General features: G+C 40.0%; 3 protein-coding genes across 12 annotated transcripts; 2 read left to right on the top strand and 1 right to left on the bottom strand.

The window, feature by feature from the left end:
• Nucleotides 1-9,459: 9,459 nt before the first annotated feature.
• On the top strand, nt 9,460-44,292 carry LOC131252909 (E3 ubiquitin-protein ligase PRT6-like). The gene is made up of 6 exons (XM_058253689.1): nt 9,460-9,701; nt 29,182-30,291; nt 31,680-32,950; nt 33,084-33,224; nt 42,689-42,932; nt 43,361-44,292. The coding sequence occupies exons 1-6, from the start codon at nt 9,642-9,644 to the stop codon at nt 44,087-44,089; spliced, it is 3,555 nt and encodes a 1,184-aa protein (XP_058109672.1). The 5' UTR covers nt 9,460-9,641; the 3' UTR covers nt 44,090-44,292.
• Nucleotides 44,293-77,290: 32,998 nt separating this feature from the next.
• LOC131252907 (E3 ubiquitin-protein ligase PRT6-like) lies at nt 77,291-135,968 on the top strand. Of its 10 annotated transcripts, none has more exons than XM_058253681.1 (20): nt 77,292-77,599; nt 79,762-80,871; nt 83,212-84,485; nt 84,619-84,759; nt 89,072-89,315; nt 89,732-90,493; nt 99,587-99,787; nt 99,946-100,057; nt 100,523-101,036; nt 106,532-106,583; nt 106,690-107,296; nt 107,896-108,104; nt 108,370-108,908; nt 109,369-109,473; nt 109,616-109,682; nt 109,892-109,969; nt 125,761-125,829; nt 126,403-126,512; nt 126,627-126,847; nt 135,681-135,968. In XM_058253681.1, the coding sequence occupies exons 1-18, from the start codon at nt 77,513-77,515 to the stop codon at nt 126,475-126,477; spliced, it is 6,246 nt and encodes a 2,081-aa protein (XP_058109664.1). In that variant the 5' UTR covers nt 77,292-77,512; the 3' UTR covers nt 126,478-126,512; nt 126,627-126,847; nt 135,681-135,968. The 10 variants fall into 10 exon arrangements, with proteins under 10 accessions (XP_058109671.1, XP_058109664.1, XP_058109670.1 ...); XM_058253687.1 differs by having other exon boundaries at nt 126,399-126,512; XM_058253684.1 differs by having other exon boundaries at nt 77,293-77,599; nt 126,403-126,601; nt 126,746-126,847; nt 135,698-135,968.
• Nucleotides 135,969-138,690: 2,722 nt separating this feature from the next.
• Nucleotides 138,691-141,860, bottom strand: LOC131252906 (pentatricopeptide repeat-containing protein At4g11690). Its single transcript, XM_058253677.1, has one exon. It carries the CDS (start codon nt 141,771-141,773, stop codon nt 140,067-140,069), a length of 1,707 nt encoding a protein of 568 aa, XP_058109660.1. The 5' UTR covers nt 141,774-141,860; the 3' UTR covers nt 138,691-140,066.
• Between the last annotated feature and the right edge of the window lie 2,319 nt (nt 141,861-144,179).

The following is a 144,179-nucleotide window of genomic DNA, read 5'->3' as shown; positions in this document are numbered from 1 at the left end:
TCATTCGTTTAGCTTTAGGAGTTGTGTCCAACATAAAGAGTGTTGGGAAAATTTATGAGAATAACGTGGTTAAGTACATAAGACACTGTAAAAAGAAAATTTACTATTTATAGTAAGTTACAAATTTTATGGAGTTTTAGTTATAGTTTAATTCTTAAATTTCTTCTTAATCTTGATATTCTTATTTAAAGGGTTGTGGACTCGTTTATGTCATTTGTCAATCAATCAATAAGCCTTTTTTCCATATATCTTAAAATTATTTCTATTTATTTTCCTTGTGGATTCAAGGAGTCTCTACAAGGCGTTTAGAGAAGCTCCATGGATTTAGAGTAGTTATCCTTGAGGAAGACGATGATCAACCTCATCACGTTCATCCCTGCGTCACACATACATAGATAAGAGAAAAGCTTAATCCAACTCTTCTGTGGCCCGTAGAATTTTTTTATTGGTAGGCATAAATTATGATTGTTTATCATGGTGTTGCCTCTCTGAGATTTGGATCTTTTTTTTCAACGGACCATGTCACATAATGAACCAATGAAACATACATCAAGGCGGATCTTATGGTCTAGTCTATCATAGTGGACCATTGCTCTTATATTTTAATATATTTTTTTTAATTTTAATTATTGCCCATTAAGGTAGATCATTTTTATTTTATTAAACCATCATATGTGTGGTCCCAAAAGTTATATAATGATAAAGCTCTATTAAAGCTTTCAAGAGTGGCATTGGGTGATAAAGTTGCTTCCAACAATTTGAATCATACACGATCCAGCTCTATAAATGAGTTGTTATCAACATCAGCTTTTGGAGTTATGGTTAATCTATTGTCTTCAATGCCCTTGAAAGAATCCATAATCTCTTTGTGGGATGTTTCTTTAGTATGTTGCATTATTTTCTCGTAATCATTCTTGTCATAAATCCGATGAAGAACCCAATAATCTAGCTACAACAAAAAAGATTTCTCAATGAGCCTAATTAAAATTTTTCCATAATTTCCTACCAATTTTTATATTAAGTAATTACCCTATATTATAGGTATTTTGAATATGTGGACTCACTTTTATAGCCAATTTGATGATTAGTTTAGCTTAAGAATTGACTTCGGCATTTATCTAGATTGAATTAACAAAAATGTATATTCAGTGTCAAGTTTTTTTTTAAAAAATACAATCATAACATTTTTAAAATGATCCCCATAAACTTAACGTGAATATACAACTTCTTACTTACAAGTAACTCAACTTCTTACCTATAAGTAACTCATATGTTATCCAAACATAAAAACCAACTTATAAGTACTTACAACTTACATCCAAACATAATTGCTTATAAGTACTTACAACTTACGTCCAAACATGATTGCTTGGTAAGTCACATACAACTTAAATAACACACAGGCATCCAAACGGGCCTATTATTTATTTTTTATTATTTTTAATGAAGATGTATAGATTGAAGAATGCCTAAATATATTATTAAACTTTCTATAAAAATAAAAAGAATAATAAAAAAATTTAAAATAAAAAAAAAAAAAAAAACCACAACATAAAGGGGGAGAATGAAAGAACATACGAATTCAGTTTGATTATAGAGTTTGAGGGGAAGAATGAAAGCAAAAACATGCATACCTCGAGACATCTTATTTGCATGTTGGAGTGGATATTGGTGGAGTAGAGTAATCATTTTCATGGTTGTTGTTGGAGACCACGACGAGGAAGGGCTTCCTGAAGTGGTAGTAGTAGTTTAGTCAATGGGGAGTTATTGATACTCCGGTGGAGTTTAAGGCTTGACGCTCGAACCCTTAAAAATCCTAGATTTCTTACATTAAGTCAGTTTTACTTAAAATAAATTGAGAAGAGGTTTGGCTAGTGACCCTAACACCAGCAAGTTAGCTGGTGTCAAAGCTCTGTGGGCCCCACTATAATGTATGTGTTTTATCCTAACTGACATTGAAGCTCTGGGGCCACCATGATGTATGTGTTTTATCCACACCCTTCGTTGACTTTGCCAATTTATTATTTTACAGTGTGAGGCAGATTCAAATTACAGATGGACCACACCACAAGAAAACAGTGTTAATCGAATGTCCATTATTTAAAACTTCCTAATGTATATGGTAATGTTTATTTTCCATTCAACTTGTTGTTAAGGTCACATGGACTTGAAGGAATGAAAAAATGCAAATAAAAGCTTCATCAAAGCTTCCATGGCCGTAAAAAGTTTTAAACATAAAGTGTTTAATCCCTATTGTCTCCTATGGTATGGTCCACCTAAGAGTTAGATCTACCTCAATTTTGGGCTCATGCCCTAAAATGAGCAGGAGACTTGAACAGACAACCTGGATAAAAACATACATTATGATAGGGCCTATAGACCTTTGACACGGGGTAGTTGATTGGTGGTTGGTGTTAGGGTCACTAGCCAAACTCCGTCCACTAAATTGAGACTATTTGTGTAGTTTTCCACCGGCATGGTGTATGTATTATATTTACAATCCATCCATTCTGCCAAAGCATTTTAAGGATGTTCGATCAATGGCCATGAGGCTCTCTTGATTCATACCGTTCGTGGCAAAGACCCGAGTAATCCCCACAGTGGTTGGGTAATCAGGCTATTAATCATATTTTATTGTATGGCATATGTAAAGAAGATCTCTCTCTCTCTCTCTCTCTCTCTCTCTCTCTCTCTCTCTCTCTCTCTATATATATATATATATATATATATATATATATATATATATATATACACCCATACATTGCATGGACACTTGAACCCATGAGTCGTATTAAAGCACAGGCTGCCACTGGGTCACGGCTTGGAACCCAAGGTTAGATCCAAAGCCAAAGTGGACCATACGGTAAAAAAAAGAGAAAAGAATAAGAAGTCGAGATTGAAAGCCTATCATTGAAAACTTCTTAGGGCCACATGAGTTATGGATTAAGATGATGTGTTTTCTCTTCATCCAAGTCAGGGTGACCATATGAACAAGTTGGATGATAAATAACATTATGGTGGCCCTTAAAAATGTTTCAATGGCGAGCTTCATTGTCTCTGTTGCTTTTGTGGTGTGGTCCACTTGAACTTTGGATGTCTCATTGTTTAGCTCCTGCCTAAAACAATATGGCAAAATGAATGGATGATGTGGACATAACACGTATATGATGAGGCCTACAAAAACGTATAAGCCATTGTTGATGTATGAGTGCTTGTTTGGTAGCATGGATTTGAACCCCCTTCGAATTGATTGGATCTTAGTTTGTACAAATCAAATAGCTTTAAATTTAGAGCTTAGAGATGAGAGTTCATAAAGAGCTCCTCTGCAGGATTTATTCATCTCAAATCCAAATTCCTCCGAATCTTGGCTTTTGACTAAAAGAATGTGATTTACAGCTCAAATCAAAAAGAAGAAGAAGAAGAAGAAGAAGAAGAAGCAGCGAATCTCCACAAGTTCCTCCAGTTTGAGCTGTAAGTCACATTCTTTTAGTCAAATTGGCTAAGCAATCTGTGACACACGGACAATTGTTGGTTAAGAGGGGCCCATTTGGCTTTCATTTTTAACCGTCCATTACATGATCATTACTTTGATAGTTATATGCCCCATGCAGAAACCGATTAAAAGCTTGTTGACCTCAAGCCCCTTACGTCCGGTAACTTCTTCATGTGCATTAGTGCCATGTGGTTAACATTAGAGCTGTGTACGAACCGAGTTAGATCAGTTAGCTCATTCGATTCGACTCGAAAAAGGTCGATTCGACTCGGTTCAGAGCTGATTTTTTCAGCTCGAAAAAATTTCAAACCGAGTTTGAGCTTGCCCGAGCTTGACTTAACTCGGATCAAACCCCAACTCAAATCGAACTCGAATCAAACCAATTTGGTGACTCTGTCACTTTGATATTGATGTTGCTCACCAAGTGTTCGATAAAATGACTCAACGAAGTCTCAGCTGGTGGCAAGGAAGGTATGTATATAAAACAAATACCATTTTTTAAATTGATTTTGATGTTGTCCATAAGGTGTTTGATGAAATACCTGTAAACCGCTACTACTGTTTTACATACAGTAAGAAATTGAAAGTACACTCAATGTGTTTGTGAAAATGCTGCATAGGCTCAATCTTGGCTCGAACTCTGCTTGAAGTGGCCCGAGTTGCTAACTGGATTGAGCCGAGCTAGCCCGTCAGGCTCAAGGATCAAGCTGAGCTGAGTTAGAGATGGGGTCAACTAGTGGGCAAGCCGATTCGAGCTTAGCAACTCAGTTCAACTCGTGTACAGTTCTATTTAACATACATTATTAAGGGGTATAGCATGTATACTTGTATGGAGCAAGGAAGAGATATAAGGAAGGAAATGAGTGGCTACACCCTATACATGGAGAAAGGAGAGAAAATGAATGTTTTCAACAATAGGCAACGTATCTCGCTTTTTCATTGTTGTGTCCGCCCATTGAAGTTTTAGAATTGTCCATTTTTTTAGGCCGAATTATAAATTGATGGTAGGCCCCATATAACCTTGCATGACTCTCTATAATCACAGTTGCAGTAAGCTACATGCAAGGAAGAGGAGAATCCCGCTCGCATAAAAGAATTATTGTTTTTGTCATTTAAAGGTTTATTAAAGATGAAATTTAAATTATTTGATGAACATTAGCCACATTTAAAATATACCCAACATCATCTAAAACTCATCGATATGATATTTCAATGCTCAAAGTTCTCCACCTTAAGAAAATTAATTCGTTATGGTAAAAATGTCTAAAAGCAAGTCATATTATATACAATATAGATTATTAGTGCTCAGGCCGAGCTCAACCAAACTGAAAGGTGAGCTTGACCTAAGCCCAATTCAATCTAAAATGACCCGACTAGCTTGGGAGTGTGCCAAAGCTCACCTATCAAGCCGAGCCAATTAAACATGTTTAATGGTTTTGACATTGGTGTTCACATATTTTATGGCTCTAAGAGCGAGAAAAGGGACCAACAAGCATTTTAATCAATCACATAAACTATTATATCAAGTAGAAAGGACACAATACTACGATGTCTAGTTGGAATGTCTATAGTTTTTGTGTCTTGTGTGTCTGTATGGATGTTTTGAGGGGGTTAAAGAAAACTTGCGCTCTAAGTCACTAAACCTAATTACTTTAAAAAACTCCAGATAAAAGTGAATTTTTCCCGGAAGCCACCTCTATTTTGGTCCATGCACAGAAAACTGTTACTTTTAAACTATTTATCTAAAACAGCCTATTATTTCAATATACGGACTTTCTACTGCTTAGACAACTTTTGACTCAAAGAAAGGTTCTCTTAAGCAGGAAAATGATAATTTGCCCTCTTCACAAGTGAAGAATTGTACTTTTATCGTATTCTCTGTCTAGACCCATTTCAACGTGTTTGCACATGATTTTAATTGTTGCACACGTGGCTTAATTGGACTAGATCCAAACCATCCATCCCTTTGCTCGGATCATGGAAGGATGTGATGCAAGTATAACATGGCCCATGGTCCATGGTCGGAAGATAGTTTGGTATTTAGTGTGCCATGTGTACCATGGTCTAGGAATACCTCATGTTAAGACCCAATTGCTATTAGACCAACTTTCATCAACTTGAACTATTGATGTGTTGGGTGGCCCACCATGGATGCCCCATAAAATCTTTGAGTGGAAAGATCAACCCATTAAATTTATTATTAATTTTTTTTTTTTCTACTTTCAATTTCATTTGGATTGTTGTTACATTTCTTTTCTTGGTAATTATTCCATGGCCCTAAAATGAGATGCTGAAAATGATGGATTGTTCGAATTTATGACAAGCACAATGAAAGTGGGCCCACCAAAATTAATGGTTGCATGATAACCTCACCGGTTAGGTACTTGTGTCAGATGTGGGTGTGAGATAGTCTTGCTAATTGTGTTCTTTGGAAAAAAAAAATCCAAGCTGTCTACCATTTTTCTTATATGATTTTAGGCCTTGGGCTAAAAAAATGATCAAGATCCAAAGCTCAAATGGGCCACACATCAAATAACAATGTATATCGAACCAGGCCTTTCAAGCCATCATGGTGCCATATAAATTTTAGATCAAGGGTAAATTTTGATGAACGGGAATGACCTTCTGAACGATTGGAAATGCTATTTCTACGGTTTGAATGGCATAAAATCATTAAAAATAAACAGTGATAGTTTCAGTGGTAGTAAGTCATGACCCACTTTTTTCCTACTGTAGGACTCACGTGTGCACTGGATTTACCTGAATTTTTGGCCCATTTCCTAAAATGAGATAGCCTAAATGATGAACAATTCGGATTTGCGATAAGTATCAAGAAAGTGGGGTCTACTAAGATTAAAGTTGCATGAAGAAGTCATGGCTCTACGTGGTGGATGGTGTTCCTGACAGTGACCCCTATGTTCTTTGAGAAAAAATCCGAGCCATTTACCATTTCCTTAAATGATTTTAGGGCTTGGCCAGAAAAATAATCTAAATCCAAGGCTGTGGGTCATAGAGTAGGTAAGAGTTCACGATGAACCCGGGCCTTTCAAATTATGGGGGGCCACAAAAAATTTAGATTAGGTGTGAATACCAGTGATTACATTTAGCCCGCTGAGATTGACATTTTGAATGGTCGAAAATGTTATTTCAATGGTTTGGATGGCCTAATAATATTAAAACTGGCCATAGATAGTTTTAACGGTAATAAGCCATGTATCCACATTTTCCTATCCTGGGACCCACATTTACATTGAGTCTACTTGGGTTTTGGGCCCACTTGGGATTGTGGATGGTTCGGATTTATGACAAGCATTACAAAGGTGAGCCCCATCAAAATTAATGGTTACATGAAAGCATCATTGGCAAAGACTAGTGTCCAATTTGAGTGTGAGATGGTTTTGCATAACTAGGGGTGTACACGAACCAAGCTAGCTTGGTTAGCTCACTCGTCTCGACTTGAAAAAGCTCCGTTCGATTCGGTTCGAAGCTGAGTTCAAGCTAAGTCAAGCTGATTTTTTGAGCTCGAAAATGAGTTCGAGCCGAGTTCGAGTAAGCCCCAACTCGATTCGACTCGGATCGAATCCAGTTCGAATCCAACTCAAATTTAACTTGGATCGAACCAGTTTGGTGACTTAGTTACTTTGCCATTGATGTTACTCACCAACTGTTTGATAAAATGACTCAACCAAATGTGGCTAGTGGCAAGGAAGGTTGGGCCTGTGGCAAGCAAGGTATGTACATTAAACAAATTCCTTTTTTTTTCCTCTCTCTCTCTCTCTCTCTCTCTCTCTCTCTCTTTTGGTTTTTATGATACTTAGAAGGTGTTTGATAAAACACCTGTAAAATCATTGCCTCTGTTTTACAAACAGTGAAATTGTGAAGTTGTAGCTTAGGTGTTCGTGGAAATGCCTTAGTGACGAACTCAGCTCGATCTTGGCTCGAACTCAGATCGAGCTGGACCAAGCTGTTGACCGAACCAAGCCGAGCTGGCCAGTCAGACTCGAGGATTGAGCCGAGCTAAGTTTGAGTTGAGGTCAGCTAATGTTCGAGCCGAGTCGAGCTGAGGCCAACTCAACTCTGTTCGACTTGATGTACACCCGTATGCATAATAGTCTTTTTCGCAAAATAAAAAATAAAAAAATAAATTCTAAGTTGTCCACCATTTTTCTCATATAATTTAAGGCTTGGTCTAAAAAATAATATAGATCAAAAGCTCAAGTTAATTACAATGCAAGTGACAAGATGATAACTTATATTGAACCTAAGCCTTCCAAAATACCGTGGTGTCATAGAAATTTTAGACCAGGGGTAAAACTCTAGCCATTGGAAATGACCTTATGAAGGGTTAGGAATGCCATTGCGACAGTTTGGATGGCTTAAAAACATAAAATTGAGCTATTGATAGTTTCAATAATAGTAAGTGATGACCCACCTTTTCTTATCATGGGACTCACATGTGCATTGGATCACCTCGATTTTGGTCCCATGCCCTAAAATGAGATGCCAAAAATGGCAATTGGGTATCCTAAAAGTCGCTTCCACCTCATTTTGTGGATTCCGTTGATACGAAAAAAAAAAAAAGTACAAAGGAGATTCGAGCTAACGGTGTAAATAAAAAGCTGTTTTGAGGAAATAGTTTTGGGGTGCGTTTGGTAAACTGAATAAAAAAGTCTAGAATTAATTTAGGTACCGGATCCATTCCGTATTGAATTTTATATACTAATAGTGTTAGATTGCCCATTTGGTTAATTGTTCCTTAACACTAAAATTTAATATTGAATCCAAAAATTTTTGTTTGGCAAAAATGTTGAAATTTGATAATTTCACCAAATTACTAACGTCACAGTATGTTTTGGAGAAAAAAGAAAAGCTCCAAATAGAATGGGTAGATTTCTCACAAACATCACAGTAGTCCTACTTAACTTCCTGTGGTAGAAAGTTATTGCTAAAGGCTTTTGTAGCAATCTCTGTTAGATTAAGGGTTATTGGTAACACGTTAGTGGGTATCGCCATAGTCATTGGGCTCGCCTTGTTGTGTGTGTTGTGCATTCATGCTATTTATTAGTTTTTACCGCTCATTTTATGTATGATTCTTAAAATGAAGCAGATCAAAATCTCAAAGTGGACTAAACAACGGGGATTGACTGCCCACCACGAAAAAACATTTTGTGGGCTACAAAAGTTTTGAATCAAGCTACCCTCCCACTCATTTTAAGCATGATTACTAAAATGAAGCTGATCAAAATCTCAAAGTTGACAAAACAACTGGGATTCAATGCCCCCTCCCGCTCATTTCACGCATGATTCGTAAAATGAAGAAGTTCAAAATCTCAAAGTGGACTAAACAACAGGGATTGAATGCCCACCCCCAAATGGTGTGATGTGTGTGATGTCACTTCAGTGATCAATGTGTTACATCTCCGTTGTCTATCCATTTGGTGAGATCTTTTTAGGTCATAAGCTCACAAATGAGGCGGATTTACAGCTCAACTGAGCCACACATACACCTTCCTAGGGTCTACCTGTAATGTTGATTTGACATCTAACCTGCTTAAGAGGTTATCAGACTTAGATAAAAGGAAAAAACAAACATAAGAAAGATAGACTTTCAGTCTCCGTTGCTTTATGTGGTTCACTTAAGCTCCTTGTTTCATTTTTGGCCTCACGTCATAAAATGTTCTCGTAAAATGGATGAACGGTGTAGATAAGACACATTACGGTGAAGTCCACGAAACTTAATTGTATCTACACAGTGGTGTGTGGCACACCACGTTTCCGTGATGGATTGCTGGATGATGGCTAGTGCGGTAGTGACGTGGCAAAGTTATGTATGCCCCACTATGATGTATGTGTTAGATCCACACCGTCCATCCATTTTTTTCATGTTATATCAGATTGTCAATGGGACCCCACCAAAAAAGAAGAAGTGAAGATTGACTTTAGGTTTACTTTGATCATAAACGCAAGAACAAGGGGCGCAAAACCCAGAGAGAGTGAGTGAGAGAGAGAGGCCGATTGGAACCATCCCCACCGTAGAAATCCACCCCCTCTTCTTTGAAAGTCCCTGTCAGTATCCATCTTCCATCTGTCTTTCTTCAGCAACGCTGGGACGTAGAGGCTCAGGATCCAGCTCCGTTTCGTGCCCGGCATGGAGCCCCATTCCTCGCCGGAGCCGAAACACAACACGCCTCGGGATCGCATCCTTTGGGTACTGTCTCCTGATTCCTTCTCTGAACTTTTGCCGAACATCTCGCTGTATATGCCTTTCCATACGAAAGCTCAGCTGCGCACCAGTTCGCACGGAACTCGTGCGAACTTTTCGAGAAGTCATTACACGTAAGATGTTTTCAACATCTGAACGGTCCACGTGATGCAGCACTCGGCGAAAACTCTAGAGCCCAACTTTTACTTTGATCCAAACTATGGTGGGCCATGAAAAAAGAAGACAGTTTCGTCCCTTGATTTGCATCTCTCTTTGCTAGGGCCCACTAGAGTTTTAGGTTTCATGGGATGCCGCATCAAATGGACCGTTCGGATTAGACGCCCATGACACGTGTGCAAAGGTGCGCAGGTGAGCATGCCTCTCTATATATATAGGGAGAAGCTCACACACAACTAGTCCGACTTCCAACTAGCTGGCGTGTGGGGCCCACCATGGTGCTTGTAAGACATCTTACCGGTCTAGCATGGTTGTCCCACCGTGAGAACCGGTTGACCTAAGGTGGCGTTTGGATGCCTGTAAGTTGGGTAAAATTTAACTGATGTACAGGTGGTGTTTGGGGGAGGAAATTCACCTGTAAGTCACTTGCAGGCATATCTTCTAGGAAACTGCAGGGGGGCTGGGTTACAGACTCAATGTTCGGATTTTTGAGAAGTCTCTCTCTCTCTCTGCAATTGGTTCTTTCAGGGGTCGCTTGGATGCCTGTAAAAATTTTTTAGTTGTAAACACATTACACCTGAAAAGAGTTTAAGTGTAATTGGTTTACATGCTATTCCATTTGGCTTTTAAGTGGTAATCTATTTACGATTGTGTGTTTGGCTAGCTTGTAAAGTGTTTACAATGAATAAAGTAGGTATTCATATCACAGAGCTAGAGTGGTGAACCTTCCAAAATCTGCTAATCAGATAAGAAAGACTTGATTTTTTTTAGGGCCCTAAGAGAGCATTAAAGCATGCATGCACTAAACAGATTGGATGTCTTCCACCCATCACAGTGGGCCCCAAATGCAATCTAGAAGTTTTTAATGATCGATATCCCATCCTTCCCTCGCGTGGTCCATTTGATAATGGATGAGCTGTTTTTCTGGGGCTACACGAGAGCATTGAGGGAAGTACATGATGGATAGATTGGATGTACCATACACATTATGGTGGGCCCCACATTATGAGTGTATATTAACCGTTGTGTTCTAACGTGTATACTGCCTTTCCGTAAAGACTTTATCTGTAGTTTGAAACATGACTTTTTACCAAGTTATAGATTACAGCTAAAAGCAGTAATATGTTTACAGCTTGTAAAGCCTTTATAGGAAAATACATACACCCAAACAGCCCCTGTAATCAGATTACTTGTAATCTCTTTTCAACTTAAGGACTTTACATGCATCCAAATGATCCCTCACACACTCTCTCTCTCTCGGCAATTGCTGTGCGCCTCTCTTTGGTTGCTAGGGTTACAAGCTTCTTCTTTTTTCTTGCTTATGAATTGGGCCCGATTCGGGGAGGTTGTGATAGTGGAGCCCACCTTATGTATTGATATATCCACACCGTCCATCAATTCCACAATTTCGTTTTAGGGCTTGGGCAAAAATTGAGGCAAATCCAAATATCATGTGGGTCACATCACAGGAAACATGGTGATTGAACGTCCACCATAAAAGACCTCATAGGGCCCATCGTTATGTTTATTTGCCATCCAACCTGTTGATAAGGTCACACAGACATAGATGAAGGGAAAACATAAATATAAGCTTGATCTAACTTTTTTGTAGCCCACAAGAAATTCAATTGGTGGGCATTCAATTACCATTTCTTGTGGCGTGGCCCATCTGAGATTTGGATCTTCTTTCTTTTTCTTTTTTTGGGTCATGCCTCATAACGAATTGAGGAAGCATATATCAAGGTGGCTCCCATGGTCCAGTCCATCATGGTGGATCATTGCTCTTTATATATTATTATTATTATTATTATTATTATTTTTAATTTAACTATTGCCCATTAAAGTGGACCATTTTTACGTGGTCCACCCCATCAAGGGCCCTGCACACAAGAATCCTTTTTGTCTAATTATTTGTATTCATTATCAATTTATTACGTTTTTTGTATTATTATTATGTGATCTGGGTTACTATTTGTTACTATTTGTTAGTATCTGATTATATGTTTATTTGCCATCCAACCTGTTGATAAGGTCACATAGACATAAATGAAGGGAAAACATAAATATAAGCTTGATCCAACTTTTTTGTAGCCCACAAGAAATTCTATTGGTGGCATTCTATTACCATTTCTTGTGGCGTGGCCCATCTGAGATTTGGATCTTCTTTCTTTTTCTTTTTTTGGGCCATGCCTCATAACGAATTGAGGAAACATACATCATGGTGGGTCCCATGGTTCAGTCCATCATGGTGGATCATTGCTCTTTATATATTTAATTTAATTTATTTTTTAATTTAACTATTGCTCATTAAAGTGGACCATTTTTATTTTATTAAACCATCTTGCGTGTGGTCCGCCCCATCAAGGGCCCCGCACACAAGAATCCTTGTTGTCTGATTATTTGTATTCATTGTCGATTTGTTACGTTTTTTGTATTATTATTATGTGATCTGGGTTACTATTTGTTACTGTCTGATTATGTGTTTGATTATTGTGTGCCACATTTTTTGCATGAATATGTATGTTGCTAGATGCTGAGATATATTGATTAGAATTAAAATTCATTTTCATTTAATTTCTGTTTAGTTACTCCAATTACACAATTAATTATATTTGAGGATAGATGTTGTTCCTTATCTACTTTTGATATCTGGGATTATCTGATTATTTGGTGGGCCCTGGAAGTTATACAATGATCAAGCTCTATTCAAGCTTTCAGGATTGACATTGAGTGAGAAAGTCGAGTTGCTTCCAACAATTTGAATCATATACGATCCAGCTCTATAAATGAGTTATCAACATATGATTCTGGAGTTCTAGTTGATCGAACGTCTTTAATGGCCTTGAAAGAATCCGTAGTCTCTTTGTGGGATGTTTCTTTAGTATGTTGCACTATTTTCTCATAGTTCTTCTTGTTGTAAATTCAGCGAAGGACCCAATCATCTAGCTGCAACAAAAAGATTTATAAATGAGTCTAATTAAAAATTTCTCATAGTTTCCTTCCAATTCTTATATTGAGTTATTGCTCTGTATTATAGGTATTTTGAATTCGTGGGCCCACTTTTATGGCCAACTTGATGATTGGTTTAGCCCAAGAATTGGCTTAAATATTTATCTAGATGGGCCTAACAAAATTGTATATTTGGTGCCAAGTGTTTTTTTTTTTTTTTTTTAAATGTAATTATAAAATTTTGGAATAATTCCCTACGCTAAACTTGGTTGGATATGAATATATAACTTCTTACCTGTAAGTAACTTACAGGTTATCCAAACACAAAAACTAACATGCCTATAAGTGACTTACAACTTACATCCAAACATGATTATCTGTAAATGACTTTCACATGTTAGTGACTGACTTGTAAGTTACTTACAACTTAAAGAACTTATAGGCATCTCACATGAACATAGAGTTTTTCGAGTGGTTGTTCATAGTTTTCTATGATGTGCCCCACCTAATTGTTGGATGGAGCTGATTTTTAGGCTATCCCATTTAGCATGGTTGTCTTTTCATTTTTAAAAAAAAGACAACCATGCTAAGTGGGCAAGATGTCATACAAACACCATGGTGTTGGCAGCATGTATGTGCCACACGTGGTAGCATGCATGTGCCATGTGTTGACAGCATGCATGCGCCACATGTGACAACATGCATGCATCCCATGTATGGCCCACACGTTGAGTGTTGGGCAACCCCTAGTGGGGCCCACTTGACACTTGGCAGCAAGATAAGCTGTCGTTACACCGCCTAAGCACCCACTGTCTCTCCACTCCTATTTAAGGGTAGAGAGGAAGGGGCTGGTAGAGTTTTTTTTTTTGTGTACAGAGAGAGAGAGAGAGAGAGAGAGAGAGAGAGATTTGTGTGAGTGACATGTGGTGTGCACGGTGGGTATGTGCGATACGTGGTGCACAGGTTCCGATATAGAGAAGGGTCTGCTCCTATGATTGCTCGAGGTCATGTGCATCGGCATACCATCATCGCCGTTGGACTAGGTAAGTGAATTGGCTCGTCTTCTTTGTGTAGTTGATTTGAGCGGGCCACCGATTTTCGTGTTTCAACTCTCAATTTGGTCGTGCAATCACATTGTTTGATCCGCAATTATACTAATGGACTGTACTCGCCACACTGTCCGTCTACGCCCAACAACGGTATCGGAGCAACAATAGGCGCAGTTCCAACGAAGGCATTTATAATTTCTTCTTTTTTATATTATCTCGCACAAATCACTGCACAGGAATATGTAACAAATAATGATAAAAATAAAATAATATAATATAATATTTTTTTATTGGGTATCACTCGATGGTGGCCCACAATGACATATTACTTGAATAGATTTCTTATGGCATTGCATTAATTTTGTAATTTATTGTGAATGTCACTTGGCTATTGCTGTGGATAGAGGTGGGCATCGAGTCGAGCCGGACCGGATTAGGTCCAACTCGACTCGATCCAATCTGGGACTGAGTCTAGCAAGGCTGGCTCAATCCGATCCTAATCCTTGCTGGCCTGACCCGAACCGAGTCCGACTCAGTTAGGGAAACCGAACCGAGTTGGATCGAGTTGAGTCTGTCTAGTCGATTCGGACTGGGCTGAATTAAGATCGGGAGAGAAATGGAGAGAAATGAGGAGAGAAAGAAGGAGAGGTGGGAAATCTGCAGAGAAAGAAGGAGAGAAATAATGGAGGGAAATCAAGAGAGAAAGGAGGACAGATGGGTGGGTGCGGCGCTGTTCGGGTAGAGAAAGAGAAGGGAGGGATTAGGGTTTCGTTCGGGTGAGGCGGGTAGTAAAAAAGTGAAAATAATAAAGTACATATTACTTATATAGTACCCGACTAAATTGGACCAGATCCCAGATCGAATTGGTTTCTGATTGGCCACTGATCCAAACTCGACTCGATATACGTTCGGATTTGAGTGGGCCTACTTGAACCAACCTGACCCTGGCCTTTGGTTCGGATTGGATCTGGTTGGATTTTGCCCAGTTCTAGCTGTGGAGGGATTCCTTTATTGTCACTTGGACTTTGATTATTTCTGCCACACCCAATTGGGTAAGTGGAACTTTTGGGCTAGATTGACAATGATCGCATTGCCCTCGCATCAATTTGTTTAGGTGATGTTGTCGTTGAACCACTGATGATGATTGTGCATGAATAAAAAATGTCTCGAATGTATTTTCCGATTGATTGATATAGGACACTCTCTCACCTGATGTAATGATAAAATGGTGTCTAAATCAATTGTGGCCGACCTTGTGAAAGGAGAAAAAATTGATGGCAATGATTTTGATGATTGGTGGAGGGTTGTTAGAATTCTGTTAGATGACGAGGATGTATTGTAGACACTGACAACTGTTAGGAAAAACCCACAATAGAAAATGAGGATCTACCCATAAGGAAGCTAAAGTTTGAGCATCGGGAGTATAAGAAATGAGAGAAAAATAACAGAATGGCTAGAAGTATCCTTCTTGGTTCCATGCATAAAGAATTGATTCCCAAATATGAGATATATGAAACTGCCAAAGAAATGTGGGATGCCCTGGTTGGTTCATATGCTAGAATATTGGATTGTAAGATAAGGATGATGTAAATGGAATTTGATGCATATAGAATGCCTATAGGATACTCTATTAAAGACCGCATTAGGAAAATGGAACAAATGATGACTGATTTGCGAAATGTAGGTTGTGCCATGACTGAAAACTAGAAAGTCATAGCTATGTTTCAATCTCTACCTGATTCTTGGACTCACATAAAATACATCCTAAACTTCAATGAAGTGATGAAAACGATCAAGGATTTAGCCCATCACTTAGAGCATGAGATTGAATCTAGGGTCGTTCAGTCTAGCAACAGTGTTGTTTTTAATGCAGAAAGTCAAAAGAGATTTGATCAATCAAAGAAAAGGTGTAGGAAACCAGGTAGACAACATGCTCACGCTAGCCAATTCCATTCATCTTATCGCCCACCCATTCCTCCTCATTTCCATCTCCCTCGTTACCCAAACGGACCACCCCAATCATAGTTACGTCCGCCTCGAAGTCGTCCATACCCACTTAGGCACCAATAAATCAAACCTTCACAACCATTGCAGCCTCGAGATGCATACATTGATCATAGGCCACAAGGTAGAGAGAACATGAAAATAGTTAAGAGGACAAGGTGACGACTGACGACTCATGTTTTATATGCGGAAGGCAAGGGCATTGGGCTAGGACTTGCCCTAATCGAAATATGGTAATTTTCCCTCCACTCATTGGTTGTGTTTGTACCGAAGTATTGATAACCGATTTAAATGTTAATGAATGGATTATGGATTCAAGGGCAACAAGGCATATAACAAAGGATAGTGATAGCCTTGTGGACTTTTGGCCTATCCCACTCAGAAGTCACAAGCTGTACATGGGAAACAATGCGTCGGAGAATGTCATCGGAATTGGTACATACCACCTTGAGTCAAAGATGGGACATTCTCTATTACTTAAAGATACTCATTTTGCTCTTGGAATGAGAAGAAATTTATTGTCTGTTACGAGTCTAGTAAAAGAAAATTTTGATGTAAGATTTTGTAATGATACAGTCTCACTGAGAAAGAACAGTGTAATACGTACCTGGGGAGAATTATCAGGGGACCTTTTCAAACTTGATGTTGCAAATACCTTCTCATCAATGCCAAGTAGTTCATCCTTTATTGGTTTAACTAATACTAGTATTATATCTAAATATATTAAGTGGCATAACTAACTAGGGCACGTAGGAAAAGATCGTATGGTTAGGCTAGCAAGAGATGACTTGCTATGAACATTGACAAAGATAGATTTACCCTTTCGTGAATATTGTGTGTCAGGGAAGGTGACTAGGAAACATTTTCCCTAAGCAAATATATGTAAAGAGCTTTTGCTAATCATACATAGTGATATATGTAGTCATCTGAATGTTCGAACTCGAAATGAGTGTCGGTATTTTATAACTTTCATTGACAATTACTCCCAATATGGAATGATATATTTGATATCTCACAAATCAGAAGAGTGTGATTGCTTTTTAAAATACAAATTGGAAGTAGAGAATCAATAGGATAAAATAATAAAAATATTGAGGACAAATAGGAGTGGAGAATACACATCTGGCATCTTCAAATCATATTGTGAAAGTGCCAATATTACTAGACAGTATATTATGCCTTATTCTCGACAAAATGGCGTTGCCGAAAGAAAAAATAGAACCTTATCGGATATGGTTAGATCCATGATGGCCCATGCAAATTTACCTATTAATTTTTGGGAAGATGCATTGCTTATAGCCACCTACATATTGCATGTACTTCCTTCGAAATCAATTCTCAAGGCATCTTTTGAATTATGGACTGATTGGAAACCATCGTTAGATGAATTACGTCCATGGGGTTCATTAGGTCATGTTTTCCTTCCCGCTCCAAATAGAAGTAAATTAGATAAAAGAATGATAGAGTGCACATTTATCCGGTATCCTATCCACTCAAAAGGGCATGTGATGGTGTATGAAGATCAAGGTAGGTGGATTGAAATCGAGTCCTGAGATGTGACATTTGTACAAGATAGGTATCCTAGTAGAAAGAAGCTCAAGATAAAGATAGAACTTTATGAGACACCGGATATAGTTCAAGGAAGTGGGAGCGGTAATCCAAGCAATGACAATCAAGGCATTTCCATGATTCGTGAAGTTGGTAGGAGCACATCAGCTACTGTTCCGGAGTTACAACGCAATTTGCGAGGAAGAATTCCTAAAAGATATTTTAAGATAGAAGGTGAATCGTATTCTTGCATCGTAGTTGATGAAGATGAACTTGATTCATATCAAGACGCACTAACATTTTCAGATTTCGAAAATGGGATTCATGCCATGGACGAGGAAATTGATTCAATGATGAAAAATCATGTTTGACAGCTAGTTGATCTTCCAGCTAGCCGTACAACAATTGAAAATAAGTGGGTATTCAAAATCAAAAGAAAAACAAATGGTTCAATTGACAAATACAAAGCTCGTCTAGTAGCAAAAGGTTTCACGCAAATAGAATGTATTGATTATGAAAAAACTTCTCCTTGGCAACTAGGTTTACATCGATTTGCATAATTTTAGCTATGGTGGCGTACCTGGTTTTACAATTATACTAAATGGATGTGACGACGACATTTTTGAATGGGGATTTGCAAGAAGATATTTATATGCAACAACTTGCAGGATATGTTGAAAAATGTCAGGCAAACAAGGTTTGCAAACTTTTAAAATTTATTTATGGGTTGAAACAGTCATGTAGGCAATGGTATATGAAATTCCATGAGGCGGTCACTTCTTTTAGAATCTTTGTGTGAAGATCACTGTGTATGTGTAAAGCGATCTGAAAGGCACGTTCTGATATTATCTTTATATGTTGATGACATTCTATTAGTTGGCAACAATATGGAAATGCCTCTCTTGACCAAGGAATGACTATCTTCAATTTTTGAAATGAAGGATCTTGGCGAAACGAACTTTATATTAGACGTGAAAATCATAAGAGATCGTTCGAAGAAAGTTTTGGGCTTGTCGCAAGCATCTTATATCGAGAAGAAGTTAGAACGATTCAAGATGCATAACTCGAAGCTAGTTGAAACTCCAAAGAATAAATATTCTAAATTAAGTAAAAACATGTGTCCCTAGTCCGATATTAAAAAGCGGATTATGTCATCTATACCGTATGCTAGTGCCATAGGTAGCCTCATGTATGCCACGCTTTGTACCAGGCTAGGCATGTTACGCTGTAAGTCTTGTGAGCAAATACTAAAGTAATCTAGGACAAGCACATTGGTAATCGGTCAAGAGGATTTTTCGCTATCTTTGAGGAACAAAGGACTATATATTATGTTATCAAGGCATTGAGCAAAAATTGCAAGCCTATTCTGATGCATCTTGGGGAGATGATCAAGACGAAAGTAAGTCTACTTTTGGATATGTGTTTATGCTGAATGGAGTTGTTTCATGGAGCAGCAAGAAACAATCTTCGACCACACTTTCAACTATAGAAGCCAGATATATCACATGTTGTACAACTATACAAGAAGGCATGTGGATTGTGAGATTTTTTAGAACCTTAGGTGTTCCAGCTGCTAAAGGGCCTCTCTTGGTAAAGATGGATAATACGTCGGCCATTGACCTTGCGAAGGATCCAAAACACCACAAGAAATCTAAGCACATTGAGATTAAGTATAATTATGTTAGAGATCAGGTGAGAGATTTGCAAGTTGTACTAGAAGTACATTTCCAATGGAGAGATGTTAGTTGATCCTATGACAAAACCAATTGCTAGAGATATATTTGAAATACATGTAAGGCAAATGGGACTGAGGAGAGTTTGATGTATTTTGTGTAAGGGTGTTATAATTTTATGTAAATTCTTTTTAGTCATATTCCCCACTGGTTATAATGATAGAGATTCCATTGTATAGTATTTGCGACTTGCACCAAAGTAATAGAATAGAGCCCATGTACTCCCGTGAGTGGTTGATGTAAATTATTAATGTCATGTATTTTGAATGAATGTTCTATATTTCTCACATCAATTAAATATTCATGCGCAATCAATTTTTCTAGGCCTTTGAGATCATCAGTTGTGGACCATGTGTTGGTCATTTATTATTATTATTTTTTTGTCGGTAAACTGGTCTTCCCTACTTGCATGGGAATTGACCACCTTTGACATGCGCCTGGGAGGCATGTTCAGGATATGGAAGCACGCTGAGGTGCAACCGCCTTCTATGGTGATATAGAAGATGAAGAAGTGCGAGTTAAGGCACGATTGCCTCTAGTCACAATTATATATACATGATTTAAATTCTTGATGTGTAGGACATGTTCAGATATATTTTGCATGTGTTAGTGCTCATTAGCCCGTGCCACCATGCAATGGATAGCTTTGAGTGACTAGTGACGAGACTCTGGGAGTTAAATGACATTGACAATGGCAGCGAGGTTAGGAGTTGCTGAGTCAGCACTCACGCACTTTAGGCGGGGCCTCTAGCAACGAGGTTAGGAGTTGCTGGGCCAGAACTCACATGTTTTAGGCGGGACCTCTATCTCCTGATTATGTCATGGCCTGTATGGAGCCATGTTAGGAGTTGATGAGCCAGTACTCGCGTGCTTTAGGCGGGACCTCATCTTGAGGTTAGGAGTTGTTGGGCGAGATTCAGACGCATTAGGCGGGACCTGCGCATTGTAGACCCAACATATGCGTAGTAATGTCTACTTTGTGTTGTAGATGAGTAACCACATTCTTGGAGCGTTGAGTTGGACTCCGCTTCAGGACTGATTTACCTACTAGTGCATGATCCGATCTGGTTAGTGCATTGTGCAAGCAGACTGGTCTTGTAGGTGAACTTTATACCCTCAGCTACCCACTTTTTTGTATAGGAGGATGAGATTGAGTGTCACTACTTTAACGTACAGTACGATGGTTATGATTGATTCGGCCCGGGATGTATTGCTAAGAAAGCGGCTTAGTCGATTTTGAATTGCGTAGTTGTGTGGGAAAGACTTCTTGGCAGCGACACCAGGTTCCCAGGATGATTACACACTTTGAGACTTATCTGCCACGGCATTATCGAGTTTTGTGGGATGATGATTGTCTCTATTCGGTGTGGTCATGCAGGTCTAGGGAAGGCCCTAGAGAGCTTGGGAGGCTATGTGCTAATGTGATGGTCACTTAGTGTGTAATCACCTATGTGTAGAGACACTGGAATCCTGGCTAGTCCCACTTCCCTGATTCTTATGGCTTGCATGCGATCTCAATCAGTCTTGTTGGAGTAGACCCCATGGTACAATGTTCCCCACTACGAGGTTGAGTGGGAGATGTTGGCAGCATGCATGCATTCATCCCATGTATGGCCCACATGTTAGAGTGTTGGGCAACCCCTAATGGGGCCCACTTGAACTTGGCATCAGGATAAGCTGCTAGCACATCGCCTAAGCACCCATCGCCTCTCCACTCCTATTTAAGGATAGAGAGGGGCTGGGTGGAGTTTTCTGTGTAGAGAGAGAGAGAGAGAGATCTGTGTAGTGACATGCGGTGTGCACGGTGGATACGTGGTGCAGAGAGAGATCCGTGTAGTGACATGCGCTGTGCACGGTGGATACGTGGTGCACAAGTTCCGATATAGAGAAGGGTCTGCTCGTGTGCATCGGCATACCATCATCGCCATCGGATCAAGTAAGTGAATTAGCTCGTCTTCTCTGTGTAGTTGATTTGAGTGGACCGTTGATTTTCGTGTTTTGACTCTTAATTCGATTGTGTAAGGGAAGGTAATGCGCCGACTGATGGTATGGCCTGTTTGGGCAGCGAGTGTCAAACAAACTCTCTGGTACGCAATTTCTCGGATCTTCCTTCCCATGTTGGTGGGCTGCTCTTCCTGGATAAGGTGGGCCTAGGCGCTATCAGGCTTGCCTCTAATGGTGTCTCCTAGCGTCTAAGTTGTGGAGCTCGTTTAGTATAGTTTCTATAAGATGATGTGCAAATTTCTCATGATTTTCCTCTCCCTGTTTTTATGATAGTCTTCCCCAGGTCCTTTTTTTTCTTAGGGAAGCCTGAATGTGCCAGGAATTGTATATGCTGCCTTTTGATATGAAAATAATAATAATAATAAAAAAATCGCGTTGTTTGATCCACAATTATACCAATGGACCTTACCCGCCACGGTGTCTATCAGCGCCCAAGACATGGTGGGCGCCACACGACAACTTGTTGCGTGCAAGCATTAGTCATATGTATGTGTACGCGTGGGTTTTGTGGGGTGTGTATACCATTAGGTCAACCTCATGGGAGCCAAGCTGTGTGGGCCTCACTGTGATGTGTATTGGACATCCACACTGTGCATTTGGTGGGTCCCCACTAGATTATGGGATATCACAAAAATCAGCTGTATCCAGAATTCAAGTGAGCCACACCATCTAAATCAGTATGAAATCATGCCTAAAACATCTAAAAGCACTTCTTGGGGCCCACTTGAGTTTTGGATACAACTGAAACTTGGTGTGACCTCTCATCATAGTGGGGCACACACAATGGATGGGCTAGATTTCTAAACAACATCTCAGTGAGCCCTATAAACAATCATGAAAATTTCAATGGGTGTATATCCACTCTCAACTGTTGTCTGTGGTGTGGCCCACCCAAGTCATGGATTGACTTGATTTTTAGGTTCATGGTCCGCCATGGAAGGGTGCATCTGATTGATGGGGTGGATGTCTGATGGGGACATCACGCGCACACGCGCACTCACGCCGCCCCCCTACGCATGTACGTACGTAGAAAGAGGACCCCACCATCGATCTGGCTCGATGACGACGTCCAGGAAGGGCCTCCTACCTAGAAGTCAAGTTTTGGTTCAGAAAAGTGGTCCGATAGTAAAGAAAAGTCCACCATGGGATCTCATGATTGTGGCCCACTCGTTGGATTGGTTTTATATTTTAGGTTTTGCTTATTGTTATTATTTAGAACATCGTGAACGCTTTAGATTTCTTTGTTTGATTTTTATTTTAGTTTACTTCATCGCCAAGTAATAGGTGTCGCACATGGTGCGAGTTTTTGGGTATAGGGTTCTCCCTATAAATAGGCACCCCTTGTAGTTCTTTTCATTCATTGAAGTTAATAAAAAATTCATGCTTTATTTTTCTGCTCTCTTCGTGAGTTGTGGAAGAATTCAAAAGTGGGTGCGAAGCCCTCCCTTTTCGAAGGGCTAACTATCGTGGTGCTAAGCCACATCGATCTCAATTCACCCCCATCTTCCATCATCTTTTTTTCCATCTTCCCCCACCATCTGTACTTCGAATTTGTCTTTTTGTTGTATTAGATTTCTTCATTACAACAAGTTTCCAGATTTCGGTCCGCAAGCGAGCTGAAACTTCGGCGGAGCACCACGCACAAAACGTACATCAGATCGAGCTGAGATTTAGGGGTTTTGGAGTCCATCCCTGGCCGATCAGGGCCAAGGTGGCCTTTTTCTGAATAATGGGCCCCACACACGTGCGGCCGGGATCACACACATGTTCGTTTGGGCCATTGTTGCTGTCCACACGCGGGATCATCTTTTGGCTCTGGTTTTTATCATCTTTTATCTTCTCATAGCCGTTTTTCATGAATCCTAACCCTATATTACATGATCCCTAATTAATTTGCCCCTTTTTATCACCTTAGGGTTCCTTGAATTGAAATTAGGGAATCCCTTGGATTAGGTACTGATTTTTATGCATGAGTAGTTGATTTTATTTCCCTTTGACATTGTTTGGTTTATAATTTTTATTGGTCCAGTCCTAGCCTGTGTCGGCTTGGACCCGCATAGATTCCCCTTTTTAATTAAATGTTTAGATTTTCATGTGGGACGTGGAATTTGTGTGATTGTTTCTGAATTGGTAGGATCTAAGTCTGAAATCTTGCATATCGTATTTAATTTTCCATGTCCTGCATCAAATTTGGTATCAAAGCCTAGGGTTCTTGTAGGGGAATTCATTACATGTTTAGGGTTTGGTTGTTTATGTCCATTGCGCATCAATTCTCATCATATATGGCTGTTTAGAGGTCCATAAACCCTAAAATAAGCTGCTGAAATTTTCTGTTATCCCCTTATTTGAATTATTTTAGTAATTAAATTAGTTTTCTATTTCTAGGTTTAGAAACTTTCCTTTTCTGTTTTTTTTATAAACTAATTTTTTAGAAACTTTCTTAATCTGTTTTTAGAAACTAATTTCCTTTCCTTTTTCTTTTTTAGAAACTAATTTACTTTCCTTTTTCTTTTTTAGAAACTAACTTTCTATTTTTAGCAACTTTCCTTTTTTTCTTTTTCTTTAGAAACTAAGTTGTATTTTTAGAAACTTTTCTAATTTGTTTTTTTTTTTTTAGAAGCTTTCCTAATTTGTTTCTTTAGAAACTTTCCTTTTTCGTTTTTTAGAAACTAGGTCGATTCTTTAAAATAAATAAATAAATAAATCTCTTATATTTTGACAACTATATTGCTAAATTTTGGTTGGCACCCTACACTAAACATGGAACAATTGCAAGAGTCACTAAACAAGTCCCAAAAGTTAGAGTTTATGATTAAGCGCTTGGAAATGGACCAATGCTTTGAGCAGCTTGATGAACGCATTGCTCGACTAAAGACCATCGCTAGGACAAACCCCACCATTGGGGTAGATGTCCAATCTCAGCCAGGTGGCCTGAAGGATAGACCAATGAATGGAGTTGGCCAAGGAATCAGTTATGGGCGTGCACTTGTGTATCCACCCCATGAGGGACATTAAGACCGCTATTTTGAGGGGTACAACATGTGCAGCCTTGTGACTGGAGAGAGTGCACCAGATGTTAGTGTAGAGTTACCACTGAGGTCATTCCGGTAGTGGATGAGTTTCGTGATGTTTGTCCTGATGATCTACCGGATGAGTCCCCTAGGAGGGATATAGAGCACACTCGAACATGGGACATCGTAATACCTACAACCGAGTTTACGTTGAATAATTTTGTCGATATGTCCACAGGTCTAAGTCCTCGTGAAGTCGTTACTGATTATAAACCTAGGAAATTTATTGATCTTGTCCCTATGTCACTGTCCCATAGGCCGTCAGAGTTTGTAGAGTCTTTTGCGCATTCATTCATGGCATCAAGAAATCAGGCAGAAGATCATGATTAATAATGAACATTGCACATTTTTTACAGACCAGTACAAATGTTTCAAAGGATTTAATATTGGGGACTCTGTGATGGTCTGCATCAGGCCCGAGCGGTATCCTTCGAGGGCCGTTCGTAAGTTACACGCGTGTAGCGCTGGACCCGTCAAAATTATAAAACGAAACGGTCTCAATGTGTATGAGGTAGATCTTCCACCTTCCATGGGAATTAGTTTCACATCCGATATGGAGGATTTAGTTACTTTTCAGGGGACCACTGATACTTTGTCCGGCCCTTCGCCCACCCATGCTGATTCCCCATATTTATCCCTTAAACCATGGCCCCTTTCCAACCTATTTTCCCAGCCTCTACCTCCCATATCTACTTTTCCTAACCTTTCTTCCCAGCCTCTACCTCCCATACCTACCCTTCCCGACCCATTTTCCCAGCCTCTACGTCCCATACCTACCCGTCCCGACCCATTTTTCCAGCCTCTACCTCCCATATCTACCCTTCCCAACCCATTTTTCCAGCCTCTACGTCCCATACCTACCCGTCCCGACCCATGTTCCCAGCCTCTACCTCCCATACCTACCCGTCCCGACCCATCTTCCCAGCCTCTACCTCCCATACCTATCCTTCCTGACTCATTTTTCCAGCCTCTATCTCCCATACCTAACCTTCACACACCCAAAAAGGAAATAGAGGATATCCTGGACCATCAGATAGTTTCATTGTCGGACGGCGGATTTCAGAAGTACGTGATTAAATGGAAGTCACGCCCAGCTTCAGACAGCACGTGGCTCACTGAGTAGGAGCTTCAGAGACTTGATCCTGACATCCTGGAGCGGTTCAGGAGTTTTATTTCGCCAGTGGCGAAATCTTTGCAGCCGGGGAGAATTGATGGGGAGATCACGCGCACACGCGCACTTACGCCCCCCCCCCCCCCACGTACGTACGTAGAAGGAGGACCCCACCATCGATCTGGCTCGATGACGACGTCCAGGGAGGGCCTTCTACCTAGAAGTCAAGTTTTGGTTCAGAAAAGTGGTCCGATAGTAAAGAAAAGCCCACCATGGGATCTCATGATTGTGGCCCACTCGTTGGATTGGTTTTATATTTTAGGTTTTGCTTATTGTTATTATTTAGAACATCGTGAATGCTTTAGATTTCTTTGTTTGATTTTTATTTTAGTTTACTTCATCGCCAAGTAATAGGTGTCGCACATGGTGCGAGTTTTTGGGTATAGGGTTCTCCCTATAAATAGGCACCCCTTGTAGTTCTTTTCATTCATTGAAGTTAATAAAAAATTCCTGCTTTATTTTTCTGCTCTTTTCGTGAGTTGTGGAAGAATTCAAAAGTGGGTGCGAAGCCCTCCCTTTTCGAAGGGCTAACTAACATGGTGCGAAGCCATATCGATCCCAATTCACCCCCATCTTCCATCATCTTTTTTTCCATCTTCCCCCACCATCCGTACTTCGAATTTGTCCTTTTGTTGCATCAGATTTCTTCATCACAACAGGTTTCCAGATTTCGGCCCGCCGGCGAGCTGAAACTTCGTCGGAGCACCACGCACAAACCGTACATCGGATCGAGCTGAGATTTGGGGGTTTTGGAGTCCATCCCTGGCCGACCAGGGCTAAGGTGGCCTTTTTCTGAATAGTAGACCCCACAAACGTACGACTGAGATCACACACACGTCCGTCTGGGCCATTGTTGTTGTCTACACGCGGGATCATCTTTTGGCTCAGGTTTTTATCATCTTTTATTCTCTCATAGCCGTTTTTCATTAATCCTGACCCTATATTACATGATCCCTAATTGATTTGCCCATTTTTATCACCTTAGGGTTTCTTGAATTGAAATTAGGGAATCCCTTGGATTAAGGACTGATTTTTATGCATGAGTAGTTAATTTTATTTCCCTTTGACATCGTTTGGTTTATAATTTTTATTGGTCCAGTCATAGCCTGTGTCGGCTTGGACCCGCATAGATTTTCCTTTTTAATTGAATGTTTAGATTTTCATGTGGGACGTGGAATTTGTGTGATTGTTTCTAAATTGGTAGGATCTAAGCCTGAAATCTTGCATATTATATTTAATTTTCCATGTCCTGCATCAATGTCTGTCGCACATCACGGTGGGGCCCACAGAGCTCAAACTCATGGGAAGCTTCCCATGCAATCGACCTCATAGTACGTTTTCCCTACATATATACATATATGTGTATATACATATACACACACACACATGCATATGTAACACTACCAGGGTTTGAATACTGGATCACTCACATACACTTCACTCTCTACACCAGCTCATCTTCTCATATTTATGTTTGCAGAATTTGGGTACAAGTATTTTTTCATTAGTTCTTTCGTAATTTTCAGCAAACTTTTACTTCTTCAATTTCACTAATAATATGTGTGTAAGGGTTTTATTTGACGGTGTGTTTGGTTGCACCAGCTGTCCCGAAACTTCATGGTATTTTGAACCAAATTAACCGACGAATCATCAAATATCATGATATTTGTTGCAACAAGCGTTCTCTTAGGGGTCATTTGGATGCCTGTAAATGGGGCTAATGATTACAGGTAAACCATTCTGCGTTTGGATGCTGAAGCATGCCTGTAAATGATGTACAGGCTGTAAATCATTTACAGCTTTCAGCCCCATCTGGATTACAGGCAAAAAGCTGTGATTTCATTTACAGGCTCTCTGTTTACACCGTAACGGCTATGAATGGAAAGACTGGCTCTCCATTTACAGGACTTAAACAATTTACAGACAATCATTTACAGCTTACAGCCAAACAGGAGAGGCCTTATTTTATTATCATTTTGTGCTTTTGGTGCATTTTTCTGTTATCTTATTTCTTTCTTCCTAATTTAATGGACTCTTTTTGGCGGAATATTGGATTAATCCAAAACCAAAATCCAGTTTTTATTTTGACAAGTTTATCTGTAGTTAGAGCGGAAACAATTTTTATCAATTGAAGAATCATTTTGACTCTGCCATAAATTGACGACTCAAATAATTTTTTTAAAAAGCCCAAAATTCGATTTGCAAAAAATGCAGGATTATTTCCACAACTTTTTTCAATGATGAAGTTTTCTCACAAAAGAAGAAGGCTCCAAACTCTTGTGGTGGTTTAGCACCATTTAAAAAATGGTAGTGTCTCTTCTGCCAACCACATGGCGTAGTTGTGGGGCGATCTAGATTGTCCAAATCTCTGAACCAATTATGAATGTTGCATAACCCAACAATTACCCAAAGAAGATGATAGTACCCATCTGATTTTCCCTACAAATTTGGACTTCACATTACCTTACGCTTAACCATTCATTTGAAACCCATCAATACAATGGTTTGGATTTCTTAATCTGTTTGGTTTTTGACTTATGCTGCACCCGCAGTGCACTTCACAATTTGGATTTTCTGGATAGTGTACATGAGTGCCAAATGGGATATATCTTGTCTTTCTAAAAAAAAAAAAAACGAAGAAGTGCCAAATGCGAAGGAGTCTAGTCTGAGAACAAAAGAACCGATGATGATTAATCCAAAATGCTACACAAGCAGATGATATCAGTTCTCTTTGCTCGCATGCGTTGGGTTATGTGCTAAACCCAAAATTTTCTCACTTACAGACGCCTGATTGATATTTGAGTTGCAATAAATGGAAATGCTCAAATTTGGGGGTTATGCATTGAAATCATAGTTTTAAATAGCAGTTTCGAGCGTGACTTGCCCCAGTTTATTGTTTTGGTTCATTTCAGTCTTGTTCCGAGCCCATTTCGGTCCAGTGGCTTGTTTGTTGCCCATCTAAACCGAATGATTCAACTGACAGTCGACTCGGTTTCGGACGATATTTAGAACCATGACTAAAATTTGGAAGGACCATAAATTTTATTTAAAAAATAAATAAATTTCCTGCCAATTTTTGGTTTGTGCTTGTTTGGTTTGGTTGAATAGCTAATGCCTAATTCTGGTTGAGTTTATCTTATACTGGACTTTTAACAAGAACAATTGCAATAATACTGAGAGCCGACTAAATTTCCCAAGGGTAAAAATGAGCTCGAACATCTACTTTCATTTTTTTGCAACTTAGTTACTACAATCTATTTCAATAATGTAGATGCAAACACCACATGCAAATTTGACGGGGACTCCTTAGTACATGCATGGAAATTTTTAGGCTTCAGCCTGTTTTGTGAAATATCATCATCATTTTAAAATAATAATAATAATAAATCCTCATGGATGGGCTGTAGCCCCAAAACAGTGCCTCTTGGACAATCTTTACGGTTCAAATGGATGACTTTTGTTTGTTGAATTTGAGCCATTTGGGCATTTCTCTAAGAGATAACTTTTTCCTATCTGAAGTCATCTACTCGGAAGGTTAGGATGTTATGATATGTCCTTTTCTTAAGGCTGTGGCCGAACCATGATGATGCTTAGAGATGAGCCATCAATATGTCAGGCACATGTCACGTGTCCCCATGGATCGTGTGTGAGATTTGGATGTGATAATTTGTTGTCAGTTGTACACCCGAAGACACCCTAATCTATTATTCATGAATCAATCATTTATAATCCATATTTTGTTTATTCATTTACTAATTATTTTTAAAACTGCAATACCAGAGACTTGAACTGTGTGATGTTCCCAAGGAGATGTTAGATCATCTGCAGTCGGGTTTAGTGGCTTTCACAAAGGAGAACAAGTCCCTGCTGCCCGAACTGGTGTCTGCTATATTACCTAATGATGAGGATGTACATGAGGCGCTCCAAGCGGCCAAAATAAAATCTGGTGGAAGCTTGAAGGGACCAAGTATGAAAGAGCAGTTCCGTGAAAGCTTTGTGTGGTTGCAGTGGCTGATGTTTGAGGAAGAACCCCGAGCTTTCCTCAAGAGTTTGGGAAAAGGGGGTTTAGGCCAACGTGGCCTGTGTGGAGCCGTTTTGGGGCGCAACAACATTGCATACCGTTGTCGAACATGTGAGAACGACCCAACATGTGTAATATGCGTTTCGTGTTTCCAGAATGGCAATCACAAAGACCATGACTATTCAATTGTGCACACATCAGGAGGATGCTGTGACTGTGGGGATGTGACAGCATGGAAACGTGTGGGCTTTTGTTCAAAGCATAAAGGGTTGGAACAGATACAAAGGCTCCCGGAGGAGATTGCGAGCTCAGTGGGGCCCGTCATTGATGCCCTTCTTGTTTGTTGGAAAGAGAAGTTATTGTCAGCGAAGGCTGCTGCTAAGGCGAAACCTAGAGATGGTGACTATTATATACGTGCAATGGCTGCGAATGAGTTGTCTTTGGCAGCTATTGAAATGTTGCTTGGTTTTTCCAAGCACAGTGAGAGTCTTCTTTGTTTTGTTTCGAAACGGATGCTTCTGTCAATTGGGTTCTTGGATGTTCTCGTGAAGGCAGAGTGGTTCTTGTCCAAAGTAGTTGCCAAGAAGCTCCTTGAATTGCTATTGAAATTGCTTGGTGAGCCTGTCTTTAAGTATGAATTTGCAAAAGTCTTCATAAATTGTTATACCGTGATCATAAATGAAGCCATAAAAGAGTGCAGTGATACTGTTTTCAAGAAGTATCCTCCGTTAGTGACTTTCTCTGTGCAAATATTCACTGTGTCGACTCTAACTCCAAGACTTGTGAGGGAGTTGGACCTGCTTAATGTTATGTTGGGATGTTTGAGCGGCCTTTTTCTTTCTTGTGTCAGTGAAGAAGGTTATTTACAGGTACGATGTTGCTGTCTTTTCTTCCTAATTCTGCTCCAATCATCCATTGGCAATCAGTAGTCTTCTTTCTGCCACTCAGGAGTAGATGCATTTTGGAAGTTTATGCTGTTAATACCTAGGGTGTTGCAATTTACGTATTGAATTTTCTTCGGTGTATTTTGGGATCAGTGAAGGAGTATTCACTCTGCTGGTGCTGGTTGTAGTATGGGATGGGTTCAGGCTGCTGTGGGCCATTTATTTAACTGAGAATATGAGTTAGACCCAGGTCTGACCCATTGATTAATTCAGGCCTATTGGTTAGACCCAGGTTGAGCCCTTTGATCAATTGGGCCTCAAATTCCAACCCATTTCAGTCATCAATGGGCCAGGCCTCTGGTTCGGGACCTCAATTAAAAATACTTATCAAACCTGTGCTGTGATCTGGCCATTATTACTGTAGTTTTGATGTTCAGGCTCCATCCTAACCCTTTGGCTTTGGCCATTGCCCTCCAATGCATGTATCAGATATCATATCACAAACATCACATGGTTTTTACACTGAAGTCTTTGTCATGCATCAGTGAGTGGTTGAACTTGTGTTTTGATGTGTTTTAATGTTCTTTCTAAACTCATCCATGATATGCACACATTTATGATGTGATCAAGGTTTAAAGTATTGGCCAAACAAGTACATATCGCCTCATGCATACTGGTATCGTCCATGAACAGTAAGGGTAATTGGCACAAAACAGCCTGATACAGAGTGATTCATAGTAGTAACAGTGGTGAATGATATGTTATATAACGCATCAATTTCAAACCTTGCATGTGATTTCATCAGCTTGCATATTGGTAAGCACAAGGCTTTGTGCAATGGAAAACACAAATTGCTGCTGTTTTTCTTCAGTTTTGTGTTTTCATCTACATGTTTCAAGTGGAGTTCATGTCTTTGTATTTGAATGCTACATCTTTTTGATCAATTGAATTTTTTTGGACTATTTGATCAATTGAATTCTACAGATGATTTTATTATTTTTTTTGTAAGCTTCAAGCGGTTATTGTTAATGGCATCATTTAAGAACAAACAATCATTCTTTATTTTCTGTTATTCACAGGGACGCTAATCAGATAGTCATTTCTCTTGGAAATGAGGGAGTTAAGAGAGGGGCACTCCTTGTCTGCTCATCTTTTCTGCTGTCTCGTTGCTTCTTTTTTTTTTCCCATTTGCTATTAATAAAAAATTATTCTTCAAAAATAAATAAATAAATCATAATCATCATAGCCTTGTCCCAAGTATTTGGGGTCTGCAGGCTTTAAGCTATATTTCTCCTTCTGTCTTTTTATGCTTCCGGAAGTTCTTGATGGTTGTGCTATCATGGGATGAAACAGCTGTGCTGACACTCTTGCAGGTCAGCAGATGGGCAAGTTTATATGAAACGACTCTTCGTTTGGTTGAAGATATTCACTATATAATGAGCCATGTTGAAGTTCCCAAGTATGTGATTCAGGAGATGCCTGACTTCTCCAGAACTTGGATGGAAGTTTTGACTCTTGTGCAAGGCATGGACCCTCAAAAGAGAGTAACGGGCCTTCATTTAGAGGAGGAAAATGAGAACATGGATGCACCTTTCGTGCTGGGGAATTCTATTGGGAACATACATTCTCTGTTGGTGACCGGAGCATTTTCTCTCGATGATGCTGAAGAGATCATGCAAGATTTGGATGATGGTGATAGCCTGCGACATGCAAAAGTGGGGAGACTTTCGGAGGAAAGCTCAATAAGTAGTATGACAGGGAGAAGCAGTTCATTAAGTCATATCTCGCAGGTGACAGACATAAATTTTGGTACAAGTTCTTCTGTTCCATGGCCTGTGACATGGTTGATTTTTGAGTGCCTGAAAGCTATTGAAAATTGGCTAGGACATGATGCTGCACTAAAGAAGCTCTTGGATTCTTCATCTCCTGGTACTAACAGCAATACTCGTTATAATACATCGACATTGAGGAAATCATTATTGAAGATCAGGAAGGGCAGAAATGTCACGAGGGGTTACCTGACAACATCGATGCCTGAAGGAGATAGGTCTAGAAGTAGATTGACTGGTTCAGTTGAGTTTCATGGGAGGCTTGGCTCTTCTTTGGCTGTTTATGGTGGATTTCATATGAATGCTAAATCAGAAAGTGAAGGGAGTGCAGCACCACCACAGGACAATAACCCAATGGATGTGAACGACTTGGAGTTTGAAAATTGCTCCAGTTTGGGAGATCTTTATGATAGTACCATCAAGACAGACCGTGCCATGGAAGTGGATACCTTGGGTGTATTGAGTTTGAAAGAATGGCCGGAAATAACATATGATGTCAGTTTGCAAGAAATATCTTTTCACATTCCTTTGCATCGATTGCTCTCACAATTGTTGCAGAAGGCGTTGAGAAGAAGCTGTGGTGATCCTGGGCTCACAGAGATGAAGAATGGCATTCCTACAGGGCCTTTATCTGCATGCTATCACAATTTCTTTGAGCAGGTTCTTGAGGGTTTCCATCCACTTGGGTTTTCTGCCTTTGTGATGGAGCATCCCCTACGGTTAAGGGTATTTTGTGCTCAGGTGCATGCTGGCATGTGGCAAAAGAATGGTGATGCTGTCATATTAAGTTGTCAGTGGTATCGTTGTGCTCCTTGGTAAGTTGTTGATTCCTTCTGCTAGACGTAATTCCAATTTCCCAACACGGTGCCAGTAATGTTTTTAACACTGTTTTCTTGAAAGAGGGATTTAATGTTGTGGGTGCTTTTTTTTGTTGCTTCTTTTGTTCAGGTGGAAAGAAGGATTAGAGTTTGATCTATTTCTGTTGCAATGCTGTGCTGCTTTAGCTCCACCAGATCTATTTGTTAAGAGGATTCTAGAAAGATTTGGGTTGTTGGATTATCTGTCTCTAAATCTTGAACAATCTAACAAGTATGTGGCTCTTGAATCTCATTTTGGAAGCACAAGATGTTGTTTTGTAGTGCGTGCATGCATGTATTCATGTGTGTAGGTATTTTTGCATATGGCCTTTTGTCTGCTATTTCTCGTTCTTTTTTCTTTCTTTTCTTTTCTTTTCTTTTTCTTTTTGCTTACATATGAGCACCGCATTTTAGGACTACGAATTTTCTGATCATGTAAGCATAAAAAAAGGTTTTCAAGAGGACCTTGCCTATTCATGTGTTCTTTTACATGTGATTGGAAGTCTATAACCTGGACCTATTTTTTGGTATACGTAATAGTATCCCCGCCTCATCCACAATAATGGGAATTTGCAACTGTTGGATTTCTTGGCTACATTTAGTTAATACCTGGCCATTCGAAAATTTAACCATACATACATATCATCTATTTTACTGGAATTGATTACCATCCCAACTGTTTAAGTAGTTAGTTTCTAATTCAGCATGGGTGATAAGAGCTTTCCTGTGGATAACAAGCCTTGAGAAATTTTTTACGATTGATAACCGTAAGTGCAGAGGCATGGCTCTTCCTAAAAGATGCAATCTGTGTCATGCTAGTGAGAAATCAGTAACCCATCTTCTCCTTCACTGCCCTTTTTCTTTGGGGAAGGGTCCTATTGAAATTGGGGATCTGGTGGGTTTTCCCTATCCCAGTGCAGGAGACTGTTGGTAGCTGGATTGCCTTTGTGCTGGGACCTTTACGACGTGCGCTTTGGAACAGGACTGCCCATGAACCATGTGCGCCATTTGGCTTCAGCGCAGATGTCGTATTTTCAAATAGAAAGCTGTGACGGTGGGATTGTGGTTTCAAAGATTTTCATCATTTTGGCAGGTAGGGCCGGGGCTGACCCCAGGTTCAATGGTTTCTCATCCTCTGTTCTGATAAATGAAATGTGTGGGTGCAGTCAAACCTGTAGGAAGGTTGCAACTGTCTGGACACCTCACGGGTTGGAGGTTTCAAGGCAAATTTGGACAGTTCTTTCGGCAACCCGAGGTCAGCGGCATAGGGGGTTAGTTCTGGATAGCAATGGTAAAATTCTTGCCAAGTTTTTGGGCCTATCAATTATCCGACTCCAAATGTGCTGAGGCTTTCTCTCTTGGCCAGGTCGTGAAACTAGTGGTGGATTTTAATTTCCTCCCTATCATTTGAGAAGGTGAGAGAGATGTTTTTAAACTTGCAAAGAGGTAGGCTAAGGACTAAGATTGCATTTAGATGTCTTAAGAGCGATCACTAGATGGTGTTGGTTAAAGCCAATAAGGTTAGTGAAAGGTGGAGAAGCTGTTTCCAGAACTTTTCAAATGACAACCACTCCAAGAGCTTAGGGATAGAAGGAATCAATAACTCAAATGAGGTTGGAGGCTATAGAGGCTTTTGTAGGATTAGAATATCTTGAGTGAAAGAAGCTTTGAGAAAGATTAAGTTAGGAAAGCCCCTCGGACCAGATGGTATACGATTATAGGTTTGGAAGTTCATGGGAGACATTGGTTTATTTTGGTTGAGAGGGTTGTTCCTAATCCTAACCTCCAACTTTGATGTTGGTCATTTTTTCCATCTTTTTGTTCACCATAGGACTCACTATGATAAAATAATAATAAAAAAAAGTCTCTTACGTGGAGCTGGACACGAACTAAGCTAACTCGATTAACTCGCTCGGATTGACTCAAAAAAACTCGGCTCGACTTGAAACTGGGTTCGGGCCGAGTCGAGCTGAATATTTGAGCTCAAAAAATTTTTGAGCCCCCCCACCCTTCTTCTCACTTCTCAGCAGCCAAGCCACTCTTCCAGCCCTCCCTACTCATTTGCCTGCCTTGCTCGCCCTTGCTCGTCCATCATCGCCATGCTCTACTCGTTGCTTGCCCCTACCCTGCCCGTCCATCACCGGCTCACCGCCATGCTCTGCTCTCCCCTACATTGCCTTGCCCGGCCCGTCACTGCCTTACCCGTCCATCCAGTAAACAATCGAACTCTGTTCCCTTTTTCTCATGATTTTTGGGTGTTCAGCCAGACACCCATGGCTGCCCGATTAATAATATTTATATATTATAATATATATTATATATAACATATTACACCTATTAAAAAATCAAACTCGTCCGAGCTATGGCCACCCCGCTGTCCATGACAGCCCGATCGCCGGTCGGTGCAAAAAATTGTTAATGTATATTATATATTTATATTGTTATATTAAATATATATTATATGTTATATAATTTTAAAAATATATATTATATATTACTTAATAAAAACCATTAACCCTCTATTATATATTATTCATAAAAAATCCATATATATATATATATTAAAAATTCTAGAACCCCTATAGAGATGGATGGGAGGTATGGTTGGATGGATGGATCATGGATGGATTTGTATAATCTAAATATTATATATATATATATATATATATATATATATATATATATATATATATATATATATATATATATATATATATATATATATATATATATATATTAATGTTGGATTGGTAATGTTAGTTATGTGATTCACATATTGTTATAATGTTATTGTTAGTTATCAATTATGAGATTTTAAATGTTACATTGTTAAATTAATGTTAATTTTTTGTTATTATTAATTTGTTATTGTTCAATCAGTTAGATTATTTTTTAATGTTTTATTGTTGTAGTATAGGATAATTAGTTGCCCATTTGAGGATTTCTATGTTACCAGACAGATTCAGTGTGTTTTTGGAGATATGAAAATTCTCAAATTGTCTCATTTTTTAACAGTTCAATGTTGGATAGATAAAAATGTTTTCATTTATTATAATTTAAATGCATATGCCTATTTTGGTTTTCTCCCTTATTCTCTCTGGATATATTTCTTGCATTTGTTTCCGTCATCAAATATCCTCACTCTGTGTGGATAGTTGATGTGGGAATCAAATACACAATTAATATATCTGGAGAGATAAGAGGAGATGTCGAAATTTTGGCGTGGAATTTAAATTGAAAAATGAAAGCATTATAATATATTCAACATCGAATGGGTGACTGATTTAGACACTTAGGCAATTCTAGAAAATTTAGAGGACATTTAAGTAAACACTACTTTGTGTTGATAAATGCCTAAAAGTTCGTTTCCTATCATTATATTTATAGATGGCTAGTAAGGAAGTCCCAATTACCCCCAGTGCCGGTGCATCGGCCACATCTTCTCTTATTATGGATGGAGAGGGTTTAGTTGCAACTGTAACCAAAGGAAATAAAAGATCAGCTGTGTAAGATGATTTTGAAGATGTTTTAGTTAATGGTGTGCTAAAGGTTAAATGTATGCATTGCCAATCATTATACAGTAAGAATCATGCGGTGTCAACTACTTATTTAAACAGACATGCAAAGTTGTTCAAATAGACTAAAAATCTCAATTCGAGGCCAACAACTGTTTTCATTTACCTAGTCTGAAGGGGATGAGTCTTAAGGTAAACTTTCCACTCATAAGTTTGAAAAAGAAAAGCTGAAAGAGCGCTATGCAAGACTTGTGATCGTTGATGAAAAACCATTTACAATGGTAGAGAGGAAAGTTGTCATGGGATACGGTAAATTCCTTAATCCTCAGGTTGAGAAGGCCTCTCGCACTATTATGAAGAGGGAGTGCATAAAGACGTATACAAGTGAGAAAATAAAATTGAAAACTGTTTTGACATCCGTCTCAAGAATAAGTTTGACTTCTGATTTATGGATGACGTCTAATCAAAGAAAGTGATACATTTCATTAACCACACACTATGTTGATGAAGATTTGATACTTTGCAAGAGAATTTTGAACTGCCGCCACCTTCCTCCTTATATTGGTTTAGTTATTTCAGATTGCATATATGACTGTCTACGAGATTAGGTTATTGAAAATAAAATCTCTTCAATAACTTTAAATAATGCTTTATCAAATGACAGTGTAATTTCATTCTTATGTAACCATTTCAAGGCAACCGGCAATTTATTTTTTTAGGAAAAAATATTCCAAGTTAGGTGTTGTGCCCATATACTAAACCTAATTGTACAAGAATGACTGAAAACAATTGACTCCAGTATAAAGAATATAAGAAAGAGTGTAAAATACATAACAGGGTCACCTTCAAGATTGAGTATATGAAGTGATATAATCCAATGTTTGAATGTGAAGACTCAAAAAATGTTGAAGTTAGATGTATATACATGTTGAAATTCGACTTTTGAAATGTTGGATTTGACCATGGAATTGGAATTTACATTTCCTTAAATATGTGGCGCATGATAGAACGTATTCTTGGTTGCCTACTAAAGATTATTGGAGCAAAGCAAAAAAAAGTTTGCAAGTTTCTTAAGGTTTTTTATGACTACACGAAAATATTTTCTAGAAATAAGTATCTTACAACAAATATGTTTCTTCTATCTGTTTAGAATATCAAGGAAGCCCTAAGAAAAAGTGTCAGTGAGGGTTCAGATTTTCTACAACTTATGACACTTGATATGCAAATGAAGTTTGATAATTACTGGGACGAATGTCATTTGTTAATGGCCTTAGCGGTTGTTCTTGATCCTTGATGCAAGATGAATTATGTTAAGTCCATTTTTATGAAGATTTATTTTGATCAAAGGGCGATAATCGAAACCTCTAAGGTTCGTGACGCAATCGAAGAATTGTACACTGCATACACAACCATATCAAGTGATAAAGAAGTTAGAGTTCCTGGTATTTCTATAAATGATGATAATATGCTCGACAATGAATACATATCTTTTTTAGCACAAGAAGATTCAGATAATGAGACGAAAGAATCAGAGTTAGACTTGTATCTTACAGAGCTAATCGTATAACGTCAGGATTCAGACTTCGATGTTTTAGAGTGGTGGAAGGTGAGAGTTAGTGAAACAAAATACATTACACTTTCGGAGATTGCACGGGACATATTGTCAATTCCGATTTCAACGGTGACATTAGAATATGTTTTTAGCACGAGGAGTATAGTCGTGAGCAAGCATCGAAGCTCGCTTTCACCAAAAACAATTAAAGCATTAATTTGTACATAAGATTGGTTGCGTCTGATTTGAGGAGGTAATAGTTTTAATATTGGGGAGGAGGATGAGGAGGAGAACGAGTCTCAAGGCGAGACTGCACAACCAACTACAACAACGTGAATGAGGTTAGGTTAAAAATTATTATTAATTTGTTAAAACTTGAAACTGATGTAACGTGTATTTGTATGTAATGTTATAGAGGTTGCAAGTGCAATAAAACAATGGCTTTTATTTCATTTTCATATTATGTTTTTGTTTATGTTATAATTCATATTTCATTATTGTTTTTATTTGTCATATTCCATTTTTTGCTTCTGTTTTTCATATTTCATTATTGCCAAAATACTAATTTCTCCAACACATAAAGTGTACTTATGTCTTCAATTGAACCATTGACCGACGTTTGGGGCTATGGTTCATTAGTCCACTCTCCAAAGTCTGAAAAATTGAAGATTTTGTGTTATTTGTGTGGGGATAAGTTTGTTAATAAAACTAATCGGCTCACGTTACACTTATCATGTCGGGGTGGAGATGCAAAACCGTGTCCTCAAGTCCCAAAGGAAATCTTAACTTCTTTTTCAGGCCCTTATTGATTCAAATAAAAAACCTTTCACCCATCATCCAAACTTTCTAAGGTAGAGAAGGAAGCTAGGTTATTAGCATTGGAAGAGGGACAATTCCAACTCGCCTTCAAACGTAATATGGAAGAGGCTTCTAGATACCAAGAATGTCCTCTAAGACAACATGATGCCGCAGCAAGATGAAACTGCACAAATAAAAAGAAGAAAGAGTAACAAACCATGCAAGTTTCCATCTGGTCTTGATACAGTTTACAATGTGTTGGGAACTACATATAAATCTGCTCACAAAGAAAGTTTGAACAATTTAATTTAAACAATACAAAAGCACGATGAAAAGCTCTCTTCACCTTTTGATTCAGGAGAGGTGAATAAGTACGTATTTGAGGAATTGGATAGCAACTTGAGCTTAGCAAACTAATCTCATCTCTTGCAGTAAATAACGATGGTAAAGAAACGCATCTAATGTTGTCGTAAACTTGTTTGTAATTAGAATATTTTTACTTTTTAGTTTGTAAGTTGTTTTTTTATCTTCAGTTTTACTACGTTATTGATTGAATGTTATGACAAGTACAACCTTAACTCGAAAGCTCGACCTCGAAACTCAACTCGAGCTCGAACTCGAACTCGACTCGAAAGTTCGAGCTCGAACTCAACTCGATCTGGCCCAAGTTGTTGATCGAACCGAGTCGAGCTGGCCAAATAGGCTTGGTCACTTAGCCGAGTCGAGCTGTCCAAACGGGCTTGGTCACTTAGTCGAGTCGAGCTGAAGCTGGGGGTGGCTACTAATTGAATCGAGCCGAGCTGAGCCCAGCTCGACTCGGTGTCCAGCTCTACTCTTATGAAGGGGAGGATCAATTCAGTAATTTCTACTAATAGTCCAATTGTCTGATATGGGAGTCGCCTCTTCTGAGATGACAAATGTCGAGGCAATCCATTCCACATTGACCAAGATACAATCTAATCGAGCCCATGTTGGGCTCACCCCTTGCGTAATGAATTGTGTCCATAGGGGTTGGGCTGTTGGTGGAGGGCTTTTCTTTGCTACTTCCATTAAGGGGCCGTGCTGAGATCGAAGAAAATGTCACATGGAAGGAGGAAAAGTACCCTGGTACCTATTTATAAGAATAAATGAAATATGTAGAGCTGCACTATAATGGGATTAGACTTATAAGCCACACTATGAAGCTTTGAGAGAGAGTGACCAAGCAAAGATTAGGCATGGGACGAATGTGTCAAAAAATAAGTTTGGTTTCATGCCAAGAAAGTTGACTACCAAGGCTATTTCTTGCTTAGATAACTGATAGAGAAATATAGAGGGAAGGGGTCTACCCACATGGACATTATTGACCTAGAGAAAGCGTATGATAGAATCCCTAGAGTTAATCTGGTGGATGTTGGGAAAGAAAGGAGCTTCAAGAGGATATATTAAAATGATTATGGATATGTATGAAGGAGCGGTTACAAATGTGGGGACTACTAGTGGAGAGACAAGTGAGTTTCCAAATATTGTAGGCTTGCTAGGGGTCAGCATTGAGCTTGAACCTTTTTGCACTGGTTATGGATGAGTTAATGGCGCATTTACAACAAGAGATCCCTTGGTGTATATTGTTTGTAGATGACGTACTTTTTATTGACTAGATGAGGGAGGGGTTAAATGCTAAGCTAAAACTATGGAGGGATGTTTTAGAATCTAAAGGCTTTAATATTAGTCAGAAGCCATTTAATGCTAATTAAAGTAGCTTTGTCAAATTTTTTGTTGTACTTAATGTCCCTCCAAAATTGAGGTTGAGACAGGACTTCCCATGGCAAGGCTCAAAAGCGAAACAAAAATTCCATTTTTTGAAATGAGATGAGGTGTGCAAGCCGTATGAAGAGGGTGTGTGTGTAGGCATTTGGGATCTGGGTAAGATGAACCTTGCATTACTTGGCAAGTGGTAGAGGTTCCGGTAGGAAGAAGGGAACTTGTGGAAAGAGGTAATTACAACTTACAAGTATGGGTATCAAGAAGGGGGATGGCGGGTTAGGGATTCCTCGTTAAATAGGTTGTCAAGGCTGTGGAAGGCAGTTTCTAGCGTAGAGTGAACATTAAGTAAGGGATTAGCTTTTCTCTTGGTGATGGGAAGAGAATTCAGTTCTGGGAGGATGCGTGGCTTGGGGGGAATTTTCTTTGGAATGAGTTTCCAAGGTTAGCTTGCCTCTCACCTGAAAGAGATGTTTCGATTGCTCTCTGATTCTCTTTATTCAGAGACAGTTGTTTGGACTCCCCCTTGTCAAAGGAATTTGTCGAATGAGAAAGTGGATGAGTTTGTAATGCTTCAGAAAAGGCTTCAAGAGTGTGCCCTTGTCCCATCCTTAGGGAGAGGGTTGCAATGGCATGGACGATGGACAAGTCGGGTTGTTTCTCTGTTTGCTCATTCTATAAGATGCTCCGTAATTCCTTGATAGGAGAGAGTAGAGGTTGCACATTCGAGGCTTGGTTCTATGACGGTCCTCCAAGAGTTTTGACTTTTGCCTGGCCAGTGGGGAGGAAAAGAATGCTAATGCTAGACAACCTTAATAAAACGTCGATGGTGCTTCCCAATATTTGAGTGCTTTGCATGGAAGATGCGGAGTCAGTTTATCATCTTTTCATCTATTTTCCTTTTGCACAAAAGGTCTAGGAGCGGCTTCTTGATCTCTTCAAAGTTTTGTGGGTGATGCCGGGGACTATCGAAGATCCTTGTCTCTTATTTTTTTGGCTTGGCATGGAGGAGGGACTGGAAAAGAAGGAAGAGTGTCGTGGCAGCTAGTCATGATTCTTATGGCCAATTTGGGGAGAGAGGAATGCTTGCTGATTTCAAAATAAGTGTGGCTCTGAGCAAGAGGTCTTTAGTAGGGCGTTAAATGTCAAAGGATGGGCTTCATGTTCAAATGCCCTTGCTGGCTGTAGTCTCTCTTTTATCAGGTTGTTGCTTTTTATGCATCTGTTTTGTGACACTTAATAAAATTTCGTTATAATTCCTCCGCGGATTAGTTAAGATTGTTGATGAGGTATACCAAAATGACCATTTTCAATATCTTGGATCAGTATTTGAAGAGAGTGAAGAGCTTGAGAAGGATGTTGTTCATAGAATTTGAGCTGGCTGGATGAAGTGGAAATCTGCCTCTAGAATTTTGAAAAAAAAGGGTTAAAAAACGGTATGGATGATAAATATTTTATTACTTTTTGAAAAAAAAAAGGGTTAAAAAACAGCATGGATGATAAATCTTTTAATTTTCAAAACATACAGCTTGTCTAATCTTCTGAGGGAGATGAAGAGGGGACTCAGTGATTGTTGCAATTAGCTTTGCACATGTAAAAGGATGTTTTTATTTTTGTTATTTTCTAGTTACTAAGAAATTCTCTCAAATTACATTAAAGAAACATGGTTCAAGCCCATAGATCAATAGTAGGCTGTCTTCGCCTCAACACCGATGTCTCAGGTTTGAGCTCAGCTTACCTACCAAAACAAAGAAAGAAATCCTAACTGCTTGCTATCTATAAAGAAAAAATTTCTCAACTAATGTAACTTGGCAGTACTCTCTTTTGACATGAAAAAACCATCTTGCTTGCTGTGTATTAATTTACTGTTGGAACACTTGTCCAGTTACTCTTTTTACATATTAAATGCATATAGGATTAGCCTTATCTCATAATTAAGCACTGTATTTATGTTGTACCTATGCATCATGCTTGCTTCCCTTCTAATTATTCTTGCATGGTTCCTGGTTTGAAGGTATTTAGCAGTCAGGTTTTAGTTTTTTTAAAACAGTTATAGAAACTAAATGCTCTGTAAAAGAACACTCTTTTCAGGTATGAGCCAGTGTTAGTGCGGGAAATGTTCACTCTTATCATACAAATAGTCAAAGAACGGCAGTTTTGTGGACTATCCACAGATGAAAATTTGCGTAGAGAGTTGGTTTATAAGCTGTCTGTCGGAGATGCCACTCATAGCGAGCTGGTAAAAGCTCTTCCTCACAACTTTTGTAAGAGCGACCAGCTTCAGAAAACTGTGGATATGCTTGCAGAATATTACAACCCATCTGGGACGAAGCAGGTTTTGGTCCTACTGAACTGTTTGCTACTATTTTTGAAAATAAGAATGACAACGGGACTAAGCTTGTGTGAGATTGAGGGTTTTCTTTGTGACACATGCCAACGCAAATGTGTTTGAGTACTGGGCCATCCATCAGGTGGGCTCATTTTGAACATGTCGTGGCTGAACAATCGTGGTTGGTTCTCTCATCAGGCTGGTAATGTGTATGTTGGATACAGACCGGTGGTACCATCTTCCAACTGGCCGACTTATACGTGGGCCCAATACAGGTTCAGTATGCCCCACTCATATGGATACCCCGAATCTCACACATGTTTGAGATGTTGGCATGTGGTGTGAGGATAACTGTCAATCTTAGGTGAGTCCTGATAGCAGGCTCATTTGAATGAGCAACAGCCATTAACACTGTTCTCTTTTGTGCACTTCAGGGTAGATATTCACTGAGGAAAGAATATTGGAAGGAATTGGACCTGTATCACCCTCGCTGGAACTCGAGGGATTTACAAGTTGCAGAAGAAAGGTATTTAAGGTTCTGCAAGGTGTCAGCTTTGACAGTTCAGTTACCTCAATGGACAAAGGTCTTTTATCCCCTCAATTCTCTCTCTAGAATAGCTACATCCAAGGCGGTCCTTCAACTTGTCCGCACAGTGCTATTTTATGCTGTATTCACAGACAAATATTCTCTATCACGTGCTCCTGATGGAGTTCTTCTAACAGCTTTGCACTTACTTTCACTTGCGCTAGATATCTGTTCCATCCACAAACAGATTGGTGTGGCTAAATATGGTGGCGATCAGTCATGCTCAAGTACTTCATCTGTTGATGAGGATTTGTTCCCTTTGTTGACTTGTGCTAGTGAAGAAATTGATGTGGGAGCAACTAATGGGCCTGATGAATGGAAGCAGCAAAGCATGCTTACACTACTGGTTTCATTAATGAGGAAGTTTAAGAAAGAAAATGAACACAGCCTTATGGAAGCAAGCCCACGAAACTTTTCTTCTTTAATTGAAATTTTATTGAAGAAGTTTGGTGAGCTTGATGCTGGATGCATGACCAAACTACAACCCTTTGCACCTGATGTGGTACGTCGTCTGTCCCAAATGAGTTTGGTTGATACTACGAAGATAGCAGCGCCTCCTTCTGATGCTGAAGAGTGAAAGGCAAAGGTTCGAGAGCGGCAGGCTGCCGTAATGGTGAGATGTTATTTCCTACTTTTTAATTGTTTATTCCTATCAAGGGCCTGTTTGATTTCCACAATTACCTGTAAATAGCCTGTAAATAGGTCATTATTACTTTTTATACTAGTTTGGTTTTTTGGGGAAATTACTTGATTGAAAATCATGTGAATTTTAATGGATTCCATGTATTTCTATACGACACAAAAAATATGGAGCCACTATGATGAATATGTTATATCCATGTCTTTCGTCTGTTCCACAAGCTCAGTTTAGGACATGTGTAAAAAATAAATAAATAAATGAGGCAGATTCATAATTCAAATGGGCCACACCACATGAAACAGTGGTCCTAACGGACCTTGTCTGTTGAAAGCCAATACCTTCATAGGACCTGCACTGATGTTTATATGTCATCCAACCTGTTCATAAGATCATAGAGATATGGTCAACGGGAAAACATAAAAATCAGCTTAATCCGAAATTTTTGTGGCCCCCAGGCAGTTACCAACGATAGATGTTCAATTCCATGGGGTGTGGTTCACTTGAGCTTTAGGTTTGCCTGGTATTTTTGGGCTCCTTCCCTACAATGAGTTGGCGGAACGGATGTACGGTGACTTATACATCACTGTGGGCCCAAAACATATTCCTGCATCTGTTTTGTGCCAAATGTTTTTGGAATACAATGCCCCTATTTCAGGTTTAGCCATCTTCAAATGTAATGGATTGTGTAAGATAGAATCCATCCATTGCTTCTTTCTGCATAAGCATAATAAATTATCATAATAATAATAATAATAATAATAATAATAATTATTATTATTATTATTTTAAGGTAATGAAACTTTTATTAGAAACAACCGCCCAAGAAAACCTTAAGCAGGAATGACAACTACAAACATCAATGTCCTTTAAACAGGAGGGACCTAATATGAGTTTGCAAAATGAATGAACGGTGTGGATAAAATGCATATATCATGACGGGCCCAAATAGCTTTTCCAGTCCTGGTACCGGAGGAAGGGTCATTGCTGAATCTGAGTTCCTGGACTCTGGACACCTTAGGGCCTCTTTGGACAGCGGATTAAATGGTATGGAATTGCATTGGAAATATCATGGTATTTTGACTGTACAGTCCCACATTTGGGCCCACTATGCAACTTGAATGTCACATGTGAAGGGCACATATGGATGGATGGTATGGATAATACACATGCATCAACATGGAGCCCACAGATGTAGTGGATTTTGGCTATGGATGATGTGATACCATATGAGGATTAATCCAAACCTTTTTGTCATTTTCAAACGCTGATTGGAATTTTCTATACCATCTAATACTGTGCAAAAAAGCAAATGTACAAGACAATCTTGCCCCTTACTTTCTTTAACCATCAAGTATTTTCATTTTTTGCCGTCCTTTCAATGGCCACCTAACGTGGAAGACCGCCTTCAAGAGACTTATATGAGTAGTTGGTGATTCCTTTTGGTTTATAACCAAGTGCTAAAACCAATCATCGGGCTGTTCACGGTTGTTACTTTGACAATATCCTCATTTATATCTCATCACATGAGAACCATCTTCAACATCTTCAAGCCATATTCGATGTCTTTCGGCATGAAATAGCATGTTAACTTTGATAAGTGTAACTATTTGTTATATTGCATGATATTTCTTGGAAACATCTTGACTGGCGTTGAGGTATTGGTGGACGCATCCAAGATTCTATTACTTCAAGACTGGCCCACTTTGAGGAAAGTCCAGAGATTCCATGAGCTTGTTTCCTTCTATCATCGTTTCATCAATAATGTCAACAGTATCGTTGCTTTGCTCACTGATTGCTTGAAGAATGATGTTTTTAATAGAATCTCGATGCACAAGAGAGGTTTGAACACATCAAAGAGAAGCTTTTTGTGACTAGGGCTGAAAGTTGGGTGGGTTCAACCCAACCAACCCATGACTGACCCGACATTGGGTTGAGCTTGGGCAGGATGTATCAGGTTTGGTCTCGAGCTTGGGCCATACAAACACCGAACCGATAAAACTTGAGTTGGGCTCGGGTTGAGGTCTCAGGTTACCCGACCCAACCCGAACCCAATTGATATATAAGTTCTTTATAAGTTAATTATAATTGAGTGCAGATCGTCTATGTTGAAGGCACAAGAAATTCCAATGTCGTCAGGTTTCATTGCTACACATCATTTTTGATGACTCGAGCTAACAAGACACGCCGGATTTCTCTCTCCCAAATAGATTGCTTGATACACAATACAACTTTTAAAGGAGTAGTTGTCCTATATTTTAGTTAGTTTGTTTAGAAAAAATAAACTTTTTTACGATAAATAACTACATATATAATAAATAAATTTATAGGTACAAAATATAAGACGCGTATTGAAAATATAACTGACTAATGTAATAACGAAAATATTAGCATATATCTACCTGACCGATCCCGCTTGGGTTGGGCTTGGGTTGAGAATTCCCAACCCGAGGTTGGGTTGGGTTGGCCTAGGGTTGAGGTATAAGAACCTTGGGTTGGGCACGGGTTGAGCACCAACCCAACATAACCTGCCTGACTTTCAGCCCTATCTATGACCATGGCCCTCATCATGCCTGATATTAACGAGATGTTTAAAGTGTGTTGTGATGCTTCATAAATTGACATTGGAGTGGTATTCAGTTAAGGTAAACCAGTTTCATACTATAGCGAGATTTTGAATGGGCTAAAAGTAGAGGTACTCTACATATGATATCAGAGTTTTATGCCATAGTGCAAGCTCTTCGTCATTGGCAACATTACCTGATCCAGTTAGAGTTCATTCTCTGGTCGGATCATGAGGCATTAAAGTACATCAATGGGCAATACAATCTCAGCAGCCACCACACCAAGTGGATGTCCTTACACAAGTACACCTTCTCTATAAAGCACCAAGAAAAGGTGTTGAAATGAGTTACTGATTTATTGAGTCATCTAACCATATTATCAGCAACATCGAATATTAATAGTGTTCCAGGATTCAAGAAACTCAAGGAAACATATACAGATAATCCTGATCTTGGTTGAATTGTGCGTGAATTTAAGAACAGATTACTTGATGAATATCATAGCATGAAGAGTTTTTCTTCAAGGGGATATGCTTGTGTGTTCGGTGAGTGTTCCCATCAAGAGAAAATCATATAAAAATTGCTTGGTAAGCCCGATTTGTTGAACGGTGCCACACTTGCCAAGTATTAAAAGAGGCAGATGCAAATGCTAGACTCTATTCACCCCTTCTTACTCCCAACACACCGTGGAAGGATCTTAGCATAGACTTCATCTTAGGGCTTCCACATAAGGCCGAAAGTTGGGCAGGTTGAACCTGACCGACCCATGACGGACCCAACCCAAACACCAACCCAATAAAACTTGGGTCAGGCTCAAGTTGAGGTCTCAAGTTGCCCGACCCAACCCCAACCCGATATATATATATATATATATAACTTATAAATTATAAATGAATGTGGATCATCTATGTTGAAGGCATAGGAAGTTCTAGTGCCATTGGGTGTATTGGTCCACATTATTTCCGATGACTCGAGCTAACAAGATATGCCGGATTTCTCTCTCCCAAATAGATTGTGTGCTACACAACACAACTTTTAAAGGAGTAGTTATCCTATATTTTAACTTGTTTGTTTAGAAAAAAATGTTCTTTAAAATAAATAACTACATATAATTAATAAAATCATACGTCAAAAAAATAAGATGTGTTTTGAAATATAATAGACTATTGTAATAACGAAAATATTAGCATGCATCCACCCGACCAACCCAACCGAGCCCACTTGGTTTGGGCTTGGGTTGAGAATTCCCAGCCCGAGGTTGGTTTGGGTTGAGGTAGGGTAGAGGTATAGGAACATTGGGTTGGGCTATGATTGAGCACCAGCCTGCCCGACTTTCATGCCCTACTTCCACATACCCAACATGGAGTGAATTCAACCATAGTTGTACTTGACTGCTTTTTAAAGATTGTGCAGTTTGTTCCCTGTTACAGACAATGGATGCCTCACACATTGCAGATATATTCTTTCAGAAGATCATACAACTACATGGGGTTCTAAGTAGCATCACATCTAACAGTGACTTAAGTTTGACAATCACTTCTTACATTATCTGTACAAAAAATTGGGCATAAATCTAAATTTTAATAATAAATTTCACCGACCTAAGGCAGTGAATTATAGCCTAGAAAAGCTCGTGACAGTTTGGTGACAAGCCCAAGCGATGAGGTTTATCATTATCCCAGGTGGAGTTTGATTTCAACTACTCATAAAATTGGACCACTAAGAAGTATATTTTCGAAGTTATCTAGAGATAGAACCCAAATAATGCACATGATCTCATGCCTATTTGCAAATTGTTTAAGCAAGTGTAAAAGATGAAGATTGAACTGAACAATTAAGGACATGTTTGGTCAGTGGAATTGAATGGTATTGAATTGTATTAGATGGTATTAACATCCTTATTGCACAATGATTGCATGTCTGGAAATACCATAGTATGATAGCCATCCAATCCCATGTTTGGAATAAAAATTTTGCTGAAAACATAGGCTTAAGTGAAATCCTGTTTGGTGGACCATGGAATTGTAATCAAATTCACAATGGATGTTGTTCACTTGTACACATATAACCAGAATGCCACGTCTAAACAGTTTATATGGATGGACAGCATGGATAAACACATGCATTAATGTGGGGCCCACATGTGTAGTGGATTTCAAAATCCACGGAAATCCTGCGTGAACCAAATGCAATTCCATGAGACTAAGTGCAATTCCATCCCACTTAATCCCAAACTTTCCCTTCCTCTCCAAATACTAGATGGAATTGCACGGACCAAATACAATTCTACCCCATCTAATACCCTGCACCAAACGCCCCCTAAAAGTCTTATATGAGGAAGTGAGGAAAAAATTGAAGCTAGCAATGCAAAGAATAAGGTAATTTTGTGTGGGCCATCCTTACAAAAGATTGATTTCCTGTCGTGAAATACAACAAGCTTAATGAGCAAAAGATTGGAATATATGAAATCAACGGGAAGATCAATGACAATGTATATCATTTCCAACTTCCTAGTCATTTCTATATGATATGTGTTTTAAACGTCAAACATCTTGTACCATATGTAGGTGGCTGATCTAATGAAGATGTTTAAGTGTGAACTCAAGATCGAGTTTTCTCCCATCCTAAGAAGATGGGATCAGATGGGATCATCATGGCCACTCAAGATAAGTTGGACCATTCTAATTAAAGAGCCAACCACCAGCATATGTGATCTATAATCAAGAGCCAGCCGATAGATTAGATCAACCTAGAGCTCACATGTTTAGTTGTCTTAGCTATAAAGGTGAGGCAGTCGCATGTCGGGTTTTGAAATACTTTTTTATGCACATCTTTATAATATGAAATTAGTTTTCTGCACTCATGAAACATCTTTCCATCACTTATAAATCTAAAATTCTATCTCTAGATCAAAATTGACTTATAGATGGCCTTTTAGTGATTTTTCTTCCTCTGCATGGCCATGGGTTATGTCTAATTTTACTATTTTTAATCCTTTTTCATTGACTCTTAAGGTTAAAAGAGGGACTTGATTGGTGGAGTGTACCCCACTTTTCAAACCTAAGATTCAAATGGAGAAGAAAGTTGTTTACTTATTAATACATAGGCTTCCATGGAGAGCCATGGGCATAGATTTGTATGTAAATGTCTAAGGTTCTCTTATATTAGCTCTTGTGTGGGCGTAAAAGAGGGCTAACGCCTCTTGATCTTCCCATGGATCCCACCATTTGGGCCATCTCTAGGGTCCTAGTGTACCATTCCACTTGGTGCCTCTTGAGACTCAAATATTGCTTTTTATCCCTTCATATGCATTGTTTTCCCTTGCAGTTAAGTACTATATTGAGCTAATTATAAATATTTTTTTACATGGAGAACTATTTTGAATCCAAAGTTGAATATGTATTTAAAGTGAGGAAATTAAAGCTTTAAAGAAACCGAGATAAAGAATTGGTGAATTGAAGTTGAAAGATGAAGAATTGAAGACCAAAAAAATCTAAGAAAATTAAGTACAACAAAGATGAAAGTGATCAAAGATCAAATGAACATTCACACAAAAAATTAGCAGAGTTTTAATCGATCGACAATGTAACAAAATTTTCAATTCAATCATTGGACGTTTTTGGGACTTATCGGTTGGAATGCTCGATCGATCAATTGAAGAATTGCGCCACTTCGTAAATTTTAAGTCAGTTTGAACAATTCGTATGTAAAGAGATTTTTGAGGCTTTTCTAAATACGAATTAGGTTGTGGAGAGATGGTTAGAGAATGTGAAGCTCTTCAGGCACCGTTCTTCTTCTTTGATCATTCCTTTTGAATTTGTTTTCTTTTGTTTTTGTTGAAGATGTTAGTAATAGTAGGCTAATCTATTAACTAAGACTAAGGGATGAATCTCTTGTTGAATTTTGTTATTTAATTTAAGTTTTTGATTTTTTAATATTGAATTGTGATTATTTTTATTGAATGAAGACCAAAAAAATCTAAGAAAATTAAGTACGGCAGTGATGAAAGTGACCAAAGATCAAATGAACATTCATGCAAAAAATTAGTAGAGTTTTAATCGATCGACAATGTAACGAAATTTTCAATTTAATCATTGGACGTTTTTGGGAGTCATCAGTTGGAATGCTCGATCGATCGATCGACGATTTGCGTCACTTCGTAAATTTTAAGTTGGCATGAACAATTCCTATGTAAAGAGATTTTTGAGGCTTTTCTAGATACGAATTAGGTTGTTGAGAGATGATTAGAGAATGTGAAGCTCTTCCAGCACCGTTCTTCTTCTTTAATCATTCCTTCCGAATTTGTTTTCTTTTGTTTTTGTTGAAGATGTTAGCAATACTAGCCTAATCTGTTAACCAAGGCTAAGGTATGAATCTCTTGTTGAATTTTGTTATTTAATTTAAGTTTATGATTTTTTAATGTTGAATTGTGATTTTTTTATTATTATTAAATTCCTAAATTGTAAAAGGAATCGATCTGTAAAATTGATCAATTTATTGTTAACTCCGAGTACACTAGATGCTTTTGATTTTCTATGATCAATTGCCTACATTTTCATGAGGGATCAATCTATCTCAATTCAAATATCTTGTTAGATGTTTGTAATTGGATTTATAGCTTTATCTTTCGGTTGGAATGGATTGGAATCTAGTTCTATTTGAGTTATTAATTTAAAGAAGATGAATTGGATGTCAAAATTTGTTAAGTGGGAATTCTTGGATTATTAGTGTTTTTAATTATTGTTTAAATCATCTTTTTCTTCTATTGAATTAAAAACCCAAACTACTTGATTAGTTCTTATTGTATTATCAACCTAATTTCCTATGGAACGATCTCGGTCTCACCGAATTAAGACTACAACACAATCTTGCACTTGGGATTGTCACAACAGTGTCATTTTGCTAGTAATCATTCTCTATTGTGTGTGGGGTTCTTACTTATGCCTCAATGGTAGACTCACACGAGGTCATGAGTTCTAGTACCCATTATGACATTAAAAAACCAATGTGGTGTGAGTGTGTGGGTGTGGGTGTGAGAGGTGTGTGAGTGCGTGTGAAAGAAAAAAAAAAAAAATCTTTGTTGTGAGTGTTGTCAATCATTGTTGATCGGGTTGACATTACTTCAATTCTAGGTGCTAGTTGAATCTAGTACACAAGTCAATCTTGAACAAGCATGTCTCACAATTTTAAGACTCAAAGTGATCCTTATCCAACGAGTTTAATAGTAATATCCCACATCCATGGATACTAATACTCATATCTAGATTCTAGGGTAGATCGAAGATTGGGTCCTTACTCATGCCTCAGTGGCAAACTCACAAGAGTTTCAACATGAGGTCATGGGTTCAAGTACCCATTGTGCTCATATTATTAATGTCATAATTATATTAAAGGAGATGTTTCTGATCCTTGGGAACTTGAGTTTGGGTAAATGATCATTGACCAAAGAAGAGTTGCATTCTATGACAACTCAGTAAATTTTAAAACGAACATGTGGTTATTTTCATGTGGCCATCCTTTGTAAGGAAACTAATAACATGCCGATCGAGATGAGGTCATTAAATCAATGGTTAAGATCATCACTGCGATAGGCACACAACTCCAACAATACCATAATCGTGATCGGGCTTGTGTAATGAGCAAATCCTATGGCATATATGCAACATGATACGCCCAACCACAAAATAATGGACGACCATTTAAAAACCTCTAAAATCACATGATGGTTGGATTGGCCTGATTTTTGGGACATATAATTTTGAGGTTGGGCCTACCTTGTGGATAAGTTGGATGTTATACATGCACCAAGGTAGGCCGATGCTCAACACTTATAGAATAATTGCTTTGCATAGTATCAATAGAGAGATGGAAGAGTGATCATCAACTGCGGGAGGATCTCCACATTCGTCGCTTATAATTTTTATTTTTTATTTTAAAAACAAATCTTCTTCTTTTTTTTTGGTTATGGTGGGGCATTGTTTTCTTGCCAAAATTTTTAGGTGGGTTGAAACATATGTTTTGCGGGTGGTGATCCAAAGGGACGGTAAAACACTCATTTAGGTTTGAAACAAGGGTTTTGTCTCTTAGCCCTAGTTTTGAAGATGCTTCTAAAGTAGGTTGTCTATATTTCCACCTATTGGAGAACATGGAAGCAAATACACACACACACCAAAGTTTCTTAAGATCAAAGATTAAAACAGTTTTAATAGGGTTTTGTGAGAGGGCACTCCTTAGATAGGTCCACCAACAGGTCGGAAACCCATGGATCTGGATGATCAAGGTCATGTCTTCCTAGGTCCAAGACCTTTTAGGTCTTGTTCTTGTTATTTAAGACCTAGATCCAGATCCGATCGGGTCCATCCACCCTTTGTGTGCCCATTGGATCTTTGGCCCTGTACCAAACCGGGTTCTAGTTGAGTCCAAGTTGGATCCTAGTCAAGTGAGGCATTTACATGGTTGGGCTGTTAGATGGACGGATTAGATTGCAAACACATTTGGCCCTTTATCACATGTGTGGTGTGTAAGTGGGCTCTTTTTCATTTACATGGCTTGGCAAGTTTCATTTCTATTTGTGAGTAGCTTTGGGACACCTTTGGTCTGAAGTTAGTAAAATATTAAATTTTACTATTTCGGCATGTAGCATTTCAAGCGACGGTAGTGATATTTTTTCATTTAAAATTTTTATTGCAGGTAGCTCACCCTCTTGTTTAATGAGCGTCGTTGGATAGATGCTGGTTACTAAGGAGCTCATGAAATTAAGGTTTTATGAGGTCTATTATGATGACGGTGTGACATCCACTTTTTATTTATTAACATAGCTTAAATTAAAATATCAACACAATAAATAGGTAAATCTAAAACAAGTGGGCCCTAAAACACTAAAAGAAAAAAGAGTGTGGATGGCTCGAAATTGTTCTACCAGTCCTCTTCTTGTTACACCCAGCCACACCTTTTCTTTCAAAGTGGATTGCATGGTGTACGACCTCAGTGGTGCGTTGACCTCACCAAGTTTGGCCTCGATCACGTGTTGACGTCACTAAGTTTTGTGGGGTCCACTATGATGTGTATTATATCCACACTTTCCAATTATTTTTTGAAATCATTTTAAGGCATAGGCACAAAAATGAGGTAGATCTAGAGCTCAATTGGATTACACAATAGAAATCAATGTGGACAATGACACCCACCGGTTGAAACCTTTGTAAGCCCCATCATGATGTTTATTTGCCATCCGCCTTTTATAAGGTCATTTCAACTTGAGATTCCTAGGAAGTTTTCAATGGTAGACTTTCAATCTCGGCTGTCTTTTATAGTATACTCCACTTAAGCTTCGGATCTAACTCATTTTCGGGCCATTGCCCTAAAATAATCTCGCAAAATGGTGTGGATATAACACATACATCACAATGGGACCTACAAAAGTACAAAAGTTGATGCCACCAACACACCACCGAGGTCAGCACAGCATGCAATCCGCTTCAGCTGATCTCTCCCTCGCCCTTCCTCTCTGTGGGCCAGCCCCATTTTGTAAGCGGGTCTGAATACTTAAACCCCGAGCCCTAAAATTGGTGTTGTGTCAATCGGGTATCCTCGGGTCCATGGACCCCACCATGATGTATGTGTTTCATCCATGCTCTTCGTCCAATTTTACAGATCATTTTAGTGCTTGATACTAAAAATGAGAGGGATAAAAATATCATGTGGACCATACCACAGGAAAACAATAGTGATTGGATATCCACCATTAATTCCTCCTAAGGCCCGCTGTACTGTTTATTTGACATCCAATCTGTTGATTAGGTCATACAGACATAGATGAAGAGAAAAAAAAACAAATATCATCTTGATCCAAAACTTTTATGGCCCCCAAAAAGTTTTTAATGATCGATGTTCATTCAATACTGTTTCCTGTAATGTGTTCCACTTGGGATTGAGATATAACTCATTTTTTATCTCATACCATAAAATGATCTAGAAAAATAGATGGACGGCATGGAGGAAACACATACACCATGGTGGGTCTCACAGAGAACCGACCACCCACCATTGGTTGGTGGCAGGGGGAGTAGCCAATCCGTTTCCTACCTGTTGACGGTTCTGCCGCTACATGACAAGATGGTGGTTGAGTGGTTGGCTGGTTGGCCTACATGTTTGGAAATGCAAAGAAATCCATTCTAAATCGGAATTCACGTTGAATAATCCATGTCCCTTCATCATCTCGATTTACCTAATTCATATAAACAAGTGGGGCCCATGGTTTTGTGGTCCAGACTGCATTGATTGGACTCCCACACCAACAGTAGAGGAATCATAGTCCTGATGCATGAACGGTGTTGTGTACACTCATTTTCTACAAGTGGACCAATACGGAATCCAACAAACCATCTTCAGATGAGAAGATCCTATCCATCCAACCTGTAATCCTTTTATTTTGGCCGTTGGGTAATAACATCTCACATGCTTGAAGAGGGTTCTGCAATATGATCTCATATCCTATATCCAATGGCTATAGTCCTATGTGAAAGCCCCAGATGAGATGTGCCTGTGACCCCGGGCACAGATGTGGGGCCCACAAAGATGTAAGGGACAAATCCACTCCGTCCATCTGTTTTGAAAGACCACAGTAGGACGGATTTCTAAAATTCAGGCAGATCCAAAATTCATGTGAGCCACACCAACGAAACAGTGGGAACAAAAACGTTCACTGTTTAGACCTTCCTGGATCTGACTATGATATTGATAAGACATCCCAACCGTTCGTAGGGTTATAACCACCCAGATAAACTGTAGGAGCAAATTTCATCCTGATACAAAACTTCTGTCACCCTAGGCATTCAATGTCCACTGTTTCATGTTGTGGCCCACATGAGTTTTGGATCTGCCTGATTTATAGAATCCTATCCTATTTCGGTCTTTCAAAACAGATGGATGGAGTGGATTTGTCACGGACATCTATGTGGACCCCACACAGAAATCTACTTCCTTGATTAAAACTTCCCATTTGTCAAACCAACAAAGCTGGCTATATGCATTGTTAGCCGCCCAAACCATTGGAAGCTTCCCACCAAACACTCACATCAAAGGGATGTATGATATTGTAATAATGTCAGTGGGGCCCACTTTTGAAAGATGTATTATGGTCTTAGATAATGGTGGGGCCTTTTGTTTTCAGTTGATACCATGGTTTTAAGACTCGGACGAGTCTGATGTGACTCGTCCGTGTCGACTCAGGCTCGGTCAGACCTGATCCGATTCGACCCATGGGTCACCTTGGGCTTGGGCGAGTCACGGCTCGACTCAGGGCTGACCTTGACTTGAGTTGCCGAGTCTTTTAACCATGGTTGGTACAAGTAGGCCCATGCACCAGAAGTCCAAATCCTATCATTTGGATGATCCTGGCCATCTTGTCTGGTTGAATCTGGACCGTTGCTGTACTTTCTTTCTTAACTGTCCATCTTCCGGACAGCAATATAAAGGTTAGAATTTTCTTGTTTGGGAGACTTTTGATGCGTGGGCCGTCTAAAGTGAGACTCATGGCATCAACGGTTTGGATCGGGGAGCCAGATTAGTACAGACTGAAATCCTGGGAGCGGATTAGGTAAGACCCCCATCCACCGAGGTGGGTGGACCCCTGACTGTGGGGCTCACAGTGATGTATGTGCCTTAAATCCACACCGTCCAACCATTTTGAAAGCTCATTTTAGGGGACGATCCCAAAAAATAAGCTGACTTAAATCGTAGGTGGACCACACCATGGGGAACAGTCGTGATTGAATCCCTGTCGGTGTGCACTGTACAAACTCTTGGCTGACAAGTGTCTTGGATATAAGTGGGCCAGTATAAAGCCAACGTATAACTGGGCCTAAGCCTGCCGTTTTAGTTTGTGGGGCCTGAACTCAGGCCCAGTCAATGTGCCTTGGTGACCATGTGGAGCACGTGGTGAACTAGCACCAGATGTAGTTGTGATGGGCCCCGCTGCAGGAGGGCTATCACCTTAAACATTTTCCTAATGACAAATTCCAATTCCTGTCCTCCTTTCAGCATGTACGGATCATTCTCTTACTTATCTCAACCGTCTAATTGTGGGCCAAAGATCAAAGGGTGAAGATCATTCAACTTATGCCCGCACGCAAAGTTTGAAAATTGTTTGGTTGACCACCAACTCAAAAGCATGGATTGCATGGCAAGTATAAGTATTGCAATGCGATGGGATTTGATTGGACCACATGTAGCTGGCAGATATTTGGTCACAAACATGTTCCAAAGTTGTTAGGTGGAGTATTTCACTTAATCAAATCTCGTCACGTTGCATCACCATAGGAGTTTGTGGTTAGAGTTGTACAGGAGCCAACCGAGCCCACAGCTTAGCATGGCACGGCTCCGCTCGACCTGGCCTTAGTCCTTGAGCTTATTTGGCCAGCTTGGCTCGACTCAATCAGCGGCTCAGGCCAATTTGAGCTTGTGCGACATTTTCTCAAACACATAAAATATATCTTCAATATCTCAAATAAGGCAAAATAATAACAATATTTTTACATGTATTTCATTAAACACATAAAATATATCTTCAATATCTCAAATAATGCAAAATAATAACAATATTTTTACATGTATTTCATCATACACTTGGAGAGTAGCATTAAAATCAAACACCCGACGAGCAACATCCATATTAAACACTCGGTATATCCATTCCTTCCTCAACAACACTTTGCTGAGTTATTTTATCAAACACTCGGCAAGCAGCATTCATATCAAAATAATAGAATCACTAAGCTAATTTGATCTAAGTCGGTTCAAATTAAGGTTCAATCCGAGTCAAGTTGAGCTCAAGCAAGTTCGAACTTAGCTCAAAATTTTTTCAAGCTCCAAGATCTAGCCTAACTCAATCCAAATCCAATTTCAAGCTGAGACCAGTCGAGCTTTTTCAAGTCAAACCATGTGAGCTAATCAAGCTAACACGACTCATGTACAGCTCTATTTGTCCACATAGGGTTACCACACTGCAACATCTTATATTTCTTATGTTGGACCAGGTCATCTCTGACAGCTGCATATGATCCAATTAAATTTCACCGAGTGAGGTCACTAGAAATTCCCGTTGGTTGAATGGTAACCAAGCAGTTTGACCAGGAGATGTATGTGGGACGTATATAATGTCCTCCTTGATGTATTTATTATATATCTATGCTGTTCATCTATTTTGACAGCTCTAAATGGCCGAAGCAAATCCAACGCGGTGTGAGGAGATGTATGTGGGACGTGTATAACGTCCTCCTTGATGTATTTATTATATATCCATGATGTTCATCTATTTTGACAGCTCTAATGGCCGAAGCAAATTCAACCCATTGAACCACACCACATGAATGGCTGCCATTGAAAACCTTTAAAGCCAACCTTAAAGCCGCTATCATGTTTATTTGCCATCTAACGTCTTCCTAAAGTCACACAGACCTGAATTCATTAAAAAAAAATAAAAAATCCAAAACTTGCAAGAAAATTTTAAAAGTTTTTAATGGTCAATCGACACTGTTTCCTGTAGTGTGGTCCACCAGATATTTTAATCTGATTAAATTTTGGACTCCTGCCCAAAATAAGCTGTAAAAACGGATGAACGGCGTGGATGTATAATGTGTACATCAACGTGGGTCCCATCACAAGGACCGCACCGTGTTGGGTGAGGCCAGGGTCGTACCTAATCCGCTCCCCTGAATTTAGCGCCGAAGAAGTAGGTGCATCTAGTTCTATGCGAGAAAAACTTAAATACTCTAGCAGAGCATGGTTCATGATAGTAAGGCACATGCAAAGCACGTAAATTTTGCTTACGTGGAATCCAAGTTTGGCAAATTAAAATACCCAAATCAAGGTATCAATTTAGATGCGCTCTCAACCAATAATTACCTTGTTTGATTATGCGACTATCGGGTTGATGGACATTTATTGGACGGTCCAAAATGAAAAATATCCAGCTATACTATTTCAAGAAAAACGTGTCCATGAATTAGAGGCTAGGATTAAAAAACAATCTAGTCCTGTAACTTTCATTCATAGTCAGCTGGTTTCACAAATTGGAAGCTTTAAATCGAGTCAATGTATTTTCACGAGTAAATTTTTTCTAGTATCTACGTATGAGTGTCATACTCGGCCAAAGTAGGAAATACCTGCCCATCCATTTAGAGAAATTTAGGACTGTGGACCCCACCTTTCATCCAGCTGATTTTAGGAAACAATACAAACTTTCTTTTGGACCTTAGACCTTCACATGCGGAGACTAAATTTCAGGACAAAAATACCCCTCCTTTTTCTATACCCTTTTCACTACATTGCTTTCAGTGTTGCTTTCACTGCCCCTAACGGAAAACCAAGTGCTTCCAGCCATACACTCTCTTGGAATGAAGAAATGAAGTACGAGGGATTTTCTTCTCATTTTCCTTACTGATATCTCTGTGAATCATCTAGCTATTCATCTAAATATCATCATTCTACATTTGTCATTTTTCATCTTGGCTTGGGTTACATGAAATCCCATGAACTGGTTGCATCTCCTTGAAAAGGTTCAAAATATTCCCTTACTCCACAGCACCTCTCTTCAACCTGCATTTGATCGGTACTGCGGCAATCGGAGGTACAGATCTTGGAAAAAAACGCTACACTCGTACAATGGCATTGCATGCGAAGTTCGGTCAATTCCATGTGTTAGGCTTAGTCAATTTCATGCGTTATACTTAGTTAATTTTACGCGTTGATCGATCAAATACATGTCAAACTCACTCAATTCAATTTAAAGCTCACTCAATTCCTTGTTAGGGCTAACTTGATCTCATGCTAGGCTCGCTGAAATACACGTTTACCTTGCTCAATTTCATGCTAGTATCGCTCAATATATTGTTTGTCCAACTTAATTTCATGGTACATAAGGTCAATTTAATGTTTGCCTCGATAAATATCATGCTAGGATCGCTCAATTTAATGTTTGCCTAGCTTAATTTAATGGTAGATAAGGTCAATTTAATGTTTGCCTCGACAAATATCATGCTAGGATTGCTCAATTTAATGTTTGCCCAGCTTAATTTCATGGTAGATAAGGTCAATTTAATGTTTGTCCAGCTTAATTTGATGCTAGGATCGCTCAATTTAATGTTTGCCTAACTCAATATTATCCTATGCTCGCTCAATTTACAGTTTGCCCATTCAATATCCATGCAATGCTCGCTCAATTTAATGTTTGCCCCGCTCAATATCATGTTATGCTCGCTCGAAGAAATGTTTGCCCAACTCAATATCACGTTATACTTGCTCGAAATATCGTTTACCCACATCAATATCATGATATGCTCGCTCGATTTATCGTTTGCCCAGCTCAATATCATGCTATGCTCTGTCGATTTAATGTTTGCTTGCATAGCTGAATTTATAGTATGTCCCGCTCAATTTTCAATTTACACCGTTCAATTTCATGCTTGCTGCGCTAATGTTTCAAATTTTCCCACTGAATTTTCCAATTTGCCCCGCTCAATTTCATGTTTGCCCCGCTCAATTTTCATGTTTGCCCCGCTCAATTATTTAATCGAGTTTTGTCTTATAGCAAGGTTCCATTGATTTACGATTCACTGATAATGTGTCATTGTATTGATTTTCAGATAATGGCTGCAAGAATCATGTGCTCTTTTGGCGAGGAGTTAGAATTTGAAAACAAACGATACTCGTACACGGGTGGAACTTCAAAATAAATGACATTACGTCTCGAGACTACGTACGAGGAGCTTCGATCTAGAATTTACAAGATTATTAAGAGCAGACCAGAAGATTGTGATATTAGGATGAAAGTATTGAATCCCTGCACTAACGAATCAATGCCTCCAATCGAAATCTAAGACGACGATGACGTCAGAGAGTTCTTGTCTTACCAGTTTGAGCATTCGGATAAATTCATCCCGTTAGTCATTGAAACAATGCAACACATCAATACCACAACATATGTGGACACTGTGGTTGAGGAGTATGACGTGGAATTCAAATACAATCTTTCTCCATTACAAGTGGTAGTAAGCAATGATCAATTGCCCGAGCCACCGCAAACATCAAATGTCGTGACTAGCCAAGTCAATGGTACAGTTGACATTAATAATAATTATGAATACATGATACCGCTGTTAGCATCAACAGCAGATCTGCCATCATCATCCATCATCTCATCTGTGCGTGTAAGCGACATTCCGCTTCGAGACCTTCCCGAAACATCAAACCTCATGATTTGTCAAGTTCTCGCGTTGTTTGATGATACTGCACTCACCAATGCAAAAATACTGGAATATGCTGATTCGTTATGTGAACCGATCGATATAGCTATTGGGCAAACGTTTAAAGAGAAGAGTCGGTGCCAGGATGTTTTGAGCCAATTTACAATTCATAATAATTTTCAGTATAGAGTAATATACTCAAATTCTAGGAGATTTACAGTGGGGTGCTTCGAAGCATGCGAATGGAGGGTCCATGCATCTCGGGTGAATGATACGGGTATATTCAAAATACGGACTTATACATCAAAACACACGTGCGGTATGGCATGCATGAAGAACGATCATCGGCAAGCCAACAGTAAGCTAGCGTGTGATCTGGTTATTAGCCACATTGAACAACGCCTAGGATTGAGGCCACGTGATATTATCTTCGCCATGCAGGAGAAATATAATATTCGTATCAATTATTGGAAGGCATAGAAAGCTAGGGAGCTTACAATTAATCACGTGATGGGGTCTTACGAAGACTCCTACAATCAACTCCCTTTGTATTTGCACAAGTTGAGGAAGGCCAACCCAGGGACAGTTACTGTCGTGCGTATTAACCAATAGATTTGTAGTATCGAGAGATGTTTTGCAGCTCTCGGACAATGCATTCGAAGTTTTCAGAAATCATTGCGAAGGGTATTGACCATTGACGGGACACACTTAAATGGCAAATACAAGGGTGTTCTATTCATCGACACGCCCTTAGATGGGGACAATCATATATTTCCAGTTGCGTTTGGCATCGAGGAATCAGAGAACAACAGTTGTTGGAATTGGTTCCTTACCTACCTTAACGATGTGTTAAGGCCTATGGAGGGTCTTGTAATTATATTCGACCGACATAAAGGCCTAATGAAAGAGGTTCCCTAAGTCTTCCCACGTACAACCCATGGGTATTGCGCGTACCACATCTACAGAAACTTGGTGGATACCTTTAAGGATAAGTCGTTGGAGATGTATTACTGGAGGGCTGTGAAGAGTTACAGGAGGGCCGAATTTGAAAAAATAATGCATGACGTCGAAATGGCCAATCTCCCAGTACATGCATGGCTGACAGAAATCAAGTACGAGAGATGAGCATCTTTTCACTTTCCAAGAAGAAGATTCAACCTAGTCACGACAAACATATCTGAGTGCGTTATTGCCCTTTTCAAAGAAGCACGCGAATACCCCATTACGAAATTGATAGAGGGTATAAGATTCAAGATTCAAGATACAAGAATTATTTTACAAGAGGAGAATCCGCGGTCTCATTTGTGGGTCCATTGACACCATGGGGCGGAGAAACAGTTAAAGGATCTCGTGCAAAAGGCGCGAGATGTTCGCTGTCATGCTATTTCTCGAGATGAGTACCATGTTGTTGGAGATTATAACGATACAGTGAAGCTCAATGAGTTGTCGTGTACATGTCGTGAGTTTGGCGTGATGGGGTACCCCTGTATACATGTCCTGTCAGCATGCATAAACTACAATCTTCCTCACTACTCATACTGTTCCCCATTCTACGCGGCGCATAATTACCTGTAAACATATAGTGAATCGGTGTATCCAGTATGCGACAATAGCGAGTGGAAAATTTCAGCGGGGATGAAGGAGTATTGTGCACAGATTAAACCCCTAAGACAGAGGAGGTCAGCTAGAAGACCCAAAAAGCTTAGAATTTCATCACGTGGAGAGGAATCGAAAACAGTAAAGTGTGGGCAATGCTTATGAACACGGCATAATCGCCGGTCGTGCAAGCTTCTTATACCCGGTGTATAGCATATCGTGTAATTTATGTACTTTGTATGATACATAGTTTGTAATTATGCCACATATTCAATTTATGAGTAATTTCTAACGACCTGCGTACCAAAGTACTTGTAGCTATGGCAACCTACTCAATAAAGCAATAGAAGTTGTCTAATGAGTAGCAAATAAAGCAGGTATCTACCAAAAGAGAGGAATGAGGTGAAAAGGCATATAAAAGAATAAACTATTATAAACACATCTCTTTTGACAAATTCAATAAAAGCACTATCTTTGATGTATAATAAAAACAACATAAGCTTAGCACAATAGCACAAAATGATGTGTTGCTGTCGCGGGTCCCATCATTTTCTGATTTTTAGTTTTTTATCCAAAATTCAAAGATTTTTCAAGGTGAATTTCATGTTTGCTCTGCTGAATTTCATGTTTGCCCCGCTAAAATTCTAGTTTGTCCCGCTCATTTCCATGTTTGCCCGCTTAATTTCCAGTTTGTCTCGCTCAATTTTCAGTTTGTCCCGCTCAATTTCCAATTTGGCCCGCTCAATTTCCAGTTTGGCCCGCTCAATTTCCAGTTTGGCCCGCTCAAATTTCAGTATGGCCCGCTCATTTTCCAGTTTGTCCCACTCAATTTCCTGTTTGGCCCGCTGAAAATTTAGTTTGTTATGCTCATTTCCATGTTTGCCCTCTCAATTTCCAGTTTGGCTCGCTCAATTTCCAGTTTGGCCCACTCAATTTCCAGTTTGGCCCGCTGAAATTATAGTTTGTGCCGCTCATTTCCATGTTTGCCCACTGAAATTTCATGCCTGGGATGAGGAATGACAGAATTAGCTCTGATTGTGAAGGTCCCATGATTAATCTGAGATGCATGATGAAGGAGATTAAGAGTGATAAAATGAGAACATCCATACACTACTGCATATGATGATAAAACCAAAGTGGAAACAATTTCATTTAAAATCTGACTTAGTACATTGTTCCCATATATACCTAACCAAGTGAAAAACATAAATAACCCAGCTACTAACTATTACACTACTAGGTGGAAATGATCCACTTCTTACTACATAGTAAACACAAAGCACATAACCACTAACATGGCTTAACAAAGGTGAAAGAGTCTATATGCATCACAACTCCCTACTGTGATTCTAAGTCCGGCGAGGGAGGGGGCACTCCCTCATTTTATACACAACAAAACACCGCCTTTATTGTTCGATGCATACTCTTCATCTTACGCTTCAGATATTCTTGTTCCTTCTTAATCTCATATACACTAGCTTTGATCGCCCCCAAACGCTCATCTAAATCCAGACGTGCATCGGACACCTCACCTGTATCATCACCATCTTCTTCTTCTTCAGCCTTATCCTCTTCGTTGCCTTCTTCCTCTTCTTCTTCATCTTCAGCTATCTCGTCTCCAACTTCTTCCAACCGCCTTGCTTCTTGTCTAGGGCCACATTGCAAGCGATTTAAGGTGTCTTCGGTTATCACTCTTTCTGGATGTGAGGGGCCAATGAATGTCCTAAACGCATTATCTCGGGTTAGCTTGTAAATTAGGCGGCCAAATGGGAGGGAGAGATTACATCTTCTTGTCCTCACGGCTTTCATTATATGGTAAAGGATAATGGAGAGCAGGCACACATTCTCCCCACGCCCTATCTGGTACATTATCTCTGCATGATAGATAGAAACCTCCGTACTGTTTCCCGATCTCGAATATAGATTGTGTAGGAAGATGTAGTGCAACAGTCTGTAAGTTAGAGTCATTTCTTTGTTTGTGAAACTACTATATCTCATCCACTCCACGAGGTGGCCACACAAACTCCTGCTCAGCTCACTCGTATGCTGCGATGTGTTCAAGTTCTTTGTGTCTGTGGGGATATGGACCGTTCCCAGTGACACGCCAAGTATGTTCGCGATTTGTTGTACATTGATGGGATGCACCGCGTCTCCATATGAAATGTTAAATCCGAGTGGGTTGAGACTTGCATTAATAATTCGAGAGTAAAAAAACCGTACATCACCCTCATTGGCTCGAAAATTACCTTCAAAAATAGGTCCCCACCTTTGATGCAGGAGTCGATCTAGCACGTCATTTTCGGCAAATAGTCGGTCCCCCACTGTGACTTCGAAAACCACTTCTCGATCGCAATATCGGCCCGCATCCAATGTCCGTGCATTTTGATCGTGGCCCCTCTTCGACTTCCTCTCACGAGGTGGTGGTGAAGAACTCGTTACACCAACATTGTCCGTCCTCATATTTCTTTGAACGAGTGGTAATGATGGACTCGCGTCATCCACATCGTCCCGCCTCATGCTTCTTAAGATCCGCCCGGATGATGGACCCGCTTCAACCACCCTCTTCTTCCCCATGACCGAGATGTGTTTAGAAGTTGGGAAGATGAAGAGATGTGGAAAATGAGAGATGACTATTGAGAGATTTGGAACTTGAGGAGATGAGGGTTTAGAATATGAAGAGAAATGTGTTTCAAAGATGAAAAGATGGTTGTGAAAGATGAAGAGAGAGGATTTGGAACTTGAGGAGATGAGGGTTTGAAAGATGAAAATGATGGTTGTGGAAGATGTGGATGGAGGGTTTGGAAGTTGAGAGATTAGAAAAAGAGAGAGTTTTTGTGAAGGAAGATGAAGAAAGTGGAAGGGAGATGAAGAAGGGTGTGGAAAATGAGGGTTTGGGTGTGTGGGGGGCATTATATAAGCTATTTATGTGGGACCCACGATGGGACCACCAATTTTTTTTAAAAAAAAGGGTCGGGGGGCACTACCGCACGCGGGCGGCACCACCGCCCGGACCACCAGACTGCGGTGGTACTACCGCCGGTTCGGCGGCAGTGCCGTCGAACTGGCCGTAGAACCGCTGCAATCTGGTGGTCCGGGCAATGGTGCCGCCCGACCCCTTTTTTAAAAATTTTAAATTTTGGTGGGCCCCACAATCAATGTACATTGTTTTTGTTGGTCCCACGCTCATGAAATTCGGTTTTGGTGGGCCCCACACTCAATGTATATGATTTTGGTGGGCCCCACACTAACCCCTAACACTGGCATTATGTAATGATCTTATGGCAATTACGCCAAATCCCCAACACTGGTTTCAAAAGGAGATTTATCCTACAACATGAGTACTCAAACCTACTAGAGACAAGACTCAAACAATGATTCAATATCCAATGGGCTACCGATGCAATATAGTATTCAAGCTCCTTTTGGGTGCCACGAGGGAATAGCCTCAATAGTCATCAACAGCATGAAGGGAAAAGTAAAAAAAAAGAGGTGTGCAATTGCACTTGCAAATGAGCAGTTATGCCAGGTGTTTCGTTGTAGAACAAATCGATCTACTTCTTATTGCAGTGCACTAGTTCTTGTTGTCCCTGTGTTCCAAATGTTACCTAGTCATCCCTGCCTTGGTGTTGGTCGCACATTCAGTGAAGTCTACCATTTGTGTGTCACTGCATGAACATCATGCTGGTTAGATGATCCTATCCATCCAAATGCTGACCAAATGGTACAACTAGGGTATGCTCGGTTGGAACTTCAGGAGAGAGGACCTCTTCTGAAATCCTCTACTGCTATCAACTTCATGATAGTACATAGCCTTTGTTAAATGCTGTTTGGCTGCAAGGGAAGTGCTTCTCAGGTTCTCCATTGAATTTGCAGTAGGCCTGAATCAAGACCGCACATTTCCACCATTCATATATCCACGTCGACACCTAAGTAGAAATGAAAAAATAAAAGAAAATCTTCAAAGGTGTAGATGAAAACAACACCTAACCAAATTCTGCAACCGACAACAATACCTGGCCTTAATAGTGATTTATGTAGAAAGAAACCTTGCACTGTACTGATTTTTTGAAGCATGCATAGTGATTTATGTTAAATGACATGTTTTCATCATTTTTCAGTGATTTGCATCTGGAGAACTTGTAGCATGGAGGAATTTCGGAAAGTAGAAATTGAGGGGGGCAAGCATGAAATTGAGCGGGCCAAACTGGAAATTGAGTGGGACAAACTAGAAATTGAGCGGGACAAACTGAAAATTGAGTGGGACAAACTGGAAATTGAGCGGGCCAAACTAGAATATGAGTGGGCAAAACTGAAATATGAGCGGGCAAAACTGGAAATTGAGCGGGCCAAACTGAAATTTGAGCTGGCAAAACTGGAAATGCACAGACATGAAATTTTCTACACTCCAAGATTACTGTAAACCTTATACAATGTATATTCAACGATGTATACAATATAATATATATAACATGAAATGGTACATGAGCGGGACAACAATGTACAAAGTATATTCAACAATGAAATTAATACTCCGTATAATACAACATCTTTCCAAAATTCCTCCCATGCCTTGGACAAATATCATCTACGGACTAGAGACAAGCAATCATATGCTATTGATTCCCTCCAATCGTCGATGAATTTTTGCATGTCTATTCCCGCCAAGGTGAGACCGCTACACAAAATGTCGATGAATTTCATTACGAATATGCCGCAGTCATAACTAATGTGTTGCTTCGACGCAGATTCATCCACTCTAACGGTCCACTTCTTCCCTTCAAGCGCAGTGCTATCTCCAATGGCATGGAAGAGAACGGGGAGTGCATCAGTCATGTTCTTCATCTGCTGCTTGTACTTCGGCATTACATTTGTGCATAAGCTATCCACAACAACGATTCTCTTACTTTAGGATAGATGACGAGCAAAAACCAATGTGAATTTTCATGATTTATGGGCGCATAGACCTGTTCATGATTCACAAAATAATATATTAGTTAAAACATGATAAAACACATAACAGCAAGAGATGATGTTCTGTGACGAGTGCATTACCCGTTCATAACACCAAATTTCTTTGGCGTATGATTTATCTCGCTGCTTGGCAATTGCGTAGGCCGTGGTCAGCTAGCCTATTAGTGAGGCCCGTTCTGATACCGATTTGGAGGCCCAGTATGCGATCAAAACCGGCAAATACCCCTCAAAGCTTTGCTATTACAAACATGATCAAAGTTCAATACATGTAAGAAAATAAAATCTTCAAACTGATTAAGGATTGACGAAATAAACAGTTACCATAAAATACGTAAGATAGAGTTTGCAATCCTGAGGGTATGCTATTGAAAGGTCATTATGCCTTTTTCTCAAGGAACTCAATGTATGTGTCAATAGCCTAATCAATAAGATAGTACGATTTAGTCATAGATCAATATAATAATTAATTATATGTCAATCAATGTATATAGAGAATAAATTAGTAATGCTTATTTCGCTATCAACACATGCATCCTTCATCCATATCGTACTGAACCATTTCCATGCTGGCATATCCTTGTTTATTTCATACTAGTCCTCTGCCTCTTTCACCTCCTGCACGGATAGTACTCTGAAAGGATCCATATGTAGAGGAAATAATATCGGAGAAGTAGTAAAAGCGGTTACTTGCTTGGGTTGGGCAACCGCCCTACGGGTTGTATCGAATGCAGACGGGGACAGGTATGGAGACATCTTGTAATATGACGGCTTCAGTATCCTTTTGGTTCTTCTTTCATAAACGGGATGAGAAGTGGATGCATTCAATACATTACATTCAGCATTACTATACGATTGCACATCCAGATCCCCATGTCTAAGTTTTTTATCATCGATATCATTTACTTCCCCCCTCTTCCTCAACTCCTCACCCTCCTCCTCCATCACAAAACGTCCCTTCTGTGTACGACTACCTTCCTTCTCCTTATTAAATTCCTCCCTCTCATTCGCTAACTTTTCTTTCTCCTCAAAAAACAAATCATTCTCCCTCTTCAATTGTTCTTTCTCTTTCAGTAATGTCACCCTTTCATCAAACATTGCTTCTTTCCTCCTTATCTCTTCCCTCTCTTTTCTCAATTTATCCCTCTCATTCTTCAATTCCTCTCTCTCCTTCTTTAACTCTTCTCTCTCAATCCGAAATTCCTTCAAAAAAATAATATTCTTCATAATACCCACCCTCGGTCCCTCTCCCTCCACACCTTTCTCATCGTTATCATCTGACCCGTCATCCTCCTCATGATCAATCTCATTACCCTCCTCATCATATTCCTGGGTTTCAGTGAACTACAAAATGTATAGATGAATATGTCAGAGTAAGGATAACTTTACAATGGTAGATAAAATATAGTTCATTTTTCATAACATCTCACCTAGAAACTGTCACGCATCAAGCGAACGGCATCCGTTTCCCATTCTCATAGCATTGGTTCTAATTTCATTACTACTGATGTCTATAAAAGAACAAAGAGTATTGTTAAATATATAAATGTATACGTCAAGTTAAGAAAAATACATGGAAGAGATATATATAAACTTACAACTCTTCTCTCAAAAATAGCATGTATTCTCTTGTACCTCCAACATTTCTAGCCTCGATATTGAATGAAGTGTGGAATTTAATGGGGAACATATGAAACAGCACACTCTTGTAGGATCGGTAATATCTCTACTGCCCATACCTGTTAGAATGAGATTGCACCATGTTTAAAATCCAAAATTGACTATAGAGGGAAAACATATAGAAAATAAAATGTGTTCTTACTTGTAGAGGAAGGACACAACCATATACAGTGTACTGAGGGGAACTTGATGCGGCAACGACAGATTTGATTCCTTGCGACATTGTATTGTATCCCAAACTACCCTAGGAATATCTATAAAAATCATCTAGCGAGTCTACCAGGCGAATATAATCCATGTTGCACCTGGTTTTTGGTTCGGTTCCCCTAAGAAAGTACTCCACAACTAGAAGTAGGGCAACCTTCACGACGTCCTCATACTTATTAGTGTCAACTAATCTCTCAAACACATCCATTAGGTGTTTCTTTAATACTGGATATTCTTTAAAGTATTTGTTTCTTAATGTACTCGTAGTGCAAGAAATCTTTGGTACAGTAAGATCTCGAGTCTTAAGACCGGTAATGAGGGCGAAGTCCATCTTGATAAATTGCAATCGCCTCCCCCTAATCTCAAATACTAGATCACCTTTGTATCTTATAAAAAGAATGTGAAATAGAGCCTATATAAATCTAAATGATGTAATATGCAATAGAAACGATAAAGGGGATTGCTTAAATAAATTTAGCCGACTATCGTGCTTCTCCACTCCACCCTTCACCTTGTCAAACCACCATGCCAGTGTACACCTAGATGTTGGGTTGGAGATTACGGCAGAATATTCGTCACCTGCAGAGATGAATTGAAAAACATATCAAACATAAAATTCACAAGATAAACATAGTGGACAAAATCAGACATAATTGAAAACAATATATGTATGATCTTATGAATAAGTTTGATAACAAACAAACAAGTTATCCCAATGAGCATATTATCCATGTTAACACAATGACCATGGTGATGTATTATTGACATCCTTATACATTAGTGATCTAATATTCACAGACAATGATAGTGTTATGGTTGATGAGTTTATAAAGGCTAGTTCGTAAATTTGAACTGACAAATATGGGTCTTATGGTATATTATCTTAAATCATGATAAATTAAATCGATGATGTAATTTTTACATTTGAGAACACGTATATTCATGAAACTCTAAAAATCTTTGAGATGAAAAATTCTAAATTAATGTGCATACTCATGGAAATTACGTTGAAATTGAGCAACGACAAGAAAAATAATTTAATAGATCCTAAAGGGCTTCAAGTTGTCAATTAGAAGTTTTAAATACTTGACTCATACTAGCCTAAACATCTTGTATATTATGGAATTACTTAACTACTACATGAAATTTATAAGTTAGATTCATCTACAGGTAGGGAAAAAGATTTTGCATCATTTGAAAGGTATACTTAGGCCGTGTTTGTTAACGCTGAATTTTTGCACTTAACGCGGAATGGGAAAAAATTTCCGTGTTTAGTGGTGTTTGTTAATGCGTTATTAACGCGGAAGACGGAAAGCGCTAAGTGGTTTTTCACTGAATTCTTTCCGTGATAGGAGTCTGGCTTAATGGTGAACGCGGAATGCGGTCCGTGATTTTTCATTAAACAATAATTTTTTGCTTCCAAAAGTACCCTTTTTCAAGTTCCTATGGTAATTTTTTATTTTCAATTGTTTGCGCGGTACAAAATTAACCTTTAACCTGTGAAACTTTTTTATGCCCCACCATGATTTATGTGTTTGATCCACACCATCTATCAACTTTTTCAGATAATTTAAGGTGTGATCCAATAAAAAAAAGCAGGTCGAATAATTAATTAGACCATAAGGTGGGGATTGAACGTCCACCATTAAAAACTTCCTCAGAGTTGGAGAAGTTTCAGATCAAGTTGATATTTGTGTTTTCACTTCATCCACGTCTACATCACCTAATGAATAGGTTGGATGGTAAAAAAGCATCACAGTGGCCCATGTAACTTTGATCTCTTTGAACAGTTTGTAGTACAACGGACGCGGATTGTGTACTACCCCTGCCTGTCCCTGGCTCCAAACAGGCAGTTCTGTGGGCAGGCCCACCGTGATGTACCTGTATATCCAAACCCTCTATTCCTTTTTTCATATTATTTTAAGGCATCAAAACAAAAATGAGTCAGATCCAACAATCAAATGGACCACATCACAGACGACTCTTGCATTTAATGCAACTGGTGCATTTTAATGCACCAAGATTATTATTTGGTGTGGTCCCCTTGAGCGTTGGATCTGTCTCATTTTTATTCTGATTACTTAAAATAATCTGAGAAAAGGGATTGACGGTTTGGATGTACATATACATCACAGTGGGCTCACCCACAGAACTTCCAGTTCGGAGCCAGGGACGGGTGGGGGTAGTACGCAATCCGCGTCCTCGTTAACATGGTGGGAACGGACTGGCTACTCCCACTGCCACCGGCCAGTGGCTGATGGTCGGTGCTCTGTGGGCCCTACCATGATGTACATGTTTCATCCATGCCATCCATCTATTCTTTCAGATCATTTCATGCTATGGGACAAAAGATTAGTTATATCAAAATCTCAAGCGGGCCATATTACAGGAAACAGTGTTGAATAGTGTTGACCATTAAAAACCTTTTGGGGACCATAAAAGTTTTGGATCAAGCTGATCTTTGTTTCTTCCCTTCATCTGGGCCTGTATGACCTAATAAAAATATGGGATGTCAAATAAACAGTACAGTGGGCCTTATGAGGATTTTAATGATGCATATCCAATTATTATTGTTTTCCTATGGTGTGGTCCACCTGAGATTTATATCCTTCTAATTTTTGGTTTGCAGCACTAGAATGATCTGTAAAAATGAATGAACGAAGTGGATGAAACACATACATCATGGAGGGGCTAACAGAGCACCGATCACGGTGGCTGGTGGAGTAGCCAATCCGTTTCCGTCTTGGACTGGACGCAGATTGGATGCTGACGGGTTGAGTGGCAAGAGTCCCTACTGAAGTGATGTCACCAAGTTCTGTGGGCCCCACCATGATGTGTATATTGTATCCAAACCGTCCATACATTTTGAGAGATCACTTTAGGACATGATCCAAAGAATGGGGCAGATCCAAGGCTGGATTGGACCCCACCACATAAAAGAGTGTTGAGTGTGTGCCCACCGTTGAAACCTTCCAAATGTCTACCATGATGTTTTTTGAGATCCAACCTGTTCATGTGTTAAAGCAAACATGAAAGAAGGGAAAACACAAATATTAGATCGATCGAAAACTTATGTGGCCCTTAGAATTTTTTAATGGTGGGCATACTCTCTCCACTGTTTTCTATGGTGGGGTCCACTCGAGCTTTGGATCTGACACATTGTTTGGATTATGCCCTAATATGATCTGTCCAAATGGATGTACGGTGTGGATCCAAAACATACATCATGGTGGGCCCACATTACTTGGTGACGTCACTTCTACTCAACCTGTGAGTATCTAATCCACCTCCTCGTGCTAAAGCCTTTCGCGGAAAGTTCATGCGCTAGGAACCCATGTGGGGCCAAAGATGAACCGTATCTAATGCTTGTGAGAAATTCTTACCGTCCATTCATTTTGCGAGTTCATTTTAGGACATGAGGCCAAAGATGAACCGTATCCAATGCTCAGGTAGGCTGAAAACATGATAACTAAATGTCTACGGTTGAAATATTCATGGGGCCACTGAAGATTTGAATCATGCTAATATTTGTGTTTTCAATTCATTCTAGTAGGAATTTTTTAATGGTGGGCGTACTCTCTCCACTGTTCCTGCGGAGGAAACCTATATAGGCACACCTTGACTTTTGTGAATAATGACATTTTAATTTTTTATCAAGTATTTCATATTTTATTTGAATTAAAAAGAATAATTTTATTTTTATTTAATAAAAAATAATTTCTTTATAATGTAAAATATTTCCAAACAAGAGATAGGGGCAAATGTGTCAAAATAACATATTTCAAACATTTCAGATGTTTGTTAACAAACAAATTGTTTCAAATTCAGTACTAAATTTTCAGACTTCAGCCATAGTTACCAAATAAGTTTTTTGACTTCAGATTTTAAATTCAGGCATCAGATTTCAGGTTCAGGATTTAGACTTCAGATTCAGGCTTTAGACTTCAGATTTAATAAACGGGGCCTTAATCATGATATTTATATGTGTGTTAAAGAATATAGACTTTTTTTTTTTTGTTCACAAATAGTGATTAGGTAGGCCAATTTATATAAACAATAAAAAAGTGTGTTAAACTACTTATTCTATGTTTGAAGCGGTTCATTCACATAATTCTTAAAAAAGTAAGATGTGATAACAAACAAACATCACTGTTGGGCCCACTATGGTTTCAACAGTGGAAATTATTATGCCCATTGTTTCCTGTAGTATGATCCACTTGATATTTTGATATGCTTCAATTCGGGGCTAAACCGCTTAAATTAGATGGAAGAACGGATGGACGGCGTAGATACTCTACATGAAATGGATTGGCTACTCCCCCCGCCACCAGCCAATGGCTGGTGTTCGATGCTCTATGGGCCCCATCATGAAGTATGTGTTTCAACCATGCCGTCCATCTATTTTTATAGATCATTTTATGATATTATACAAAAAATGAGGTATATCCTGATCTCAATTGGACCACATTATAGGAAACAATGTTTAATGAACATCGACCATTAAAAACTTTTTATTGGATCAAGATGATCTTTGTTTTTAGCCTTCATCTGGGTCTTTATGACGTAATAAACAAATTGGATTTCAGATAAACAGTACAGTGGGCCTCAGGAGGATTTAAATGATGGATATCCAATCACTATTGCTTTCCTATATTGTGGTACATCTAAGATTTATATCCCTCTTATTTTTAGGACAAAGCCCTGAAATGAACTTTGAAAATGGATGAATGGAATGGATGAAACACATACATCGTGGCGGGGCCCATAGAGCACCGACCACCAGCCACGGGGCTGGTGGCAGGGGGAGTAGCTAATCCGTTTCCTATACTACATACATTCAATGTGGGCCCAATTGAGTTAAAAATATACCTGTGGTGTGTGCTTTCTTCACTGGACCGACCATTTTCAGAAGAAGACGAAATGTTGATAAGGGGAGCCCACAAAAAGGATTTTTTTGGTCTTTCTAACTGGGTGAGGAAAGGGGGTAAAAGCAACGGTAGTGAGGCAGCAGTGGAAAGGGAGAGGAAAAGCAAACAGTTGAAAGGGAGAGGAAAAGCCACAGCAGTGAAAAGAAGGGGTATTTTCATCCTGAAATTTGGTCTCCGCACGTGCAAGTCCAAGTTCCAAAAGAAAGTTTGTATTGTTTCATAAAAACAGCTGGATAAAAGGTGGGGTCCATAGTCCTAAATTTCTCATCCATTTAAGGGAGTGGATTTGGCGAGACCGCCGGCTCACTTAACCCTTATCATGGGGCCCACCTTGACGTACTTAATTTGTATCCATCCACTCTATCCATCTATTTTCTCATTTCATTTTAAGGTATTATTCAAAAATTGAAGCAAATCCAATTACCAGGTGGACCATATCATAAGAAACATTAATGACAGACCATTAATAGGCGATGAAAGTCCTGGGTCAAACTTATATATATATATATATATATTCCCTTCGCTTTGGCATACATGGCTTTATCAACATATTGGATGGTAAATAAACATGGTGAAAACATTAATGTCCACCTTAAGAAGTTTTAAATAATGAAGCGTCCAATCACCACTATTTCATATGGTATGGTCCACCTTATTATTGGATTATTTATTTTTATTTTATTTTTACGGTATCCTAAAATGGTATTGAAAAACGGATGAACAGCATCTATACGAATTAAGAACATCAAGGTAGGGCCTGCAGTAAGGGCCGCACCATCTTGGGTGGGGCCGGGTTCTCACCTAATTAGCTCCTTGAATGGATGGGTAGGTATTTGCTAGTTTGGTGGAGCACGGATGTACCTAAATGGGTGTAGGTGTAGGTCTGCATATTAATTTAGGTCCGGTTAATAATATAATTGAATGTGGGTATTCCGTGCGAACGGAGTCTAAGCTTAGTTATATTCTATATATTATTATATATAATATTTAAAAATATATTATTAATTGGTAATAATGATTGATACTTTATGTAATTTGAAAAATATATAAAAAAATGGCCGATTCCTCTGCAACAACAGTTGAGCAAGTTTATTCTTACATAACTTTGTATGTAGGTCATCTCAACTTACCTGCGTGGTGCATGTGCCATTAGCCTGTCAAATAAGGTTTTTCCATCATGAAAGTGGGACATCTTTTCATGAGGAGGTAGTATTCTTACGTTTGTTTGGTTTTTTTTTTTTTTAAACTAAAAATAAAAACACAAATTGAGCTAATTTTATACTTTTGAAGAAAATTTGTAGTTTTTAATTTATTGTCTAAAATTCTGTACTTAGTAAATTTTCTTTTAAAATTCACATTATATATGGGTACTTGATATTTAACCGTGCTTGATGGGTCAATGAGCGTGGGCAAAAATCCTAAGAGGAAAATGGTATACATGGGAAGCAGATTGGCACAGGGATGTACTTTTGTTTAGGGTTATACCGGGCTGATGCGGAGATGTCCATGGCAAGTTCACCTGTTTTGAGAGGCTACACTGGAATGGAATTATAAAATCCAGGCAGATTTAGAAACTCAGCCAAAAAAACATATATACATGGGTTTGAGGTTGCGTGGAGCTCACCAAGGTGTGCATAACAAATCAACTCCGTCCATCTATTTCAAAAGGCCATGATAAGGTCATCTGGCACAATAAATTTGGGAGAGTTTCAAGTTCACCATTAAGTAAACTGGGGTTTCAAATCCCCTTAAAAATGGAGTTTGAAATCTACTTTGAAAGTTTAGATTACATCTAAAGTCCTTCAAAGAGTAACACATGTAACATTTATGTCATGGAGCTATTATTTTATTGAGCACATGGCCTACTAATGATGTCCCAAAATAATTAAATTATCAATTGCATCACTATAATTGCTTTAATATAATGATTAACATTGTCTATGTAAATCAATGATTAAAAATCGTTGGTTAATCACTCGACCATGATTTTGTGCTTGTGGCCCATTCGAGACTTGTAATTTCATCATTTTGAGCAAAAGCATATATTTCAGCAAGCTTATTGCAGCCATTGTGTTAAACATTACATATGTTTACTAAATAGAAATATTAAAATTGATATAGTAATTAAATTCAAGCCCCCACCAGTATATCATGCATAACTATTTTTGAATTAAAGTTGATTTCCACTCCAAGCTACTTAACGCAATAGAAATATTTCGAATACAGGGGTTTCAAATCGAGGCAGTCAGGGGTTCCAAATCTACACTTCCAAAAAGGCGTAAAAGATGATTTTAAAAATTAATTAGATCCAAAACTTAGGTTGCCCGTCTCAAACCTTTGTAAACTTGACCGTGATGCTTATATGCCATCTAAATAGTTCAATGTGGTTATTACCACTTAGATAAGCCGTAGAAACAAATATCATTCCATTCAAACTCATTCAATCTCCAACGGTTTCCTGTGATTAGTTTTGGATCTGCCTGATTTCCATAAAACTGTCCTACTTTTTGACATTCCAAAACAGACGGACGGAATAGACATATACGAGGGACGGAGTAGACACATATCTGAGGGCCTCACACAGCTGTGCCCGTCGTCACGGGCAATCCACTTCTGTATACGTACGGGTGTGAGATACGGGTATCCCTGTGTACCCGACATGAACTCGACCCATCGCCGCCTCAGTTCAGCTCAGCTGATGTGGCATCAAAAAGACCACAAAAATTAGAACTGCGCAGAAAGCCAACTGCCGATATTCACTGTGCACACGTGGCGCGCTTGATGAGTGGAACTTATCGACCTTCGGTCCATGTAATATACTCAATGGGGTACTCCTGATGAACTGTCTAGATCCGCTACACGTGTACCACATCTACAAGCGTGCGGCGAATACACTCTTCAACCTCTTATCGTGCGAATCACCGCAGTATTTCTCGCCTTCTAGAAGAGAGAGAGAGATAGATGCATCGTCCCAAGTTACCCATCACAGGAGAAAAGCCGACGAACAGAGGCAAAAACCCAGAGAGAGAGAGAGCGAGAGAATGGCCGATTGGGACCATCACCACCGTAGAAATCCACCCACTCTTATTTGAAGGGCCCTGACAATCTCCATCTTCCATACGTCTTTCTTCAGCAACGCTGGGGCGTAGAAGCTCAGGATCTAGCTTCTGGCGTTGTATGGATTGGCTCCGTTTCGTGCCCGGCATGGAGCCCCATTCCTCGCCCGTGCGGAAACTCATCACGCCCCAGGATCGCATCCTTGAGGTACTATCTCCTGATTCCTCCTCTGAACTTTCGCCGAACATCTCACTGCATATGCCTTAGATCTTCCCTCTCTCTATATATTAATTTTATTCGGCATTTGTTTACTTCATTGGATTTCGCATTTTCGTTGTGGTTTCAGTCATTTTCTCATATCTTTTGTTTTTTTTTTTTTCATAATTTTCGGCGAACTTTTACTTCTTCAATTTCACTAATAATATATGCGGAAGGGTTTTATTTTTGGGTGTGTTTGGTTTCATCAGCTATCATGAAATTTGTTGGTATTTTGAACCAAATTAGACTGACGAATTATGAAATATCACGATATTTGTTGCAACAAACGTTCCTTTGTTTTTATTATCATTTTGTACTTTCGATGCATACTCCTGTTATTATTTTATTTTTTCTAATTTGATCAACTTTTTTTTTTTTTTTCAGCGGAATATTGGATTAATCCAAAACCAAAACCCACTTTTTATTTTGATAAATTTATGTGTAGTAAGAGTGGAAACTTTTTCTATCAATGGAAGAATCATGTTGACTCTTACCTCTCAAAAAAAAATAAAAAATAAAATTTGTTGACCCTGCCATAATTTGAGGACTAAAAAAAAGGTCCCAAAAATTGATTTGTGAAAAATGCAGGACTATTTCCAAATCTCTCTCTCTCTCTCTCTCTCTCTTTTTTTCAATGATGAAGTTTTCTCACAAAGGAGGAAAGGTCCAAACTCTCGTGGTGGTTTAGCAGCATTTAAAAAATGGTGGTGATTCTTCAGCCAACCACATGGCATAGTTGTAGGGTGATCTAGACTGTCCAAATCTCTGAACCAGTTATGGATTTGCATAACCCAAAAATTGCCTAAAGAAGATGATGGTAGTACCCATCGGATTTTCCCTACAAATTTGGACCTCTCATTACCTTATGCATGACCATTCATTTGTAACCCATCAATCCAATGGTTTGGATTTCTTGATCTGTTTGGTTTTTGAGTTACATTGCATCCAGTGTTTTCTCAATTTGGATTTTCTGGATAGCTGTACATAGTGTCAAATGGGAGGAGTCACCACCATTTTCAAAGATGGAGGTGAATCATCCAAGGAGTCTAGTCCAAGAAGAGAAGTACAAATGATGAAGAATCCAAAATGCTACACAAGCAGATGACATCAGTCCTTTTTGCTTGCGTACGTTGGCTTATGTGCTAAGCCTGAGTTTTTCTCACTTGCAGATGCCTGATTAATTTACACTGTGATATTTGAGTTGTGATAAATTGAAATGCTCAAATTCGGGGGTTATGCATTGAAATCATAATTTTAAATAGCAATTTTGAGTGCAACTTGCCCTGGGTTGTTGTTTTGGTCCATGTCTTGTTCGGATCCCATTTCGGTCCAGTGGCTTGTTTTGTTGCCTATCTAAACAGAGATGATTCGACCGAGTTGACTCATTTTCAGACGATATTTAGAACCATGACTAGAATTTGAAAGAACCATAATTTTATTTATTTTATTTCCCGTTAATTTTTGGCTTGTGTTTGTTTGTTTTAAGTGAATAGCAAATGCCTGATTCTGCTGAGTTTATCTTATACTGGACTTTTAGCAAGAACAATTGCAATAATACCGAGAGACTTCTAAGTTTCCTGAGGGAAGAAAGATCTCGAACATCTATTTTCATTTTGTTGCAACTTAATTACTACAATCTAATTCAATAATGTAGAATGCAAACACCACACGCAAACTTGACAGGGACTCCTTTAGTACATGCATAGAAATTTTCCTTTATGGATGGGCCGTAGCGCAAAAAAATGACTGCTGGACAATCTTTACTATTCAAATGGAGGACTTTCGTTTGGTGAATTTGAGCCATTTGGGCATTTCCCTAGGCGGCAATTTTTTCCCATCTAAAGTCATCCACTCGGAAGGTTAGGATGTTATGATTTGTCCTTTTTCTAAGGATATGGCCGAACCATGATGAGGCTTAGGGATGAGCTATCAGGATGTCATGCTCATGCACATGCCATGTGTCCCCAAGGATCACGCGTGAGATTTGGATGTGATAATTTATTGTCAGTTGTACACCCAAAGACATCGTAATCTATTATTCGTGAATCAATCACTTACCATCCATATTTTGTTTATTCATTTACTAATTATTTTTAAAACTGCAATACCAGAGACTTGAACTGTGTGATGTTCCCAAGGAGATGTTAGATCATCTGCAGTTGGGTTTAGTGGCTTTTGCAAAGGAGAACAAGTCCCTGCTGCCCCAGCTGGTCTCTGCTATATTACCTACTGATGAGGATGTAAATGAGGTGCTCCAAGAAGGCAAAGTAGAATCTGGTGGAAGCTCGAAGGGACCAAGTATGAAAGAGCAGTTCCGTGAAAGCTTTGTGTGGTTGCAGTGGCTGATGTTTGAGGAGGAACCCCGAGCTTTCCTCAAGAGTTTGGTGAAAAGGGGTTTAGGCCAACGTGGCGTGTGTGGAGCTGTTTGGGGGCACAAAGACATTGCATACCGTTGTCGAACATGTGAGCACGACCCAACATGTGCAATATGCGTTTCTTGTTTCCAGAATGGCAATCACAAAGACCATGACTATTCAATTATGTACACAGGAGGGGGATGCTGTGACTGTGGGGATGTGACAGCTTGGAAACGTGAGGGCTTTTGTTCGAAGCATAAAGGGGTGGAACAGATACAAAGGCTCCCAGAGGAGATTGCGAGCTCTGTGGGGCCCATTATTGATGCCCTTCTCATTTGTTGGAAAGAGAGGTTATTGTCAGCAGAGACTGCTGCTAAGATGAAACCCAGAGATGGTGACTGTGATATGCGTGGAATGGCTGCGAATGAGTTGTCTTCTGCAGCTATTGAAATGCTGCTCGATTTTTCCAAGCACAGTGAGAGTCTTCTTTGTTTTGTTTCGAAACGGATGCTTCCATCAGTTGGGTTCTTGGATGTTCTTGTGAGGGCAGAGTGGTTCTTGTCCAAAGCGGTTGCCAAGAAGCTCCATGAATTGCTGTTGAAATTGCTTGGCGAGCCTGTCTTTAAGTATGAATTTGCGAAAATATTCATAAATTATTATGCTGTGATCGTAAACGAAGCCATAAAAGAGTGCAGTGATTCTGTCTTCGAGAAGTATCCTCTGTTATCGACTTTCTCTGTGCAAATATTCACTGTGCCGACTCTAACTCCACGACTTGTGCGGGAGTTGAACCTGCTAAACGTTATGTTGGGATGTTTGAGCGACCTTTTTCTTTCTTGTGTCAGTGAAGAAGGTTATTTACAGGTACGATGTTGCTGTCTTATCTTCCTAATTCTGCTCCAATCATCCATTTGGCAACTGGTAGTCTTCCTTCTGCCAGTCAGGAATAGATACATTTTGGAAATTTATGCTGTCAATACTTAAGGTGTTGCAATTTAGGCATTGAATTTACTTCAGAGTATTTTGGGATCAGTCAAGGAGTATTCACTCTGCTGGTGCTGGTTGTAGTATGGGATTGGTTCAGGTTGCTGTGGGTCCATTTATTAACTGAGAAAATGAGTTAGACCCAGGTCTGACCCATTGTTTTTTTCAGGCCTATTAATTAGACCCAGCTTGAGCCCTTTGATTAACTGGGCATCAAATTCCAACCCATTTCAGCCATCAATGGGCTAGGCCTCTGGCTTGGGACCTGAATAAAAGCCTGTGCTGGGATCCAGCCATTATTACCGTCGTTTTGATGTTAAGGCTCCAGCCTAACCCTTGCCCTCCAGTGCATGTATCAAATATCATATAACACACATCATGTGGTTTTTACACCATAGGCTTTGTCATGCAGCTTTAAGTGGTTGAACCTGTGCATTGATGCGTTTTAATTTTCTCTCTCAACTCATCCATGATATGCACACATTTATGATGTGATCAAGGTTTAAAGTAGAGAGTGCCGTATAGACGCTTACATTTTGGTGGAATTCCAAAAAAACGCTTGCTTTTAAACCATTTCCTAAAACCTGCTTAAGTTTTTGAAATACAGCCAGAAAACCACTTCGACAAAATGCAATTTAAAAATTCCATTTGCCGTATTTAAAAATGACGATCATGCCCTCCCCTTTTGTTCCTTGCGTAAGCTTTCGAATTCCACTCATGAGCCCAAAGATTAAAAAGATCCAAATCTCATGTGGGCCCACAAAAATTAATGGTGCCAATTAAATCCTATAATTAAAAAATGCTATGCCCACTGTAATTGTTTTTTTTTTTTCCATCCAACCTGTTGATTAGGTAATGTGGACATAAATTAAGGGCCATTTTAATTCTTCTTTATCCATCCACTGTGTTTGGCCCCCAAAAAGTTATCAAGAGTAGGCGTTTAATCCTTTTACCTATCCTATGACGTGGTCCACTTGAGATTTGGATCTACCTCATATTTGGGCCCATGCCCTAAAATGGCCTCGCAAAATGAATGGGTGGTGTGGATGTACCACATGTATCATAATGGGGCCTAATGTCTCGGACATGGATTTGGAGGAGTGCCACTAGCGGCAACTGCAACGCAGATTTCCTATGAAAGCCTTTTGCAGGAACTAAGTTCGTGCGCTGGGATGGTAGGTGGGGCCCACCATGATGTTTGTGAGAAATGTACTCCGTCCATCTGTTTTACCACATCATTTGAGAGAGAGAGAGAGAGAGAGAGAGAGAGAGAGAGAGAGAGAGAGGTGTTTTGTTGGAAGGGTTTTCTTCGAGGGTAGCGTTGTCTTTTCATTTTTTGGGCTAATGTTCGAAAATTTAGGCAGGTTTTATGAAACAGTTTAAAAGTAAGCTTGTTTTTGGATTTCAACCAAAAAGTAAGCGTCTGTACGGCAATATCTCTTTAAAGTATCAGCCAAACTGGTACATATCACCTGATACATACTGGTATCGCCCATGAACGATAAGGGTGTATTGGCCATTATTGGCCCAAAACAGCCTGATACAGAGCGATACATAGTAGTATCAGTGGTGAATGATATGTTATATGAGAAACCAATTTCAAACCTTGCATATGATATCATCAGCATGCATATTGGTAAGCACAAGGCTTTGTGCAATGGAAAACACAAATTACATCTGTTTTTCTTCAGTTTTGTGTTTTCATCGACATTTTTTGAGTGGAGTTCCTGTCTTTGTATTTGAATGCTACATCTTTTTGATCAATTGATTATTATTATTATTATTATTATTATTTTTTTTTTTTTGAACTATTTGATCAATTGAATTCTACAAATGATATTATTATTATTATTTTGTGGTAAGCTTTAAGCTGTTGTCGTTATCAGCATCATTTAAGAACAAACAATCATTCTTTATTTTCTGTTATTCATAGGGATGCTGATGAGATAGGCATTTATCTTGGAATTGGAAATGAGGGAGTTAAGAGAGGGCACTCCGTATCTGCTTGCTGCTCCCTCATTGCTTTTCCCCCCAATTTGTTATCAGTAAAATTTTGTTCAATAATGAAAAAAAAAAAATCATAATCATCATAGCCTTGTCCCAGCTAGTTGGGGTCTGCAGCCTTTAAGCTATATTTCTCCTTCTGCTTTTTTATGCTTCCGGAAGTTCTTGATGATTGTGCTATCATGGGATGAAACAGTTATGCTGACACTCTTGCAGGTAAGCAGATGGGCAAGTTTATTTGAAACGACTATTCGCTTGGTTGAAGATATTCGCTATATAATGAGCCATGTTGAAGTTCCCAAGTATGTGATTCAGGAGATGCCTGACATCTCCATAACTTGGATGAGGCTTTTAACTCTTGTGCAAGGCATGGACCCTCAAAAGAGAGTAACAGGCCTTCATTTAGAGGAGGAAAATGAGAACATGCATGCACCTTTCATACTGGGGAATTCTATTGGGAACATCCATTCTCTGTTGGTGACAGGAGCATTTTCTCTTGATGAGGCTGAAGAGATCATGCAAGATTTGGATGATGGTGATAGCCTGCGACATGCAAAAGTGGGCAGACTTTCGGAGGAAAGCTCAATAGGTAGTATGACAGGGAGAAGCAGTTCATTAAGTTGCGTCTCACAGGTGACAGACATAAATTTTGGAACAAGTCGTCCCTCTGTTCCACGGCCTGTGACATGGTTGATTTTTGAGTGCCTGAAAGCTATTGAAAATTGGCTAGGACTTGATGCTGCACCAAAGAACCCCTTGGATTCTTCATCTCCTGGTACTAACAGCAATACTCATTATAATACCTTGACATTGAAGAGATCATTATTGAAGATCAGGAAGGTCAGAAATGTCATGAGGGATTACCTGACAACATCGATGGCTGAGGGAGATATGTCTAGAAGTAGAGTGACTGGTTCAGTTGAGTTTCATGGGAGGCCTGGCACTTCTTTGCCTGTTTATGGTGGATTTCATATGAATGCTAACTCAGAGGGTGAAGGGAGTGCAGCAGCACCACAGGATAATAACCCAATTGATGTGGATGACTTGGAGTCTGAAAATTGCTCCAGTTTGGGAGTTCTTTATGATAGTACCATTGAGGCAGACTCTGCCATGGAAGTGGATACCTTGGGTGTATTGAGTTTGAAAGAATGGCCGGACATAATATATGATGTCAGTTCTCAGGAGATATCTTTTCACATTCCTTTGCATCGATTACTCTCGCAATTGTTGCAGAAGGCATTGAGAAGTTGTTATGGTGATCCTGAGCTCGCAGAGATGACGAATGCCATTCCTATGGGGCCTTTATCTGCATGCTATAATGATTTCTTTGACCAGGTTCTTTGGGATTTCCATCCGCTTGGGTTTTCTGCCTTTGTGATGGAGCATCCCCTACGGTTAAGGGTATTTTGTGCTGAGGTGCGTGCTGGCATGTGGCAAAAGAATGGTGATGCTGTGATATTAAGTTGTGAGTGGTATCGTTCTGCACGTTGGTAAGTTGTTGATTCCTTCTACTAGACATAATTCCAAATTCCCAACATGGTGCCAGTAATGTTTTTAACATATTGTTTTCTTGAAAGGGGATTAATGTTGTGGGTGCTTTTTTTGGTTGGTTCTTTTGTTCAGGTGGAAAGAAGGTTTAGAGTTTGATCTATTTCTGTTGCAATGCTGTGCTGCTTTAGCTCCCCCAGACCTATTTGTGAAGAGGATTCTAGAAAGATTTGGGTTGTTGGACTATCTGTCTCTAAATCTTGAACGATCTAACAAGTATGTGGCTCTTGAATCCCATTTTGGAAGCACAAGATGTTGTTTTGTAGCACATGCATGCATGTATTCATGTGTGTGGGTATTTTTGCATATGGCCTTTTGTCTGCTATTTTTATTTTTTTATTTTTTGGCTTACATATGCGCACTGCATTTTAGGATCATGATTTTTTCTGATCGTGTAGGCATTAAAAAAAAAGGTATTCAAGAGGACCTCTGTCTATTCGTGTTCTTTTACATGAGATTGGAAGTCTACAACCTGGAACTATTTTTTGGTTTACATGATAGTATCCCTGCCTCATCCTCATTAGTGGGAATTTGCAACTGTTGGATTTCTTGGCTTCATTTAGATAATACCTGGCTGTGAAAATTTAACCATATCATCTATTTTTACTGGAATTGATCAGCAATTCAGCATCCCAACCATTCAAGTAGTTAGTTTCTAATTCAGCATGGGTGATAAGAGCCTTCCTGTGTATAGCAAGCCTTGAGAAAGTTTTGATGACTATGGCTCTTCCTAACGTATGCGATTCGTGTTATGATAGTGAGAAGTTGGTAAACCATCTCCTTCACTGCCCTTTTTCTAGAAAATTTTGGGGAAGGGTTCTATTGAAATTGGGAATCCGGTGGGTTTTCCCTATCCCAGTGTGGGAGGCTGTTGGTTGCTGGTTTGCCTTTGTGCTGGGCCTTTAGGACGTATGCTTTGGAACATGATTGCTCATGAACCATGTGTGCCATTTGGCTTGAGCGCAGATGTCGTATTTTCAAGTGGAAAGCCGTGACAATGGGATTGGTGGTTTCAAAGACCATCATTTTGGTGGGTAGGGTCGGAGCTGACCCGAGGTTCAATGGTTTCTCATCCTCCGTTTTGATAATAAATTGGATTGAAGTGTGTACGTGCAGTCAAACCGGTAGAAAGGTTGCAACCGTCTGGAGGCCTCCTTGGTTGGAGATTTCAAGGCAAATTTGGACAGGGGTTATCTTGGCAACCTGAGGTCAGCGGGTATAGGGGGTTTAGTGCTTGATAGCAATGGTAAAATTCTTGCCAAGTTTTCAGGCGTATTGGTCATCCGACTCCAAACGTGTTGAGGCTTTTGTTCTGTCTGGTTGTGAAACTAGTGGTGGATTTTAATTTCCTCCCTATCATTTGAGAAGGTAAGAAAGATGTCTTAAAACTTGCAAAGAGGAAGGCTAAGGACTAAGATCACATTAGATGCATTAAGAACGATCACTAGACGGTGTCGGTTAAAGCCAATAAGGTCAGTGGGAGGTGGAGAAGCTGTTTCCAGAACTTTTTAAATGAGGACCACTCCAAGAGTTTAGGGATAGAAGGAAACAATAACTCAAATGAGGTTGGAGGCTATAGATGCTTTTGTAGGATTAGAATATCTTGAGTGAAAGAAGCAAGGCCCTCACTCCAGATGGTATACCATTATAGGTTTGGAAGTTCATGGGAGACATTAGTTTATTTTGGTTGACAAGGTTGTTCAACAAGATTATAAGATCGAAGAGAATGCCACACAAATGGAGGAAAAGTACCTTGGTACCTATTTATAAGAATAAATGAAATATATAGAGCTGCACTATAATGTGATTGGACTTACAAGCCACACTATGAAGCTTTGAGAAAGATTCAGGCATGGGACAAATGAATCAGAAAATAGGTTTTGGTTTCATGTCAGGATACTTAGGTAACTGATAGAGAAGTATAGAGAAAGGAGGATCTCCACACGGTCTTTATTGACGTAGAGGAAGCATATGATAGGATCCCTAGAGTTACTATGGTGGATGCTGGGAAAGAGAGGAGCTTCAGGCGGATGTATTAAGATGATTACGAATATGTATGAAAGAGCAGTAATAAATGTGGGGACTACTAGTGGAGAGACAAGTGAGTTTCCAAATACTGTAGTTTTGCACTAGGGGTCATCATTGATCTTGTACCTTTTGCGTTGGTTATGGATGAGTAATGACTCATTTACAACAAGAGATCCCTTGGTGTATATTGTTTGCAAATGACATGATTTTTATTGACAAGATGAGGGAGGTGTTAAATGCTAAGTCAAAACAATGGAGGGATGTTTTAGAATCTAAAGGCTTTAAAATTAATTAGAGGCTAGCTAATGCTAATTAATGTAGCTTTGTCAAATTTGTTGTTGTACTTCATGTCGCTCTTTAGATGTCCAAAATCTTTATTGGGTAGATTGGAGAGGTTGGGGCGGGACTTCTCATGGCGAGGCTTGGAAGCAAAGCAAAAATTCCTTTTGTTGAAATGGGATGAGGCGTGCAAGCTATGTGCATGTGTAGATGGTTGGGATCTGGGTAAGATGAACCGTGCATTGCTTAGCAAGCGATTGTGGAGGTTTGGGTTGGGAGCAGGGAACTTGTGGAGAGAGGTAATTGCAAGTATGGATGTTAGGAAGGGGCATGGCGGGTTAGGGATTCCTCGTTAAATAGGGTGTCAAGACTGTGGAAAGTAATTTGTAGCCTGGAGTGCATGTTGAGGTAGGGGATCAGCCTTTTTCTTGGTGATAGGAAGAGAATTCGCTTTTGGGAGGATTAAGGATCTATGGCATGGGGAGAACTCTCTTCGGAATGAGTTTCCAAGGTTAGCTTGCCTCCCACTTGAAAGAGATGTTCCGATTGCTCGCTGATTCTCTTTATGCAGAGACGTTGTTTTTTGGATTCCCCCTTTTTGAAGGAATTTTCCATACGAGGAAGTGGATGAGTTCGTAATGCTTCAGGAAAAATTCAAGACTGTCCTTGTCCCATCCTTAGGGGAGACGGATGCAATGGTGTGGACAAAGGACAAGTTGGGTTGTTTCTCTGTTTGCTCATTCTATAAGATGCTCCATAGTTCCTTGGTAGGAGAGAATAGAGGTTGCACATCCAAGGTATGGTTCTATGACACTCCTCCAAGAGTTGTGACTTTTGCATGGCTCGTGGGGAGTAAAAAGAGTGCTAATGGTAGATAACCTTCAGAAAAGGTTGATGGTGCTACCCAATATTTGCGTGCTTTGCATGGAAGATGCGGAGTTAGTTAATCATCTTTTCATCCATTGCCCTTTGACCTCTTCAATGTTTTGTGGATGATGTCGGGGACTATCGAAGACCTTTTTTTTTTTTGACTTGGAATGAAGGGGGGACTAGGAAAGAAGCGTGTTATGGCGGCTGGTCATGATTCTTATGGGCAATTTGGGGAGAGGAATAGTTTGCGATTTCAAAATACGTGCGGCTCTGAGCAAGAGGTCTTGAGTCGGGCAAAGTTTAATGTTGAGGGATGGGCTTCATGTTCAAATTCCGTTGCTAGCTGTAGTCTTTATCTTTTGATTGGGTTGTAGCTTTTTGTGCCTCTGTTTTGTGGCGCTGAATAAAATTTCGTTACCTTTCCTAAAAAAAAAGTTGGACAAAAGCAGAGCATATTCAGAACAATTTTAGTAACAATAGGAGTGAAACTGAGGAATTAGTTAAGATTGTTGACAAGAGGCATACCAACATGACCATTTTCAATATCTTGAATGAGTAATTGAAGAGAGTGGAGAGATTGAGAAGGATGTTGTTCATAGAATTAGAGCTGGCTGGATGAAGTAGGGATCTGCCTCTAGAGTTTTATGTGATTGCTCTGGTGTTGTATCTGTTTTTTCTCCCCTCTTTTGGTTTTATTTATTTATTTAAAATTACTTGTTGAAAAAAATCCAGCATGGATGATAAATCTTTTAATTTTCAAAACATGTCGTAAACATATGGTTTGTCTAATCTTCTGAGGAAGATGCAGAGGACTCAAGGATTGTTTCAATTAGCTGTGTTGATGTTAAAGGATGTTTTCGTTTTTGTTTTTTCCTAGTTACTAAGAAATTCTCTCAACTTACTTGCGTTAAAGAAACAGGGTTCAAGCCTACGGATCAATGGTGGGATGTCTTCGCCTCAACATCGAGGTCTCAAGTTTGAGCCCAGCTTACCTACCAAAACAAAGAAAGAAAGAAATATTAACTGCGTGCTATGCATAAAGAAAATTTCTCTCAACTAATATAGCTTGGCATGGCTCTCTTTTGAAATGAAAAAACCGTCTTGCTTGCTGTGTGTTAATTTACTGTTGGAACACTTATCCAGTTACTCTTTTTACATATTAAAAGCGTATAGGATTAGCCTTATCTCATAATTAAGCACTGTATTTATGTTGTACGTATGTATCATTCATGCGTCCCTTCCAATTGTTCTTACATGGTTCCTGGTTTGAAGGAATTTAGCAGAGTCCAGTTTTCGTTTTTATAATCCAGTTATAGAAACTAAATGCTCTGTAAAAGAACACTCTTTTCAGGTATGAGCCAGTGTTAGTGCAGGAAATGCTCACTCTTATCATACAAATAGTCAAAGAACGGCGGTTTTGTGGACTATCCACAGCTGAAAATTTGCGGAGAGAGTTGGTTTATAAGCTGTCTGTTGGAGATGCCACTCATAGCCAGCTGGTAAAAGCTCTTCCTCATGACCTTTCTAAGAGTGACCAGCTTCAGGAAACTCTGGATATGCTTGCAGAATATTCCAACCCATCTGGCATGAAGCAGGTTTGGTCCTACTGAAATGTTTGGCACTATTTTTTGAAAATAAGAATGAGAACGAGACTAAAGCTTGTGTGAGATCGAGGGTTTTCTTTGTGATACATGCCAATGCAAATGCATTTGAGCACTGGGTCATCCATCAGGTGGGCTCACTTTGAACATGCCATGGCTGAACAATCATGCTGGTCCATTCATCAGGCTGGTAATTGTATGTTGGATACAGACCGGTGGTTACCATCTTCCAACTGGCCAATTTATACATGGGCCCAATACATGTTCAGCATGCCCTACGGATGCCCTGAATCTCACACGTTTGTGATGTTGGCACGTGGTGTGAGGATAACTCTCAATCTCAGGCGAGTCCTGATAGCAGGCTCATTTGAATGAGCAGCAGCCTCACTGTTCTCTTTTGTGCACTTCAGGGGAGATATTCACTAAGGAAAGAATATTGGAAGGAACTGGACCTGTATCACCCTCGCTGGAACTCGAGGGATTTACAAGTCGCAGAAGAGAGGTATTTAAGGTTTTGCAAGGTGTCGGCTTCGACCATTCAGTTACCTCGATGGACAAAGGTCTTTCATCCCCTTAATTCTATCTCTAGAATAGCTACATCCAAGGTGGTCCTCCAGCTGGTCCGCACAGTGCTATTTTATGCTGTATTCACAGACAAATCATCTCCATCACGTGCTCCTGATGGAGTTCTTCTAACAACATTGCACTTACTTTCATTAGCGCTAGATATCTGTTACATCCACAAACAGACCGGTGTAGCTAAATATGGTGGCGATCAGTCATGCTCAAGTACCTCAGCTGTTGATGAGGATTTGTTTCCTTTGTTAACTTATGCTAGTGAAGAAATTGATGTGGCGATTAATGGGCTGGATGAATGGAAGCATCAAAGCATGCTTACGCTGCTCATTTCATTAATGAGAAAGTTTAAGAAAGAAAATGAACACAACCTTATGGAAGCAAGCCCTGGAAACTTTTCTTCTTTAATTGAAAATTTATTGAAGAAGCTTGCTGAGCTTGATGCTGAATGCATGACCAAACTGCAACTTTTTGCACCTGATGTGGTTTGTCATCTGTCCCAAATAAGTTCAGCTGGTAGTACAAAGATATCAGTGTGCACTTCTGATGCCGAAGAGCGAAAGGCTAAGGTTCGAGAGCGGCAGGCTGCCATAATGGTGAGATGTTATGTCCTGCTTTTTAACTGTTTATTCTCATTAAAGCAAACAGGAATAATTAAATAATTTTGTTTACCCAAATGTTTTTTTTGGAATACAATTACGCTATTTCAGGTCTAGTCATCTTCAAATGTAATGGATTGTGTAAGATGAAATCCATCCATTGCTTCTTGTCGCATAAACATAATAAATTATCATAATAGTTGTTATTATATTTTTAAAGGTAGTGAAACTTTTATTAAACAACCGCCTAAAATAACCTTAAGCAGGAATAACAACAACAACCTGAACTCAAAAATCAAATTACAAACATCAATGGCATTTAAATAGGAGGGCCAATCCACCACATCATGCTTTACCCCCTTCTCACCACCTCAGACACCTACCCACTCAAGATCCATAAACACTAATATTTCCTCTCCCCCAAATAGCCCATGATATTGCCATGCGAAGCAGCTGCCACACCACCTTGCCTTTCGTTTCTACCCTCCCTCCATGCCAAGGCAATAAGAGAGCCTGAATTGACCTCAACATCTCCCAAGGGGTTTTAAAGATATCAAGGAAACTCTCCCACACTTTTTGAGCAAACTGGCAATGAATAAAGAGATGATTTACCAACTCCACCTTCTATGTACATATTAATCACGTTTTAGGAAGCACCATCAGTCTTCTTTGAAGGTTGTCCGCAATGAGAACCCTTTTCCAACCCTGCGAACTAAAACAAATGTTGCAACCATGGAGGGAGCACCAAAGAAATAGGTAAAGGTAGTCTGTCACTTATCTCTCCTGGCAAGGCACTCCAAAGCAACTTGTGGAAAGAGTAGACTGAGTAGTGACCCGACTTGTCTCCGCTCCACCCCCTCACATTTCTTTCCCCTATAGAAGGAAGGCGACCATGAAGACAATTCAAAGTCTTAAAAAATCATCCACTTTCACATTCGACAAATTCCTATTGCAAGGGGGAGACCAAATCACTACCTTCCCACAAATATGAATAGATCGGGACATGTGGTCAAATGGGATGTTGGAAGAGGCTGGCTTTTCATCGCCCCGGTCGTCGAACCGTGTTTTTGAATTGGACGACTGTTATTCGAATTGCAGTGACACGTCCCAAGGTGAGCGAAAAATGAGATGATGCTTGCTTAGAAGATGCACGTGTTGAAGGGGGGTTGAGTTAGTTCGCAATCATATTATCGGTGCCACGTGAGAATATTGACGAGACTCCTGCACAAGTACTTAAGTTTAGCATGTGGTAGAGTAAGATGCCTTATTATATATCGAATTGGGAAGTTTTTTCCCTTTTTTTTGTGGGAGTCAAGAAGGCATCCCATCTCTCGAGGTGTGATCTCAACATCCTGAGAGCCACTGTTGGGAGGGTTGAGATTGATAGCGTTGAAAACAGTAGGCTTATGAGCTCTCCAGGTGAAATGACATGATAGACTTGGTGTTGTTGCAGACAGAAGAAGAATTCCAGATTCCTCGTGAAGACGCGTCTTGGGCCGTCGACTATCACCGGAGAGGCCTGCTCAAAGATGGTGCAGAGTTTTGTAGATACAGAGTTCGGGAAGTTAATCATGGCTACGGAGGAGCCATGCGAACAGAGACTTCAAGAAGCTCTAGTGGTTGCCCCTCTTTGTGCAGTAGAGGTTGGAGACATGTATCTTTCAGGGCTGAACAAAGAAGACATTCTACAGGAGCAATTTGAGTGGGCCAAAGATATTTTGGAGCAAGTTGTCTCTGTGGGCCTTTCTTTTGGGGTTAGAGATGAAGACGTCATCGACTTTTATCATTTTGTTTGTGCCAAAGCTACTGTACTACAACAAGAATGTAAGCGATCAAAGACTAAGAAGGTTCAAAAGGGCCGAAGAGAACTTTCAATCTCAAATGCTTGAAAAATTACCACTTGGCAACGAAGGTCAGTGGGGGGAATAGGGTATCGGCGAAAACTGGTTTTTAGTTCACTTGGACGAACAGGCAGATGGATGCTTGTCTTTCACGACTGGATCGATTTTTGGTGTTGACAGACTGGTTAGACAAGATTCCCCTTAGTGTGTCAGCGTGGCTTGTTGAGAATTATGTTAGATCATTGGCCCATTGCACTTGATGCGATTGAGGACAATTGGGGACCTAGGCCGTTTCGGTTTGAGTCTGCATGGCTAGAAATCAATGACTTTGAGCAATTGGTAGCTGATTGGTGGGTTTCTTTCGAAGTGGAAGGGTATGTGGTTTTCAGGTTGGGCAAAAAGCTTAAACTTCGTAAGGGCAAAATTAATATACGGAAGAAAGAAGTGTTAAGGGCAAGGGAGGCTGCTTTTGACGTGATGGCTAATGAAATCCATGAGTTGGATATGTTAGAAGATAGAGATAAGAGGGCTACTCTTTATCAATCATTAGCAAGCCGGTCGAAAGAAGAGGATATTAGATGGAGGTAGAGATCAAGAGCGGTCTACTGGAAAGTAGAAGACAAAAATACTATCGCTAGAGCGTGCGGTAACAAAATCCCAAACTTGATCGTGGATGGGTAGGGAACTTCAGAAAAAGACAAAATATGCAGGTGGATTGTTTAGTTCTACGAGGTTTTGTTATTGGTTGATTGATGGAACAGACCGTCTTGTTTTTTCTCATATTATAAGTGCGGATGCCTCTGCTCTAGCGGAACCTTTTTCGAAGAGGAGGTGATAGTGGCTTTATAGTCTATGTGAGGTGAGAAAGCCTCGGGCCCAGATGGTTTTCTGATGTTCTTTTTCCAAAGGTTCTAGAAGGTGGTCAAGAAGGATGTTATGGACTTTGTGTCGGAATTTTGGCATTGCAGTTGTATTTCTAAGGAATTGGGGGTGACCTTCATTGCTTTGGATGGGGCAGAACATCCCAAAGACTTCAGGCCGATTAGTCTTGTAGGGGGGCGTCCAAATTTTGGCGAAAGTGCTTGTTGCTCACTTCTGGAAGGTGTTGTCCAAAGTTATATACAAAAACCAGGGAGCTTTTGTGGTAGACAAACAGATTTTAGATAGCCCATTTTCTTTTTTGAATGATGGAGAGTGAGAGGATTTATTATCCCTCTCTCAATGGTCTATTTTTATTTTTTTATTTTTTTTGAACAATGATGATATAATATAAAAAGGCCGAAGTCAGAACCTACAAATATAAAAATATACAAAGTGAAACAACCCCCAGACAAAATCCCCTCAAAAGCCAAAAGGGAAGATTGAAAGATCTAAGCTGCCCCCCAATCCTTCGTATTAAGAATTGCCCTATTGAACCCTTGCACTGGTCCACTCATTTTGCTATTAAAGCAACGTTGATTTCTTTCGCACCATATTGCCCAAATGGACACTTAAAAACTTAATTGCCACTCCCTTTTCCCTTCTTTCCCTATCCCCCTGCCATGCTAGGCTATGAGAAATTACTTCATCGACTTCGAGAACACCCATAGAACCCTAAAAGATTGGAGGAGCAAACCTCACACCTCCTTAGCAAGTACGCAGTGAATGAATAAGTGATCCGTATATTCCGCATCTTTGAAGCACATCAAGCAAATGTTTGGGAGATACATGTTCTGCTTGCCAAGATTGTTTATCGTTAGCACTTTTTTCCTGCCTACTAGCCAACCAAACGCCGCTGCCTTCAAATGAGCATTGTAGTGCCATAGGAAAGTCGTTGTCACCACACCTCTCCATTTTCGGCTGACGCACTCAAGAGACGATAGAATGATCTAACTGAGAAAGAACCCGTCTTAGACTTGAACCATCTCAAGGAGTCTGCTTCTTTAAGACGAGGAGACAACTTTGATAACAACTCAAGCATAAGCACCAACTCTTCGAATTCCCCGTCCGAAGGATTTCTTCTAAAACTTAGCATCCATGTGACTTCCTCCCCTCTTATAGAATAACAATCACTCACCATCTCCCCCTCTTTCCTGGCTAACCTTGCTAAAGATGGAAATCTCTCACGCGACGATACCTCTCCCACCCATTTATCAACCCCAAATCTAATTCTCTTACCATGTCCCAAATGAAAACCTATACCCTCCCACACTCTCTCGTTCAAGGATGCCATTGATTTCCATAAATAAGAACATCGATACAAGGATGAAGCCTTCGTCCACCCCCCCTTCCTCTACCCCATATTTTTTTCGCTATTACCTCCCTTCACCCAACCTCTCCCTCTGACCCAAACCTCCATACCCATTTCCCCAATAGAGCTAGGTTCTTCTCCTTCAACTTTAAGACCCCCGCTCCTCCTTGAACCGTTGATTTACAAACTTCATCCCATTTCATTAGATGGAACTTGTGCTTCTCCCTCAACCATTCCCATTGAAAAAAAAAAAACAAAAAACCATTCTTCACCTCTCCAATGCATTTAGAATGGATTTTGGGCACTTGTAAAGACACATAAAATAGACCCATGAATGTTTAGACTCCAGGCACAGGCAGACGAGAAGTAGTATAATCTGTAAATTGGATATCGAAATGGCATACGATCATGTCGATTGGGAATTCTTTGATTACATGCCAATGCGGATAGGATGCAGTGAAAAGTGGAGGGGATGGATACAGGCTTGCATTCGGTTTTCCTTTTTTTCCATCTTGGTTAACGGGTCCTCAAAAGGCTTCTTTAAAGCGCCAAGGGGACTAAGGCAAGGGGACCCTCTCTCTCCATATTTGTTTGTGGTTGTTGGGGAGGCTCTCTGTATGATGTTGCGGAAAGGAGAAGATAATGGGCTATTCAGTGGGTTTAGAGCATTGGAAGATGGGATTCAAATGAGTCATTAACAATATGCGGATGACATGATTCTATTTTGTGATGCTAATGAGAGATCAACGGATTATCTCCAAAAGATTTTAGTTTGTTTTGAGGCAGTTTCGGGGCTGAAGATTAATGCTTCCAAGACTGAGCTGCTAGGTATTCATCTTAATGATGTCGAATTGAGCAACCTTGTGAGTAGTTTCGGTTGCAAGTCGGGGTCCTTTCCCTCTACGTACCTTGGGTTGCCTTTATGCATTGGAAAGCCGACAAAGCACTTGTGGGATAGGGTGATAGAAAGAATAGAAAGGATGTTGGCTAGCTGGAGGCGCATGTATCTGTTTATGGGTGGCTGTATAACTATCATTAAGGCAGCTTTCTCTAATATGCCCGTTTATTTCATGTTCCTTTTTAAATGTCCTAAATCAGTGCTGGTGTGGCTCAAAAAGTTAAGAAGGGATTTCTTATGGAGAGGCAAGGAGGATGTTAGAAAGTTTCATCTGCTCAAATGGGGCGACATGTGCAAGCCTTTTGACAATTAAGGAGCCAATATTAGAGACTTGGTGAGTTTGAATTTAGTGTTGCTCGGGAAATGGATTTGGAGTTTTGGGTGTGAGGAAGGTAAGTTGTGGAGGAAGATTTTTGCTGCAAAATATGGCATGCAAGCGGGGGAGTGGTTTACTAGGTCCTACCTTTATAGGGCTTCTGGTATGTGGAAGGCAATTGCGAATACCGAACATTTAGTGCGCAGGGGGATTGCTTTCTCGTTTGGAAATGGGCTTTGTATTCATTTTTGGGTGGATACTTGGTGTGGGGACATGGCTTTTTAGGATACGTTCCCCGAAATCACTGCTTTTGCTCTTGATCATTTCATTTCGGTGGCGTCTTGTTATTTGCTTTGCGGAGCAGTAGTTTGGCACCCTTCGTGTCGTATGAATTTGACTGAGGAGGTGGTCAAATTTGCCAACCTTCTGAACCTCCTTCATAAGATCACTCCCTCTCCTTGATGGTGTGGGCTGCTCGTAGTCCTAGTCGGTTTTTCATTAGTTCTCTTATCGATCTCCTTAGTGTCCTACAGCCTCATCTAGGTACTCCTTTTCCATCTATGTTTTGGTCATATGGAGTGCCCCCTCGCGCGGCAGATTTTGTTTTGTTATTGGGCTGGAAGAGAATTCCTACCATCTACAATTCGCAAAGAAGATCCCTCGTGCTCCCTAATGTGTGTTTAATGTGTATGGCAGCTGCTGAATCGATATATCATTTATTTTTGCATTGTTTTTTCTCAAGAAAAGTGTGGGACTACCTTACGGGGTTCTTGAAGACAGCGTGGGTAATGCTCGAGTTAGTTGATAGTCTGCTTTGGGCTTGGCACAGGGGGCGGGCGGGCAAGGTTGAGAATGCTAAGTGGGGGCTGATTTTAATGGCTATTTGAGGAGCCCAGAACAATCATTGCTTCTGTAATGAGAATCTTGGGATGATGGAAGTTGTTAGAAAGGTTAAGTTTTTAATTTCGGGATGGGCTATCCATGTCAGTGCAACCTTGGCTGCTGATTTTTCTCTTTCTTTTTGTCTTTGATTTCCCTGTATTCTTTTCTCGCTTTTGATAAAATTGTTGTTCAAAAGAAAAGAAAAGATCCACAATAGTATTCTTTTTTGGTGCAAGCAGAGTTAGTCTAGGAAATTCCAATTGAAATGGTCTCCTCTACAATCGACATATCCTCCCAAACTGAATTTGCCCACCATCCCCAAGAGAAAAGTAAACACCTCTCATAAATCACCTGAGAAATCGCTATCCACAGGCTCAAAGCCTATATAATGAGGAATCTCTAACCCACCTATATGATGAGGAATCTCTAACCCACCACCCGTAACCTGAACTTGTTACTTGCTCGCATTGGCCTCCCTTCGCAAATTCCCCTCTTCTGAATTGAACCTCCACAACCATTTTCTTAGCAATGCATTGTTCATGTTTTCCAAATCCCTTAACTTGCTCCTCCTTCAACCAGAGGAAGCCTTTTTAGGGTGTCCTCACCCCTTTAAGGCGAGACTATTCCCTGCGTATTCACACAATCACCTGCCAACCACGTGCATTGGGAAATCCATGGGGATGGGACTTGAACTCGTGTCTGTGGGCAGCAAACGCACAACCGAAGCCATTCGCCCAAGCCGTGATGGACAATCTCTCCAGCCTATCTAACACAAGATACATGAAATAAAGTAGCCAGCTTGACATTGCTGCTTTTAAGAGCATTAGCTGCCCACCTAGAGAAAGGAACCAATTCTTCTAATTAAAAAGTTTCCTCTCAACTCTTTCGATGACTTTGTTCTGGAGATGTTTTGCCAGTTTGCCAATGCATCGAGGAAGGCTGAGATATGTTGAGGAAAAAAGATCCTGCGCCACACCTGAACACATCTACCAACCTCACTATTCTTCCTTCGACTAGTGGACACCTAGCATCTCATTCTTAAGAAAATTTACTTTCAAACTTGAGATGTCTGCGAAACATCTCACGAGCTTCCTCAAATTATCCACCAGGTCTTTGTCGGCATCATGAAACAAGATGGTGTCATTTGCAAACTGAAGATGGAGAGTTTCATACCAGTCATTATCATACAACTCTTTCTAGAACTGCTCATATCTCTACCAATTCCATCTTTCAAGAACGTGTAAAGCACATCCAAGTTGATTAGCCTTTCCAGGAGAAAGTTTCTAATCCAAGCATCACCCTGCTGATATTTTCTCCAAGTCTCTTTGATGGGTTAAACTTGAAGATTTTGGTGAAGCCAGGCATGATTAACATATTTTGGAATTTTTGTAGCATTCATATTTTCTCTTACTTCAAGCAGTGTTTTCAGTAGCGCTGCAGTGTAGTGCAGCGAAAACATTACGTAGCGTTAACTCCCTGGTAGCATAAGCTATAGTGCATGTAGCGTACACTACATGTAGCATAGCATAGATAGCATAAGCTACCTGAAATCTCATTTTTAAAGTGTTTTTGCTATGTTAGTTTAACGCTTATTTTAAAATGGTGATGACCCATACCTATGACACATGGCACTACATTAAACTAATTCGGACCATCCAAATTGTGGTCCATATCGTGGATAGAGCACTTAGATCAATCCGGACCATCCAAATTGTGGTCTATATCATGAATTTGTGATGTTTCAAAAAAAGAAAAAGAAAAGAAGAAGTCACACTTAGAGATGTCTAAAGACAGAGAAAGAGAGAGATTTTGCATGAAAATAAGTGGTTGATGATCCAGATTAGTAGTCAAGAGCTCATAGAAAATATGCATTTTGTAAAATTTATCATATTTTCTGTTATTTTAATTTTAAATATTTAGGATTGTGTAGCTTACGCTACACGCTATAGAGGGCCAAACGCTATGCTATACGCTACATGCTATTTAAAACACTGATTTCAAGGTTATACTTTTTTTTTAAAAAAAAAAATTTAAATTTAAATTATTCAATTTCCTTCATTTTGTTTTGTTTTGTTTTCCATCCAAGTTGGTTCGTTGTTAATGAGAGCTTTGCTAAGCCCACATGTGTACAAGCCTGCTCATGTACATGCCAGTACATGTGCCGGTGTGGCCGACAGGTGCAATGTCCATGTCGTCCGTCTGGTGGTTTGACCGCGTAGTTGTTCTTGCCCAAAAATAAATCTGGTCTATTAAGCAGGTGGTCTTCCATGTTAGAAACAGTTGACTGAGTAAAGAATGTCAGCCAAGTTTTTTCATCCCTACATTGTTTTGTAGACTGTGGCCCACCTGATGGGTGCACTGACCTGATTCTTGGGCAAGAGCATCTACATAATAGTAGGGCCCTGATGAATGGATTGGATATTGTCCCAATGTTCCATGCTGGCACATGCATGGCATGTGCATGAGTTGCCTTGTACATGCATTTGGGCTTTGCTGTTCTATTAATAGAACCATTTGAATGCTTAAAGTGGTAGGTTCTTCCATGACCTTCATTCTTCATCTTTCCTTGGGTTCCAGAAGATGGACTTTAGTTGGAAGATGTGTGTTTGAAAATTCTCAGAGGTATAGTTAGTGGAATTTCTAGGAAGAAATGTGAGCTCAATTGCGCTCTCTTCCGTATGTAAATGCACATGCAAGATTTCATAAATTGAATATTTTGTGTTCTAACTCTTTAGTTTTTATTTATTTATTTATTTTTCTTTGAAAATCTCATCATTTTTTAGAATTGTACTTAATTTTCCAGTGCAGTTATGAAATATCTGCTGAATATAGCTCTTATCTTTCCATCCAATATGTTATATGGATGGTCATGTTTCTTTGATTACCTTAACCATGTACCATGGCAACTGAATTTGATATGCAGGAAAGAATGAGAGCTGCGCAGGTCAAATTCATTGCAAGTCTCAGTTCTACGGAAAGTAGTGAGTTGGATTCGTCAAAACCTGAACAGGATGTATCCATCTGTGATGGTAATCAGGTTTCAGAAGAGCCAGCGCCAGTTGTTTGTTCTCTTTGTCGGGATCCAGATTCTAAAAGTCCTGTATCTTACTTGATTCTTCTCCAGGTAACAAACTGCATTGGAAGTTACTGGCACTGAATATTTTCCTTATCTGAAGAAAGTTTTCTCCAATGCTTTTTTTTTGACTAATAGTTTGTTTTCAATAAATTTCCAATAAAATGATCCAAATGAATCTCATACGTTTTTCTGGTCATGGAAACAAGAAATCTCGGCTTGCAAGTTTCGTTGAGCGAGGCCCCCCATCATGGGAAGAAGTTCCCCGGTCAGACAAGAAGCATCTCTCTGTTGGCATCAGGGGCATGACCGATCCGTCTTGTGAGTCTCCTTCTCTCAAGCAGGAGAAAACCGATGTCTACTTTCAAGAGCAGGATATCTAATCTTATTTTTCCCATGTGCCAATGTGGCACTTTGTGTGCGAGATCCAGGCCATTCATTTGGTGGATCCCACTGCGTATGTGCCTCAGCTTGAATATCAGGGCTGTCTGGTCATCAGACGGGCCACATGTATAACGAAAATGGATGTTTAAAAAGGATTGTTCCATTCTCCACATCCAGTGAGTTTGGCTCATGGCTCACCTGATAATTGTAGGGTTTTTGTGCCATGACACATGCACAGTGGGGCCCACCTTCTGAGCAGCATGGATCTCACATGTGCAACATTGCTATGTGTGGGGAGAAAGGATTCTAGATCCTACTCTTGCAAGTAGACAAAGCAGGACTTCTCAAGCTGTTCAGAAATGATTGCTTCTGCTCATTTAGTACAGTTGGTTTGCAATGCAGTGAACGAGTCCACACGTCATAGGCAACCAACAGAAGTCGATGCACTTCTTGACTACATCAAAGCGCATCTTCCTGCGATGAGGAACATTCAAGTGTCAAATGCATCTTATAATTCAAGCACAGATCTTAGATCTTCCCCTGAGATGATGGAACATGATCTCTACTGCGCTATTCAGAGAGGCGTTAATGAAATGTTACAGAAATCAGATGCTTTGGAGGATGATCAGAAATGTGCAGTTTCACATGCGGAAGAGGGTTTGATGAGAAAAGAATCATCTGTGCTTGGAGAATATGTTGCATCCCTATCAGGAGAGACACCAAGACATCCTCCAGCTCCCCTAGCTCCTGAGGGTGACCTTTTACATGGTGGAAATGTATTGCCAAAATCTGCTATTCAAACTGCAGTATTTGATGGATTTGGTCCGACAAGTTGTGATGGAATCCATGTTTCTTCCTGTGGGCATGCTGTGCATCTGGAATGTCGTGACCGTTATTTATCATCTCTGAAGCAGAGGTAAGATATTTTGCAAACTAGCAAAACCTAATGGTTCAAATGTTTTCAATATTCAAGCAGGAATTTTTGTCCCATAGTTCCGTCTCTCTAGAAGCTGGCATGGCATTTAAATGCACACAGTATGTGAATATTGCATCTGCTCTATATGTTATTTTGGCTTCTTTAATTTATTTCATACTAATGCAACATTGTGCTGGCTACAGTAAATGCTGGCACTATAAATTCCTGATCTGATTTTTTTTTTTTAATTATTGAGCAGAAGTTCTTAGCTATATTAAATTCAGAGCTTTGCTAAGCTCATGTGCAACTCCGGGGCACTCTTCACATGTGGCCATGTGTGCCATCCTGGGATACATGTATGGCATTGGAACCATTCTTCAGGCAGTTCTACCATGTAGATTACCTGGGCCCAAAATTAGGCCGATCACTGATGAATGCTGAATGTGGATCTTAGATGCTTTTTTAAATCTCTTATTTTCATACATATTGGCCCACCTGATGAGTTGATTGGCCAGATTTTTTAGGCTAGGTCATCTATATGATGGGGCCCACTTGCGCACATCGTTGATGTCTAACATGTGCGAGTTTGACGACTGGCGTGAGTGCTGATTCATCCTGGCCAACATATTGATACTGAAGGGGCGCAAATGGTGGACCCCACATGTAACCTGACAAAAGGATGTCAAGTGGTTTAATGTCTGGATGGTCCAGATTGCTGGTCAATTGGGCTTTGGAGATGTCACCCGGTTTAACATCTGGATGGTCCAGATTGCATGCCGATTGTACTGTGGGGTCTATAGATCCGATTGGTTGCTATTTCCTGCAGTCCTATTCTATTTCTTGCAACTGGGTGCTATTTCAAATATTATATTTTTCTATAGTCAGCAGTTATGGTCCCATTCCAGCAGCCATACTCCCAACTGGAGAAATTCCGACAAGTGATCTTTTGTAAACATAGACAACCACACAGCTGTATATAAATCTCGTTTTGGGAAAGAATCCCCAGTTAACAGCTATGGTTCGTCCTCTATATGCATCAGAATATGTTTCTGGAAGGATACATCAACTGGTTACTATATTTGGCGTTTTTTATGGCAACTGTATGTTCATATGGCTGTGTACCTTGTCCTCTTCTTAGAAGTACATCTGCAATGTTTTAACAACAGTTGTTCTCTTCTTATTCTTTAATACCTTTTTAGAGATTTCATCATCATCACCTAGGCCTTATCCCAACAAATTGTCAGCTAGATGAATCCATTTCCTCCCCCAACTCTATCAAGGGCCATAACTTCAGTTAGAAGTTTTTTAGAGATTTAAATCTTGTAATAGAAGATGCAAGAAACTGAAAATTTTGTAGAAGGTTGTAAACAGCCTATAAAAGGACCTCTAGCCCTATACACAGGAGGGTTGATTTATATAAAATATGAATTCCAGCATGTTTTGCTACTGTCTCTAAGCATTCTTTGCATTAATCCAAGCACGTGTTGTTTCACTTAATAGTATTAGTTGCTAGGCTGCGTGGCGCATGCCAACAACCCTTATTTGTGACCTATTTCAATTTTATGGCCAAACTGTGACAAGTTGAATTGCATATATGATGCACATGCATTCATAGTCACTTTTTTGGCACAGTTTTGCTGCATCAGTGTCCGCCCCCCCCTGTTTCTACTCTCCCAAAATTTGTCCACCATCTGTGTAACACAGGCAAGTAGAAGCTGTGTGAAACTCTCCACAATGTGTTCTCAACAGTCCTCCAATCTCTCCCTAGAATCGAAGTTGCAGCTGTTCAACAAAATCTGGGTAACCATCCCCCCCCCCCCTCAAGGCAAGTAGACGCTGGGTGAAACTCTCCACAATTTGTCCTCAACAGTCCTCCAATCTCTCCCCAGAATCGAAGTTGCAGCTGTTCAACAAAATCCAGCTAATCATCCCCCCTGTCTCGCTCTATGTCCTCATGTTCATCTCTTTTACCTGAAACAAGTCCACCACCCTTACCGTTATCATAAGTATCGTAGCTACAGATTTTTAATTTCTTTGTAAAAACCTATTTTGGCCCCGTAAAGGACCATTATGTGGCCATTACAGGACCATTATGATGGGGCATTGCGAGTAATTTTTTCTGTAATTTCCATTACAACCCCGTAATGCGTCACGGTTACTATCATTGTTATGGCCATTCTGTAACTGTTTTGGAATACCTTTGTCAACTACCAGCTCCAATTCCTGGCCCAAACTGTAGGCCCAGTTGTATCCAAATACCAGTCTAACTTTTTTTTTGTTTGAATGTCCAAAACTTATATAACCTAGCAGCCTTCATCAAACAATTAACAACCCATAGTCCCCCACCCCCCTGCGCGCGCGCGCTAATCTGTCCCAACAGATTATTCCCATGAACCAGTCCACATGCCGGTTACCCACCCACGACTGTTCACACTCAGCCAAAATCTGTCTGCATCTCTGTCCCAAATCCTGGCTACTTTCAATCCATAAAACAGCCCAAACCATCCCAATTACCAGTCTATAATTTTTCCCCCTTTCAGTTCACTTCCCATTACGGCTGATCCCAAGTGGTTGATTCCGCTAGAAGCAGGTCTTCTTCGTTTAGTCCTAAGATGGTGGTTGATAGTTGACATGATGTGATGTGGTGTTCCAGCAGATGTTGGCAAACATGAATGCTATGATAAATTGGTTGATTGCCAAAAAGCAATGAGGAGATGTTAAACTGCATTTATGGTACGTGGGAAGATGTTTAAGGGGATAAACGATCGTGAAGGCAACAACGAAATTATTGAAGTTGGTATATTTTTCTTAGTGTGAAGAGCATCCAACCAGATGGTACCTTATGCCTTCAGAGAGAAATATGCCAAGGATGTGTATTGCAAAGTCATTCCCATGGAACACGTGTTGCTGGCAATGGAGTGGGCCATTTTTGAGAAATGGTTTACTACAACATAGATTGAATAAGCTCCCCTCCCAAGTCCTTGGAAGACCCATAATGAAGCTAATAGAAGGATCCACCCATGGCGTGGATGTAACAAGAAGAGGCATGTAAAGCCCGGTGTTATACACATGACCTTTGGAGACCGGGCATATACAAAATTGTATAACGAACCAGTCACCATCATGACTCATGCAGGGTAAATAGTATTTTTCCTTTATAGTGACCAATGCTTTCTCTTTAGAAGCGTTCCTATCATTCACGTAGCTCATATATGATCTTTTCCTGCAACATCCTTTAGGGTTGCATGAGGGTGAACCTTTGAATAAATATCCAACATGTGAGATGACTTCATACTTTGGATCTCGACCATCTACACATCTGTTGAGAACCTTGTCGAGAATGGAGCCTTCCTTGTATTTTTCTTAAATGCCTTAAATCTCACAACCTTCATGGCAAGTGTTTCCAATAGCATCACCCTCCTCAAAATTGCTCATTGCTTTGTCTGACATCCAATTTCGTGACGCAAAAGGAAGGTATACTACTCTTATAGAGAAGTTATTCATTTTGTTTAGTAAGCACTCGGCTTCTTATGGGAGTTGAGATATCTCAACGCTTCATGAATCCCAACACAGTATAGAATCTCGATGAACCAAGCTATGCTTCAAATGTCATAACGCTTTGACCACCGTAGAACTTGAGATCATACGTGGAGTAGTTCTTCCATATGCATCATTAAGATTCTTGAGGAAGAATGCTATCTATTTTCTTTCCTGACTTAGCACCATACTAATACCACATTAGAAGCATTACTTTCCACCGCGAAGAGTTTGTTAGGGATACTTTGTCATCTTTCTCTTGATGACGCTGAAGCTTTTGTCTGCTATTTTTTATTTGTTGCCGGATAAATCACTGGTAAAATGTCACCAAACCGTAGGAAGAACAAAACCTATGAGAGGTTGTGACGTGAACGATACTGCAATGGCCTTGATCTTCTTGGTCAACCTTGATCTCTTCTGCATATGCACTATCAATAAGGAATGAACACCTTTTTAACGTAACATACGGTGACTTCCTCTGTTGTACGTCAAATATTTGTTGCAAATGATCAAGGTGAACAAATGAATTAAGAATAAACAAGAATATCATCAAAATAAACTAGGAACTTACCATGAAATGATGGTACTTTGTCTCCGATCTTATGAAAATACTTGGTGCATTTGTCAAGCCACTTGTACTACCCGTCTTGCATTTTAAGCACGGTCTTTTGCTTGTCCTCAGGTTGGATACACACTTGATGATATGCGTCTCATCAGGTTGATCATTGGAAAAAATCTTTGCTCCATGCATCATGTCTAACATATTGTCCAAGCGCGTAATAGGAAATTGATACTTGATAGTAATTCTATTGATGACATGAATGTCCATGCAAATCCTCCAAGATCCATCTTTCATGGGAATTTACAATGTAGGGATAATGCAAAGTGCATGCTTTCCCATATTAATTTCTTCTATGGCACTCTAAGACCCGTTGGTGGAGTTCGACATGTTTAGTTGGACTCATTTGGAAGTGCACAAGAATTGGTAGGCTCGAACCTGGCAACAAGTCTATCTGTTGCTGAATGTTTCTCATAGGAGAAAGTCCAACTGAGAGTTCTTTGAGCACTTAGTCTTGTGTTATCGAAGGACTTTTTGTATAGGAGGTGGAGCATCAAACTGTAGTGTTTCTTCTTTAGCAACTAAGATAAATGATGCTGGTGTCCTTTCTTTCTTCTTCAAACTTTTCTACACAAGTGACTATTCCTCTTTCTTTATCAGATGTGGGTGTTGAAGATGTTTCATTGGGTGCAACGTGATATTAACATCCTTGATAAGGAATATGTATTGGTGCACCATATTTTGGTCCCAGAGCCATTGTCTCCCCAACAGAATATGCACACATCCATCAGAACTAAGTCTTACCACACGTCATCCCTACACTTTAGATCTAGTAGAAGGGGAAACTAAGCATTTGAAGTTAACATAGACTCCACTCCAGAATCATGCATATCTTTCCACGGGAAGAGTAGATGGTGCAGAGGAAAAAATGTATAGTATCCTTCTCATTAGAAAATGATTTGTATAGTATCCTTAGTTTCTACAAGCAGGTCCCATGGTTTAGATATCTAGATTGTTGATTTGATGCCCATGGGAGGCTCAGCAGGTGGGATCGCAGACCAGAGATCTCTTCGATGGAACATTTCCGATCCTTCCATTGGCGGCCTATGAATAGGCAGTTGAGTTCAATTGGAAAAAGGCCAAAGATTGGATGACTAGGTTTTTCTAACCTAGGAGATTTTTGGGGTATGGTCCATCCCAGGTGGAGCCTCTCATATCAACGGTCTGGATCACTGAACCATGGTCCCACACATACTAATTGAAAACCGGAGGGAACCATGCATAGGGTCATATGATTTGCACATTCCTTTTGTAATAATGAAAAACTGTTTATTGTAATATCATATTTCTCTGGAGTGTGATGCCTAAAATTTTTAAACTTTACCCTATTGTGACACAGATACATGCGGAGAATTGTTTTTGAAGGAGGGCATATTGTGGATCCTGATCAGGTAATGAATTTTCTTTTCAGTCTGCAATTTTGTACTGTCACATGGAGACGGTTGGTTCCCTGTCTTTTCAGTCCTTTCAGTCTGTAACTTGCTCATCTTTTATTAGGGCGAGTTCCTCTGCCCAGTGTGTCGGAGATTTGCAAATTCTGTCTTGCCTGCATTTCAACCTTGTTCAACATCATTAAGAGGCTCTTCAACAACAACAGATTCTTATAATAATGTTATCAGCCTTCCACTAGCTTTATCTCTTATCCGAAGTGCGTCTGATGTGGTTGGACAGACCAGATTCCTGAAAACGATGTCCTTGCAGATGAATGATAGCATGAGAAGAGCTCTTGAGCCTGTCTTCCGCATGCTCTGTAGAATGTATTATCCTGACAAATATGACAGTATGTTAGCATCTGGGAGGATAAGCCACTCTCTGATTCTATGGGATACCCTTAGATACTCCATCATATCAACGGAAATTGCTGCCCGTGGTGGGAAATCCAAAACTTCTGCAGGAGGTTACATCTCTGGCATGGAAGCTTTATACAAGGAAGTTGACTCTTCCACTGGATTTGTATTATCATTGCTACTACAAGTTGCTCAAACCACCAGAAGTCAGAATCGTCTTCAGGTGCTTCTAAGGTTTAGAGGCATTCAACTTTTTGCAGGATCTGTTTGTTCTGGAGTTTCCACAGACGATATATTCACAGGTCCTGGTAGTTGGAGTATGATTGCCTTGAGTCTTTTCTTTTCTTGTTTCCTTTACATTCTGACGTATATTAGACAGATAATTTCAACTGTTAACCTTTGAGTGTAATAGTTACTGGATGATTAGATGCATGCTATCATATGAATATTTAGAAAGATAATCAGGGCCTGTTTGCATGTGGGCAGTGCCAATTGAAACGTATAGGATAGCCCTATCCATTTTGTTTTTAGCGGGAGATGAAGAAAATGGATTGGGAAAAGCTCTTTGTAGCACGTTTCTGCTTCCGCCTGGGACATTTTGGATAAACCAAGCACTCGATGTTTTCAGATTACGGAATAGTTGGGATTCACGCAGGCTGTAGAAAGAGTTTAACATGTAAAATGTATGTAGATGTAAAGAAATCTACATAGCGTGTGTGCAGGAATACCGAGCAATGGAAGACTGTATTTTGCTCTGTTATTTTTGTCATGCGAACACATGTATTATCCAAGAACTTCCAGAAAATAAATGAAGCACGTTGCATAAATGTTTTTCATATAATCTTTGAAAGAAGTATTTCATATTCACAAATTCAGCTATAGCTGTTACTCCTTGCTGACTCTCTTTTTGTCACAGGTAGTATCCCATCCATCCTGAAACATCTTGACAATGGTGTCAACTTTCCAGATATTCAGTTTTGGAAACGAGCTGCCGATCCTGTCCTTGCTCATGATCCTTTCTCTTCTTTGATGTGGGTTTTGTTTTGTCTCCCACTTCCATATTTATCTTCGATGGAATATTTCTTGTCTCTTGTGCATCTCTTCTATTCTGTCTGTGTGATTCAGGTATGTTAACATATCTTTCTTTCTAACAACAAGTGGGACATAAAACTCAGATTTCGTATGAGTTTTCTTTTGAAGCCTGCTTTTCAATAGATTTTCCGACGTTTTCTTACGTTGCAGGCACTCATTACATGTCATCTGAACTGTCATTTTGATATCTCCGAGTTGAGATTTTGTGCAACAATGGGACATAAAACTCGGATTTTGTACGAGTTTTCTTTTGAAGCCTGCTTTTCAATAGATTTTCTGTCGTTTTCTTACTTTGCAGGCGCTCATTACATGTCATCTGAACAGTCATTTTGATATCTCAGAGTTGAGATTTTGTGATCGCCTCATTAATGATGTTTGCAAGATTATGGGAGATTCCAAAGTTGCTCAGCAGCATTTTGTCTCCTACCATATTGATTCCTCATGCCATCCTAAAGATATGATTCGGAGATTCACTTTGCCTTATCTGAGACGATGTGCGTTACTGTGGAAATTGATGAAATGTTCAACGGTGGTGCCCTTCAGTAATAGTTGCCATGGGTGGGATAGATCATCTTCCTATCTGAACAATGATACGCTAGAAAGCACCAGTGGCCTCTTAGTAGAGCTTAAAGAAATTAGCGAGCTGGAATGCTTGTTCCAGATAGTTTCACCGGAGGCAGTTCTCAAGGATGAAGTGGTGCACAAGTTAGCTTTAAAGTGGTGCAAACATTTCTGCGAGTTTGGAGTCTGTGACTATGGGCGTATTTTACACTCCACTCCAGCAGTTCCATTTAGGTTGATGCGTCTGCCTCAAATTTACCAGGATCTCTTACAAAGGTTTGCATTTGAATTTGCAGCAAATAGGTTACACAAGTTTTTCTTGAATGGGCTATATTAGTGGAGTAAATGTATGTATCTAAGTTGGTTAAAAGCACACTATGTACATGTGACACACATACAAGACCTGGGCCGTTCATTTGTTGGCCCATATACCAAAAAATCAGTCATTGGATGATCCTGGCTGCTGATCGGATGACTATTGCTCATTGAATGTTGACCAGTGGTTGGGGCTTATTTCTCTCTAACTGTCCTCCTTCACCCAGGAGTCTTTCAATCAGTGTTGGAGTCATCCGACCTGTGAATTCTGGCACATGCACATCGTCAATGGTAAGCAATAGCAGATGAATGGTCTGGGTAACTAACTTAGATACAATGACAAGACTGTTGGTTTTTCCTTATCTTGTTTACCATACTCCTTTTGTTTGAAAGTGTATTCAATTAGAGAAACTTCCATCAGGTACATAAAAAAGCAGTGCCCTGTGTGCAAATCTGTTCCAAATGAACCAGCACTATGCTTGCTTTGCGGTAGATTATGCTCTCCAAGCTGGAAATCATGCTGCAGGTCTTCAAATTCTACACTTAAAAATTGCTTTCTTGTAATTTTCATGTCAGAATATCTAGTCTTTGGTTGTCTGTGCCTTTTTGTCTTACCTTTTCCATAAATTCACCCAATGCTCAACTGACTTTTTATTGCCACTTTTAAGGGATAATGGTTGCCAGAGTCATGCAATGGTCTGTGGTGCTGGTATTGGTGTATTTCTGTTGATCAGGGTATGTGTTTTTTTTTTTTTTTTTTTTTTTTTTAAAATGTATTTATATTCAACATTAATTTTGTTTGATAAAGAAAAAAAAACCTCAATTTGATAAGCTTGACTGCTTGCAGTGTCTGGCTCCTATTTTTCAGTTTAGATACTGTTCACCATTCAGGGTAGTTAATCTGTGTGCTAAAAGTTTACTTGTTGGCCTTTACCTTGTAACAGAAAACCACAGTCTTGCTGCAACGATCTGCACGCCAGGCTCCATGGCCTTCTCCATATTTGGATGCTTTCGGTGAAGAGGTAGGCAAATTTTTCTGGAGTGGCGACTTCTTGTTGATGTCATATGGAAGTTAAAAGACGGTGAAAGTTCTGGCCAGTTAATTGAGTTGCATTTTGTTTGTTCCAATGCCATGTTACTATCTGAAAATTTTATCTTTTTCATGGTCCTACATCTTCTCATTAGTTAGGGTTACTTCATTCATGTATGGATGTTTTGTCTTACTCCTACGAATAGGTCCTCCAATCTACTCAAAGCATTGGCTCTCTTGCGGGGAGTTAAACACCAATCAAGTGGATAATGGCCTACCTTTAAAAAATAATAATAAAAAAAAAATCTTAAATCAGTAAAGCAGATAGGCTGCATTGAACCACAAAACAGGGAATGCTGCCAACGTTAACCCCATATCAGCAATACTTTTCAGTGTATTCGTTTTGGTGGAGACAAAGGGCATTTGCAGCCAGATTTCATTATTGGAAAGATAAGGCTGTTAACAGCATTCACACAATACAATGACCAGCCTACTGTTGAAAACATTGACCAAATGTCAGTGGATAGCAGTCTCCTGCTTGTTAGATGAGCTGATGAGCTGGTGGAGACAGTATAGTGTGTGTGAGTGATCCAGGGTTCAATCCCTAGTATTGTTACCTTTCAAAAAAAAAAAGAAAAAAGTCAATGGATAGCAAACATCTCTGGAGGAATGCTTTCTTATTTTTATTTTTATTTTTATTTTTTTGAAAGATGATAATTTTATTGAGCCAACAGCAAGAAACAGAAACAAAGACCAAAACAACAAAGAAAGAGAAATAAAAGGAAACAAGAACAAAAAACTAACAGCACAAACCCAACAAAAACTAACCTAAAAGAAACAAAAACAAAGACCCAACGACTAGGAAGGCAACCCTAATGAAAACTAAATAGAAATAGCCAAACTAGGGAGCCCAAAGAGCTACTCTATCTGCTACCCTCCCACCTGACTCCATAGAATTACAAAAGCAGTGATTATTTTGCTCCAACCAAGTCGCTCAAAATGAAGCCAACAATGCCTCTCTCCACTTTCTTCTGCCAAAGGAGTCGCCTCCTTCAAAATGCCACAATAGAAAAAGAGCAATGGATAAATAGGTGGTCCGCTTACTCTTCTGCGCTCAAGCATAGTGGGCAACTGTTAGGGATAATGAAGGACCTCTTTCGTAGATCGTCGATGGTAAGGATTATGTTTCTTTTGGCTAACCAAGCAAACGCCACCACCTTTGGTGGAGCTTCGTAGGACCACATATAGAAAGTATGGTTGAAACCGCTATTGACCGATGCTTGAGTTAGCAGTGAATGCAACAACCTAACAAAAAACTCCCCTTTCTTAGAATAGCTCCACACCAAGGAGTTGGATTTCCCCGTAGTGGGCTCCTTACCTTGCAACAAGGATAACAATGACACTAAGTTTGCCTACTCGAAGGAGTACATATCCCTCCTATAGGGACATAGCCACCCCCCTCAATTCTCACCAAAAGAGAAACAAAAGGTCATAGGGATGCCAACATCAGGCATAAATTTGCTAAAGAAGGGAAGGAATCCTTAAAAGAGGGAAAGAACCACACCGGGGATCTTCCAAAAAGCAAACTCTACTGCCCTCCCCAAGCACAAACCTGAACCCAACTGAAACAATCGGGGCCATTTTAGCTACAAACTTACAAAGCAAAGAAGCCCTATAAAGGGAAGAATATTTGGTACACCAACCCATAGGAGGTACCATATTTAGCAACTAATACCCTTCTCCGAAGGGAGGAGTCCTCAACCCCAAATCTCCACACCCACTTTCCAAGAAGGGTCGAATTTACTAAAGACAGACTTTTGATACCAGCACCTCCCTCAACAATCTGTTTGTAGACCTCATTCCAATTTAGGAGATGAAACTTCCTATTTGAAGCCCCCTGACACAAGAAATGCCTTCTAAGTTTGTTAATGCGATCCATGACCGAGAAAGGATATTTAAATAGAGATAAGAAATAGATTGAAAGATTGGAAAGAGAAGCCTTAATAAGAGTGATTCTAGGTCCCAAAGAAGTTTATTCTTCTAGGGGGACAATTTGCTCTCCATCCTTTCCAACACCTTATCCCACAAGTATGGAGGTGACTTTCCTACATACAAGGGAAGCCTTAAGTAGGTCGATGGAAAGGTCGCAACACTATAGCCAAAGATGTCAACAAAGTCTTCCAACTCGTCTAGGGATAAGTTCACCCTAAGCAAATCACTTTTAACAAGATTATAAAAAAAAAAAAAAACTAGGGACCACCTCAAACCATCTCACATCTATGCTTAGGCATGCAACTTGAGATTTTGCTGCCTCGCAGAACAACAATGTATCATCAGAGAACTGGGGATGGTTAATATGTTGGGAGAAATTAACCACCTCGAAACCTTGAAAGAGACATTCAACTTGCCCTTTTGACATCATGCGACCAGTGTTTTAAATATCGACGCTATCAGCTGATATATCCCACGATATATCTTGTATTCCACCTGTGCAATATGAAACGCACAGATAGTGCCGATATATCCCGCCTATTTGATCCAATTGAGTATTTTCAATTTTCGTTCCATTTTTTTGTTGTGAATCATGTTAAACTAATGTCAAATGGTTACAAATCTACGATTATTCATGTTTTCCATGAAAAATCATGGATTTGGAACTTTGATTTCGAGATTTGGGGGAGATGGGTCATGTTGCGGAAATTTGAGAAAAATCAAAATTTCTCACTTTCTCACAAATTAGTTGCAATCTTTGTATCCAAACACAAAATTAAACATGCATGTAACCTGATCTAGTGATTCTTCTTTTGCTTTTGAATGTTTTGCTTGTGTTTCCATACATATCTTCTTACGTTTATAAATTATATGAATAGACTTTGAATATACTTGCATCACTTCAGTTGGAAAGCACATATATTAGAACCTCATACAAAGGAAACCCCTATTATGTGTACTTTTTTTGTAATGTTTTAATTTCTAAGTGTATATTGATGTCTTTTTCAACAATCCTTGAAGTTTCATTGAAAAATTCGACCAATTTCCCAATGTTCACATGTTTCCCAACAATAGCTATACATTACGCGATACAACTGATATATCCCATGTGATAACCAGTATTTATCCATATCCCAAGGGTTTGATACTTTACGCGATAATGATATTTAAAACATTGCATGCGACTGAGGGCTTTTGCTACAATAACGAAGAGAAAGGGGGACAACGGGTCTTCCTGATGACCCATTAATTAGAACAGAGAATTTAGCGCTAGAAACACAAGCTTTGACCTAACCTCTCCATTTCTCTTTGAACCCCAAATGATGGAGAAATTATGTTAGGGAGGACCTGTTTAATTCTCTAGCTTAGAACCTTAGCAATGATCTTGTATGGACTTCCAACCAAATTAATGGGCCTAAAAATTTTCAAGTTATCAACATCTTCTACCTTAGGGACCAAAGCCAAGAACATATAACCTGGTGTGCCGTAGAGGTCGTTACGTAAAGGTAATGGTGGCAACCGTTACATGTTACGGGGTTGTAAAGGTCGTAATGACCGTTATAGAAAAAATGACCAAAAGGCCGTTACAAGCCCTGTAACAGCCTCCGTAAAGGCCGGTACATTATTGGGCCAATATAGGTTTTTTGGGTTTTTTTTTTTTCAAATTACAAAAAGAGACCGTAATAGTTGTTATGACTTTCGTAATGGCCGTTACACCCTGTATCATAAAGGGAACGGTGGATGGATGTTATGACAATCTTAACTGTTACGGAGTACTTATTAGCCAAGCTCAGAAGGCAATTTACTAGAGACGAAAAAAAATCATTAGCAAGCTCCAAAAGATCACCCTTAAGTAATTCCCAAAATGACTGGAAGCCATCGAGAAGCCATCAAGACTCAAAGGGCAGATTACCAAGGCCTTAATTGCTTTAATGATCTCAAAAGAGAATGGAGATTCCAAAGAGTCGGCCACTGCAGGGGATAGAGAATCAAAGGGCAGATTACCAAGGCCTTCATCCAAAAGCAAAGATTTATAAAAGCTAACCACGATGTTGCAAATCATCCCTTTCTCCACTAGTTTTACCCCATCCACCATTAGAGAAGAGATGCAATTGGCCCTAGCTCTCGCATTGGCTATAACATGAAAATATTTGTTATTCTTATCTCCTTTTAGCCAGAGGGCGCGAGAGCGTTGGTGCCATTTGATCTCGTCTTCCTTGATCCTACATTGACAATCAGAAAGAAGCTTATCTCTTAAAACACGATCCTCATCCGACAAAAGACCTTTGATATCTAGATCCTGAATGAGGCCTAACATTGAGTCCACATGCTCCCTAAGATCAAAGACTTCATGCTTCCAAATCACCAACTTAGTTTTAAGCATCTGCATCTTTTTGAATAGCCTGAACCGAGCATGACCTTCCACCTAGAAAGAAAGCCACCATTCTGAAAGGATAGATTTAAAACCTTCAACCTCTAACCATGCCAACTTAAATTGAAAAGGTTTTGGCCCCCAATTCAGGTCCTCCACCTCAAATAAAATGAGGCAATGATAAGAAACCAACTTTGGGAGAGGAAACTTTTGGACCCACTGGGAGGTGACCGTGAATCTATCCAACAACAACATTGAAGGGTTAACTTGATTATTTGACCAAGTGAAGCGAACCCCAAACATTGGAATGTGAACTAGGTCGTGCAAATGGACCCACTGAGCAAAACCCCTCATACTTGTTGTAACCCGACTCCCTTGTAATTTTTCGTGAATAAACTTGATAATATTAAAGTCCCCTTCTATGCACCAGGGAAGGGGCCACTTGGGAAAGACTGAAGACAACTCATCCAAAAACTAGGCTTGAGTGAAGGACGATTCGCCCTATACACCCCCGAAAAGACCCACTTAAACCCAGGCGCAACCTTCACAAAGACCATCTTTACATAAAAATCCCCACACAAGAGTCTTCTTTCCTCCATAGAGGGATTTCAAAAAATCAGAATCCATCCTAATGTAGGGGCATTTTCACACCGGGCTCGAGTGGGGTAGCCCGTGGAATGCGGGGACACTCAAGGTGGGTGACCCATGTGATTTGGGGCCCATGGGGGAGGTCTTGTGTTCGAGACTCCTCATCGGGGGTGATTAATGCGCATTGCACACTAGGCTTGAGTGGGGTAGCCTGTGGGATGCGGGGACACACTCGGGGTGGGCGGCCCGTGTGAGGCGGTACCCATGTGATTTGGGGCCCACGAGGGGGGTTCGGTCGAGGTCCTAACCCATGAGATGTGGGGCCTAAGCTATAAGATAAAGGGATTAATTCGCCATACTCTAACGGTTCGAGCTTTTAGAGCAAGTGGTTAATTGTCTTGCATCAAATTGATATCAGAGCGGGAGGTCTCGCGTTCAAGACTCCTCACTGGGGGTGATTAATACAGGGACATTTTCACACCGGGCTCGAGTGGGGTAGCCCGTGGGATGCAGGGACACTCGGGGTAGGTGACCCATGTGATTTAGGGCCCACGGGGTAAGACTCCTAAGGCCCACGGGGGAAGACTCCTCACCGGGGGTAATTAATGCGTATTTCACACCTGGCTCGAGTGGGGTAGCTTGTGGGATGCCGGGACACTTGGGGTGGGCGGCCCGTGTGAGGTGGTACCCATGTGATTTGGGGCCCACGAGGGGGGTTCGGTTGAGGTCCTAACCCATGCGATGTGGGGCCTAGGCTATGAGATAAAGGGATTAATTCACCATACTCTAACAGTTCGAGCTTTTAGAGCAAGTGGTTAATTGTCCTACATCACATCCCAAAGCCCTTATAGAATCCAATGCTTCCTACCCAATGGGCCTGTGGCCCTAGATCGACTCAACTAAATGACAATCGGCAGTTCGGAGCTTAGACTCTTAAAGAACTATGATAGAGGCTCTAGACTTTTTACAGCTTGACTTAACAATGAGATGCTTTTAGGGGCATCCCAACCCTCGAGCGTTCCATGGTAAAAGCTTCATTGGGAAACCATTCTTGCCCCTCTGCCTCTTCTCTTGCCATGAGGAAACGCCTCGATTTGATCATCAGACAGGACTCCCATATTGATAAGCTCCCCAGTCCCTACAACCCTTAGGGGATCTCGAAGATCTTCTGCAGAGATCACTAGGAGAAATACGAATCCCTCTCTGTTCCATAAGTGGAAATAGAGCAATATAGTTGTCGTCTCGATCACCAAAAACAACCCCAAGGAGTGTAGCAACATGGTTGATTACATCTCTCACTCACCTTTTACTTTTGAATACTCCAACCATATCTAGCAAAACCTTTGAAGAAAGAATCGGGGGAAGATCCACTGAAGTGGGAAAACAACCAACCTCGGACCCAACAACTTCTTTTAGAGGGAGAGAACATGCCGAGGGAGAGATGAAAGAGGGAGGAGAGGCAAATGAGGGGGAGTGGACCTCCATCCCCGCACGATCGATTGGAAACAAGGAAGACTTCTAAGGGATGAAAACCGAGGATGAGACTCGAAATTCGGAAATCTAACACAAGGCTGAGATCTAAGGCTGAAGGTGAGTTATGGAACCCTCCATTGAAGACCCCCCATCCTGAGAAGGATCATCACTCTCTAGATTTGTGGATCCACGTGTTGAAATCGAAGAGGACCTAGTCGAGGAGCTCTGACTAAAGTTATCGTCATCATAATGACAAAGGGCACTGAGAGTTGATGTGTCAATCATTGAAGCACCTGGAGCCAAGTTGTCTTGAGAAGTGGGAGAAGAAGACAACAAGGGGTGATCTCCTTGGGACACCTGTCCACTTCCTTGTCTAAGGGTGGCAAAAGAGCCGCCTCACCATGAAAAGCAAAATACGAATTAGATAGCTCAGATCTAGATGTCTCGAGTCGAGAAAGAGGCTGCTGAAGCTTTGACATGTGTAGTCTCCAAGAGGATGATAGGAGAGGGAGAAGCTAGGGTTGGGCCTTGGAGGGAAGGACTGGTTCCTTCTTGAAATATGGGCTCCCACAAGCCCCTTCTTTATTATGGTCATTTGGACTACAAATTGACCTGTTTGATTGATCTAATGACATGTGGCATTGGAGCTCTCGAATGTGACGATATTCAAGAGAAAAAAACACGCCTCTGCACCAAGCACGCACACTTGCTGTGTGCCACACGCGGGATCTGTGAGAGTGGTGGTCTTGCGAGAAACATCTGATGGACCATCGAACACTATAGCCCACTTATCAAGAATGGTGGTCTCACAGAAACCAACTGCTGGACCATCGAACTCCATGGCCCGCCCGTTCGAAACACCCATCGTTGTAGCCTGTGACCTGGCCGCGATTGACATCGGCCCATCACCATTCTCCGTGGAATCCGGTGGGAGAACCCAAACTTTCCCAACTCTCTCGATACGGTTTAATAGTAACTTAACATCCCCTATAGAAATGAGGATAATGGAAGAAGGCACAACCCCATTGATGATGTTGATGCAAATACAACCCATCTAAGCTCTTTCCAATAGAGAGAATCGTCGTCTATATCGACAAAATTCCCAATACAGGAACTGATCGCCCTAAACGCCTGCTCAGACCAGAGTTCTAAGGGGGCCTCATATAGATGAAACTAGACATCGGATCGGCCAAACCTAGACCACTCTTCCCATTTCACAGAGAGAACATGACCATTGAGGAAGTTTTGACCCACTAGGATTATCCTGTCGATGTTCTCTCTTGGAGTAAGAGAAACCCAGAAGATAGTCAGAAAGATGTTTGAACAGAAGATTCTCGACTGACGAACCACAAGCATGGATAAACCGGAAAGAGAGATGCTTAGGAGAGAAGCCTTCTTTGAGGAAAACAACAAGACTCCACTAGAGTCTTGTTCTGATGGGCTCAATGGTAGCAGGAAGAACCTGCACTTCTCCATTAGAAATAGAAAAGGCTGAGGGCGAATAATGCGGGGGCATTTTTACACCAGGCTCGAGTGCAGTGGCTTACGGGATGCGGGGGCACACTTGGGGTAGGCGGCCTGCAGAACCTATGGATTTGGGTCCCACAAGGAGGTTTCGGTCGAGGACCTAAACCATAGATGTGGGGCCTAGGCTATGAGATAAAAGGATTTATTCGCCATGGTCTATCAATTCGAGCTTTTAGAGCAAGTGGTTAATTGTCTTGCGTCAAATTGGTATCAGAGTGGGAGGTCTCGTGTTCAAGACTCCTCACCGGAGGTGATTAATGCGGGTGCATTTTCATGCCGGGCTTGAGCGGGGTGGCCTGTAGGATGTGGGGGCACACTCGGGGTGAGCGACCTGCATAACCCATGGATTTGGGGCCTGTGTGAGGCGGGTGGCCCATGTGAGGTGGAACTCATGTGATTTGGGGCCCACGAGGAGGTTTCGGCCGAGGACCTAACCCATGGATGTGGGGCCTAGGCTATGGAGATAAAGGGATTAATTCGTCATGCTCTATCGGTTCGAGCTTTTAGAGCAAGTGGTTAATTGTCCTGCATCAGCGAAAGGCTAGAGTCGACCACCGGTCCAGGGGAAGGAGGGAGAACGAAAGGCGAAGGACCTTGAATGCCCAACCTCGTGGCAGAACAAGGTCCTTGAAGGAACAAAGGAGGGCTCCCAACAAGGGTATCCTTAAAAGATACCTTACCACCCTTCTGAGATGGCCTTGGATTACCTCTGAAAGGAGGATCGTAAGAGCTGATGGTTGCTCTCCTAATGTAGGATGAGTGAAACTAACTTAGGATGTAAGATATGAGATCAAATACGCATCAATTTCAACATTCAACATATAAAATCAAACACATCCACATCATAAATTTAGAAAATTCAGATTAACAATGCAAATCTACTAAGCTATCACATACGCAGTGCACAAAGATATAAAGTATTACGAGAGTGACCCGCTTGGAAGTAGGGACTTCCAATCTAGCGTGGGTAGTGTAACATTCTTGTGAGAAAATAATGACACAAATAAAATTAGATTTGGGGAATGAGTTTATTAAAAAAATCCGATTTTCGTTAGGGGTTTTGGGGTTTAGAGGTCGAGGTTTGGGGATTTTGAGAATTAGGGATACAGGGATTAGGGCTTCGTTATAGGTAGGGTTTGGAGGGGACTCAAGGAAGGAAAAGTACCAAAAGGGGGGCCCGCACATGGTTGCCCGTATGGACATGCACGTGCGTTCACGTGTGGATGGGTGGGGAAAAGAGAAAGGGGATGGATTGGGTTGGGTTTTAATGGGTTTAGAGGAGTTGTAAGGGAAGGAGAAGAAGAGAAGTGAAGAAAGGGTATACATTGTTGGAGAAGAGAGAGGAAGAAAGGCACCTTAGAGGAATCCACCACCAAGCAAGCTTCCACTCTTCTATCTCCTCCGCTGCATCGAGGGAACCCACCAGTCCTCTTTTTGTTGCCCTTACCTTGTTCACTTTCGGAGGGCTGCAGTGTGCTTCTTGCACTTTGATTGACCTGCCATTGAAACTTCTCCCGTTGACTCCAATTGCTCTCTCCAAATCCTTGAAGCTCTCCATCCTAACAAATACAAACCCTCTAATGGAGGATGATCCTTTCACTCTTGGGATCACCACCTCCCTAACCTTGCCGTAATGGCTGAACACCCTTCGGAAGTTGATCTCCGTCCACTCTTTCGGAAAGTTATCACACACAAAGTTGGCAACTCCCTAAGAAGAGACCTTCCAGGACCTTGCAAGGGATTTTGATTTCTCCTTTGCCCTTGGTGGACGAGGACCCAACGATCCTTTTCACCTTCATTTCAAATGTCCTCCTCTACTCGATGATTAACGTCAGCGGTACGGTACCTTTGCCTTTAGACTGGGGACTCCATTGTTTATTCTAACCCTGGAACCGTTTCTGAATCGAGAAGAGGGATCTGCATCTCTTCTACCCTGATAGTCACGTCCTCCAACCAAATGGAAATTTCTACAGCCTACTCCGACTATCAGGCCTTGACAATCTCTCTTCTCTAGATTCTTCAGATGATCTCCCATAGTCTTCTTTCGAGACTCCCCTTACATCTTGGATCTCTTTAGATGAATCTTCCCCTAAATGATTTTTATTTTTTTATTTTGTTTTTTACAACTAACAAATGGTTGGGACAACGCTATGAAAATGATAATAAAAATGATAACTATTCCTTAGGAGGTTCGGCAGCCCCCTTACCCACCTTTACATGCAGCAGACGTGAGTCACGTGACAACCTACCTGGCAAGTGTGTGGGGAATTTGAGTGTGAAGATGAACATAAAAAATAAGAAGAAACCGGGCAAGTCAACTCATTAGGTAGGCTACCCTTAGATGAAAACTATGGATGTTTATAAAAGCTTTCCAACAATTCAAAGTCAAGATAATATGTGTGCATGCTTGATGATGAAACTCCTGATTTTATTTTTTTTTGTTTTGGTTTCTAACCCCTATACATGCCCACATGTTCCCCACATGTTTCAAGATTGGCATGTGTGCTGCATGTAGAGATATGTGTTGGACTTTGCAAACCTCCTATAGCTCATACCTTTCTTGTTTTATATGGTTATAATTTGTATCAATGTATGTCACCACCACCACCACCACTATCATCATCATAGCCTTGTCCTAACTATTTGGGGTCGACTTGAAGGCCCTTTCCTCGATAAGTGGACAAGCCTTCAAATATCTTCTCAATACCTCTCATGCCTTTTCAAGGGCCTTCAGCCCCAACAATGTTCCCCTTCTTACAGATTTCCAAGTCTTCCTTTGCCATTACCAAACCATCTCAATATGCTTTCCATCATTTTGTCTCTTATCGGGACTACTCCTTTGTTAGTTGAGATGACTTCATCATAATTATGTCCTTCCTAATCTTCTCACATGTAGTCGTATGTCTAATCTTTATAAATATTTCAAATGCTTGCGTGGGATTTTCCCTCTTTCACCTTCTCTTTAGTATAGTTTAAAAACTTGGCTGCGTCAACTCGGCTCGATGAGATATTAAGCCAAGTCACTATGAAACTCGATTGTTGGAGTGACTGTCTCGACTCAGTGCGACTCATCGAGTTGAGTTAATGACTTGGTCAACTTGACATGTCAACTCGAACCGAGTTGCTCAGAAACATTTCTTTATAAAAAGTAAGAGCCAGGTTTTGAACCCACAACCTCTGGTAGAGAGTCTCTATTCAGCATTCTTAATCACTTTATATTTGCATCTTCTTCAGTTATTTGTATATTTTACCCATTACAACTATTTGAACTATTCATAAATATTATTAGTTTGAAGTAAAGACTGATGTTGTCGAATAGCATATGTGATCGTGTGCGATTGCATATGCGCACATGTGATTGCACAATCGCATATTTTATTTTATTTTTTCGCATTTTCCAAAAAAATTTAAAAAAAATCAGAAAAATCAGAAAAAAATCAAAATAAATTATTATATGTCATTGGCCCTTGAAATACATTTAATTTAAGTAAAATAAAACCAATTACATTTACATTTACAATTTTACATAATGAATTAAATATTAAGTCATCAATCATCATCATTCATCAACAATTCTACTACATTCTACAATATAGTTAACTTCTTAACAATTAACATTTAACAAATATGAAATATCAATATTCAACATTCAACACTACATGATATACATCAACAATCAACATCAACACACTTAGTAAACATTAAACAAAATTAAGAAGTTATTTATTTATTATTTATCTAATCAATGATCATGTACATTGATCTAGTAGCCATTGTGGCATATCACCACCAGGTCCACCACCACCACCACCATCATCATCATTTGAGTCATCTTCTTCTTCCACATACACTTCTTTCGTTTCTTCATCATCTGTACGTACTAATACTTCATCAACATCCAATGGTGGATGATCTTCAGCTTGATCATCATTATCACCATCTCCTTCTTTAATCTCCTCAATCTTATCAGCGGGTTGATGGCTGCTACTCGCCCCCAACTCCCCCCCGTCTTTCGCCTTTGAGTGGTACTACCTTCATCAGGTGTCGATCCGTATGCGGCATCTTCAACTCGTGCCCATGTCAGCTCCTCTCTAGCAAATACCGGGTCCTCCGTCTCTACTAGCCACTTGTTATCTGTATCCAACTCATCTAAGCAGATAGGGTCAAAGAAACCAGGCTTTTCTTTCCTAGTTTAGAATCGTTCTCGTAATTTTTTATTGTATTAAACGAAAGCCAAGTCGTTGAGCTTTTTTTGCTCAAGGCAATTCCTTTTCTTGGTATAAATCTGTAAGAAAGAAAGCGCATTTGGTATGAACTATTTAGGTAATTAATTTAGCTTAGGCCACTAAAAAATTAAAGTTTACAAACAATTGCTAAACAGTTTAAACTTACTGCCTCAAACGTGCTCCAATTGCGCTCGCAACCACTGACAGAACACGTGAGTCCAAGAATCTTCATAGTCTGCTTCTTTAGAGCTGGATTCTTCCTATTCGGGTCCACTCCATAGGCAGCCCACCAGTCAGCTGAGAAAAATAGTTTAAGTAGGTTAGAAATACTGTAGAAAAACTATTTGTAAGAGTACACAGTACACTAACATTCATAGATTGATAGAAGTACTTACTAGGTAATTTCATTGTTCGATGCCTTGTTACGATTTCCCTTGAGAATATCCATTCACTTTTTATGTAGAAGTCCAGCCAAGTTGAGATCTTGTCGTGTGCTCCTCTATCTGGAATCATTCTTTCCAAGACATTAATAAATCCAATCATATGCATAGTTAGTGCTTCTGCTGGATTAGCGGAAGCGAATAAACAGGCTGGGTTAAGGATGTAAGCAGCCGAATACAATGGGGATGACATTTGACTGCCCCATCTTCTATCTATAATATCTAAAATTGGCTTGTAATCACGGTCTCTATAGTTAAAATGGTCCTTGATCTTATTTTGCGCCCTCTCCATTGCATCGTATATGTAGCCCATTACAGGCTTCTCATCCTCGTCCACCAATTGCAACACGGTGACTAAGGGCTCGGATGATTTTAGCGCCTTTACCACTTGAGTCCAAAAACTTTGAGAAAGAATTGTTTGTTGAACCCGTTTCCCTTCAGCCTTCTTTGACCAAGGCCCACTTGTAAAATCGGCTGACACTACAAAGCTTCTAAGTTCTGATTTCTTTGCATATAGTCTTTGTAGTGTTAAAAATGCTGTAGCGAAACGGGTGACTACTGGACGTAGCAAGTTACCCCCAATGTGTTTTCTCATTCGACTGAGAAGGGCGTGTTTGTACATAAAGACCGTGATTCTTCTAGCCCTTGCAATCACATTTATAAATAATCTACCTATATCTTCTAACATAAGATCAATACAATGGCCGCACAGGGGGTCCAAAATAAACATCGCCTCTTCTCCATGAGAAGACGATCGGCCATTATATACGAGACTGTATTATCTGTAATTACTTGTATAACATATTCCTCACCTATTTCTTCTACTACACTATCTAGTAAGTTACACAAATATTCTCCTGTGTGTGAATGGCCCGACGCATCCATTGACTTCAAGAACATTGTCCCAGCTGGACAATTTACTAAAAAGTTAATGAGAGACCGACCGGATCTATCGGTCCATCCATCAGCCATTAGTGAACAACTATATGTTTTCCATAATTCCTTATATTCAGTTATGAAGGATTGTGTATATTCAACTTCAGTTTTTTGGCATGTCTCCCTCATTTCATGATATGAAGGAGGTTTAAGCCTATGTCTAAATTGACCTATAGCTTCAACCGTTATTTTGAAGCTTCTAGATTTAACGGCGTTGAAAGCAATGCCGGTTTGATAAAACCACTTAGCAATATATTGAATTATGGTTTTCCTATCTTTTTGTTTATACTAGTTCTCTAAAGTTGTTTGAGTCGGCCCTTTCCCTCTATCCCTTTGGTCGATCACATCCTTGGGGTGTGGTCTACACCATCTATCCATGGGCCCATGCCCTCGGGCTCTCTTCGATGGTTGTACTTGTGGTCTAGACCGGCCTGTCGAAGTAGGGGGAGTAGGACTAGCTTCATCTACATTAATTACATTTATATCTTCATATGCATCTTGTTCCAAATATTCCTCTTGACGTAGGGCACTATCGCATTTCTTTTTTGATTGTTTTTCCATATGCTCCACGATTTCCCTTGGGATTTCTGGAGTAATTTTGTCACATGCTTTTGCATTTGACCCCGGTAAATGCGCAAGTTATTGCTTGTGCCTTGCAATGCCACCGGAACTCCCATACCCACATAACTCACATATTATGTGAGTCTTTCGTAGCACTACGGTAGTGCCCATACTTCCAACCTGGGTCATTCGACTTGGGTTTCAAAGAGAAAGATTGGGAAGAAGACATTATGATGGTGGTGTGTGTATTATTGATTGCTAGTAGTCTAGTATTAAAAAGTAACTACTAACTAGAAACTAGAAAGTAAACTAAAGTAAAGTCAGAGACTAAGAAGTAAGATCTAAGAGAGTAAGAGTAAAAAGACTAAAGAGATGGGACTTGGGGAGAGAGAGAGAGAGAGAGTTACACTTACACACACACACATGCTTTACACTAGTAGTAGTAGTAGTCTAGTAGAGGGAGAGAGAGAGTTGAGTTACACTTGTAGAAAGGGAGAAGAAGAGGGAAAAGAAAATGAGAAAGGGAGCGAGAGTTGAGTAACACTTGTAGAAAGAGAGGGAGAGAGAAATTTACACACAAACAAAAATAAAATTACAATTTACAAATATAAAAGAGGTTCCAACTTCCAAATTCTTGTTTAAGTTGTCTTCTCTTCACCTTTGCCCCTTGACTTGAGTATTGATCTTGAATTCTTGTTGTACTTGTAAGTTGTAAGTTGTAACAAAGTAACAATTAACAAACAAACTAAAAAAAAATAAAAAATGATAGAAGTTGTTAGAACTTAGAAAACTTAGAACTTGGATATTATGAAACTCTAAGTGAAAATGAGATAGAAAGAGAGATAGAAAGAGAGAGTGATGTATATTCCCTTGATTGAACTAGAAAGTAGAAAGAGAGTTCAATCAATTCAATGGATGGAGATTGGAGAGCTTGGTTGTAGACTTGTAGTTTTAGTCTTGTAGATGTAGATATGTAGTAAATTAGTAATGTCTCTTGAAGAGTCTTGACTCTTGAATCTTCTTAATTCTTGAATGTGGATGTATATACCCTTCCTTGATTGAAACTTCAATCTTAATCTTGATTCTTGATTCTTGAAAGTTGAAAGAACAGAAATATGGAATATGGATGGGGAGGAGTGGATGTACAGTGCTTAGAAATATGTAAGAGAGAATGCAAGAGAGCAAAATAGAGAATAGAGAGAGAGTTGAGCTTTTTTTGCATGTAGGAGTGCTTAGAATCCATTTTTACAGAGAAAAAATCCGGATTTAAAAAAAAAAAAAAAAAGAGGGTAAAAAAATGGTCAGAAATTTGACCGTTGGCCACTATGCGATCGCATACATCGCATATGCGATCGCATATGCTGGCACATGTGGCATATGCGATCGCATATGTGCAGTGATCGCATATGCCACTGTCGCATATGCGATCCCACCACCATTATGCGCATATGCAATTGCATATGCGAATGTGCGATCGCACATGACAACATTGGTAAAGACTCCCCCAAGCCTTCAAGTCAACGTGACTTGGCTGGATGTTGAGTCAAGTCAAGTTTTGAGTTTTTGAGCTATGCTCTTTACTTTTGTTTTGACATCTTGTTGAAAGATATGTGTGGGGTTCCTTTATGGGATGACTTATTGCATGATTTTGCAATATTTGTGGTTGCAGGATATTGATATGCTTAGAGGAAAGCCATTGTATTTGAATGAGGAGCGCTATGCGGCTCTTACCCATATGGTGAACAACAGTTCTATTGTTTCCTTGTTTATTATTATGGTAGTGATGGTTATGTTCACTGAATACCATGAAGCCCTGAACCAGAGAGCCATTTTGCTTCAGCATCCTTACTGCTACAGTTGATTGGCTTCTCATGGATATCTGCTGTGGGTGCGGCTGGCCTGTGCATCTGCACTTTCCAGTCATCCGCCCCTCACACTTGTCGATGTGGCACATTTGTGATCCAAGCTGCTTATTGGGCAGGTCTGGCCCACAAATGAGACCAGTCTGTTCATCAGGTGGGCCATGTTCAAAAAAGAAAGATGGCTATGAAAGATCATCCAGCGGTCCAAAGTCAATGCATTATGGTCCAGCAGATTAGAGGACCAGCCTGATTTTTGGCCCAAGGCATTTGCAAGGTGGGGCTACCTAATGAGCGCATCAGCATTACAATGTGTGCCACATTGGCTCGTGTGCAAGTCAGTTGCAAAGCGCACTTGGGCGAGTGTACTCATTTCTCATATTTCGTTGTCTGCTATGAAATTTTCTTGATTTGTTTGTCTTATATTCAAGATTTGTAAACTTGTAAGACAGGTGGCTTCACATGGACTTGATCGGAGTTCTGAGGTCCTTCGCCAAACAACCATTGATACACTTTTCACAGTTTAGATTCAAATCTATTTAAGGAACCGTGGTTGCGAAGATGTGAGTTGCATTTTTGGCAGCATTTGCGCTATTGGGCTCCTTTCTTCATCTCCTCTCCAATTTAAGAATCATATATTTCTTAATCTCGGTGAGTCACTGTGCATTATATCAGAACTTATGAGCAATGCAAACAACTGGAAAATGGATATCAACTGATGGCAAGTGATGGCGATAGATTATTCAAAGTGCAGAAACAAGTATGATTTTTCCATTTCTTTTTCGCTTCGACGAGGATTCTTGGATTTTGGTGCGGAAAGTATGAGGAGCTATGGTTGAGGAGGTGGATTACGGTGGTATTCTAAGCTTGTTTGGTTTTCCCATGCAGTTCATTCAGGTTAGTTTCTTCGCACATAGAGTTTCTAGTGTATGCATTGCGGACTTTGCATTCTACGGTTATTGAACTTTCCTATTTAGCATTAACATTTCACCAAATTTCCTGCCACTCTCTATGTTGGTGGGTTGTGAGATAAGAGCCTTTCTGAGTCCAGACTCAAATGCTCCTCTGCCTGTAGGCATACATGCCAAAGTGGCTTTTGGGACATTTACCCATGCATCAGGCATGCCCAGCCATTTAATTAACCTGGCCCAAAAATTAGGCCAGTTTACTGAGCAGGTGGACCACATGCATGGAAACAGTGGACAGTTTAAAAGTAACTGCCAATGGTCCATAATGAACACTGAGAAACCATCAATGTTTTAAATATCAACAATATTAGCTGATATATCCCATGATATATCTTGTATCCCACCTGTGCGATACGAAACGCACAAGTAGTGCTGATATATTCCACATGTTCGATCCAATGAGCATTTTCAAATTCTGCCCCCCCCTCTTTTTTTGTTGTTGTTGAAATTAGTGTCAAATTGTTATAAATTCATTGGTTCTTCAACTTTTGCATGAAAAATCATGGAGTTGGAGCTTTGATTTCGATATCCATTGGTTCTTCATGTTCTCCATTAAAAATAATAATAAAAAAAATAAAAAATAAATAAAAATTCCTTCAACCACCTGTCAATTGAGAATAATTTCGAAGTATTTGATGAAATGATCATCCACATACACTATAATTTCGAAATTTGACTGTAGGTGGTCCGATTTGGTGAAAATTCAAAATTTCCCCAATTTCTCCCAAATTGCTTGCAATGTTGCACTTCCAACATGAAATCAAGCATGAATGAGGGCCAATTTACTGATTTGTTAAGTCTTTGTCAATTTTTGAAAAATAAAAATGATTTTTAATTAAAAATTAATTAAAAAAACTATTATCTTTTAAATTTCCCTGCAACTAGCTATCAATCGAGACTAATTTCAAAGTATTTAGGAGTGTTTGATCAAAGGATTATCACATACACTCTAAATGTTATGCATTTAATTTGAATATAGTTGCATTAATTTAGTCAGACGGCGCATAGCTTAGGACCCTATACAAAAGAAACCTATTATTTGCAATTCTTTTTTGAGATTTTGTGATTTAAAAGTGTGTATTAAGGTCTTTTTTAACAATCGTTGAAGTTACATTGAAAAATTCAACCATTTCCCCAATGTTTCCCCATGTTTCCCAAAAGTGCGATAAAATACCCGATACATGATCTATTAACATGTTTGGGAAAAAGCAAAGGAAAACCTATCCGGCCCTAGGGCCTTCTTTCTATACATATCTTGCATTACCTTCCTAAAATAGTTAGATAATCAAATAAGCATAATTTTTTGTTCATGATGCATCTAAATGAGACCGATAATTTAGAAATTTTAATTGGAATTACTTGTATGCAATTTCTAAGTAATTTGTAGGTGCCCGAGTATCATATTACATCATACTCTGCCAAAGTATCAAAGTTTTTCTCATCAATCAATTGAATGAATAGAGGATGTTAAATGGACAACATTTTGCAGTTGAATTTGCTCCACATGCATGGTATTTCCATAGCATGAAACATTTAAAAATGGAAACTAGTTATTTTATTTCTATGCTGTTCCAAAACTCTTCTTGGATCTCCTTGAACAGAAAATGGAAATGGTCAGAATGGAGGGAGGAAATTACATGATCCTTTGCCCAAGAATATATGTAGCATTCTTGGGCCCTCAGTTTCTACAAGTTGAGCCCAAGTTCAGTGATATGGGTCGTTGATCTGATGGGTGGGTGTGGATGGGGATGGCCCAATCTTGTGGAAGCATGCAAATACACTGTTAAGAGAAAATATGTCAATGGTGCATTTTCAATAGGAGAGACCCAGTGTAGGATGGTTGGGACCTCTGTTATAGGGGAATATAGTCTATCCACGATGAAGCAGGGGTACACTCGGGGTGGGCGGCCCATGTGAGGCAGGTGGCTTGTGTGAAGCAGAACCCATGTGAAGTGGGGCCCACGAGGGGGGTTTGGCCGAGGTCCTAACTCATGGGATATGGGGCCTGGGCTATGAGATAAAGGGATTAATTCATTATGCTCTATCAGTTCGAGCTTTTAGAGCATGTGGTTAGTTGTCCTGCATCATCTTGACTAGGGGCCTTAATGCTACTTTCATTACCTTGATTTCCAAAATCGAGGCTCTTCAAGGATTAAAGATTATAGGATAAAAAGTTTGGTAGGAGGAATACACTTCAAAAAATATATATAGTTTGGTAGGAATTTATAAGGTTCTTGCCCAAACGCTATCTAAGATGTGAGGTTCTTGGGTAGGTGATTTCTCTATTTCAAGGGCTTTTGTGAAAAATAAACAGAACTTAGACAATATCTTGGGCGTACATTCATTGCTTATTGCGGGGGCATTTTCACACCGGGCTCGAGTGAGGTGGCCTGTGGGATGTAAGGGCACACTTGGGGTGGGTAGCCCACAGAACTCATGGATTTGGGTCCTGTGTGAGGCGGGTGGCTCGTGTGAGGTGGAACCTATGGATTTGGGGCCCACGAGGGGGCGGAACCCATGGATTTGAGGCCCACGAGGAGGGTTCGGCCGAGGACCTAACCCATGGATTTGGGGCTTGGGCTATGAGATAAAGGGATTAATTTGCCATGCTTTATCAGTTTGAGCTTTCAGAGCAAGTGGTTAATTGTCGTGCATCATTACTGGTTGAGGTTCCAAATTGACGAAGGGCATGCATATGCATATGTTGACGAAGGGTGTACATTTGTTGCTGGCCAAGGTTCTAGAATAAGATTTTGGAAGGATATATGGATAGGTGATTCACAAATCACAATAGGCTATTTATTTTCTCTCGTTATTCTCTCGCAATGGACAAAGAATCGAAAGTGGGGGATTGCTAAGAGTTATTGGGGGGCTCCATCATGTGGAGCATCTCTCTCTGTAGGTAATAAATGAGGAGGAATGAAAGGACTTCGCTGCACTCATAAGTATCCTTCACTAGGCTAGCCTTGTTACCTCGATTGTGGATACCAAGTATTGGAAGTGTGCGGAAAATGGTCTATTTTTATTATTATTTTTTTAAATTCCAGAATTTGTTCTCACCAAGCTATGGGACTCAAGTCACCCTTGTTATCTGTGCACCAAAATTTGGAGTGCCCCCAGTGCTCCTCGAGTTCAAGCTTTTGTGGATAGTCATTGCCAACAAAATCCTTCATGTGGACGCGGTTAGGTCAAATTTAGGATTCAATGGGTGATGCCTTGTGAAGTGAAAGAGTTGGTGGCATGCTGGAAATTAGTTCTCTGGGCTCGCCAAGCAAGATGATTTGGGCCATGGTGTTGAACGCAACGATGTGGTGCCTTTTGGGTGAAAGAAATGCCAAGATATTTGAAGGTTCTAAGAAATCCGCGGCTTTGGTCTTCGGCTCGATCATTTCTATGGCGGCAAATTGGAGCAATCAAAGTAAAGCAATGGAAAATATCCTTACATGATGGTTGCATTCGAATTGGGTAGAGGTTATTGGTTATGATTGGCTTCTGAAGAAAGTCCAGAGGTTTGAAAGGCCCCCCGAGCAGGTACAATTAAAATGAACTTTGATGGTTTCTCCCTTGGGAACCTGCTGGGATATTAGCAAGTCAGGCTTCAGGTCACATTTTATTGTATGGGCCAAGCTTTTGGGCCGAGCCTATTAATAATTTTGCATTTATTGGGCCCAAACCCGGTTCATTGTCAACCCTAGAACCCCAAGTACTACTAGGGTGGGTAGTTCCTTTGAAAATAGCCAAGGGGATGTCTTGCTGAAGTTCTTAGGGCTGACAGGCTCCGTTGATTCAATATTCGCCGAAGTTATGGCTCTTCTTCATGGCTTAAGAATGGCGGAGCAACGATGTTTGCCGTTGTTAATTGTTGAGGGAGATTGGCCCACCCCATTGACAACCTTAGAACCTGGGGCACACTGGGGTCAGCAGTTCCTTCTGAGATAGCAAAGGTGATGTCTTGTTGGAGTTTTCAAGGCTAACGGGCTCCGAGGTTTCATCCTTCATAAAAGTTATGCTCTTCTCTATATCTTAAGAATAGTGGAGCAATGAGGTTTGACACCGTTAATTGTTGAGGAAGATACTGAAAACATTGCATGGGCTAAGGTTAGTCTCTGTGGAGATTGGCCAACATCCTCGAAGAAATTCACTCATTGCTGCTGAAGTGGAGAGACGAATTCTCACGCCTGTCGCTTTGCAAATGATATGGTGGACATGCTAGCTAAGAGGGGTTACCTGAAGTTTGTTTTGGAACTCATATGGTGGATAGAAGGCCTCGCCAATGTTTTAAATAGCTTACACTACTTAGCATAGCTTAGCCTTAATGCTATGTAGCTCATAAAAATAGCTTAAGTTGCATGTAGCCTACGCTATAGACTAATTTATATAAGCTACACGCTACACAACCCATATTACAAGTTATTTTTCACTTAAACAAAAATCAATTAATGTTTTCAATGATTTGTTATATTTTTCTATTTTTCAATAAAAAACAATTAATCTTTCAGCAATTTAGTAAAATAATAGAAGTGATATTATTAAACCAATTATGTTACTCTTTCTTTATCTTTATAGTAAATCTTTGCCCCAATCTCTACCATTATGTGATAAGGTTTCTGGTTTCAAATGGACTTTGACGGTGGTATATGGTCCAAATAAGCCAAGATGCAAGAATCAGTTATGGGCGGAACTGAATGAATGCCGTAAAAAGTGGTCATTTCCATGGTGTGTGGTAGGTGACTTCAACGTAGTTTGATTCCCGTTTGAAAAATCAAATGGGGCAAGATCAATCAAAGCATGAGGGATTTTTTAGAATGGATCACAAGGAATGAAATGGTCGGTTTGCCTTTGGAAACGGTCAAATTTACATGGGCAAATGGTTAGGTTAAAGCATCCGAGTTGAGATTGGATCAGTTTCTCCTCTCGCCCAACTTGTTATAATTATTCCTGCTTATTCATCAATATGGCCTACCAAGGCATATTTCATATTAGTGTCTAATATTGTTAGAGTTACGAGGATTGGGGTCCATGGCCCTTTTGTTTTCAGCTCTTGGTTAGAGGTGGAGGGATTTGCAGACTTGATAAAGGAGTGGTGGGTGTCCTTCCTAGATCGAGGGGGAGCATGTTATAATCTCTTTAAGAAATTAAAGCTGTTAAGGTGCAATATAAATGAGCGGAAAAAAGAAGTCCCAAGTAATAGGAAGAGGAAACAATGAACATATTAAATGAGATTCAGAAGTTGGATGTTAAAGGAGAGAAGGAAGAGTTGTTGGAAGATGCTAAGGCTTGGAGGGAGATACACTTGGCTAAATATAGTGCAAGAATGAGAGAATAAGAGAAAATGGAGACGGTGATCAAGGGCCTTATGGCCTAAAGAGGGAAACAAAAATACAAAGTTTTTTCATGATGTGGCAAGTGCGAGAGCAAGAGTTAATAGAATCAAATCAATGGTTGTAGAGGGAGAAACAATGGAAGGAAAGCAAAAAGTACGTGCGGCGATAGTTAATTTTTATAAGAAGCTACTTGCAAGGGAAGACTGGAATCGGCCAAAGATTGATGACGTGATCTTTTATTCGATTTCACCGAAGGTGGCGGAATCTCTCGAGAAGAGTTTTCTAAGGAAGAAATAGCAAATGCAGTTGATTATTTCAATGGTGATAAAGCTCCTGGTCCGGATGCTTTTCCAATTCTTGTTTACCGTAAATTTTGGGAATTGGTTAATAGCAATATAATCGGTTTTATTAACGAATTTTATGTAATAGGTTTTTTACTCCTAGAGTGAGGTGCTACTTCATTGCACTAATCCCAAAAAAGGAAGGTGCGGAAAGTGTAAAGGATTACAAACCTGTAAGCCTCTTTGGTGGTCCATACAAAATTCTGGCGAAATTATTCGCTTCAAAATTCAAAGGGGCTATTTGTGGTGTCATTTCAAAATCTCAAAAGGGCTTTTGTGGCGGGAAGACAAATTGTGGATAGTGCTCTAGTGGCACATGAATGTATTGATCAATGTTTTAAATAGCAAATAATGTGTAGCATAGCATTCGCCCCTCTAAAGCATGAGGCAGCACACATTATGTCTAGATTTTTAATCAAGGTTGAGCTTGGTTTCACCAATTTCGTGATATTGCACCAAATTAGATTGATTAATAATGAAATACAAAATTTCATGATCTATGGTGCAACTAAATTTAACCTAAAGTAATGGGAAAGGGCAATGATTAAGTATAAAGGTAAAGAAAGAGCAAAAAAACTGATTTAATATTGTTACTTATATTATTTTATTAATAGCATTAAAAAATTAACTAATTTTTATTGAAAATAAAAAATGTAACGGATCATTGAATAATTAATTGATTTTAATTTTATAGTGAAATTGAGCTATGTAGCATGTAGTGTATGCAAATTTTCATGTAGCGTAAGCTACAAAAGCTATTTTCATGAACTACGTAGTGTTTAAGCAAAGCTATACTACGTAGCTAAAGCTACACGCTACATAGCGTGGCTATTTAAAACACTAGCGTTGATGCATGCAATAGAAGTGGAAGGAAAGGGGTGGTATGCAAGTTGGATGTTAAGAAAGCTTATGATCACGTTGATCGGAGCTTTCTAGATTATATGCTAGCTTGATTGGGGTGTGGAACCAGATGGTGAACATGGATCCGTGCTTGTGTGGCATCGCCGAAGTTCTCAATCCTAGTTAATGGCTCTCCGAATGGTTTTTTCTCTTCGTCTAGAGGGTTGTAGCAAGGTAATCCATTATTTCCATCTCTCTGCGGTAGTAATGGAAGCACTCAATAGGATGATTGATAGAGAGGCATGGGAAGATCTGGTACGGGGATTTAGAATAGATAACTCCGAATTTCAAATGACACATTTGCAGTATGCGGATTATATGTTGATACTTTGTGAGGCCAATGAAGAGATGGTGGATAACCTTCGGATGATTATGATTTGCTTTGAAGTTGTGTTCGGGCTAAAGATAAATATTAACAGAAGTGAATTATTGGGGGTTGGCATTTCAAAAGATGAGGTGACCTTTGTGCGGTTAGTTGGGTGCAGGGAAGGTTCTTTTCCATCTTACATATCTTGGGCTACTGTTGTGTACATGTAAATCACCCAAACATCTATTGGGATAAAGTCATTGAAAGGTTCGAAAAGAAATTATCTTAGTGGAGGAGCGGGTACCTATCTTTAGGGGGAATGATAACTCTAATTAAGGCGGTTATGTCAATCTTCCGATCTATTTTATGTTCCTATTTAAATCTCCAAAGTCGGTATTGACAAAATTAAAAGAATTAGGCGGGATTTTTTTTGGAAAGGTGTGGAAGATGAGAAAAATTTTTATCTCATGAAATGGGAGGATGTTTGTAAGCCATGGGATTAAGGATGTGCAGGGTTAAGAAGCTTGGAGGCGTTGAATGTAGCCATGTTAGGAAAATGGGTATGGAAATTCTGGGTGGAGGGTAGTTTGTGGAGGGAGGTGGTTGGTAGGAAGTGTGGTCTTGATTTCAGGGGTTGGTGGACCTGGCCCTCGTTGATGTATAGATTGTCCTGTTTGTGGAAAGTGGTAGATTCAATTAGAAGTAAGGTATGGGGTTAACCCAACTGCTTTCGTTTGGCGTTATGGGGCTCCTCTGAAGGTGGCCCTCTAGCATGACTCGTGGGTGGTAACAAGGTGCTCACTTTGGATAATCTTCGGGATCATTTATTCATCCATTGCGCTTTTGCTTGGCAAGTGTGGGCAAAATTCTTAGATCTCTTCCTAGTTCTGTGGGTGTGGCCAAAGTCTATTGGGCAATTGTACATGATGTGGCATGGTGGGGGTACAAGCAAATTGGGGTTGAAAGTTTGACGGCTGTCTCTTTGCGGGTATTTGGCCATTATGGCTAGAAAGGAATGACTGGTGTTTTAGGAATTGTGAGGGACGAGTGGAGGAGGTTTTTGGTAGCATCAAAATGCTGGTGGTTGAATGGGTTAAAACCTCAAAAGGTGGTTGATCATCTTCCTGATAGTTGGGCTGAGTTGTAATTGTTTCCATGGTCTTTGTTCAGTATATCTTTGTAAATTTTGTCTGCCACCTGTTTTCAATAGATTGTTGTGCAATGTTTAAAAAAAAAAAGTTTTTTCTTTTTTATTGGATTCACTCTCCTTCTCGAGAGTCTCCAGGGTTTTGGGGCGGACCCTTTGCCTCCTGAATTGCTCAGTGACCTCCTCTACTTCCTCGAGTAGGTGACTGTGAAATAGTTGTTTTTGGGTGATCAGCGCTGGAGCTGAGTCTGGTTATTTGCGATGTTATTCTGCTCGGTTGTCTTTTATGGCTCTGTTGCTTTGGTTGCAGTGGGTGACGGTAGGCTCACCTTCCACTTCTGGATCATGTCTTGTTTTCTCACTTCTTCTCAGAAAAAAAAAAAAAAAAAACCTTTATGCTCGGTGGCCATTTGTTGGATGCTTAAAAATGAAAAACATTGAATGGTCAGATTTCAACAAAAAAGTGTCCAAGAATCAAATGTTAGGATTGCTCAAACAGTCTGATTTTGTACTGCAAGTGACTTGGCGACAGTGGGTTCTTTGGTTTAGTTCATTTAATTTTAGTTGATATATGCCATGTTTGCAATTTCTGAGTGCCTGCATATCATCATATGCTGCTAGAGTATCAAATAAGTTCCTCAATCTATAGTTGATTTATGCCATATGTACAATTTCTGAGTGTATGTGTATCATCATATGCTGCCTGAGTATCAAATAAGTTCCCCCATGATCTATCCTGACAGGCCTTTGTCATTGCCAGACGGTTGGTTCTGCTGTATGAGACGAGAATCCAGGTTTGAACTGGTGATCTGTCTTCTGCTGATGTCCATTCTACTCGGTTTCACATGTTGTACAGTTCTTATGCCCAGGTGAACAGCTTTTGGAGCCCAAACTGTCTCCTGCCAATTGCTTGGCTGTATTTATCAAATTTGCCAAAAATAAAAAGGCCTTGTAATTATCTTATTAAAATGGAATGCTTCTGTAAGGTCTTCTGTATATCAAAAGCTCTATGCTGTGAATGCATCTGATCATATATTCTTGCAGGCATTGTGGGGCCTGGCAGGTGACTCTTATGGTAGGGTTGTCAGTGTGTCAGGTTTGGGTGGGGTTGGCCATTTACTAAATGGGCCAAAAATCCTGGAATTGGACGGTGACAATTACCCTGTGGCCCAACCAGACCCAAAATTCAAGCACAAGCCCAACCCTGTCTAGCCCCACCCTCGGGTTTAAGAAGAGTTAATGGATATATAACATACAAAATATAGAGAAATGCTCCAGTGTTGTCAGACCACTATTTAAGTTATAGGGCTCCTGGTTGCATTTAGTTGTGCATTTGGGCACTTGGATGGTTCAATCCACTAATGCAGACTGTTCATTCGGTACGGCACACATTTCATGGGCAATCTTACTATCATCACACCAATCCGAGAAATATTAAACATTCAATCAATAGTCTTTAATATGGACGTTCAAGATCATTTACACAAAATAGGTCCAATCAATTATTTGATCCATTTATTTGTTAGAGACCATCATGGATTGCTTGTGACTCTAAAGAACCACTTAGGCAATCGTAGCCATCCACGGCTTGGAAATAGGATGGGTGTGGAAAATAAGGCCAAGCTGGATGGATTGGATTATCCGATCAGTTCAATTTTTGCATGGAAGATTAACAAATGTGTCCTGGAGTTGCTGGAAAGTTCAGATCAGTTTATTGGATTATCTAACTGAACTGATGCAACTAGGAGTACAGTAACTTATAGTGATCTGAGAACACTGGAGCACTTGTTCATAATTTTCATGTATCATCTATTAATTTGTTTTGGGTTTTGGATTTCGGTGGTATCCGGTCATCAGGCTCAGCCATCTTGATCTTGTTGGTTGTAATCAACCTATGTAATAGACTATTAGATAAGGTTTGATTGTAACCAACCAATGCTATAGTATATTACACCATGACGTGGGAGTTTTGTTCTTTCATTACCGGCCCCAAGCTCAAATAAAAGAGGGTTACCCTCCTCAAGTTGGAAGCTGGTGCCAAAGTATCTAACTCAGCCCATTAATAAGCTAAATGAGTGGGTCGGGTTTGACCCAAGCCTGACACACCAGTTGACCTGTGGGCAGACCTCACTCATTGCCTCCGTTTGTATGGTGCATGGATTGACTGCCACTTTAGATTATAGAATGGACATGCAATATCCGCATTGTAACCAGGTCTGGGTCAGCCTCTGTGGCCCATTAGCTCATCGAGCTTGATGGGCCTATAATGTCTGTTGATTAGGCGTGATGTCCATTACAGGCAAATAGGCTCTGATTTCGGCTTGGTTGGGCCTTGATAGGAAAGTTAAAACATCTCTATCCATCCATTTGTGAAAACCTAACGCAAGCACTTCTTGCCTGAAAAAACAAGCTCAGGCATGACTAGATCACAAGTCCAACAGGTCTGAAAGATGGGTTAAGATTTTATTTTATTTTATTTCATTATTATTATTTTTTTTAATAGAAGTCTCGGTATTTAATGAATGTATGCGAATGTATGCGACGCTAACAGGCACAATGTTTTGACGTGGCGCTGAAAATGTAGTGTATTGTGAATGTATGGTACGTGTATTGTGAATGTATATCATAAGGTCTGTTGTTGGATGTGAGAGTATCCAGAATCTGATGGCAGGGATCCTTCCAATGAGGGAAATTTTTTAGCACTATCCATTCATGTTGGGTTCCGTCATATAGAAACATACAGGTGCTGAACCATGGACCTTGTGTGGATGGGCCGTTGGAGCACCCAATGGATTTTATAACCTTCGGAATTGGATTGTAACAACAATGCCGTGATTGCATGTTTAATATGGATTGTTGCTCTTTCTTTTGATAACGTTGGTCAATTAACAGGTGTGGCCCACACAAACTTATGGTCGGCATCCCATTCTCACTCTTCCATGTGGTGTAATCCATCTAACTTGTGGACCTTAGGGCCTAACATGGAGGATAGATCCTGATGCTCAGAGTGAATTTTACATTTACAACATGGTGGGCCCCACAGACTTGTTTGTTTTAGAACCTTATTTATGGAGAGGTTTGCTACAAGCACGATGAGAGCATGTTTGCATTTTGGAACCTACTTATTATAGAAAGATTTTGCTAAGCCCCGTGTACAAGTCAGCTAATGCATGCCATGCCTTGAAAACGGAACCCAAGTTACTGACTTTGCTCTTGATACTGCTTGGTAATTATTTTTTCTCATTTTTATACTGTTGGTTTAGTAGTATTCATATACGACATTGCAAACAAGCCATGAAAAGAACTCAAAATGCCAAGACATCCATCAAAGGGTACAGCTATAGATTCCTCATCATAAAAATCAGGTGGGACACAGAAATGTACGGTTGTGGAAATATCAGCTGAAGCTTTCTAACACGTCAACTTATTTCTAATATCTTGGCACACCTGCAGGATGGACCATCTTTTATCTTTGGAAAGTAACATCTACTAGGTGAACTCATCTGATGAATGGCTTGGGTATTTCACTTTTTTGCTATGCTGGCATAAGTTGTAGCATGTGTGTGGGCTTAGCAAAGCTCTATCATATAATTCTCATTTTGCACATGTGCTACCTTAATACTTCTCTTGCAGTATACATTTAAGGAAATGGTTGTCCAAGAGGTGTCATCCAAACACAACAGCAGTATCCATGGACAACGGACAAACTTGGCCATGTTACCAAATACAATACATGGAAATTCATGTTCAGAATTCAAAATCTGAAATCGGAAATCAATTTCTTTTGAGTGAGTTTTCTGAGCATCCAAACGAGCCCTTAGCTCACCAATGGAACTACAAAGAAAAGAATTAAGACCCCCAAAAGGCACACATTTGAGCAGCTATAATCTACATTTATAGTATGAAATATTCAAATCACACTGGAAAAATAAGTCCTTAGTTGAAAACTTGAAATTTACCTGATGCTTCGGTGGTGGGACCCACTGGGAGTGTGATTGGAATATTACAGCAGTAACTGGGGATGGTCGCTATCTGTAGAAGAAAATACAGTCACCTCTCACTCCTTTGGAGAGTTCTCTCTTGAGTTCCTGCACAAGATGGCGATCAATCTTCGCTTTGGAGAGCAGACAATCCAAGGAAAATTGCTATATGTGAAGAGGAATTAAATGATTTTGGCTGTCCAGTGTCAGTTGGTTTTTATTTTGTACCAGTGGGGACCTTGCTTGAGTAATCCACACCATTGTTTGTTGGGACAAACATCATGGATGGACCATGCCCCAACAGCCTCGTTGAGAGTTTGAATATCTCTCCAGATAGATCGTGAAAAAAATTCAGCAGCTGCCTGAATACAAACGAAAAAAGACCCCAGATTGGCAACTATGATCTTTTAAGCAGGGGATTCTTGTAGCCTTCTTGAGCTCATGTAATGATCGAATTGGTTAGTTTGTTCTTGGCATGCCTGTCTGTTCGAATGAAGATGACTCTGGACCCCATATCATTTCAAAGTTCAAGAGGAAGGTTTTCAAGCCCCAATTGATACTCACTCGTATACAATCTTGTAATTTTGTTGTAGAATCTTAACTAGATTCATCAGAAGACAATTCCAAGATTCTGCTCTCGGCTACTGATGGAGGAGAAGTGCATTTCTCTACTCATTTTATAAGATCATCGCATGGTTCCAACATCCATCATCACTACTCTTGATTCAGGCCCATTTGAATTTAACCGTTGCAAGCCAGACATCTCTGCTGGTGAAATACAAGCGATTTCATCATTTTAGTTACTAAATAAACTTCCAGCATTTGAACAGATTGAACATGAGATGATTGAAGCTATATTCTTCAACTTGGGTTAACATCCAAATGGGGGAATTGGGAAACCGCCAACGACCAATCTGGACCCCAATACAGCACAATGGGAAAATTCTCACTCACAAATTCTAGCTGATTGAGTAACCCATGGTCAACCTACAAATGCGCTGTAGGCATAGTCAATAGGCATTGATAGAACATTCCAGTGGGCCACACTGCCTCTACTACCACCAAACATTTTTCACTTGAATTCATTCCTCTCCAAGCAGCTGGTTTCAGCAGATTTCGTCTGTGTACTCAATTCATGGGTTCACACCATTAACTGCAATGCAATGTGTCTTTCTCCTTGGCATTAGATATTCTACCATAGATCGAATTGCACGGATGCAACCCGGACGCAACCATTTCATCAAGCAAAACCTCAGCATCTTGCCACTTCCCATCCTTGCAAAGAACCCCAATTGTTAGACTGTAGCTAGCAACATTAGGAACCATCCCATTCTCACCCATTTCCTTAACCAACCTCAAAGCTCTATAAGAACTCCCTTCTCTGCAATACCCGAAAATCATCGTATTGTAAATCACATCATTTGGGTTCAAACCCTTCTCAATCATCGATCGGAACAACTTCCATGCATCCTTCATATTACCATTGACACACAACCCATGTATCAGAACACCATACGTATAAACGTCTGCCACCAAACGAGCCTTCTCCATGGAAGAGTACATCTCAAACGCCTTCTCCATGTCGTTCTCTCTAACCAAAGCATTGATGAGAATCGTATACGTTACATTACTCGGAGCAATCTCCCTCTCCTTCATTTCTCTAAAGAAATTACTGGCCCCCACCAAATCTCCACCTCTAGAGAATCCATCAATAAGAACATTATAAGTAACCAAAGATGGTGAACAACCACTTACCTTCATCCGATCGAACATCCTCGAAGCCTCCGCCAATTTCCCCAACTTACAAAACCCATCAATAAGAACATTAAACGTGATGGTATTCGGGCTCAAATGAGCACTCGTCATCCGACCCATCAATCTCTCCGCCTCCATAAGCCTCTTCTGCCGACATAACCCGCCAATTACGGTGTTATAAGTCACAACATTGCACGCCACACCCTTCTCCCTCATTTCTCCGAACAGTTTGAAGGCGGAACTCAAATCACCACCATTACAATACTCATAGATCACTGAATTATACGTGTATATGTTAGGCATGACCCCTTTCATCTTCATCTCATCGAAGAGCTCAAATCCATCCTTCCTCAATCCTTCCCTGAAGCACCCATTAATCATCACAGTGTAGGTGAATTCATTTGCCACCAAACCCAACTCCCCCATCTCGGAAAACAACCGTTTGGCCGCTCTGAAATCACCATTCTTCCAACACCCATCAATCAGCGAAGTGTATACAATGACATTCGGCGTAAAACCACACTCTCCAATCTGAGATAGCAATTCAAAGGCCTTATCCAAATAACCCAACTGACAACAACCATTGATCATGATACCGAAGCTGTAAGAATCCAATTCGATCCGATTCCTGGCCGTGTCGAAAACCCGCAAAGCGTTTTCGAAGGAATTGGATTTCAGAAGTAGATTGATGAGATTGTTGAAGGTGTTTGTTCTGGGACGGAAGCCGCGGGTGATCATCTGATCGAAGAAGGAGAGGGCCGGGCAAGGCGATTGGCATTGTATCAGGGAATCAACGATGAGGGTTAATAGGAGGAGGGTAGAATTGGAATTTTGATTTGTGTTGGTGTGGGAGAGGTGGTGAAGGAGAGTGGAGGGGGTGAAGGATAAGGAGGGAATGTTACCTGAGAGTAATTGCAGGAGGAGGGCTTGGGCCTGTGCTAACATGCGCGAGGAGATGAGAAGGTGAAGGATAAGGGAGGAGGATTGGTGGGTGGGTTGGACGCCTTGGACGGTGGAGGAGTTGAAGAGGGAGAGGGCTTTGGACGGTGGGATTTTCACCATTTTTTGCATGAGAGTGAGGCTTTGAAGCGGTTGGAACATGTTTGTTTGTTATTGCTGAGGCTTTTGGTGGGACTTCTTCCTTTTCATAGTATGGGGTTTCAACGGTCCGTATTTTTAAAACCCAGCCAGGATTCGACGGTCCAAAATAGTCCAGACCGAGCCCCACCACGAATACATATAGAGAGCCCTTCCCAAGCCCAAACCCAAACCCAGCCATTTCCCCTAATCAATTTGAATGCTTGACGACGTGCAGTGGGCCAGGGCTTCACTACTGGAGATTTGTGGGCCCCACCATGATGATTGTGTTTTATCCACACCGTCCATCCATTTTGCCGGATCATTTAAGAGAACGAGGCCGAAAATGAGGAAAACCCAAATCTCAGGTCGACCAGACCATAGGAAACAGTGTGAATTGAACCCTGCTATTAAAAACTTCTTAGGGCCTACAGAAGTTTTGGATCAAACTGATATTTGTGTTCTACCTTCATTCAGGTTTGTGTGGCCTAATCAACAGGTTGGATGGCAAATAAACATTAGAGCGGGGCTCTATGAAGATTTTAATGGTGAGCATTCAATCACAGGTACTTTTGTGTGGTGTGGTCCATCTAGATTTGGATCTGCCTCATTTTGGGCTCATGGTATAAAATAACAAACGGAAATGGATGAACGGCGTGGATGAAAAACATACATCGTGGTGGGGACCTTGGAGCACATCAGTACGCACTCCACGTCCTGTCCTCGAATTGCAATCCACGCTCCATGCCAGTCCACCATGATGTGTATGTGAAACCCAGCCTGGCCACATGACTGAAAAGAGTACATGACAATGCTCAACCTTGAAATTATTTTCATTTATGTGGCTCGTCTGAATCAAGGTTGCAACTGAGTGTTTTTTCTTTTTCAATAGTCATAATTTTTACAGGGCTATATAATGGTTGGATTAGATTTGGTAGAGTCATCACGGGGGCAAATAAAAATGTAGGTCTCTATTTCAACTAATTCCCATTTCTATGGCCCACCTGAATTTAGGACCACTATGATTTTTGTGTCATATAGTTAATTTAGGAGTGGATTTCACAGGGACATCAAGTTGTGGCCCACCTAAGCACAGTCCACTTAGGCTAGATTCTGATTTCTTGAGAAGAAAATATCAATGTTGGGTCACCCCATTTAAGGGGTATCCAACTCTACACATTTTTTTAGCTCTTCTTCTTCTCTTCCAAGCTTAATCTTTGCCTCTCTAAGCCATGGTTTAAGTGTTATTGGATTCGGTTTGATCTCAATCTCTGCCTCTCAAAGTTCTCATCTTCACCATTCCCATTGATACAAAATGTATTTCTTCTGTGAGTCTGAAAACCCACCAAGGAGCAGAGGAAGGAGCCCAAGGAAGAAACAGAGGATGCAAGGAGAAGGAAACAAGAGAGATAGAGAGGAGCTTTACTCCACAAGAAAAGCTTCTAATGGTTTAAAAATAAAAAATAAAAAATCCAATTATTTGTGGATTAAAAACCCAACTGTTGGTGTGATGCGTGGGGAGGAGAGATCTCGTCTATTGATTTAGGGTATGGGGATCATGGATGGGCTTCATGATGGACTGGAGATCATCGGTCCATGACAAAAAAAGATGGGTTGATAGGCTATTGGTCAACTAATTCCAAGCCTGACCCGCTTGAAAAACATACTCAAGTTTTAAGCCCAAACTTAGCCCTCGGGCCTGATACTCCAGCTCAAGCTCGGCCTGAGGCGGGCCAACCCGGCCTATTGACAACACCACTTCATAATGACAGAAACTTATTTGGTATTTTTCGAGAGTATTGATGTTTATACACGGGTTAAAAATTGTGAAGGGTTATCCATGTGTTAGGTCCTACTAACTCTTGTTCTTGAAGGCCTAGGGCTAAATTCGATCAAGTTCAAAAACATTGGTGACAAACCCAACTGCTGCAAATGAACACTGAACAGAAGTAATGCCAGGAAGTTGGTGATCTCTCGAGGGAATTATATGATCACAAAGAGATATGGATTTGTTTACCGTTCTGACTGCGTTGTATCTGATGGCTAGTAAGCCGACACATGATGGCACCACTATACGGAAGATTAAGATGAGATCCTCATAGGAGATGCAATCGGTAGGAGGAAATCGTGAAGTATAAGGAACGTTGTAGCCATAAGACATATCACTGCACCTCAAAAAACAGATCTTACATGATATGTGTCAACACAGGAAAGGCCATACACTCCGTAGTGGCTTAGAAAGAAATCACAGCCATGACAGTGATGCTTCTCATGACACATGGCATAAATTGAATGATTACACACGTGTGCATGCAGCCATAAGCAAAGAGCTCTAATATACATGATTAGCTAATGCGGTGATCAACATAGACACATGGTGCGACATGATTGGCCATGCGCATATGGAAGTGAGCTAATTACTGAAGATCG

Source organism: Magnolia sinica, chromosome 8 (assembly GCF_029962835.1).
Source record: "Magnolia sinica isolate HGM2019 chromosome 8, MsV1, whole genome shotgun sequence".
Lineage (NCBI taxonomy): Eukaryota > Viridiplantae > Streptophyta > Magnoliopsida > Magnoliales > Magnoliaceae > Magnolia > Magnolia sinica.
Note: the sequence above shows the minus strand (reverse complement) of the source record. Positions and strands in the feature narration are given on the sequence as shown.

Excerpts from the sequence above, each read along its gene's own strand:
- LOC131252906 (XM_058253677.1), bottom strand. The coding sequence starts at position 141,773 with ATGTTCCAACCGCTTCAAAGCCTCACTCTCATGCAAAAAATGGTGAAA.
- LOC131252909 (XM_058253689.1), top strand. The coding sequence starts at position 9,642 with ATGGAGCCCCATTCCTCGCCGGAGCCGAAACACAACACGCCTCGGGAT. Across the intron at positions 9,702-29,181 it reads CTCGGGATCGCATCCTTTGG|AGACTTGAACTGTGTGATGT; the intron begins GTACTGTCTCCT and ends CTGCAATACCAG. Across the intron at positions 30,292-31,679 it reads GTGAAGAAGGTTATTTACAG|GTCAGCAGATGGGCAAGTTT; the intron begins GTACGATGTTGC and ends ACACTCTTGCAG.
- LOC131252907 (XM_058253681.1), top strand. The coding sequence starts at position 77,513 with ATGGATTGGCTCCGTTTCGTGCCCGGCATGGAGCCCCATTCCTCGCCC. Across the intron at positions 100,058-100,522 it reads GGGCATGACCGATCCGTCTT|TGAACGAGTCCACACGTCAT; the intron begins GTGAGTCTCCTT and ends TTTGCAATGCAG. Across the intron at positions 109,970-125,760 it reads TGGATGCTTTCGGTGAAGAG|GATATTGATATGCTTAGAGG; the intron begins GTAGGCAAATTT and ends TTGTGGTTGCAG.